Here is a 144,179-nt window from a genome sequence, read left to right as displayed (position 1 = left end):
TGCCTATCTGGATTCAAGAGCCCTAAAATCGAAAGAACTAGTATGTAACCTTGGTTTACTGATGGACTTTGATCTCAGTTTTATCAGTTGTGTCAAAGCAGTTACTAAATCGGCTTTTTATCACCTTTAGAACGTCACAAAATCAGAGATTTTCGGACTAAACCAGACCTGGAGAAACTCATCCACGCCTTTAAAGATTGATTACTGTAATGGTCAGGATTGATCACTGTAATGGTCTCCAAACTGGACTCCCAGTAAAGACAATCAAACAGCTTCATCTGATTCATCTGGACACTTTAAATCAGCCTGAAAACGATCCTGTTAGAGCAGCTTTCAGCTCAGTTTAAACACTGTTAGTGTTTCTAGACCCTTTGTCCTCTATAACGACACTTTATTGTTCTAATCTAACTTTAATTTTTAATTAGATTTTTTAACTGTCCTAAATTCTAATTTGAATTTTAGATTTTGTGTAATCATGTTTTTAATTTCTGTTGAAAGGTGCTGTGTGAATAAACTGCCTTGTGTTTCCACTCAGTTTGATCTTAAATATCACTAATCACAGGCGATGATTTCAGGTGATTAAGTGCCACAATCTGTGGTTTGTATGTTTTTAGAAATGTTTTAAAGAACATGCTTATATTATACTTCTAATAAAATAATTCTGAGGAAATGTGAGTTCTGTGATTTTTGTAACAAAGCACATTGAATCATTTCAGAATCATAAATAGTATTTACTCTGAATTATTCAGTACCTACTATGAATTATTCAGTATTTACTCAGAATTATTCAGTTTTTACTATGAATTATTCAGTATCTACTATGAATTATTCAATATTTACTCTGAGTTATTCAGTATTTACTATAAATTATTCAGTATCTACTATGAACTATTCAGTATCTACTATGAACTATTCAGTATCTACTATGAATTATTCAGTATTTCCTATGAATTAATCAGGATCTGCTATGAATTATTCAGTATTTCCTATGAATTAATCAGTAACTACTATGACTTATTCAGTATCTACTATGAATTATTCAGTATTTACTATAAATTATTCAGTATCTACTATGAATTATTGAGTATCTCCTATGAAATATTCAGTGTCTACTATGAATTAATCTGCTATGTATACTGTGCAGTGTCACAGTCTGGTCTACGTTTTGTCCATGTGTGAATGCAGGAGGGTGTAATTAATTACTAACCAACTAAACTCAACATTTAAACTTGTGTGGTGGAACCTGTTTTATTTAGTAGCGCATAAAGCTGATCTTTATCTTTAACTATTATAACTATAATAAATAAAGACTCATGTAACAATTAGCCTGCGGTTGAACTTATGTACAGCTGGGGCAGCCGACCCCTGGAGTGTAAAGTAAATGTAGGCTATGGGCCTTTAATGAGTGCAGTCTGTCATGCAGGCCAGTTCAGATCAGTTTATCTCTTAATAAATAAAGCTCTCACTGCTGAAAACGCGCTGCCCGTTCATGATCATGTGGAATATGTTAGTATATTTTAATAAGAACAAAATCTTTTTGTATCTTTTACCCCAAACTGAACTCCTCTGCTCGCTAACACGAGACAGTTTTGTGTCGTTGCTTTTTACAGCGCTGAAGGTGCAGTGAGCGTCGTGATTGGTCAGCGTCATCCTGCCCCGCGTTTTGATTGGCCGCTCCGAACAGCGGCGCGTTTCTTTCCTCTGCTGGAGCTGAACGGCTGAAAACTTTCAAAACATTCCCACGGAGACGAGCTGGAGACGCTCTGCACTTCACTTTCGACTCGTTTAAGGAGATTTTAAGGTCAGTTATGAAGATAAAGACGGTCTGAAAGCACATCTGGCTGCATCTTAAATAACCCGTGTGTTTTTCTCCGTTGTTTTCCAGCCTGTAATGGGTTCTCAGTGGATCCAGTGGATCTGCTCTCCAGGAACATGGAGCTTATTCCTCCTGCTGATCACTCTCTCACTGCTGTGAGTCTAACACCATCATATTATCACTCTCTCACTGCTGAGAGTGTAACACCATCATATTATCACTCTCTCACTGCTGAGAGTGTAACACCATCATATTATCACTCTCTCACTGCTGAGGGTGTAACACTATCATATTATCACTCTCTCACTGCTGAGAGTCTAACACCATCATATTATCACTCTCTCACTGCTGAGAGTCTAACACCATCATATTATCACTCTCTCACTGCTGAGAGTCTAACACCATCATATTATCACTCTCTCACTGCTGTGAGTCTAACACCATCATATTATCACTCTCTCACTGCTGAGAGTGTAACACCATCATATTATCACTCTCTCACTGCTGAGGGTGTAACACCATCATATTATTCACTCTCTCACTGCTGAGAGTCTAACACCATCATATTATCACTCTCTCACTGCTGTCAGTGTAACACCATCATATTATCACTCTCTCACTGCTGAGGGTGTAACACCATCATATTATCACTCTCTCACTGCTGTCAGTGTAACACCATCATATTATCACTCTCTCGCTGCTGAGGGTGTAACACTATCATATTATCACTCTCTCACTGCTGAGAGTCTAACACCATCATATTATCACTCTCTCACTGCTGAGAGTCTAACACCATCATATTATCACTCTCTCACTGCTGTCAGTGTAACACCATCATATTATCACTCTCTCACTGCTGTCAGTGTAACACCATCATATTATCACTCTCTCACTGCTGTCAGTGTAACACCATCATATTATCACTCTCTCACTGCTGAGGGTGTAACACCATCATATTATCACACTCTCACTATCATTTTATCACTCTCTCACTGCTGAGAGTGTAACACCATCGTATTGTAGAATATGTAGAATAATAAAAGTAAAAAATGGAGGTAGATGGGTGTTTTGATGATGTGTATGACTTTACAGATGATCTGAAGTGATGAAGGTGTAAATCTGTCGTGTGTATTCCAGGTATGGATACTGGTCCAAACGTTTACTGAGAAGTTTAGGAATTCCTGGACCAAAACCTCTTCCTTTCTTTGGAACCATATTTGAGTACAGGAAGGTCAGTTAACTGTGATAACATTCTCACTGAGTGTGTTTACATACACTTAATAATCCGGTCTTAATGAGATTTCTGATAATTATGTGGACGTGTAAACACACACTCTGATTTCTTAGATCAGATTAAGGTCTATAAATCTGATTAAGAAATCTGATAAAGAGGCTGGATTTGAGCTCAGTAATGGGTTTTCTCAGTGCATCTGATTTCTTTCATTTCTCTCAGTCTGAGCATGTGTGAAAACAGAGCGCTATCCCAAAAACAGCGAGCAGCTGTTATCAGATAAGCATGCATTTATCAGATGAAGTGCACATAAACATACTGAACCAGTTACTGACACAATCGGATCTTCTGCAGTTATCAGACTATTAAGTATAAACACACTGAACCAGTTACTGACACAATCCGATTTCCTGCAGTTATCAGATTATTAAAGTGTAAACACACTGAACCAGTTACTGTCACAAACTGATTTTCTGCAGTTATCAGATTATTGAGTGTAAACACGCCGAACCAGTTACTGTCACAAACTGATTTTCTGCAGTTATCAGATTATTAAGTGTAAACACACTGAACCAGTTACTGACATGATCAGATTTTCTGCAGTTATCAGATTATTAAGTGTGAATACGCTGAACCAGTTACTGACACAATCTGATTTTCTGCAGTGATCATATTATTAAGTGCATGTAAACGCACTCACTGTCTGATTGCATAATGCCGTCTGGACGTGGCTTTGATCTGAAATGCTTCAATTTGACTTTATCTGGATCAAAGGTAGATCGTTCTGTTTCAGGGTTTCCATGGCTTTGATATGGAGTGCTTTAGAAAGTACGGCAGAGTTTGGGGGTGAGTCCTGCACATTTCCACACATGACAGTCCTGCAAATATAGGTGAGTGATTATGATTATTATATCACGATACTTAGACATTTTCACGATACATGATATGCATCACAATATTTCATTTTTCTGAGATTTAATAAGTTAGAACTGACAAAATAGAACCTATACAGCACCAAAAAGAGGCAGGATACATAGAGGACTAAAGTTGCTTCAGTGCGCTAAAAGTAATTCTTTCTGAATTTTTAAACAAGCCTAAAAAAGACAAACATGCATCTCTGTGTCGTCTGCTCTGGTAAATGAACCTGTTTTAAATCACAGAATTAAACCTGAAAATGTAACGAATCTAGCATCAATCGTTTAAACGTTTTCTTTAGCTTTCATTTTAAGGCAAAAATAAAGGTCACACCCACTTTTTCAACCCTTTATATGTCATAAACCGATAATAAGATACACGTTTAAAATTCTGCACACCGTCTGTTGGGCACAGTGAAAATATTAAGCTAATCTGAGAAGCTCAGTCAGGAGATCTTCTGAGATTTCTCACTGAAATGTGATTGTGAAATGTTGCTTCTCTTTCAGTGTATATGACGTAAGGCAGCCTGTGATCTGTGTTATGGACAAAGACGTCATTAAAGCCGTGCTGGTTAAAGAGTGCTACTCCCTCTTCACCAACAGACGAGTATGGTTATATGACACTCGCTCAACGGGGTCAAGCCTTTCTTACAGAGCTGGGTGATAACATGATCCTTATAGGTTTAAGTGTTTGGGATAAAATGATTAATGTTCTGTTCCTAAATCCAGTATATCAATGAAAGCTTGAACTGCTGCTGCATCAGTACGCTAGGTGGCGCTGTGTGCCTTTTACTCTGCAGACAGGCAGGGAGAAAGCATCTAGCCATTCACTCACAGCAGCACAAACCAGCAGGACAGTTAGCAGAGTTAGCTTGTGTTAGCTATTTTCAGTTAGCAGAGTTTTCAGACAGCAGAGTTAGCAAAGTTAGCTAGTATCAGTTTTTTTTCAAGGTTATAAAGAGTAAAAAGGCTGAGTTTGAGAAAGACATCTGTCAGGAGAGCAATCTCTTTTTCAGACAGCAGAGTTCGCTAGTGTTAGCTATTTTCAGTTAGCAGAGTTCGCTAGTGTTAGCTATTTTCAGTTAGCAGAGTTAGCTAGTGTTAGCTATTTTCAGTTAGCAGAGTTCGCTAGTGTTAGCTATTTTCAGTTAACAGAGTTCGCTAGTGTTAGCTATTTTCAGTTAACAAAGTTCGCCAGTGTTAGCTATCTTAAGTTAGCAGGGTTCGCTAGTGTTAGCTATTGTCAGTTATCAGAGTTCGTTAGTGTTAGCTATTTTCAGTTAGCAGAGTTCGCTAGTGTTAGCTATTTTCAGTTAGCAGAGTTAGTTAGTGTTAGCTATTTTCAGTTAGAAGAGTTAGCTAGTGTTAGCTATTTTCAGTTAGCAGAGTTAGTGTTAGCTATTTTCAGTTAGCAGAGTTAGTGTTAGCTATTTTTAGTTAGCAGAGTTCGCTAGTGTTAGCTATTGTCAGTTAGCAGAGTTCGTTAGTGTTAGCTATTTTCTGTTAGCAGTTAGCTAGTGTTAGCTATTTTTAGTTAGCAGAGTTAGCTAGTGTTAGCTATCTTCAGTTAGCAGAGTTTGCTAGTGTTAGCTATTTTCAATTAGCAGAGTTAGCTAGTGTTAGCTATTTTCAGTTAACAGAGTTCGCTAGTGTTAGCTATTTTCAGTTAGCAGAGTTAGCTAGTGTTAGCTATCTTAAGTTAGCAGGGTTCGCTAGTGTTAGCTATTTTCAGTTATCAAAGTTTGTTAGTGTTAGCTATTTTCAATTAGCAGTTAGCTAGTGTTAGCTATTTTTAGTTAGCAGGGTTCGCTAGTGTTAGCTATTGTCAGTTAGCAGAGTTCGTTAATGTTAGCTATCTTAAGTTAGCAGAGTTAGCTAGTGTTAGCTATTTTGAGTTAGCAGAGTTAGTTAGTGTTAGCTACTTTGAGTTAGTAGAGTTAGCTAGTGTTAGTTATTTTAAGTTAACAGAGTTAGTGTTAGCTACTTTGAGTTAGCAGAGTTAGCTAGTGTTAGCTATTGTCAGTTAGCATACTTTTTAACATTTACTTCACGGTTTAAAATATTCAAACTTGGTGTTGATTGGTGTTAATAAAATGCGTATAAATGTACTGATAATTATCTGTGTTGAAAAAAATACATTGAGTATATGTATATGTGTGCATGTTGATGAGATTTTTCAGTTAATATTTAATGTGTGAATGAATTGTAATTGTTTTTCCTAAATTCTACTGAAGTGTTAGGATTTGAGATGTAAATTGCAGTTCTTAATTAACCTCTTCGTTTATTTTACTCTTATGTCTCACTAGGATTTTGCTTTGAATGGTGAGCTGTACGATGCCTTGACCGTCGTGCATGACGATGACTGGAAGAGAATCCGGAGCGTTCTCTCTCCGTCCTTCACCAGCGGAAGACTGAAGGAGGTGCGTTAGCGTTTATTAGCAGTGTTCAGTGTTGGCCCATCGTCGGGAAGTTACCAGTTCTCTGGTGCTGCCACAGCCATCCGTAAGCAGGAGTCCAGTAGATCATCACTGTCCTCTCGTTCTCTGGGTGGGTCGGGCGGGTGTGTCTCTCCCACCGTTTCTCAGTGCAGTGCTGGCCAATGTGCACATCTGTTAGCTAACGCTACAGAATTAGCAGTTAGCTTTATGGACGAGTGCTCGTTTACTCAGTTAACCATTCAGGCATTCAGGTACAGAGATCACTGTTCAGGTGTTCATCGTGTTTCATTATGGAAAGATGGAGAACCATGACAGAGTCCAAAAAGATAAACGTTGGAGAGAAACAGCGTTTACAGTCCACACTGTCCTCTTCTGACACCCAGGAACGGCTCCACAATCAGTTTTTCGCTGTACGTTAAGGTTGGGCAATTAATCACATTTTATTTTCAATTATAATTTTGGCTTCCAACAAATATGAAAACAAGATGATCAAGATAAACGATTAATGTGCTGCATTCTGATGCTCTCGTTTTGGCCTTGTGTTATAAATCCAGCGCACCCTTTCCTTAACAGCACCTCCCTCAAAGCCCAAACTCATTTACTTCCTCTGATTTATTTTTATTTATTATTCTTATATATATTCAGTAGTTTTCAGTAGGTTGTGCAAGTGCACTACAACATAGTACATTTTCTTTATTTTTATTGTTTTTTGTATTATTTATTTAAATGTATATACATATATATTTTTAAAAATTTGTTTAGTTAAATTATATTTAAAGTTAAAAAAGATTTTTTTTTAAAGTTCAATAAATGTCTTATACATTAATACATTGTCTTGCTGAAATAATCAAGGCCTTCCCTGAAAAAGACGTCGTCTGGAGGGCAGCATATGTTGCCAAAACATGTTTATATCGTTCAGCATTAATGGAGCCTTCACAGATGTGCACATCACCCGTGCCCACTAATGTACCCCTATACCATCATGAATACTGGCTTGTGAACTGTACACTGATAGCAAGCTGAGTGGTCTTTGGCCTGGAGGACACAGTGTCCATGATTTCCAAAAGAATTTCAAATGTTGATTCGTCAGACCACAGGACACTTTTCCACTTCACCTCAGTCCATTTTAAATGAACTCAGGCCCAGAGAAGGTGGCAGCGTTTCTGGATCCTGTAGATGATGGAAAAACAAAAGTTCTTTGCTATTTTACGTTGAGAAACATTTTTCTTAAATTGTTGCACTATTTGATCGTGCAGTGGTGAACCCCTCCTTATCTTTACTTCTCAAAGACATTTTATACCCAATCATGTTACTGACATGTTGCCAATTAACCACCAGGTGGTTTTTTTTAGAATTACACAACTTTACCAGCCTTTTGTTGCCCCGTCCCAACTTTTTTTGAGTTGTTGGCATCAAATTCAAAATGGGCATATATTTTTTCAATAAACAATAAAATCTCTTGGTTTCAACATTTGATAAGTTGTCTTTGTACTATTTACATATAGGGTTTAAATGATTTGCACATCATTGCATTTGGTTTTATTTATATTTTTCACAGCATCCCAACTTTTTTGGAAATGGGTTGTAATCGTGAGTATGATTTTTGTCATAAATCAACTGTACATTTATGTAGGAAGTAAATGACCCAAACTTGACGAAGTTGGGGTTGTATTTTAGCGCTGCATCTCTCCAGCTCACACGACTGAGGAGCAGTTTATCCCTCTGGGGTCAACGGACTCATCCTTGTATCTCTGTTTCTATATCTGTGTCTGTATCTTTGTGATGATCCGGCTCAGAAATCCAGTTCAAACACTTCCTGAATCTGTAGAGTCGCCCTTTCCATTCCATCTTATCTCGAGATCATACGAGACTCACATCCGGAGTTATGAGCCTATGAAGAGGGGCTGAGATACACGTCATCTGCCTCTCACCGTGTGGAACTGGTGGATTCGTGTGTCCGTCTACATTCTGTGTGAAACTGACCAATGGACACTCAGGAGATCACTAAGGACTGACCATCACGCCGGAAACCCTTCATTCTTTATTCAGTCCACATCGGAGACTCATGTGAAACGGCGTGCAGAGAGTTTACAGCTGCTGAAGCTGCTGCAGCGGTTTTGGAAAGTAGTGATGAAGATAACGGAGCATTTAGATATGAAACATATGAGGATCATGTTGAATCACGTCGAAAGGCGAATTTAAAACGATATGCAGAAACTGAGAAAATGATATTTCGTCTGACCGGCAAGATGAGTTGCAGAGACAAACTGATGAGCTGTGTTCTTCCACAGATGTTCGGGATCATGAAGATGCACTCCAGTACCTTATTAAAGAACCTGCAGAAGATTGCAGAACAAGGAGGAACAGTGGAAGTGAAAGAGTGAATCAGTTTTTAGTAACTAAGTCTGTCTCTCTGTTTATTGATATAGTTGTCTGTCTGTCTATCCATCTATCTATCTAGCTAGCTAGCTAGCTAACTAGGTAACCAGCTAATTCTATATATCTATATATCTATCTGTCTATCTGTCTGTTTGTCTGTCTATCTAGCTATCACTCCATCTATTTAGCTATCTCTCTTGATATAGCTTTCTATCTATCTATCAATTTGTCTATCTATCTGTCTATCTGTCTATCTTTCTAGTTATCTAGCTATCTAGCTAATTTTATCATAACTATCACAACTGTGATCGTCAGGGTGTTTGGACCGTACAGTATGGACGTGGTGACCAGCACAGCCTTCAGCGTCGACATCGACTCCCTTAACAACCCCAACGACCCTTTTGTGACCAACGTGAAGAAGCTGACTCTGAACTTCCTCAGCCCAGTCTTCCTCATCGCTGGTACCGTAATATATACACATTTAAACCAGGGGTGGGCAATGTGGCAAAAATAGAAGATCACGATACTTAAAGTCTCCTCAATGCACAATATGTCACAGTGTTTTGTTTTTCAGGGGTTTGACATGTTGGAACAGACAAAAACTACCAGACATGTCACCTTTAAAAAAATATAATAAAATAATAAAATACTATCAAAAGCTGAGTTAAAATATTTTTAATCAACATTCATTTACACTAATTCAAATAAAGGGCTAATTGTTCTCTTTTGGTAATAAATCATGCAGTTGGTCAGTGATATTCATGATATGCTCAGAAAAGCATATTGTGGGATATTGTGATGGATTTTAAATATTGTCACATTGCCCAGCATTAATTTAAACATGAGTTTAAATTTTAACTCTGAAGTCCTGAGTGTGGCATTTGAGTCAGTAATTTGGTATTCAGTTAAAGGTGCAGTGTGTCAGATTTAGCATCATCTAGTGGTGAGGTTGCAGATTGCAGCCAGCTGAATCTCCCTCCCTCACCCCTCTCTTTCCAAGCGTGTAGTAGAACCTATGGTGGTCGTCAGGTTTTCTGCTGTCGTCTGTCCTGATTTCATTTGACTTTTTCCTGCTTTGTTATCTTTGACGGTGAGGATTCACCCTCCCTCACTTTTTTCTTGTGCTAAATAATAAGTCTGATCCTCCATTTGTTCTCAAACTTCTCACCACACACAAATGGTCATCCAGCACTGGCAGCAACCAGAGCCGGTTTATGAGGAGTCTGGCCACTTCCTATTTCCCCCATTATATCAAAAACTGGACTGCAAAACAGCAGAGGGCGTCTGCGAGCGAGTCCTCAATGAATGGGAGTAAATGGAGCTAAACGGCTAAAATCGAAAAGTTAAAACAGTTTCTAATCACTCGCTCAGAACTTTAATGTTAGGAAGTTGAAGGATTTTACTAAAAAAGCAAAGAAAACTTACCTGTATGTTTCCTTTTTTACTACAGCAAACGGGTTTTGGGCAGCAGAACGCTAACATTACTGCTACTGAGCGCTGATTGGTTGGCATTACTGCTACTGAAAGCTGATCGGTTGGCGAGCAGAGCAGCTCATTGGCTGTTCGCTCTCAGACATCATGGATCTAGATGAGGCGCCATTTTAAACTCCTATAACTCGAATTTAAAAGCTCTTAAAAATATAACAGCGGTGTTAAAATGTTTTAAGCTGTTCTGTGTTCAGGAAATAAATGTATTCTTGTACATTAAAAATGTTTTAAGCATTTATAAACTATAATTTTGCTCAAATGCTCCATCTTAACCCATTCATTTTGGACTTGGGAGCACTCTCTAGTGTTTGAGAAACCTGGAATTCTCCTCTCTACAATTTCTCTGGCCAGCAACCATTGATTCTTCTTCTTTCTATGTCTTCCAGCCGGACCTACTGCGCCACCAAATTCAAGCTGCCGTTTCAGCATAAAAACGTGAAAGGCGCCTTGTGCATTACTGTAGAAAAATGGCGGCCTCTGTTGTAAGAGGAGCCGCTCCCTATGCAAACTTCTGGGCAAAAAGTAATTGTTCAATCCCAAAATATAATGGTTGTTATTGATGGTTCTGGCTGGTCAGAGTCCAGATTTAAACTCTATAGTGAATATTTGGTCTCAAATTCAACTCAAACTAGCTCAGTAATGTTTTTCAGCTGTTTGAAGCCGTTTCTAAAATCTCTGGCTTCTTTGTTTTCATGTTCCAGCTCTCTTTCCCTTCACGATGCCCCTGCTGGAGAAAATGAACTTCACGTTTTTTCCGCCGGCAGTGACTGGTTTCTTTTTTGCTGCTCTGCAGAAGATCAAGGCTGATCGACAGGATAAGGACCACAAGGTACATTTAAGATGCTGAGATGCTCAAAGAGCTTCATTGAACATCTGTACATTTATATGGAATGGGTTTCAGTTGTACTGGGAGGGGTTTAGTTGTACTGGGAGGGGGTTTGGTTGAACTGGGAGTAGTTTCGGTTGTACTGGGAGTAGTGTCATTTGTACTAAAAGGGAATCTGGTTGTACTGGGAAGGGTTCCGGTTGCACTGGAAGGAGTTGCAGTTATACTGGAAGGGGTTTCGGTTGTACTTGGAGGGTTTCCTGTTGTACTGGGAGGAGTTGCATTAATACTGGAAGGGGTTTTGGTTGTACTGGGAGGAGTTCCGGTTGTACTGGGAGGAGTGTTGTTTGTACTGCAAGGAGTTTTGGTTGTACTGAGAGGAGTTCTGGTTGTTGAATGTGTCTTGGAGATACAGATGTGTTTATGCTGCTGCAAAATGAGGCTCAAGTGCGTCTCAGTTCACCTCCTGAAGTGGTTTGAGTGATCAGATCTGTACCTGTTTTAAATTCATCTTGGGTGTGTTTACACTTGCATTTTTATGTGGCCTCATCCAGATATAATCTGAAATGCCAACTGTGAGTGAAAGAGCTTGTACAGTTTCAGCTCCTGAATGAGGCAGAGAAACTCTCTGTTCTCCTCTCGTTTTTCCAAAGTGGAGCATCCTGCACACTGTCACAGTCTATCCCTCTTTCTCTGCAGAGCCGAGTGGACTTCCTCCAGCTGATGATCGACTCTCAGAGAACAGATACAGGAGAAGATGGTAAACAGACAGACAAAGGTACCGCCCACTTCACTCTTTAAAAATACAGCTGAACTATTTTAGATGGAGAATCTGTGATTACTGAGCAGGAGCCTGTAGAGCTTCCTGATCCTCCCAGACGAGTCCAAACGTTTATTTCCACTCACCTCATCTGGTTCATTACAGTTTAGCTAAAGGGAGGATGGAAGTGTCGTCTGATCCCTGAGTCTGTAATTAAGTGAGAGGAATAAAAGAGGAACCCCTCAGTGCTGGAGAGACGTCTGAGGAATTATGAGGTGTTTACAGTTTAGCATTTTTCCCTCTGCAGGTCTGAGTGACCATGAGATCCTGTCCCAGGCCATGGTGTTCATCTTCGCTGGGTATGAGACGAGCAGCAGCACGCTGTCCTTCTTCTTCTACAACCTGGCCACCAACCCGGAGGTACTGAAGAAACTTCAGGAGGAGGTCGACCGAACTTTCCCCAATGAGGTAACTCCACCCACCTGATTCTGTACCATTTTAAACACATCCTTAACCTTCAGTTTGCTGGGCTTCAGGCTACAAACTACTCCATATGTTATACATGACTGCTGATACAAGTTAGCTAGTTAGCATGCTAAAGGCTACACAGTAGGGGTGAATGATTTGGGTCAAATATCTAATTGCAATTTTTCTGACCAATATTGCGATTGTTTTCAATGCTGAATGTAGTGTGCCACTTAGTTGTGGTTTGATGTCACAGCACATAGTGTTTGGTTGCTTCTGATTGGTCTAACTCATCTACAGGCAGTTCACAAGCGCTGCGTTATTAGGTTAAATTTCCACACTTAAAACTTATGTTATTATAATATAGGCTATAGTAAAAATGCAGCATTTGCGATTTGAAAATTTAAAGTTTCGTTATAAGAACGATTAATCATTTTAGTGCACAGCTAACAACAACAAAAATAAAGACACAAGGTTACTGCCAGACAAAGCAGCTACTCTCAAATGTTTATTATGTTCAAACTTCTCTAAAAACGTTTTGCTTTACAAAGTTTGCATGGCTAATCAGTTAGCACGCTGATGCTAACCTAGCCGAGGGCGAGTGCGTTTCGTTTGAATAATCTGTTCCTAGCTGACCCCTCCTCCCTTTCTCCCGCCAGTGGTCACTTTTGTGATGTAGGTGTGATGCATATCCAAGTAGTGGGTGGATGTGGGCGAGGGCATGTTAAACAGTATTGGACCTAGAGCCTTGCTCACCATTCACAAGGGTTGTTGATATAACAGCAATTAGGTATATTGGAGTATTTAAAATGATGACAGTTTAAACTTCTAGTAAACATATACTTAAATGGAGAGGAGCTCACAGATTAGCCTGGATGTACAAGTCTGCAAATTTGCTGAAAACAGTCGTAGCCAGAGGAGCAGGACCAGTGGCATACAAGATTGTGTCATCAGCAAATAAATGAATAAATGCATCATGAGCAGCATAAGAAATATCATTAATACATACAGAAAACAGAGTTGGACCTAATATTGAGCTCTGGGGTACTCCTTTAGTAAAAGGAAGAGGGTGAGAAAGACAATTACCCAATTTAACATGCTGTACCCTATGAAGGGGTAATTGGAGAAGCAGGCCAAAGCGTGATCTAAAACCCCAATACTGCCCAGTTTCTTTTGTAGGATAGAGAGGAGTCAAACGCTTTAGCTAAATCAATGAAGATTGCTGCACATTGTTGCGTGGTATCCAATGCACATATAACATCATGAAAGACCTTCAAGGTAGCAGTAGCCAGAGCAGTTGTAGCCAGAGATGGAAACATGTCCAACATGCATTACCATCTAAAAATGTAAGCACCCTCTGTTCGCTTCACAGATGCTGACGTCTCCAAAAGCCTCGTTTCCACTGTAGAACTAATTGATTCTTTCGGCAGAATCGCGCTGGTGTAACAATAATATTTGATACCATCAAAAGTTGGCTCCAGTTTCTCGCAGGGTAAACGTGGACGCATGTTAAAAGTTGACACTGTCCAAATATTTATTCCACTTTAATAGAGTTATCTATAGTTATTTAATATAGAGTCTCTGCATGTATCATAGCAACCTACTGGGTATTTAGTTCAGAGATCAGGAGGTGTTTCAGATAAAGTAGCCAAACTGTCCCTCCAAAACCAGTCAGTCCAGTTTGCACTCCCAGAGTCTTTGTCTTCATAACAAGTGTCATTTGAACAACATTTAGCTGGAACTGAGCACTTTTGGCCTGCTAACTAGGCTAGCATGCTATAACTCCAAACACCACAGAACAGGCTCAGTTTGGCTTTTTATCACTCCAACACCAGCCACTCAACTTCACTCCCTCAGACATGAGTCTTTTCATCTAAACTTGCGTCAAGGTAGATTCTTTTAGCCAAAATCCAGTGTGTTCTATGATGAGCAGAGCTGCTAGCTAAGCTAATGCTATCCAGCTCTCCTAGATAGCAGCATGGATCAACATTTAGCAATTCTTAGATAAATTGTTTGACATTTATTAAATGATGGATTGAAAAAAAATGTTTTTGACCATTTTGTTGTTAGTTTAGTATGTTAAAGAAAACTATATTGTGACCATTTAGATGCAACTAAATTCAAAATGTACTGCTTTAAATGGACAGTGAACAAATCTTTATCAACTTTGCACTGGAATCAAGAATTACTCTGGGGTTCCTCAGGGGTGTATAATGGGTCCAATTTATTTAGGCTACATATGTTATTCTTTGGCAACTACTTGTATTATGAAGTAAGCAACAGAAACAACTTTCATTGACAGTATTTTGGGCAGTAAATCTCATGTACTACTGTTGTTGGTTTCCTTTTTAAAGGGTCCAGTTCAGTATGATGCCCTGATGAACCTGGACTATCTGGAAGCCGCTCTGAATGAATCGATGAGGTTGTACCCTGTCATTCCTCGAGTTGAGAGACTTTGCAAGAAAACTGTGGAGATCGGTGGTCTCACCATCCCTAAAGGAACCGTCGTGGTGATTCCCACTTATGTCCTCCATCGAGACCCTGAATACTGGCCTGATCCAGACACCTTAATTCCTGAGAGGTCAATATTGTCATTAATACTGTTAATACATTATATTATGTTACTGTTGATATAATCATCATTAAGAGTGTTAAACAATCTGGCCGTTACTTTGACAACAGTTCTTAGTAAGAGTTCACACCAGTTATGCCATCTGAATCTGAATTTACGTAGAAAAAGTAGAGCTTTAAATTTGAACCATAGTTCTCAATTAATTATACAAATAGAGCAGGATGTGAGTCAGAATCACTTAAACTGAGAAAAAGAGGAGCTTTTTATATTAGATTATCATCATTACATTAGTTTTACTTTCTAAAATAGAACATAAATATGAAACTGGAGGAACTGAAACTGTTTCCATGAGTGTTTTGTTACCTGCACAATCATTTTGCTGTGTTTTACTGTCCTGTGCAGGTTCACTAAGGAGAATAAGGAGAGTATAGACCCCTACATGTTCATGCCTTTCGGTGCTGGACCCAGGAACTGTATCGGAATGAGGTTTGCTCTTCTGGCCATGAAGCTGGCCATCGTAGAGACACTGCAGAGGTTCGATGTCAGCGTTTGTGATGGAACTCAGGTCAGATGCTAAAGATACTAACTTGCATCATCATATAATAAAGTGTCTATATTGTTATGTTAACTTCAAATTTTATATGGGGTTGTTCTTTGGCAATGTCATGGATTTCCATGAAACATTCAAGCAAAAACGTCTACGTTGCTACACGTAGTGTTTCAGTTGTGAAGTTTTGAAGTTCGCCCATTCAAGTACTAAATCACATGTTAAATATTGAGTTTAACTGTTTAAGGAATGGCTGGGTGTAACTACAAGAGCAATAAAAATATTTAAAAACTTAATGTTAATAAATTTACATGAGTGGTTAATTTATTGGATGATGTACTCATGAGTTCGGGCAAATAATATTATACTGATTTTTTTTGGTATTTTAGTTACTTATCAGTTTTCCTTTTTTCTTTTTTGTTTGTTTGCATATCAGCATTTCGATTGTACAAAAAATCCATTTAAGAGGCATTTTTGACCCTATTTATTCCTTAGAAAACCACCTATTTTTCCTGTTTGAGAACATGAAAAAAATAAATAAAATGAATTCTTCATGGCTTAATCATTTCTCAATCATATTAGCATTCAGTGTACATTTCAACACTTCAGAAAGTATTTATTTAATTATTAAAATTATGAGCTGATGTGGGTGAACTTTATAACTTTATTTAGCGATTGATTTATAGCTAAAGAACTATCTGTAGGACAGCTTTGACTTTCTGCATGCTTGCATGAAATATAGATTTTACTTGAATTTTTTCTTGCAAAACCATGACATCACCTGTGATGTCATAGGTGGAGAATAATAGTAAATATTGAAATAACTGTTTAATATTGTGTGAAATGATTTTATAAATGCCAGTATTAATGCTACATTATCACTTTCACTGTAACACAACTGATACAAATAATATGTTTGTTATCACTGCCCTTAGAGGGAGATGTACCACATTCCAGTAATTATTATTATTATTATTATCATTATTATTATTGGCTTTGTGTGTGCTCAGGTTCCTGTGGAGCTGGGTTCTTCTCCTCTGCTGACCCCTACAAAACCCATCACGCTCAGATTCACCCCTCGAACTGCGTCCCGCTACAGAAACACACACCACAACGGCTAATTTACAACCTTGACAACTTCAGTTGTAAATATAGACTGTTTAATAATGATTAATATACATCAGTTTCATTTAATTATATTCATTTTATACTCATTTTTATATTACCTCAGCAATAAGTGTATGAATATTACCTCAACTCTGTGAAGATGCCTCCAGACCTCGGCAGTAATGGAGTTTTATTGAGTTTGTTTTCACTTGAATCTCATTGTTTTTGACTCTTTTTATAAAATTTTACTGAATAACTGAAAATATTGATGTCTGTATAGACTCGGATTAATGTTGGACATCAGTACTAATCACAGGTGAGAGGTTCAGTAGCCAGTTGCAGCAGCTGAATGTACATTTGATTGTAAGTTAGGGGGTAAGGGGGTTGCACATTGTGACAACAACGAGTCTTAATGATAAAGCACACATTTAAAAAGATGGTTTTCAAGGGTTCTGTAATAAAGAAAAAAGTTCTCTGTAGAACCATGAACGCTTAAAGAACACTGCATGATTAAAGGGCTCTTTGCATTGTGAGACACATTGCTGTAGAGGCTTTTATAAAGAACCTTTTTTGAAAAGCGTTCTATAGAACACCAAAAAGAGTTGCGATGTCAAGCTTGTAACAATAGAAGAACCCTTTTTGGTGTTCTATAGTGTACAAAGCCAGACTTTCCAATCATTTGATGTTTGTTAATCTTCAGAAAAACAGACTTAACATGCTTAAAAGTCTTAACTGTACAAAAAACCTTCATTCTGAATGGCAGTTGATGGAACCAGATTTTTAAAGAGTAAAGTTGGAGCATTTCTATTGATCCATTCATGATGAAATTTTAACCATAGCAGCAGCCAAGCAACACATTAGCAACCACTTGGTATACCACAGCAACGGTCAAGCAACACCTTAGCAACCCCATGGGATACCATTGCATTGGCCAGGCAACACCTTAGCAACCACCTGGGATACCATAGCAGCAGCCAAGCAACACAATAGCAACCACCTGGGATACCATAGCAATGGCCAAGCAACACCTTAGCAACCACCTGGGATATCATTGCATTGGCCAAGCTTTACTTTAGTAACCAACAGGGATAACATAGCATTGGCCAAGCAACACAATAGCAACCTCCTGGGATACCATAGCATTGGCCAGGTAATACCTTAGCAACCACCTGGGATACCATAGCAATGGCCAAGCAACACATTAGCAACCACCTGGGATACCATGGCACTGGCCAAGCAACACATTAGCAACCACATGGAATAGCATAGTGATGGCCTAGTAACACCTTAGCAACCACCTGGGATATGATTGCATTGGCCAAGCAACATCTTAGCAACCACCTGGGATACCAGCAACGGCTTTGACGTAACAATTTTAACACAGTATGAAGAGCAGCTAGTATTTTCAAATTACATTTAAAAATAGATTTATTTTTTTAACTTCATAAAGTTTGTAAACCGGCCGGTTTATATATTTAGCTAACTGAATCTCTAATAGTGAGTTAACTTATCAATAATCTGCATTTTACACTTTACTATTTACAGTATGTAACGTAAAGTTAAGGCAGCCAGATTAAGTGAGTTATTAGGTTAAAGCAGTAAATGGTGAGTTTTTCTGATACTGCCTCAGTGAAGGCAGAAGCTGGCCATGTGAGTGAGGTAGTGTAGTGTTTATCTAGAGTCCAGCGCCGCTCCCTGATTACATAACATCCTGTTTTTCCTCCAAAGCAGCTCTGCTCACACATGCTGTGTTCAGTTAACCTCAGGCTGGATAGTTATAGTTTTTACACTCCCTCGCTCTTATCTACTGGGCTAAAAGGTGGGAAGTCAGTTAATGTGCATCAGATTTGCTTATTGTTTGATAAGTTATCACGATCGCTGGGCAACAGTCCACTCACACCTCTACTACACATGGTTCTCCAGACGCTGTAGGAATGCTGCCACTATCAGGATTGGGGATTTCATGCACAGTGTGTTGTTTTCTAATACAGTGGTTTAAATGGAGTCTCTTCATCGGGGTGCTTTGTCCAGTAGGGTCACTGGGGCGCCACACCACAGGGTACCAGGAGCCAAAAAGAAGAAATGACCATATTTAATTTGGCTTGACTAAGCCAACTTACTATTCTTCATTATTGTCATTATGTTATTATTATTATTATTATTATTATTATTATACGCTTTTTTATACCAGTTTCACGGATCGTTTTGGATTGTTTTTGATGGGTTGATGTGGAGCATTTGAGCAAAATCATAGTTTATAAATGCGTAAAAACATTTTTAATGTAAAGGAATTCATTCATTTCCTGAACACAGAGCAGCAAAAAACATTTTAACACTGCTGTTATATTTTTAAGAGCTTTTAAACTCGAGTTATAGGAGTTTAAAACGGCGTCTCATGTACGTTCATGACGTCAGTGAGCACGAACAGCCAATGAGCTGCTCCGCTCACCAACCAATCAGCACTCAGTAGCAGTAATGTTAGCGTCCTGCTGCCCAAAACCCGTTTACTGTAGAAAAAAGGAAACAAACAGGTGAGTTTTCTTTGTTGTTTTAGTGAAATCCATCCTTCTACTTTCTAAAACTACAGGAAAGTTCTGGGCGAGTGATTAGAGACTATTTTAACGTTTCGTTTTTAGCTGTTGAGCTCCATTTACTCCCATTCATTGAGGACTAGCTCGGGGGCGCCCTCTGCTGTTTAGCAGTCCTGTTTTTGATATAATGGGGGAAATAGGAAGTGGCCAGGCTCCTCATAAACCGGCTCTGTTTTTACCCCCACGTTTAACGTCGGTAGTCTAAGAAACTGTCTAAATAGTGTTATACTGTCCCCTGGTGTTGGGCACCTCTGCTGTATCTGCTAACTTTTATCTGCTAAGTGTCCTTATCAGTAAGTAGAGCTGAGTATTTATTGTTATTGATAAATTATATCACATTATGATCTAATATGCTTTTCTGAATGTTTGAATAGAAAAGAGAGCATAATTAGTCCTGTTTAATTGGATTTAGTACAGTACAGTGTGTAGAAATGTTGAATACAAATATAAGAAAACAAAGATTGTAATTAAGTTTAAATTGTGGGCTTAATTTGTTTGTTCTAACTTGTCCAATGTCAGCAAAAATAAGCATTTTGATATGTATCGAGTTTAATATATTTGCACAAGAAGTAAAACATAATACATTTTTTTGGCCTGTGTGTTAAATGAAGCTAATAAACAGTAATTGTGTATTAAAATGTGTATAATGTGCTCAGCTTTCTGTGCTCTATGCTTAGTTTTCCACCAGTAACATTATTTTATAAAAACACTCTGAAATGCCGTCATATTCAGCTGCTGTAGTGATACAGTGCAGAGAGTCTGGGAGCTGATGAAGGCAGTGAGAGTCAGCGCTGTACAGTTCAGTCTGCCGTCTGCTTTCCTCTCCGTCACTCTGTTTCTCCTCCTTTCTCTGGCCCCAGGTCGGAATGCCTGATGAATCCCAGCAACCAAACCGCTGAACTCTCTTAACCTCTCAGCCTTGTTCTCCACAACAACAGCTCTGTAAGAGGGAGCTCCTGTATTTCCTGTTCCAGCTGAGACGTTCTCCGTGTGTCTTTGGAGGAGATCAGATTTACAGTGTTTCTGCATCAGCTGTACAGTTTAACTACAGAGACTGAAGAGCTTCTAAACAGAGGTGGAGAAAACTGCCCTGATCAATCACTGGCTATGATAGCATTTTTTCCCACTGTATATACAGTAAAGACTTATATAATGTAGAATTAAATCTTAAAAACTCAGCACCAAAAAGCTTTATTAGATGTCTTATTGTATTTATATTTAGCGTATTTTAGGATCAACAAGAATTTATTCTAGAAATCATGTAGATCAATTGTAATTTTCTGTTTACGGTAATTTTCAGATTTGTTCCTTTGAAATATGAGGCATTCTGGATATTAATTTTATTAGAACTTCACACTGGATGTTAATTTTACTAGAACTACATTCTGGACGTTAATTTTATTAGAGCTTCATTCTGCAGGGGCTCCTGAGTGGCACAGCCATCTAAGAATTGGCCTTCTCGTCAGGAGATCTTAGGAGATCAGGCTTAATACTAACACTAGTGACACACATGAGTTACAGGTGACAGGAATCAATGATCAGGAGAAGCTGAATGCGGATAGGTGGATTGTATGGAATCTGGAGTCAGTTGACCTCCCAGAGGATTTTGGGAGTTGGAGTTTGCAACAGAGTGAGTAGTGGAGCCAGGGAGAGGCGTGACAATACTCCCCCCAAGGAGCCCGGGACAGATGAGGAATGAGGCCACCCACGGCAACCGCCACCCACGGGTGCCATTGTGGTGCTTGAACGATGAGGTCTCACAGGATAGGAACCCCAACAGGGGCAGGACAGGAACTTGGTCATGATCGTCTCATAGGATGACCCTGGGACGAGGAGCAGGCTTTTCAGGGTGTCGGCTGTGGAGTTCGGCCAGCAAACCTGGGTCCAGGACATCAGAGGCGGGCACCCAACTTCACTCAGGACTGGAAGCTCCCAGTCAATCAAATACTGCAGAACACCACCATGGCGTCTGGAGTCCAGCACCTGCCAAACAGCATAGATAGGGGTGCCCCTGACCTCCAGAGTTTTTGATCTCTTTTAAATGTGACCTGTATGCAACATCTGTCTGAACAGATCAGCTCCTAAACCGACCCGCATGCGCAGAAGAACAATGCTTCACATGGCTCGTCCAGAGGTAAACAATCATGACAACTAGCGAACGCCTGTCGCTCCCAGAGGGTTCAGTTTCGTCTTCGCATCACATGAGCGATTATGAAGATCCAGTGGTTGACAGCTGGGCTCATCACCCACAGTGTGTTCGAGTTCACCGTAAAAAGGGCACGTTATTCGGCCACGGCCACTTTAGTGAGATGAAATTCACATTTTTCACCTTTGACATTAAGCTAATTCTGCAAGAGATGCTGGAGGACCTGACAGATGTGTCTAACATGTGTATCGAGATCGGGAGAATAGATCAAAATATCATCAATATAGATCGTCACGAAGTGACCAATCATGTCTCTTAACACGTCATTGATGAAGGATTGAAACATGGAGGCATCATTGGCTAGGCTGAAAGGCATTACTGTGTCCTATGTAGTTGTTCTAAAGCTAAGGAAACTTCTTCGTGATGCCATTAAGACCCCTATAGTCAATGCATGGACATAACTCACCATCCTTTTCCTTGACGAAGAACAAGCCAGAAGCCGCAGGGGAAGTGGAAGGCCGGGATAAAACCCTGTTCTAAGTCGTCCGTAAACTAACTCTCCATGGTCCTTTCCTCCTCTTAGGAGATTGGATATATTCGGGACTCAGGAAGGGTCGCGCCCTCCGCCAGATCAGTGGCACAATTGTAATCACAGTGAGGGGGTAACTGGGTAGCCTTATTCTTACTAAAAACCTCTGATAGGTCAGAGTGTACTTCAGGGACATCTGGCTGGGCTTTAATCAATAATCAGGAGAGGCTGAACGCGGATAGGTGGATTGTATGGAGTCCGGAGTCAGGTGACCTCCCAGAGGATTCTGGGAGTTCGCAATGGAATGAGTAGTGGACCCAAGGAGAGGCATCACATTTTGAACATTAATTTAATTAGAACTTCATTTGGGCTGTTAATTTTATTAGAACTTCATTCTGGATTTTTTTTTTTAAACTTAATTCTGAATTTTTCTCCGAAATCTTTTATTTTATTTTAGAGTAAATTGAACCAAAAAGAGAAGAACAGACTTTGATCCCCATATAGGTTGTTCACCAGTTTCTTATTTAAGTTTTCTATTCCAACTTAAAAATTGCAGCTGCTACATTACATTTAAGGTGGAATGTAAAATTCCACTGAGAAGCCAGACTCAGCAGTGCAGTTCCTTTACTAATAGATCCTGGATGAACTAAGAAGAACACAACTTCTATAGGAGGGTGGGTTCAGGCTCCGCCCCCGTCTGACTCACAGGTTCAGTAACATAAAGAATGTGAGTGGGCGTGAGAGAGCGAGAGAGAGAGAGTGAGTTTAAAGTTGAAGGTGACGTAGACCCTCAGAACGTAAAGGGTTTAGCTGTACGTGTGTTTAATCATTAACCCTTCAGTGGAGGTTTAAAGCGCTCTGCTCTTCAGGGAGAAGCCACTGAGGGCTCGACTCCTCCAGGAGCTTCAGCCAGAGACTCAAACCAGCCAGAGAAGCTGCACCACTGTGGACAGTCCAGCAATCATGGGCTACTTCTGGTTCTTCTCTGCTGAAACGTGGGCGCTCCTGCTGCTGTTTATAAGCCTTTTGGTTCTGTAAGTACATTAAATATTATTTTTATATTCAGAAACGAAAACATGGCCAGCATTGATTCTGTATAAGTTACATTTTTGTGTGCTTTTCTCAAACTTAGTAGCAAAATAATGGGAAAATCAGTCATCATCAATTTATATATGTCATAAGTCTTATATAGAATGATCTGTATTGATGCTATAAGATATTCTATAGCATTTTGGCTTCAAGCTGTATTACTATAATAAGTAATCTTTATGATAAAGTACTGGAATATATACTATATCAAAAATCCTATAGAAATATATAGTTTACTACAGGATGCTACACCTGTATTATAGATTACTGTAAGAGCTCTACAGGAATATTATACAGAGAAAATAATATACATTATTATAGATCATTACTGTAGTTTACTATAGGACACTATACCAGTATTACCCTGGCCCTAATCCTAACCCTAACTTTAGCCTCAGCCCAAAACCTAATCCTAACCCTCACCCTGGCCCTAATCCTAACCCAAACCCTAATCCAGTGTGTCTCCAGGTACAGGATGGTGTCAGTGTGTCTGTATCAGCTGGTTGAGGATGTTGATGATCTGTATTAAACCTGTTAATGTTCAGTTCCTCTCAGTTAAACATCTACAGATCTGAACTTTGACTCCCCAAATAAAGTGAAAAACAGCTGAATTCAGCAGATTATAAACACATTTATTTACACAGTCAATTTAAAGTTACTTCACAATCTACTGAATTACTATATGAGTGAAAGTGGGGAAAAGTTTGTGCACCCAGCTTATATCATAAAGAGAGAAGTCCAATAACAACGCTAATATATTTGTGGGGTACATTAGCATTAACGTAGCAACCACCTGGGACACAATAGCAACCACCAAAGAAACCATAGCAACCACCTAGCAACACCCTTACAACCACCTGGGATACCATAGCAACCGCCCAGCAACACCCAAGCAACCACCTGGGACACCATAGCAACCACTCAGCAACACAACAGCAACCACCTGGGATACCATAGCAATCACATGGGATACAATAGCAACCACCCAGCAACACCCTAGCAACCACCAAAGAAACCATAGCAACCACTCAGCAACACAACAGCAACCACCTGGGATACCATAGCAATTACATGGGATACAATAGCAACCACCTAGCAACATCCTAGCAACCACCTGGGATACAATTACAACCACCTAGCAACACCCTTATAACCACCTGGGATACTGTAGCACCCACCTAAAACACCCTTGGAACTGGTCACAGCCTTTTCCTCAGGAAACGCGCTGCTCTAGTTTGTGTGTGTTGGATGCTGCTGTCCACTGATGCTCTATTCCTGAGTGACCGTGTTATTAAATCATTTTCAGATATGGATATTGGCCCCATGGTTTCTTTAAGAGGATCGGAGTTCCTGGGCCTAAACCTTTACCCTTCATTGGGACCATGTTAGAATATAAGAAGGTGAGCTAGAAAACATCACAAGCTTATTATTAATATTTTCTGGTGCGTTTACAGCTGACTTATTATATTTAATATAATTATTCAACACAACATTTTTATGACTTTTTATACAGTACATGTACATTTTATACCATTCCTGTTTTCAGGGATTCCAATATTTTGATTTGGAGTGCTTCAAGAAGTACGGGAGAATTTGGGGGTGAGTTTAAGTCCAAGATCGACTGAGCTGTACTGTATCTTTACATTCTGCAGTAAGACGTACTGTTACATGCTGTAATATAATACATTTGTACTATATACTTCCATACTGTAATGTCCTGTTGCTGTTGGGAAAATGTCGTATCTGAAAAATGTTAACATCATTCTTAACTTTGAGTGGATTCAGAGCCCCTAAAGGGACATGGTGTATTTTTTTCAGTAAAAATCTGGTGCAAACCAGATTCTATGTGGTGAGCACCAGACACTTTCAGCTGTGCACCAGATGATTAGGTGAGCACTAAATACTATGTGGTGAGCACCCGAAAGTATCAGATGTACACTGGATACTATCAGGTGCACACAAGATACTATCAGGTGCGCCCTAGATACTATGTGGTGAGCACCTGATACTATCAAGTGCGCGCTAGATATTATGTGACGAGGACCCGATACTATCAGATGCGCACTACAGCACCTGATACTATCAGATGCGCACCAGATAGTATCAGGTGCTCACCAAGTAGTATTGGGTGCGCACCAGATTTTTATACGCAAGGTCTCTGTAAGTTGGAGCTGGAATTCCCAAATCATCCTTTTTCTGAAAAGAGTGATTTTTTTAAAGAGAATTTGAAAAAGCCTTTACAATGTGGGCAATTTAATGATCAATGGACCAGTAGAGATACTTTCAAATTACTTGGGGAAAAAACAAAAACTGTAAAGGTGCCATTTTGAAGTTATGAGGCTTTGTTTTTACAGTGATTACATGATGTATATATTTATATCTGCATTCTGTAATTTACTGTATCTTTAATGTATTCTTACACACACTACGCTACCTATAGGAGCTGTACTGTACTGTATCTGTACTGTACGTATATATCAGTGAAGGTTTCTGAGAGTCTTGTTGACTCTGGCATGTTGATTCATGTCCAGGTTACTCATGTAGTGCTGGCACGAAAAGCCTGATAATGTGTTTATAACAGTCCTTATCACACTGACACTCGGCTACTTTACTTCTGAGAATGACCGCTTTGACTTTACTGAATACCCACAGGCAGAGCGCAGCAATATACATCATGTTATGTAATGACAGCCTGATGATCTTTGGCTTCAGCGAGATACAGCATCGCTGATGATCTATAATTTTCTTCTTGGAATCACTGTAGCTGTTCCTGTATAGACGCTTCATAAAGCCTATATTGTTTTTCCAGTGTTTGAATAAAGACGTGTCCTGTTTTTAGGGTATATAGTTACGTAAGTAGCTCAGGAAAGAGGCAGAGAAGTGTTTCCTTACAAACATGGCTGTTTTTTGAGTTTCGGGAAAAAAATATAAAGAGTTAACTGTTGGATTCAGGCTCTGCAGCCAAACGTGATCCTTTGTAGCTACTGTTTTGAGCTGAACATTGGTAAAAATAAATTTAATTAAGGTTTTATTTTTGTTAAAATCTATAAATTATTCACACTGGACCACGATAATGTTCGTTTAGAGTCTCTACATAACGTTGAATTACTAGGCAGGTTGGAAAAGCTAACATTAGTTTGATTGCTCAGCAATATATATATATATATTTATATATAATAATAATTTGGAATTAATAACAAACAATTTTGACAAAAATATTAATTTAGGAAATATCAGGTGCAGTTGCTAACATTACGTCACCGTCCCCAAAAAAACAAGTATCTCCAAACTGGTAACTTACGGAGCCCCGCCTGTGACATCCTGCATAAACAAAAACAGTGCACAACCATGACTGAGTAACGCATGGGAACAAGATAATTAAGCCATGTCCATTACTTAGTAAGGCGTGGGAACGTGATAATTAAGTCATGTCCATGACTTAATAAGGCGTGGGAATAAGATAATTAAGTCATGTCCATGACTTAATAAGGCGTGGGAATAAGATAATTAAGCCATGTCCATTACTTAGTAAGGCGTGGGAACGTGATAATTAAGTCATGTCCATGACTTAATAAGGCGTGGGAATAAGATAATTAAGTCATGTCCATGACACAGTAAAGTGTGGGAATGAGATAATGAAGTCGTGTCCATGACTTAGTAAGGCTTGGGAACGAGATCCTAATGTGTGGCCACAACTCTTACTAAGACCAGTGGCTGATTCTAAATGGATTCAATGGTTTCCTAATTGGATCTAAAGGTGTTCTATAGGAAACTAGCTTTTTCTATTGAAAACCATTAAGCCAATTTCCTATTAGAAAGCAAAACCATTAGGTAATCCTGTTGGTTTCAAGTGGTCCTTTTTCAGCAGGGCTGATTTAAATAATTGACATATTGTGGCTAAAAAGGTTAGAACCACAGTGATCACTTTGTAATTGTTGTTGTTTGCAGTCACGCTAAAGTAGACATGGTGGCACATTTAATAATGTCCAACTAGTTTCGCTAGATTACCTACAAAACTACAGTCCAGCTCAGTAGCACAGCATTTTAAACTGGACTCTCAACATGCAGCAAATCTAACCAGCTGCTTTAACAGTCTGATGTAAACAGTTCAGGCATTAGACACAGAAACAAAGGCTGAGTGGAGTTTTCGTCCAATCTCACCACAGTAGCTATGAAAGAGCCCGTTTGTGGGCGGAGCCTGAGCTCGGCGAGGGCTGTGATTCTAAATCTGATTTCTTTTCCAGTATATATGATGCTCGACAGCCGGTCCTGTGTATCATGGACAAAGACATCCTGAAGACCATTCTGGTCAAGGAGTGCTACTCCCTCTTCACCAACAGACGAGTACGCTTCACCACCTCATTCAGGAGAACCGTGAACCTGGAGAACATACCTAGTATTTCTCATTAGGACACTGTTGCTATTTTTCAACCTGTTTCTAGACATTCTATTTTAGATCTATATTTATCTAGAGAAATGATCTTACTTCATTGGCAGGCACTGTTTTCTATGAGAAATATTAGCTACAGTAGCAGATTTACTAAGGTTTTGCATGTTTTGCAAACTCTGTTTTGGTGTTAGAAAGTTTTTGGCTGTTGCAATTAACTAACAACCTGCTCATAATAAGATCAAAGGGTTAATCACTACACTTTTGTCTTATTTGCATATGCATATATATGAGTTCCCCTCCGAAGGCGCAGAATAATAGGTGGAGATTATTATAATGAAGCACCTATTATGATTTTTTTCCCCATTTCTGGCAGCAGTGTGTCAAATTTTGGCTTATTATGAAGAATTATTATGATGACATGGCTTATTTTCTCAATAATTTGACTCAGTGTATAGAAATAATGACTCATCTTGAAATATTTATACCTCCTTGAAGGGCAATAACTCACTGTTTCATAATCTTGAGACCACAAGTCATTATGGACGCATTGCTGAGAGGGGAAAACTGTGTTTCTTTCCACTACAAGTGGAAAGTGGAAACAAGCGTCTATACAAAAAGCTCATGATGTGATTATACAGCTCTGGTCATATGTTCAGTGGAAAGTTGTGTTTGTGTTCATTTTCATGAAAGTTCTATAATAGATTAGCCGTTAAGTTGGGCGGCGCCACCACCAGCGTAATGTCAGTAGACTGTCAGTAATCAGTGCCTCTCTTAGTAAATCTGCCTCATATTGACTGGATTTAAGATCAAGACGTCATTTTTTGCACTGTAATAAAGTAAAATTAGTTGTTTTGATTCAGATGGTAATTAAACTGTAAATGTTGTATAAACAGCTGTAAATGATTTAGCTGAATCTGTAGATCGAACTGAAAGCTTTCTTCATACCTTCTCAGGCTGTAAGCAGGTGGTCTAACGGTGCCCCTCTTTAATTCAGAATTTCCGTCTGAACGGCCCTCTGTACGACGCCGTGTCCATCGTGGAGGACGACGACTGGAGGAGAATCCGCAGCGTTCTGTCTCCGTCCTTCACCAGCGGACGACTGAAGGAGGTGCGTGAGCTCTAAGGACGGGACGATACGATGAAAACATATCATCATGATCACGATACATAAACAGATAGTTTATTCACAATTTAAAGTATTTGGGGAACAATGAGAATCATTCTAAAAGTCTATTTATGGTAATTTTGTTACAAAATCTTGTTACAAAATTAAAGTAAAAATGCTTTTTTTTAAATATGAGCCATTCTGGATATCCCCAGCTCTATTAATGATTAAAAATATAATTTTTTTCTGCTTCCTACAATTCATTTGTAACCCATAGAGTATTAGCATCATATTACAATCATTTTATACACGTATCTCCATTTGAATTCATTTTATATTAATGCAGACAGCGATTTTAAAGGATGTGTAAACAATTATTAAATTTGAAGACCTGTTGGGATTCAAATTCACAATTTCCTAAAAATAGGGTGTACCCTTAGACAGCCACCAAACCTCTTTTATATTTTGAAACCTCTTGTGTAGTGGTATAGTGTAGTGGCTAACAGCACAGCAAAGCAGGGTTCAATTCCCCGTCCAGGCAAAAACTCAACAATATAACATGGGGGCGTCCTCAGTCAAGACTTCTGGCTACATTCACCCACATTGACCATTTCCATCATATATTCTGAAAAATGTGTTGTCATGTCATTTACAATGCCAAACATTGTTTTGTTGACACCTCTACTGATAAACTTCCATTGAGATTAACAACAGTTAGTTCAAGGGGGTTCATTACTGTGTGTTTCCTCAGATGTTCGGCATCATGAAGATGCACTCTCGCACTTTAGTGGAAAATCTAGAGAAGACATCGAAGCGAGGAGAAGCAGCAGATGTAAAAGAGTAAGTGGACATGGATGAGCAATAGATGTGCAAGTCTGTCCTATATGTGCTAGCAATCCTAAAATACCAATAAAAATACCAATAACAAATCATGATATATTTACTACCAGGGTATCTTATGTATATTTCAATTGGGGTGAAACTTAATTTTTCCACATTGTTCTGATTTGACGGTATTTACTATATTTTCAGGTTCTTTGGACCGTACAGTATGGATGTGGTGACTAGTACAGCATTTAGTGTTGATATTGATTCTCTAAACAACCCCAACGACCCGTTTGTATCCAACATCAAGAAGTTGCTCGAATTTGACTTCCTCAAACCTCTTTTCCTCATTGTTGGTAATGCATCATTTGTAATATCCTAATGTTGTATAAACCCAAAAACAGTACAGAGGCAAGATGTGTAATGTTTTATCTGTCAGCTTCAATATTTTTTGTAAATATACACTCATTTAGAAATTGATGCCTGCAATACGTTCCAAAAGAGTTGGTACAGCTGCAGTTAAAGACTGGGAATTTTGATAAAAGGTGACGTAAAGTAATGCAGTGCTCTGATCTTGCTTGAGTATAAAAGGAGCATCCAGAAGAGGCTGAGTCCTTTATGAGCGAGGATGAGTCAAGGCTTAACGCCTTACAAAAAATACATCAGCAAATAGTCCAACTGTTTAAGAACAGTGTTCCTCAGTCAGGGTTTGCAAAGATTTTAGTTATTTCACCCTCGGCAGAATCCAGGGAAATCTCTGAGCATAAAGAAAAAGGCTAAAAACCACATGTGAATGCCCGTGACCTTCGACACCTCATACAGCACTGCATTAAAACTGGCATGTTTCTGTGATGAAGATCACCACATAGGCTCAGGAATACTTTGACCAACCGTTGCCAGTAAACACCGTCCGTCGCTGCATCCACAAATGTAAGTTAAGACTGTACTATGCCCAGTGGAAGTCAACAACAACAACAACAGCCAGAAACGCTGCCGACTTCTCTGGGCTCGAGCTTATCTGAAATGAACTGATGCTCAGTGGAAACATGTATTGTTGTCTGATGAGTCAAGCTTTCAGATTGTTTCTGGAAATACTTGACATTGTTTACCACCCAGATTGTTACCAGCATAAAGTTCTAAATCCAGCGTCTGTCAAGGTGTGGGGGATATTAATGGGTAACTTGCGCATCTGTGAAAGCACCATCAACACTGAGCACATATTGGAGCAGCATATGCTACCTTTTTAGATGCCATCTTTATCAGAAACGTCCATGTTTATTTCAACAAGACAACACCAAGGAACTTTCTGCACATCACACCAGCATAGCCACATGATCAGAGAGTGATTGAAAACATGTGGGCCATAATGAAAATGCCCCATACGGTTGCACAGATGAAGACTGAAGTATCTTCAGTTCACAAGTGAATATTAAGTGTTGTTAAAAGGAAAGTAATGTAACTCAGTGATAAATGTGTCCCAGCTTTTTGGAATGAATTGCAGGCATTAAATTTGGAGCACATATTTGCTAAAAAAATGCTGTATACTGTGCTTGGCTTTCCAATCTCTGTGTACATAATTTTGGCTTATCTTAAAAACATCTATACAGTCTTAAGAGACTTTGTTCAGCATAAAAAGAAACTAACTTAGCCCAACTAGAAGTCATTGTTTAATTAATCAGTGCTGCACCATGCCAACTTCTCAAAACATAATTAGATCACGTTTTTTTGCTGGCAATAATAAGCTCCTAGAATAAGAAGTAAAAATGACAGTTGTTTTGTGTCCTCCTTTTTTAGCACTGTTCCCCTTTGTCGCACCTCTGCTGGAGAAAATGGACTTTGCCTTTTTCCCGCCAGCAGTGACTGATTTCTTTTACGGTTCTCTGCAGAAGATCAAATCAGAACGTGTCGCCAAGGACAATAAGGTACATCCATCAGAATGTGGAAAAGGAATATCTGAGAAACTAATAACATGCCTTTTTTACTTTGGATTCTCACTTCAATCGATCTTCAGCAACATAATTTAGATCCGATTGGTTTCTTTGTTTTTCACTTCCTGCAGAAGCGAGTGGACCTTTTGCAGCTGATGATAGATTCTCAGAAGTCAGAAAAATCAGAAAAAGAGAACGTCAAAGACTCTTGGAATGGTATTACTTTTATTCCATTAAAAAGAGCCTTGATTAGTTTCGATCGATCTTCATTGTAGGATCTATTCTTTGTTTTGCGTTAGACAGACAATGGCAAACCGGATATTCCATTGTTTTTAATGGAGCTGTGATGGAAAATCCTGCCAACGGCAACGTTCCGCAGTCCGCAGTGATAACTGGAACACTCCTTCAAGAGTTCAGCTTTTGCCATTGACGGCAGCGGTGGAATAAACCGGTTGATGATTTTTGGGGAGCTGTGGATGCTCAGTTTCTTGTTGTTGAGTTTAACCCAGTTAAAAAATACATTCCTATTCACTATAATAATCTTAGTTTGAAGCTACAGAAGAAGTTTCACATTTTGATAAGTCATAACTTTGTAACTATTGATGCATAAACATTTCAGAGGCTGTTCTTCACTTTAAGTGAAGCAATGTCTTCCTACCAAAACACAGAAGACACAGAGAAACATGTTTACTCTTACATGGTTTGCTGCAAATCTGGAAAAATATATGTTTTTTCACACAAGGAGCAACCAAAATAAGGGTACAGAGCGTCCTCCTGCCTTTTTCCACCTTAAGTAAACAATCTACACTGCTAAAACCTTCATAATCATCCATTTAGACCAGTAAACCACAGTCATCGTGCTGCCGTCGGCCACATGCAGATATGAGGTGCAAACATTTGAATGCAGCATTACACTCATTTACGATTGTCCTTTCATGTATGCTTGTTTATGTATGTTTTATCTTTCTAGGTCTGAGTGATCATGAGATCCTGTCCCAATCAATGATCTTCATCTTCGCTGGTTATGAGACGAGTAGCAGCACTCTGTCCTTCTTCTTTCATAACATCGCCACCAACCCAGAGACGATGAAGAAGCTTCAAGAAGAGATCGACCAGACCTTCCCCAATAAGGTAACTGACTCTCTTTTTCAGTGCACTTGCACAAAAGCATAAATGCTGCAAACAAATGGCAAAAACGTAGATGTCAAAATGATTGTTGCACAGATTGCATTTCAGTTCAGACAGTGGATTACGGAGTTATAGGTATTTCTTACCGCAAATTGCAGTGCAGTTTACCTGTACAACAAAAGTGAAAAGACCCTAGAGTATACCCCTGAGGAACCCTGGACCAAACTGAACAATTGTAGTGCACTGAAAAGCAGAAATTACATCCAAATAAATGTTTTATTTAACAAAATACATACAACAATATTAGCCACCTGCAAACATGATTCGTGTCTTGTTTTTTAAGGCTCCAGTTCATTACGATGCAGTGATGAATATGGAATATCTGGATGCTGCTCTGAATGAATCACTCAGGTTGTACCCTGTTGCTGCTCGGCTTGAAAGAGTCTGCAAGAAAACGGTGGAGATTAACGGCCTGACCATCCCCAAGGACTCTGTCATTGTCGTTCCTGTCTATCCTCTCCATAGAGACCCAGAACACTGGCCTGACCCTGAAACCTTCAACCCTGAGAGGTAGAAAGCCACTCAAGAACAGACAGAGTGTTACGCATTGCATTGTTTAGAATTATATTTACAGGAAAGTGATTACTCAAGTTTGGCTTGTCATATAAATACTTTCTGTTAATTTATTCCCAATAATAACTTTTACATTATTATGAAACTGTTTCTTTAAATCATTTATTCAATATTTTAAGTTTTTGCTTGATTTGATTATGGCTTTTGCGTCTTCTTGTCTGCAGATTTTCATTTTCTGGGCATTTACTTTACAATATCTAACGAGGTAGCCCCTTCAAAGCTCTCTAATACTCTTCTATCTTGTTTTCCCCTCCTGTGTAGGTTCACTAAGGAGAATAAGGAGAGTATAGACCCCTATGCCTTCATGCCTTTCGGTGCAGGACCCAGGAACTGTATTGGAATGAGGTTTGCTCTGGTGTCCATGAAGCTGGCCATCGTAGAGATACTGCAGAGATTCGATGTCAACGTTTGTGATGAGACAAAGGTTAGACTATGCTAACACTACTAGATGACTTTCAGTTTCAGAATGTATCTCCATTTTAATCTAATCTAATTTGTGACCACTGTTCTAGACTTTGGATCTCATTGTTGCCTCTCTCTTTCTAATCAGGTTCCTCTAGAGCTGGGCGTCACTGGACTGCTGGCTCCAAAAGACCCCATCAAACTCAAATTCACCCCCCGAAAAGTGTCCCACTCTGAAGACCTCTGCAACAACAACCATTCTAGCTCATAGGCTCCTTGTACATGTGGACACCTCATACTTTTCTACAGCATTACCTCATTTTCTAGATGTTCTTCAAGTGTAACAGTTTATAGGAAGAAAAGTCCATATTAAACCCAAATTCATAATAATATATTGGTAATGTCATCTTTTTTTATTTGTATTTATTCTTGTGGGTGTTTCATTGACCTGCTTATACTCTACAGTTCTCCATATCTGGATGACTACTACTTTGCAGAAAAAGTAACCGAAGATTTTGGTTTATTTATGTATAAATTCAAAGACATTTAAAGAGGATTCAGTAGTAATTGTATCATTGAGATATATGGCCAAGCACAGAGCTACTGTTTTTACTCAGTTAATGAACCAAACATACGATTCCTGTACAAACATGCAGACGTAAATATGTCAACATTGTAAAGCTGCAGTTTTGACTGCATTTTCCACTGCAGCAGCATCCTACATCTCTTATTGATCACCTTATAAAATATAGAGTAGTCGTTACATCGAAAGTAGTAAGCGAGTAAAATATTATTCTGATTTCTTGATAGTGCTGTCAATATGGTGCCGCAGAAAAAGTTTCAAACTTTAATAAGTCATAACTTTTGAAATTATGGATGCTAGATGCATAAAACTTGCAGCGGTTTAAGTTTTGCTTTAAGTTTTGTCTTGCTACCAAAACACAGAAGACACAAATACATGTTTGCCATTTTATTACTTTCCGCAAATCTAGAAAATGATTGACTTTTTTCACATGGGGAGCAAATGTCAAACTGTGGCATGTGCTACTCATTCCACAGTATAATTTTGTCAGATAAGTTTTGGTCTTAAAGCAGTAAAGCTTTCTCAATTATGAGATGTTAAAAAAAAAAATCATAGATATGTCATTGTGCCCAGCAGACAGGCAAAATTTTAGACTTTAAAAGTGCTAATGGCCTTTTTGACTTGAAATAAGGGCTAAAAACTGTAATAAGTCATATCTATTGAACTATTTATGCTGGATGCATGAATTGTGCAGGAAATATTCTCTGGTTTTCAGTGTGTTTACCAACCAGAACAGATCATTTATAATATTGAATAGATGTTCATTAGCTATTTCAGTGTAAACTGCAGTAAATGTGTAGTCAACTTGTCCCTCTGTATCTCCACTCTGAAGTGTGCCAGATCTTTAATATTTTTATACTTTTTACTCACATCTGTACTTTTATATTAGGTATTATTTATAAAGTAATAAATATTTCTTTTTTTTAACTTTTAAGCTATTAAAAATTAAAACAAAATGTCGATCTGTATGAAATGATGAGAAATCGCCCTCAGACATGCTTAATACTTTCAGGAACTAAAGTGTGTCCAACAGACGAGTATGTCCTCGTTAGTTTCTGAGAGAGATGCTTTTGGGATTGAAAAAATGCTAAAGCTCTAAAGTACGGTGGCAGACAAGACCTTATTCATAGTTCAATTGAAAACACTTTGCAAACTCAAACGCACTGCAAACACAAAAAACACTTTCGTCAAAATGACCACGTGACCAAAGAATCCATACTGTGATTGGAAAATGAAGCCTATTCTTTTGTTATGAAAGAATGAGTTATTAAAAACATCATTAACACAGGCTGATTGTCTACAGTGCCCTCTAACAAAGACTGGCAACCTGGTAAACGTTCTTTTTGATCTTACATTCAACATATTAGCACAATTCTAACCTTTATTTGAAGAATAATGATTGAAAGAAAAAAAAACTAAATCTTATTATTAAATAAAGATTTTGCCACAGTTGTTGGTTCCCCTTCTTGTACCCCCATTATAGGAGTCTCTCCTATAATGCTTAATGGGACTGGAGAACACATGGCTCAAGGATCTGAGACGTTCCTCCAAACAGAACCTCTCCAGATCCTTCAGATTCTGAGCTCCACACTGTGGACTCTCCTCTTCAGCTCATCCTACAGGTCTTATATTGGGTTTAGGTCAGGGGCTGATTCTAGCCTAACTAAGGGGATGAATTCTGTGGTCAGTGAACTATTTCTGAGTTGATTTTGATATGTGTTTTGGATCATTGTACTGCTGGAAGATCCAAACTATGGCCCAGTTTGAGCTTCCTGGCTGAGGAGGTCAGGTTCTGATTTAGTTTCTGCTGGTACTGGATGGTCTGTGAGACTATGAATCAGGACAAGTTGTCCAGGGCCTTTTGAAGAAAAACAGCCCCACAGTATCACAGATCCACCACCATACTTCACTTTGGGGATGAGGTACTTTTCTGCATGGCAGTCTTTCCACTCCAAACTCACCTCTGCTGTTTGTTGCCATAAACCTCTCTTTTGGTCTCATCTGACCACAGATCACGGTTCCACTGAAAGTTCCAGAACATATGGCAAACTGTAGGAGCTGGAGTTTATTGCTTCTTGACAGCAGAGGCTGATGAAGGCAGTGAGAGTCAGCGCTGTACAGTTCAGTCTGCCGTCTGTTTTCCTCTCCGTCACTCTGTTTCTCCTCCTTTCTCTGGCCCCAGATCGAAATGTCTGCTGTGTATGAATCCCAGCAACCAAACCGCTGAACTCTCTTAACCTCTCAGCCTTGTTCTCCACAACAACAGCTCTGTAAGAGGGAGCTCCTGTATTTCCTGTTCCAGCTGAGACGTTCTCCGTGTGTCTTTGGAGGAGATCAGATTTACAGTGTTTCTGCATCAGCTGTACAGTTTAACTACAGAGACTGAAGAGCTTCTAAACAGAGGTGGAGAAAAACGTTGCTGCTGAATCACTGGCTACATTAGTATGCTTTACATTTTATATGCAATAATAACTTACATAATGTAGATTAAGTCTCATAAACTTAAACCAAAAAAGACATTTTATTGTAGTAATATTTAAAGTATTCTGGGATCAAAAAGAATTTATTCCAGAAATCATGTAAATCATTTACTGTAGTTCTGTTTACAGTAATTGGCAGATTATTATCTAATTTTATTAGAACTTCGTTCTGTATGGTAGTTTTATTAGAAATTTATTCTGGATGTTAATTTTATTAGAACCTCGTTCTGGATGTTAATTTTATTAGAACTTCATTCTGGATGTTAATTTTATTAGAACTTTATTCTGGATATTAATTTTATTAGAACCTCGTTCTGGATGTTAATTTTATTAGAACTTCATTCTGGACGTTAATTCTATTAGAACTTCGTTCTGGACGTTAATTTTATTAGAACTTTATTCTGGATATTAATTTTATTAGAACTTCATTCTGGACGTTAATTTTATTAGAACTTCATTCTGGATGTTAATTTTATCAGAACTTCATTCTGGATGTTAATTTTATTAGAACTTCATTCTGGACGTTAATTTTATTAGAACTTCATTCTGTATGTTAACTTTATTAGAACTTCATTCTGGATATTAATTTTATTAGAACTTCATTCTGGACGTTAATTTTATTAGAACTTCATTCTGGATATTAATTTTATTAGAACTTCATTCTGGACGTTAATTTTATTAGAACTTCGTTCTGGATATTTATTTTATTAGAACTTTATTCTGGATGTTAAGTTTATTAGAACTTCGTTCTGGATATTTATTTTATTAGAACTTCATTCTGGATGTTAATTTTACTAGAACCTCGTTCTGGATGTTAATTTTATTAGAACTTCATTCTGGATGTTAATTTTACTAGAACCTCGTTCTGGATGTTAATTTTGTTAGAACTTTATTCTGGATATTAATTTTATTAGAACCTCGTTCTGGATGTTAATTTTATTAGAACTTTATTCTGGATATTAATTTTATTAGAACCTCGTTCTGGATGTTAATTTTATTAGAACTTCATTCTGGACGTTAATTTTACTAGAACTTCATTCTGGATGTTAATTTTATTAGAACTTCGTTCTGGACATTAATTTTATTAGAACTTTATTCTGGATATTAATTTTATTAGAACCTCGTTCTGGATGTTAATTTTATTAGAACTTCGTTCCGGACGTTAATTTTATTAGAACTTTATTCTGGATGTTAATTTTATTAGAACTTCATTCTGGACGTTAATTTTATTAGAACTTCATTCTGGACGTTAATTTTATTAGAACTTCATTCTGGATTTTTTTTTTTGTAAACTTGATACTAAATTTTTCTCTGAAACTTTTATTTTAGACCAACAGGATCCAAAAGAAGAACAGAGTCTAACAGACTTCAATCCTTATATAGGTTATTCACCAGTTTCTTATTGCAATTTTCCATTCCACCTAAATGGACTGGAAAACTCCAATGAGAATCCAGACTCAGCGTTTCATTATCTATACTGATAAATGCTTGATGAACTAAAAGGAAAAGACTATTATGGGTTTAGGCTCCGCCCCCTTCTGCTCACTAGTCCAGTAACATAAAGAACGTGAGTGTGCATAAGAGAGTGAGAGAGTGAGAGAGCGAGAGTGAAAGAGTGATCGCGTGAGAGAGAGTGAGTTTAAAGTTGAAGGTGACGTAGACCCTTTAGCTGTACGTGTGTTTAATCATTAACCCTTCAGTGGAGGTTTAAAGCGCTCTGCTCTTCAGGGAGCAGCCACTGAGGGCTCGACTCCTCCAGGAGCTTCAGCCAGAGACTCAAACCAGCCAGAGAAACTGCACCACTGTGGACAGTCCAGCAATCATGGGCTACTTCTGGTTCTTCTCTGCTGAAACGTGGGCGCTCCTGCTGCTGTTTATAAGCCTGTTGGTTCTGTAAGTACATTAAATATTATTTTTATATTCATAAAGCAGAACATGGTCAGCACTGGTTCAGTATATTTTGCATTTTTGTTTATTTTTCTCAAAATTAGTAGCAAAATAATGGGAAACTCACTCATCATCAACTTATATATCACAGATTTTAATATAAAAAGATGTGCAGTAATGCTATAAGATTCCTATAATATTACCATAAGTATATCCAAAATTATATTGCTCTTCTTTTTCTTATTTTTCTGCCTGATTTTTGTACAGTTTTCAAGATCTCGATACTGTTTCAGCTCCAGAATATATGGTCTGATAGCAACCACATAGCAATACCTTAACAACCACCTGGGATACCATAGCAACCACATAGCAACACCCTAGCAACCACCTAGGATACAATAGCAACCTCATAGCAACACCCTAGCAACCACCTGGAATACCATAGCAACCACATGACAACACCTTAGCAACCACCTGAAATACCATAGCAACCACATAGCAACACCTTAGCAACCACCTGGGATACCATAGCAACCACATAGCAACACCCTAGCAACCACCTAGGATACAATAGCAACCTTATAGCAACACCCTAGCAACCACCTGGAATACCATAGCAACCACATGACAACACCTTAGCAACCACCTGAAATACCATAGCAACCACATAGCAACACCTTAGCAACCACCTGAGATACCATAGCAATTACCCAGCAGCACCCTAGCAACCACCTGGGATACCACAGCACCCATCCAGCAGCACCTTAGCCACCACCTGGGATACCATAGCATACCGTGTTATTAAATCATTTTCAGATATGGATATTGGCCCCATGGTTTCTTTAAGAGGATCGGAGTTCCTGGGCCTAAACCTTTACCCTTCATTGGGACCATGTTAGAATATAAGAAGGTGAGCTAGAAAACATCACAAGCTTATTATTAATATTTTCTGGTGCGTTTACAGCTGACTTATTATATTTAATATAATTATTCACACATTTTGTTATGTTTGTATGATGTTTTATATTGTATGTTATATTTTATATAAAAGCATTGTTTTATATCATCGTATTTTCAGGGATTCCATGGTTGTGATTTGGAGTGCTTCAAGAAGTACGGAAGAATTTGGGGGTGAGTTTCCTGAATACCTTAAACCAAATATTATCAGGTGAGCACCAGAAACTATGTGGTGAGCACCTGATACTATCATGTGCTCAACACAGTATCTGATTCTCACCTGATAACATCTGGTAGGCGCCTAAAAGTATCTGGTATCCACATAATAAAGATAATAGATACTATGTGGTAAGCACTCAATACTACCAGGTGTGCACTCGATAGCAGCATGTATACACTAGAGACTATGTGGTGAGCACGTGTATCTGGTGCGCATCTGATAGTATCGGGTGCTCACTACATAGTTTCAGGTGTGCACCTGATTGTTATATACAGCGTCTCTGTAAATGGAAGTTAATTAAAGTAGATTTTTTAAAAGTAATTTTAAAGCATTTCTGGTCATCATGAAATTTGAAAAGGAATGAAATTTTGAAATTATGCAGAAAAAGTCAAATCAAAATATGATATGTAATTTATACACACATCACTGTTGGAGTGTTTTTTTTTATTTTTTACAGAATTTGAAAATGCCTGCTGCTCTTTACAATGTGTTGAATTTCATGATAAATGGACCAATAGAAGTGCTTTAAAATTACTTGGGAAAAACCAAAACCAAGTTTTTTTTCTTTCTCCTGTAAAGGTAGCATTTTGCAGATACGAAGCTCTGTGTTCACAGTGATATGTTATATATATTTATATCTGCATTCTGTAATTTACTGTATCTTTTATGTATTTTTACACACACTACATTACCTATAGGAGCTGTTCTGTACTGTACGTATATATCAGTGAAGCTTTCTGAGAGTCTTGTTGACTTTGGCATGTTCATTCATGTCCAGGTTCCTGATAGTTAATGTAGTGCTGGCACGCATAGCCTGATAACGTGTTTATAACAGCACAGTCCTGTATCACACTGTGACTCGGCTACTTTCACTCTGAGAATGACTGAATATCCCCAGGCAGAACACAGCAATTTACACCAGGTTATGCAACAACAGCCTGATGATCTTTGGCTTCAGCGAGATACAGAATCGCTGATAAACCATAATCTTATTATTGAATCACTGTAGCTGTTCCTGAATAGACGCATCATAAAATCTATATTGATATGAAATATCTACATAAAGACGTGTCCTGTTCTGAGCTCAGGAAAGAGGCAGAGAAGAAACGAATCCTGTGTTTTCAGAGAAACATGGCTGTTTTTGGAATTTTGTGAAAAAAAGTAAACAATCAATCAACTGTCGGATCCAGGCTCCGCCCCCAAACATGTTCTTTTGTAGGTACTGTTTGGAGCTGAACATTAGTACAAATGAATTTTCTTTGTCCAAAATTCATAAATTATTCACACTGGACCACAAAAATGTTTGTTTAGAATACAACACATTACTCTAGTATTTAACTTACCATATATATTGTATTTATAGGGCTATGTTTATATATGCATGTATATATCATTCATAGATATATCTATAATTGTGTATATATTGTTCATATAGTTATATATTTCATAGATACGTCTTATTTATGCCTGTTATTTATGCCTATTTGTCTATCTATCTATCTATTAGAGTCTTTACATAATGTTGAGTTTCGGGTTTAAAATTTGCACTACCGAGACTGGTGTTGTAGCTAATCGAAACTAGATAGATAGATAGATAGATAGATAGATAGATAGATAGATAGATAGAACTTTATTGATCCTGAAGGGAAATTGCAGTGTTACAGTAGTGAGACATATAATTGCACATAAACTTACATAAATTAGGCAGAAATAGAAAAACAGACATAAATTAAATTAAACTATGAAAGAGTAGGAACACGTATATCTATAAGTATATCTATTTCATATTTAGTAAGTATATCTGTTGCATATTTATATAGCATGTAAGACAGATTTGTTGTATTTACATGACAGCAGGTGTTGCACTGAGTGATATGAGGTAGTTGCAACAGTTAGAACTAGGCTGACTGGAAACACCATGCTAACATTAGCTTAATTACACAAAGAAACAAAATCTATCCAATCGTAGTTTGTAATTAATAACAAAGAACTTTGTTACAAAATATTAATTTCGGATAGATCAGTTTACATTCACTTCCCTGCAGAAAAACCCATAGACACCATTAAGTGTTTCTGTTGGTTCCTGATGGTTTTGTAATGTGTTTTGGCTTTTTTAATGGGTTGATATCACGGTGTAAAGGATCCTAATGGTTTAACATGTGACCAAAGGCTGATTCTAAACGCATTTGATGGATTCCTAATGGGATCTAAAGGTGTTCTACAGGAAACTAGTGGTAATTTAACCATTGCGCCAATTCCCATTAGGTTTTAATCCTATTTTTAGTCCTTTTTCAGCAGGACTGGAGCTTTTAAACAAAACCTAACATCACGCAGCCAGTCTAAGCAAACATCACAGCCGTCTGATTTAAACAAAAAAACTGCAGGTGGCAAATTTGTTATTGTTTCCAAACGGCCTAGTTTCGCTAGATTACCTACAAAACTACAGTCCAGCTCAGTAGCACAGCATTTTAAACTGGACTCTCAACATGCAGCAAATCTAACCAGCTGCTTTAGAGGTCTGATGTAAACAGTTCAGGCATTAGACACAGAAACAAAGACCGAGTGGAGTTTTTGTCCAATCTCACCACAGTAGCTATGAAAGAGCCCGTTTGTGGGCGGGGCCTGAGCTCGGCGAGGGCTGTGATTCTAAATCTGATTTCTTTTCCAGTATATATGATGCTCGACAGCCGGTCCTGTGTATCATGGACAAAGACATCCTGAAGACCATTCTGGTCAAGGAGTGCTACTCCCTCTTCACCAACAGACGAGTACGCTTCACCACCTCATTCAGGAGAACCGTGAACCTGGAGAACATGTCTAATATTTCTCATTAGGAGACTGTTGTTATTGTTTCTAGACATTCTATTTTAGATAGTCTATTTTATCTAGAGAAATGATCTTACTTCATTGGCAGGTGATCTACTTTCTCTATGAGAAATATTATACAGACACTCTTTAAAAAGAGGGTTCCTTAGTAAAGGGAATGGTTCCACCAAGGACCAGGAGTTCTACTTAGAACAATTTCATGCCTAAATGGTTCTTAGTATGGTAAAACGGTTCTTCTCTCTGGTGAAAGATGTTTTGTATATAGATCTGTATAGAACCCTTTATGAAAATGGTTTTATACAGCACCAAACAGGGTTCTTCTATTGTTAGCGTGTCAATTAAGCATAATGTCACAATAGTGGAACCTTTTTTGGTGCTATATAGATCCATATACAACATATTCTCCATCAATCTGAAGAACCGTTTCACTATGCAGAGAACCATTTAAGAATTAAATGGTTCCATATAAATAATAGAACTTATGGTTTTAAATAGAATCATTCCCTTTACTGATGAACCATTCAAGAACCATCTTTTTAAGAGTGTAGAAGCAGATTTACTAACGTTTGGCAGGTTTTGCATGTTTGGAAACTCTATTTTGGTGTTAAAACATGGCTATCGCAATTAACTGCCGGCCACCAGGGGGAGTCAACGACCCAATCCAGCCAAATGAGCCACACCTGCTCAGGGGGCTTTATAAGGGCTGGGAACAAGACACACTTTGCTGAGTCTTTGTTTCAGAGTTCTGGCAAACAGACCGGCCGGTAGTCTCGGGTAGAAGCTCTAGAGAATTTCTCTTGAGCTTCTTTCTCTCTGTCACTTCTCGAGCCTGTCCTCTTTCTCAAGTTGTGTCTTGCTTCCTTTAGAAAGAAACGTAAAGCAGGAGAAGGAACAAGTTTGTCCCTTTCTCCTCTTCGCTCTCCTTCGGGCATCCTCTTCTGTTGGGAAAGTAGTTTATTTCAGTTAGCCTTTCCTCGGTGTTTGAGAGAGCCAGTCTTTCCCCTGGCGTCCTTTGTTCTGTTCCCACCTAAGCCTTAGTAGGTGGGTTTTCATACTGCCTTTTGTTTTCCACCCGTTTTGGGGCGTTCCCTTTTAAGGCGAACCCTTCCTGCACCACGTGACGTGGCCTCTATAGTGCAGTGGGTTCGAGCCCCGGTATCCACTGTTTAATATATAATTTCAATCATACCTTCCAATCACACAGAAGCTTTTGGGTCCCACCTTCCAAAACCCTGTGGTGGGTCACCCAGTTGGCCTCTGAAACACCACCCAGATGGCCTTGGTTCCAATCCCACCTCTGGCAAGCCACCTCATTACAGTAATAACTCTAATTATTTCACAATCATGAGAAAACAAGTCATTGTTTTGAGATGACAAGTCAAACTTTCAAATAATTAGTCAAAATATGGACATACTGAGATACGTTTCTCTTCACTACCTGATGGAAACAAGCGTCTATACAAAAAGCTCATGATGTGATTATACAGCTCTGGTCATATGTTCAGTGGAAAGTTGTGTTTGTGTTCATTTTCATGAAAGTTCTATAATAGATTAGCCGTTTAGTTGGGCGGCGCCACCACCAGCGTAATGTCAGTAGACTGTCAGTAATCAGCGCCTCTCTTAGTAAATCTGCCTCATATTGACTGGGTTTAAGATCAAGGCGTCATTTTTTGCACTGTAATAAAGTAAAATTAGTTGTTTTGATTCAGATGGTAATTAAACTGTAAATGTTGTATTAACAGCTGTAAATGATTTAGCTGAATCTGTAGATCGAACTGAAAGCTTTCTTCATACCTTCTCAGGCTGTAAGCAGGTCGTCTAACGGTGCCCCTCTTTAATTCAGAATTTCCGTCTGAACGGCCCTCTGTACGACGCCGTGTCCATCGTGGAGGACGACGACTGGAGGAGAATCCGCAGCGTTCTGTCTCCGTCCTTCACCAGCGGACGACTGAAGGAGGTGCGTGAGCTCTAAGGACGGGACGATATGATGAAAACATGATATCACAATAACATTGACAACATTTTCATGTCACAGCACGTATCACAATATTTAGTTTTCCTGAAGTTTGGTAGATTGGATCAGACACAATGCTGTCAAAAGGCTATCAAAGACCGAGTGTACAATGAATTCTCTTAATTCTAACTGCTACGCTCATTTGCACTACTGTTCAAACGTTCAAAAGTTATTAATAACTGTTATTCAATAATAACTTGTACAGTGTGCATTGAAACTAGACACCAAAACACAAAATGATGGTTTCATCTCAGTTCAACCCCTAAAATCTCAGGCTTATTACATACTAAGGCTTAGTATTCAGTAACTACAGGGACTTCAAAGCAAACTGGCTAAGCTGTTCTTAGATTACAGAAGTGTGTGATAAAACTTTGGACCCACCGACAGACGCTGACCATTTAAGGAGTTAAAGCATTTTGGGAACAATGAGAAGCTATGACATGGCAAAAAAATATTTCAACATTTTTAGCATTAAACTCTATTGACCTATTTATTGCAATTTATTGTTGCAAAATTAGAATGAAAAATATATTTTCAAAAATGAGGCATGATGGAGATCTACAGTTCTGTTAATCATCAAATCAGAATTTTACTGCTTTGTACAATTTGTTCGTAACCCATGCAATATGAGCATCATATTATAATCATTTATACATGATTATACATGTATCTCTACTAAGGATCATTTTATATTAATGAGAACAGTGATCGCAAACAATTGATTGGTAGTTTAAACTATTATTTAATATGATGTCTTGCTGGGACCTCAGAGAGCCTCCGAAACCTCTTATATTTTAAAACCTCTTTAATAGTGGTATAGTGTAGTGGCTAACAGCACAGCAAAGCAGGGTTTGATTCCCCACCCAGGCTCTAAACCAATAAGTGTCCTCAGGCAAGACTGCTGGTGCTACATTCACCCACACTGACCATTCCCATCATATATTCTGAAAAACACGTTGTAATGTCATTTACAACACTAAACATTGTCGTATTGACCAACCCCACTTTCCTCATCTCAAAGCCCCATTGCTATGATACGATTTTCTTTTAAAGGGGACCTATTATGCTTGTCCAGTTTTTCTCTTTGCTTTAGTGTGTTGCAGCATTTTGTGGATGTAAATGTTCTGCAAAGTCCCAAAGCTCAGCGTTCCCTCCAGAGGGAGAAACTCTCTCCCACTGAACCCACTTTTCTCAGCTGCCTGAAACACCTTGTTGGAATTCCAGCCCTTTTCCTTTGTTACTGGATGACTCAATCTCATAACACAGTTCTTACTGCCCGCCTACTGGCGAGCTCGGCCCCCTCACACAGCGGCTACTGGAGGAAGAAGAGTGTGTTCAGTGCTGTAGCGTGTGGAGAGACACTGACCGGACTTTCAGGATCCACTCTGGATCAAACTGATCCGGCAGAACCGACACCACTGGAGAGACAGCCACAGCGGAGTTACAGCTGCTCAGGAGAGAAGGGTCTGTCTGCAGACTCAAATCTAGACTGTAAATCTATTGTAGTAGACCAAGAATAAAATTATGAACATTGAAAATGAACATAAAGGGTTTCCTTTAAGATACTAAATGATTAGAAAATCTTATGTTTCATCACTGATGCCAGAGCAGAAATGGTAGCACATCTTTAGTTCTGGTCATTTCATCACTTTCATTCAACATCAGTATTTTTGGGGTCTCACTTATTTTCCATAATGATAAACTTCCATTGAGATTAACAACAGTTAGTTCAAGGGGGTTCATTACTGTGTGTTTCCTCAGATGTTCGGCATCATGAAGATGCACTCTCGCACTTTAGTGGAAAATCTAGACAAGACATCGAAGCGAGGAGAAGCAGCAGATGTTAAAGAGTAAGTGGACATGGATGAGCAATAGATGTGCAAGTCTGTCCTATATGTGCTAGCATTCCTAAAATACCAATAAAAATACCAATAACAAATCATGATATATTTACTACCAGGGTATCTTATGTATATTTCAATTTAGTTGAAAATTAATTTCTCACATTTTCTGATTTGACAATATTAACTATATTTTCAGGTTCTTTGGACCGTACAGTATGGATGTGGTGACTAGTACAGCATTTAGTGTTGATATTGATTCTCTAAACAACCCCAACGACCCTTTTGTAACCAACATCAAGAAGATGCTCAAATTTAACGTATTCAACCCTCTTTTCCTCATTGTTGGTAATGCATTATTTGTATATCCTAAAGTTGTACAAACCCCAAAACAGGACAAGATATATAATGTTTTATCTTATCAACTGCAACATTTTTTTAAATATACACTAATTTGGAAATTGATGCCTGCAACATGTTCCAAAAAAGCTCAGAGAGGGGCAATTCAAGACTAATAATATTGAATTTAAAAGGAGCTTCCAGAAAAGGCTGAGTTTTTTATGAGGGAGGATGGCTCGAGGCTTGGCACGTTGCAAAAAAATGCATCAGCAAATAGTCCAGCTGTGTAAGAACAACATTCCTCAGCCAGAGTTTGCAAGATTTTTTTGCATTTTTTTCCGCTACAATGCATAAAAACATTAAAAGATCAAGGGAATCTGGAGAAATCTCTGTACATAAGAGAAAAGGCCAAAAACCGAATCGAATACCTGTGATTTTCGACCCCTCAGATGGCACTGCTTTAAAAACTGGCATGTTTCTGTGATTGATATCACATATGGGCTTCGGGAATACTTTGACAAACTGTCCTCAAACACTGTTCTTCATCGCATCCACAAATGTAAGTTAAGACTGTACTGTAAACAGTGGAGGTCATATAACAACAACATCCAGAAACGCTGCTGACTTCTCTGGGCTCAAGCTCATCTGAAATGGAAATGGAAATGTGTATTGTGGTCTGATGAGTCCAACTTTCAGATTGTTTATAGAAATAATGGACATCATGTTTCATCCAGCATAAATATCTAAATCCAGTGTCTGTCATGCTGTGGGAGGGTAACCTGCACATCTGTGAAAGCACCGTTTACACTGAACACATTTTGGAGCAACATATGCTGCCTTTCAGATGCTGTCTTTTTCAGGGCTGACCATGTTCACTTCAACATGACGACACCAAGAAACATTTTGTACATCACACCAGCATGGCTGTGTAATCAGAGAGTGCAGGGGCAAGAATGACCTGCCTGTCTCTAATTGAAAATATATGGCGCATTATGAAAATGCCCCATACAGTTGCACAGCTGAAGGATGGCAAAACTCTCGGATCAATTTGTTTCTTCAGTCCCTAAGTGATTGTTAAGTGTCGTTAAAAGGAAAGTAATGCAACTCAGTGGTAAACATGCTCCTGTCCCAGCTTTTTGTAATGTATTGCAGGCATTAAATTTGGAGCACATATTTACCAAGAAATGTGCTGCATAGAGTGCTTGGCTTTCCATAAATTTATGATTTTAAATACCACCAATCTCTGTATATTTGATCTTACTTACTTACCTTAATATCTACATTTAATGTTTATTATTCATGGAATTACTCAGCACACTGCACCATGCCAACTTCCTGAAAACATTATTAAAACATCAGGTTTCCTGCTAGAGATAAGTTAGCAAGTTCTTCCAATAGATTTCCATTCATCAACTTAATACAACTGTGAGGAAAAAGCTCTTAGGATAAGAAGTAAAATGACAGTTGTTTTGGTTTCCTTTTTTTTAGTACTGTTCCCCTTCGTCACACCTCTGCTGGAGAAAATGGACTTTTCCTTTCTCCCAACGGCAGTGACTGATTTCTTTTATGCTTCTCTGCAGAAGATCAAGTCAGAACGTGTAGCCAAGGACCACAAGGTACATCCTTCAGAATGTAGAAAAGAAATATCTGAGAAACTAAAAACATCTTTTTTACTTTGCATTCTCACTTCAAGTTGCCTCAGTCCTCTTCATTTTATTTGGATTTTTAGCAATGTTTCTTTGTTCCTTACTTCCTGCAGAAGCGAGTGGACTTCTTGCAGCTGATGATAGATTCTCAGAAATCAGGAAAATCAGAAAAAGAAGATGGCAAAGAATCTTTGCATGGTATTACTTTTAGTCCATTAAAAGAGCCGTGATTAGCTTCGATCTTCATTGTAGAAATTATACAGACAATGGCAAACTGATATTCTATCCTGCTGCTGCCAGGGGCAACAGTCTGCAGACTGCAGTGGTAACCGTAACGCTCCCTTAAGAGTTCAACTCGTACCTCGTCAAGAGGTAACATGTACAAAGAAAAGAACAAGGGCCCTAAAACTGAACACTGTGGGTTAAATCTTTTTGATGAATGATTTCCTAGTGAAACCAAGAATTGTCTATGCATTAAATATGATTTAACCATTCCAAAGCTACCTCAGAGGCCTACCCAATATTCAAGGTGGTTGAATAGAAACTGATCAGTGATCAGTAGTATCAAAAGCTGCAAGATGCAATAAGACCAAAATAGAAGGATTTTTGTGTCAGTGCTGAGCCCGAGGTCATTCACAACAGAAACTAATGCTGACTCTGTATTATGATTAGAAAGATGTTTGATATTAGATATGCATTTAATTGTCTGAAAGTAACTTTTTCTAAGACTTTACCTAAAAAAGGAAGATTGGAAGTTGGTATAAAATTATTTAGTATAGAAGGATCCAAGCTACTATTTGTCAGTAGGAGCTTCACTAAGGCAGTTTAAAAGCATCTGGAAAATCACCCACTGACAGTTTACATCACTTTGAACATAATCAAAAACCATCTTAAGGAATGAAGTAGGAACAGGGTCAGGATCACATGTAGACGAACTTGTTTACAACAGTTGTAAGCTCCTGATCATTGATATCAGAAAGAAATCATCACTGATGTAGGTGGCTTATCAGGAAGGTTATTGGAACTTGTTTCAGTTGGCTGAGCTCAACCCTGTCGTATCAGGTCTACTTTATGAACTCCAGGCAAACCCAGTATTATACAACAAAAATAAACTCAAACATTATTCCTATTCACTGATAATACTGTCAGTTTGCACCTACAGAAGAAGTTTCAAACTTTGATAAGTCATAACTTTTTGCTAGATGCATAGAGATTTCAGAGATTATTCTTCACATGAGTGTCTTGCTACCAAATTACAGAAGACACAGAGAAACATGTTTGCTAACTATCGCTTACTGCAAATCTGGAAAAACGTAATCATCCATTTAGACCCGTAAACCACGGTCACCATGCTGCCGTCGGCGTATACAGATATGAGGTGCAAACATTTGAATGCATCATTAGACTCGTTTGGGATTGTCCTTTTATGTCCTTTTTTATGTTTGTCCTTTTATGTCCTTGTTTATGTATGTTTTATCTTTCTAGGTCTGAGTGATCATGAGATCCTGTCCCAATCAATGATCTTCATCTTCGCTGGTTATGAGACGAGTAGCAGCACGCTGTCCTTCTTCTTTCATAACATAGCAACCAACCCAGACATGATGAAGAAGCTTCAAGAAGAGATCGACCAGACCTTCCCCAATAAGGTAACTGACTCTCTTTTTCAGTGCACTTGCACAAAAGCATAAATGCTGCAAACAAATGGCGAAAACATGGATGTCAAAATTATTATTGCAGACTGCATTTCTGTTTAGACTGTGGATTTGGTGTCTTGTCTAATTCTCTGACCTTAGAGAGGTGAACTTGAGTTAAAATGATTGTGTGTGAACAGCAAACACAAAGTTACAGGTATTTCGGACAAAAATTCCAGTGCATTACCTGTACAATAGAAAGTGAAAAGACCCTAGAGTATACCCCTGAGGAACTCCAAACCAAACTGAACAATTGTAGTGTACTGAAAAGCAGGAATTATATCTAAATAAATGTTTTCTTTAAATAGCTACAACAATAAACAACAATAAACTATGTAAAAGACAACATTATTAGTCAACTGCAAACATGATTTGTGTCTTGTTTTCTAGGCTCCAGTTCAGTACGATGCAATGATGAATATGGAATATCTGGACGCTGCTCTGAATGAATCGCTCAGGTTATACCCTGTTCTTACTCGGCTTGAAAGAGTCTGCAAGAAAACGGTGGAGATTAAAGGCCTGACCATTCCCAAGGACTCCGTTATTGTCGTTCCTGTCTATCCTCTCCATAGAGACCCAGAATACTGGCCTGACCCTGAAACCTTCAACCCTGAGAGGTAGAAAGCTAATCAAAAAAAGACAGAGTGTTACGCATTGCATTGTTTAGAATTATATTTACAGGAAAATTATTACACAAGTTTGGCTTGTCATATTAATACTTTCTGTTATTTTATGGCCAACAATAACTTTACAATATTATAAAGCTGTTTCTTTAGATGATTTATTCAATATTTTAAGTTTTTCATCAGATTTGATTACCGCTTTGGGTCATTACATTACATTATAAAACATTCTCGAGACGTTTTTCAATCTTTTTGTCTGGGCAGATTTGAATTTTTCTGGGGATTTACTTTACAATATCTAACGAGGTAGCCCTTTCAAAGCTCTCTAATACTCTTCTATCTTGTTTTCCCCTCCTGTGTAGGTTCACTAAGGAGAATAAGGAGAGTATAGACCCCTATGCCTTCATGCCTTTCGGTGCAGGACCCAGGAACTGTATCGGAATGAGGTTTGCTCTGGTGTCCATGAAGCTGGCCATCGTAGAGATACTGCAGAGATTCGATGTCAACGTTTGTGATGAGACAAAGGTCAGCCTACTCTAACGCTAATAATGAAATGACTTTTTAATGATAACTTCTCTTTAACAGTATTAAAGAATCTAATCTGGGTTAAAGCCTTACTTCCTGTACCTCCACTATGATCAGGTCCTCTGCAGCATTGCAGAGGAGAATTGCAGGCATCAACGGGAATTACTACAATGTTTACCCTTTTCTCCCAATTTTTACTGCACTGCTAGTGTTCATGTAGTTTTACGTAAATATCTACCTATTTACACGACAGCTTTTTTTGCTGGTAAAAGTACTAGCAAGAATTTTCTAGACCAGTGGTAACCAACCCTGGTCCTGGAGATCTACCTTCCTGCACACCTGCTCCAGCTCATTAACCTCTTCAGAAGTTTTTAATTTGTTGGATCAGATGCTGTAGTGTTTGGCCAGGTAGGGTGCAGCATAGTCAATGCTGGCTGGAGCCAAACTCTGCAGGAAAGTTGATCTCCAGGGCTAGGCTGGGTGACCACTGTTCTAGACTTTGGATCTCATTGTTGCCTCTTTCTTTCTAATTAGGTTCCTCTAGAGCTGGGCTTCACTGGACAGCTGTCTCCAAAAGACCCCATCAAACTCAAATTCACCCCCCGAAAACTGTCCCACCCTGAAGACTTTCACAACAACTATGCTAGCTCATAGGCTCTTTGCACATGTGGATGCCTTTACTTCTCTAAGGCATTACGTCATTTTTTTGGTGTTCTTCAAGTGTAGCAGTTTGTATTTGAAGGAAAGTCGATATTAAACCCAAATTCATGTTAACATCTTGGTAATGTCATCTTTTTCTATTTATATTTACTTTTGTGGGTGTTAATTGACCTGCTTATACTCTACTGTTCTCCATATCTGGATGTCTACTACTGTGATTGCAGAAAAATTAACCTAAGATTTTATTTTATGTATAGATAAATACAAAGACATTGCTGCAGTAGGAGAGATTCAGTAGTACCTGCACTATTGAGATATGTGGCCATGGGGCAACTACCATTTACACCCATTACACACAAACATGCAGACTTTGATATATCAACATTGTAAAGCTGCAGTTTTGACTGCCTTATCCACTGCAGCAACATCCTAGATCTCTTAGACGCCACAGAAAAAGTTTCAAACTTTGATAAGTCATAACCTCTGGATTATTGATGCTAGATGCATAAAGCTTTCAGTGGTTATTCTTTGCTTAATGCTACCAAAACACAGAAGACACAAACACATGTTTGCCATTTTATGGCCTGCTACAAATCAGGAAACTTTTTCTCACAGGGAGCATCTTTATATATATCCACACTGAAGTAAATCAGATCTTTCAAACTGTGACATGTGCTACTCATTCCACAGTATACCTCTGTCAGTTATGTTTTGGTCTTAAAACAGCAAAGCTTTAACATTAAAAAAATTAACATAAAAAAATCTTGCTCAGGTCAACCTATGGAAAAACCTCCCAGATGACCATCACAGATTTACTTAATATTTTCATGAAATAGTGTCATTGTGCCCAGTAGGCAGTGTGCAAAATTATACGGTTTTATCTTCGTGAGTTTCAGGGGTATACAGGCTTTAAAAAATGGCCGTTGCTTTAATATGAGTGCTATGCAAAACAAGTACAAACTTTCAAAAGTCATAACTTTTGAACTGTTGATCTTTTTCAAATTTTCTCAGAAGCAAACTGTATGTTTTTGAGGTACCATAATGATGCAGCAATGTTACTCACACATCTCTCATCTTATCTAATACAGTTTTGTAACTGTGTAGTATTTAGTGTGTCTATATTACATTCTTTGTTTTGATGCTTTAATAATTATATTTTGATTCAAGATTCCAGTTTCCTATCTGGTACATTTATTAACTGAAATATGCTCTTTCTAATGACAGGCATGAGATATTGAGGCTTTGAAAATGTGGCTTTTTTGCCTTAAAATGAGTGCAAGGAAAAAAGTAACTCTGAGACTAAAATAAGTCATATCTTTTGAACTATTTATGCTGGATGCATAAACTATACAGGGAATATTCTTTGGTTTTCAATGTGTTTAACAACCAGAACAGATCATTCATTAAATTGATGTTAGCTATTTCATAGTAACATGCAATAAATTTGCAGTCAATTAAAGGTCTAATATAACTCAGTGTGGAGGCAGAAATATGTATATTGCCACACCAAATTATATCAGATCTTTAATATCTTATATTTATTTCTCACATCACAGTATTTTTATGATAAGGTATTAATCATAAAGTAATAAATGTTTCTGAATTATAAGCTGTTAAAAATAAGAACAATCACATACTTTAAATGCTTGTTACTCATGTTTGACAAAGTCTAGCATAAAATTAATACCATTGGGAAAAACAGCATTGCACAAATATGAAAGTACTATCTTGTTTGGTTCTGTTTTTCTCTTTTTGGATGCTTTTGGTGTAAAATAAAAAGGTAAAGCCTAAAAGTGAGCAGAGTGGAGGTCTATGATAAGCTGCACTTTTATACAAGCAGCATGGCCGTTTCAGCACAGCCTTCTGTGCTTCTGAACTAAATCCATTTCCCACATGAAAGATTTGAATACTGTGATTAAACGGTTGTTTGACATAGTATTTTGGAAGCTGTCATTACTCTGATTAGCCATCCTTTGCTTTACATTCAGTGATAGTTCACTGTTTATATATGCAGTTGAGAATTGTCAGTTTGTATCGCTTGGATCATTCTAATGTATTTGTTACTATAAGATGAATTAGTAAAGAGCTAAAATTTATATTTGTTATTTCAGTTTTCACAAGATAAGAGACACGCTGGAAGCTCATGTTGCTCAAGACACAGAAGCAAAGAACACTGAACTTTACTTTGGCGCTTGTCTTCATTCAAGCTTTCAAGATCTCACTGTTTAGCTATCTATCGATTCGTGCAAACCACACATGGAGCGGACAGAATAGTAAAAAAGCAGCATCACAATGGGGTCAACACAGCAGCCCTTTCAAGAATTCGTCGTTAAAATGCTTTCCAAAAGCTCCAGTACGTCATTTGGGACAGCCCTGCTACTCTCATCTAAATCCAGCTGGGCCACAGCAAATTCAAGATTTGGATGGTAACTGCCAAGATACATGCTAGAGCAGAAGCAGCACATGCTCGCTCTACTAAAACAGAAACTGAGCTTATGGTAGAAAGGGCCAAACTGAAAGTGCAGGAGGCACAAATGGAAGCCACATGAACCACTCCATAAAAAATGAAAAAGAAGTTGCAGCTGCTTTGGCAGATGCTGAAACTCTTGAATTTGCTGTGGCCCAGCTGGATTTAGGTGAGAGTAGCAGGGCTGTCCCAGGCATATCTCTTGATTCTAAAGGAAAGAAGACAAGCAACTATGTTGAATGTCACTCCACATTACATTTTCATCAGCAATCTTAGAATAAGCAAAACATCCTGCTTGATCAATCCCACAATGGATAGCTCACAGCAGCCAGTACAAATTAGAGCACCAAGTTCCATTTCCACCATTTTCATTCTTCACTCAGTGTGTCTGCAGAGAGGCTCACACTCAAAATGACCCTATCTTCATTCTTAGCTGATCTGGTAGTGTAACAGCTAAAGTAGAGCATCCCCCAAAAATTGGGCTACTCCAAGGCCCAACTTTTTTCATCCATTTTTCCTTGTTTCTACCATGTCTGCCAACAGCGAGCCAGATGTTGATAGGCATTGTCCAATCCATAAAAACCTCATCCCCTCAAGCGCTGCAGAGGCTTCAGAAGCAAGTCCATTGAGCAACGTAAAGCATTTCTCAAAGAAAGAGGTACATGATTCAGGTGCTGCTTGTAAAGTGGTCACTTGGCTAAGGATTGCAAGGTAGCCATCTTGTGCAAAAAGTGAGGGGGCACTGAACACATTGCTGCCCTTCATCCTGGTCTAGCCCCATGGATGCATAAAAGTCCTGACATTGAGCATGGCGGGGAAGAAAAAAGAGTCACCTTCCATAGATGTCAAATGCACAGAGGTCTGTGGAGACGTCAGTGTCTCTAGATCTTGTTCGAAAATCTGCTTTGGAAAGGTGCTTCCCATAGGTCAATCTGATAAGGCTATGATGAACAAAAAAGTAACAGAACTTGCTAAGCCAGAGTTCTTTGACGAGTCTGAAATACCAACTCCCAAGGTTGCAAAGTAGTATTCCCGCTCCCGAGTGGCGCAACCATCTAAGCGTTGGCCCTATCATCAGGAGGTCGCGAGTTCGATCCCTGGTGATGATACAGCCGTCCGTAGCCGGGAGTCCGAGAGAGCACAATTGGCCTCGCTCTCTCTGGGTGGGTGGGATGGCTGCCCTTCTCCCCCCATCACTCACTCAGTGCAATGCTAGTCAGCGCAGGCGTCTGTTAGCTGACGTAACAGATCTGGCGGTTGGCGCTTTCCTCCGAGCGCGTTCAGCTGTCCAATGATGTTGCGTGAATGGCAGCTCGAAAAGAAAGCAGTGGCTGGCTTCACAGGTCTCGGAGGAAGCCTGTGTTAGCTTTCACCCTCCTAGCGTTGATAGCATCGTGTGATTGGGGGAGTCCTAACTAGTGGGGTGGAATTGGCTACAACTAAATTGGGGAGAAAATCGGGGTAAAAATTTAAAAAAAAAAAAAAGTAGTATTCCCATGGCAAGTCCATCGCACATCTCATTCCCCCAATTGATCTTGATGCACAGATTCTCCTGTCTTGTGACGTTCTTCAAATTCATAAGGTGAGAGACCAGTGGAATGGCCCACACAACATCCCTTATGTTCAATAGCTTGATCTTGGCTGGGTAGTGATTGGAACGTCTGTTTGGGTGCCACTCACAAGCCAGAAGAATGGCCGTCCTTCTCTTTTTTGCTCTTGCCTAAGTTATCTCTGTTAAAAGAGAATTTCAGCACAAAGGACAACTTTGAAGTCCCATCCAGCCTCCAGACCTTTCTAAAGCCTCTCTTCTCTTCCTTGCAGACACTGAATGGTGAAATGTGTCCACTGGGAAACACAATCTTTGAGAGAACAAGTGATGACCATAAGAATGCAGCCTCTATTGAAGACAGACAATTCATTCAGTTAATGGACAAAGAGATGTTCTCTGATGATTTCAACAGCTGGGTAGCTCCTCATCCCTTTTGCACACTGAGACTGTGTCTCCCTAGTAACAGAGAGCATGCTTTAAGTCATTTTACCTCCCTCTGTCATTCACCCAAAAGGAAAACCTGAGATGAAGAACCACTTTCTGGCTTAATGCAAAAAATCTTCGATCAGGACCATGCTGAGCTGGCACAAACATTGACAGATGGAAAAGAATTTGCCTACATTTGGGGTATATCACCCACGTAAGCAAGACCAGATTAGAGTTGTATTTGACTCTAGTGCTCTGCACCTTGGCATTTCTCTATTTGATATGTTGTTGACAGGTCCAGACTTAAACAACAGCTTACTAGGAGTTGCTGTTACTGCAGTTATAGAACAGATGTTCCACAGCTTCATTGTGAGGGAAGATCACAGGAATTTCCTCAGATTTCTTTGGTTCCGAGATAATATCATCACCAATGAAGTCGTTCAGTATCGGACGAAGGTCCATGAGTTTAGTAATAGCTGTTTTCTTGCTGTTGCAATCTAGGGCCTCAAATGTACAGCACTTCAAGGCTGAGATTGGCACAGACACAAAACACTTCATACAACAAGATTTCTATGTTGGCGATGGACTCATGTCTCTGCCTTCAGCTGCAAAGGCCATAGATGTACTTGAAAGAGCTCAAGGTATGCTTGCCACTTCCAATCTGAGACTCCACAAGATTGCATCAAACTGTGGATCTTGACCTGGATGCAGACTCGCTTCCCATGCAATGAGTCCTGGACTAGGCTGGGACCCTGAAATATGACAGATTCACATTCTCTTGCATCATTAGTGAAAAACTGTTCAACTGTTGCTACTGTGAACAGCTTGTTTCATCCCTTGGGTCTTGTTGCTCCCATCACTATCCAAGGAAAACTCCTACTCAGAGAGCTCACCAATACAACAGTAGACTAGAATGCACCTCTTCCAGCTGAAAAGAGGTCAAATGGAATGCATGGAAAAATTTGTTGCAAGATCTTGCAAAGCTCGAAATCCCTCGTGCCTACACTACAACCTCCCTTTGTGATACTCATCAAAGAAAAATTCACATTTTCTCAGATGCATCCATAAATGCCATTGCGGCTGTTGCATATCTGAAAGTCTCCAATGGAGCATGTCACATTAGATTCATCATGGGGAAGGCCAGGTTAGCCCCCGTAATGATCCACACAATTCCCAGGCTTGAGTTGGGTGCTGCAGTCTTGGCCATGAAAGTTGGACAGTTGGTAGTGTGTGAGCTTGACATTGAGTTGGATGCACTGGAACTCTACACCGACAATAAAATCTTGCTAGGATATTTTTACAATGAAACCAGAAGGTTCTATGTATATGTCAGCAATAGAATTCAGTGCATCAGGAGGTTTTCTTGCCCTGAACAATGGCATTATGTTCTCACAAGCGAGAATCCAGCAGATGTCAATACCACGTCAGAGCCTGCAGCTCATCTTGCAGAGACCACTTGGCTGACTGGCCCTTGTTTCTTGTTACTCCCAGCAGTGACATGTTCTGGTGAAGAGAAATCTTATGGCCTTGTTGACCCAGAATCTGATACTGAGGTGCGATCTCACATCACTACTTGCATCAGCATACCTACAAGTCTCAGTTCTCACCGCTTTAAGCATTTCTCTACATAAAAATCTCTCATTAGAGCCGTAACTACTCTCATTCACATTGCACGCTCCTTCACATCTGCAGACGATCACCAGAAAGAATGTAGTGGCTGGCGTCACTGCCCTAAACCTTACTCAAGTGATGTCATGACTCAAGCAAAGGCTGTTGTCATTTGATGTGAGCAAAGGGAATCATAAAGGTGGAGTACAGCAGCTTGGAGAAAGGAAATTCATTCCTAAAAGTAGTTCACTCTGGAAACTTTATCCTAGATGGAGATGGGCTGCTGAGAATTGGAGGCCAGATTCAACATGCCAGACTTGATGCCGCTGAGAAGAGTCCTCTAATCATTCCTGTCAGAAACCATTTTACTTCTCTCCTTGTAGAGTATTACCATGCTGGAGTCAAGCACCAGGGCAGAGTCTTCAAGGAGCTATCCAGAATGATGGCTTCAGGATATTTGGGGTAAGGAGGTGTGTCGCTAGCAAATTACACAAATGTGTTATATGCAACAAACTCTGTGGCAGGACAGCTGAGCAGAAATGGCTGATCTCCCACCTGATCGTCTAAGTGTTGAACCGTCCTTTACAAATGTGGGTCTAGACGTATTTGGTCCCTGTAATGTGTCTACCCATCGCACTCATGGAGGAGCTGCCAATAGTAAAAGATGGGTAGTCCTTTTCACATGCCTCAATATACCTGATTGAGTTGATGGATACTTCCAGCTTTATCAATGCCTTATGGTGCTTCTTTGCTCTTCGTGGACCTGTTCGTCAAATTCGTTGAGACTGTGGCACTAACTTCAAGGGGGCCTGCAAAGAGCTGAAAATATTGATGGATAAAACAAATGACTCCAGTGTGTACAGATACCTCAGTGATGAGGGTGCACCTGGGTTTTCAACCCACCTCATTCTGCCCATATGTGTGGAGTATGGGAAAGGTTGATAGGGGTTTCAAGACGGGATTTTGGATTCTATGCTGGCACTAACCAATTCTTCCAATCTCACTCATGAGGTTCTGTCAACCTTTATGGTGGAGGTGACTGCTGGTATCAACTCAAGACCATTGATACCCATTTCTACTGATCCAGATGCTTCCTTCCTTTTTGACACCAGCGATGATCCTGACCCAGAAGGTCTGCACACCTTTGCCTCCTCCAGGCTCATATGACAAGGCAGGTCTATACCATCAGCAGTGGAAAAGTCTTGCTGATGCCTTCTGGGAAAGATGAAGGCGTGAGTACCTCTTGACTCTCCAAAGTCGGAGCAAGTGGCCGAACAGTCAAACCAACATTCAAGTAGGAAATGTGGTACTACTCAGAGATATCATTACAAGAATCTTTAGGTATTCTGTAATGTTAATAGTGGTATTATGCCTAACACCACACGGGGACTGCTACGTTGTATGTAATTCATAATTCTTGTGGCATTTTAGGTACTGCAGGGTGGCTTATTGAATTTTCTCTTGTATTGTTCTATTAGATGACTCTGGTCACATGACTGAAGGTCATGGTTCAAACAGCTGTATTGCAGCCAGTATAGAGAGCAACGCAGGTATGACAGAGCAGTTCTCAATCCATTGCAATCCATTGATGTTGATTCTAGGAGAAGCTACAAACATTTTCCATATTTTACTCTGTGTTTTCTGGAACCACAAATGTAGAACAATTTTTGAAAAAAGAAACTGGTGAATAAGAAGTTAACATCAGCTTACCTCGATGAATGCATTAATTTATCTTATTATAGGCTACTTAATCATGAATCTGAGACCGTTACTCCATTTAGAACCTCTCCAGAACCTTCAGATTCTGAGCTCCACAATGTAGACTCTCCTCTTCAGCTCGTCCGTCCCACAGGTTTTCTGTGGGGTTTAGGTGAGGGGACCAGGCTAGCCATGGCAAAACCTCAACTCTGTGGTCAGTGAATCATTTCTGAGTTGATTTTGAGGCGTATTTTGGATCATTGTCCTGCTGGAAGATCCCAACTATGGTCCAGTTTAAGCTTCCTGGCTGAGGTGGTCAGGTTTTGATTTTATTTCTGCTAGTACTTGATGGGGTCTGTGATACCATAAATCTTTGAAAGAAAACAGCCCCACAGTATCACAGATCCACCACCATACTTCACAGTGGGGATGAGGTACTTTTCTGCATGGCTGTCAAAAACCTCTATTTTGGTCTCATCTGACCACAGAACATGGTCCCACAGAAAGTTCCACTAATGTCTGGCAAACTGTAGTGGCTTGAGTTTGTTGGTCATGGCAAAGGATCTGAGACTATTCCTCCAAACAGAACCTCTCCAGATCCTTCAGATTCTGAGCTCCACACTGTGGACTTTAGGTCGGGGGGCTGGGGCGGCCATGGCAAAACTTTGGTTTTGTGATCAATTAACCATTTTTGTGTTGATTTGGTGTCCACACCAAACTAACCTCTGCTGTTTGTTGCTAAATACCTCTATTTTGGTCTCATCTGACCACAGAACACAGTCCTATGGAATGTTCCAGTAATGTCTGGCAAATTGTAGTGGCTTGAGTTTGTTGGTCCAAACAACTTTTGGTCACAACCTTTTGTGGCAGACCATGGCTGTTTTCTCTAATCTTTCTCATAGAGATGGATGACTGAGGGCCTCATATTTAAACACTGGTGAAGCAAGAAGTCATGGCTGACCATTTAAATGTACCAAACATAAAATATGGATGGGATTTCACTCTTAAGAATTTCTAGGAGCTCAAAACTGTGGCACACCTGAACTTCGGAGAAATATATATTTCATGAAAAGATTTAGTTTTTCTTTCAATCATTGTATTTCAAATCAAGGTTAGATTTTTGTTAATATTCTGAAAGAAAGATCAAAAGCATAAGCAATAAAGAATGTTTGTTTTTTTACAGCTCATTTTGCTCAGGTTTAGAGGAGCCACTGTTTGTGGAGGGGGCTGTAAAGTAGAATTATCTGGCCCACATCCTGTTACCTAATTACACAGAGGACAAAGTTTACACTCCTGCTTCACATAAAGCTACTTACACAACTTGCTTGTATAATTGTTTATGACATAACAATAACAAGTTTGGATGAGTCAGAAGTGGACCCAGTATCTTTATACACATATATTATGCTTTATAGACACATAAAATATATTTGAAGTAACGCAACAGGTGAACTTACTGTGGTTGGTTTTGAATATTTAATATAATCACTAAATAGTAAATGTCTGAGATTGACAGGAAATGCTTTCATCTTGTCTAATTTATTGCGTTTATTGTAAAACACAGAAGGAATTAAATTTTTGAGCCAAACTTTTCAGTTGTTGTGATGTGAAAAAGTCACAGTGTGGTGATAATAGATTGTTTTCGTTTATTTTTGTTTTATGCTTAAAAATGTAAATTGTATTGTTTTAAAATGAGGGAGTCCCAAATTTTCACCAGTGGGGGTCAGAGTGCAGTGTTTATGGTGGGCCGAGGGCCAAAAAGACAAAACAATAAACAATAAAAGAAGGTAGTTTTGAGTTTTTTTGTAATGTAAATCATGGCTGTATAATTTATTAATACATATTTTAAAATGAAAATAAGAATTTAATAAGTTATATATTGTAAATATATGTTTGTTCTCCCATTGCATGTGTATGTGTGTGTGTGTGTGTGGGGGGGGTGATTGAGCAATCCTGGGTTGAAAATTCACTTTTCTAATATTACTTTAACAGAACCTTATACATTGTAAACAGTGGACCAGAGCAAAATCTGATGTTGAAGTGTTTTGGAATTTTGAATTGATGTAAAACAATAATTTTGTTTGTCTTAACTGAAATTCTGCTTTGCTGCATTCAAAACATTTATTTGAGTTAAATGAAGCCAGTTAAACTGCATGATGCCACTTTTAAAAAAGATGGTTCTTCAAAGGTTCTTTAGTAAAGGGAGTTGTTCTATATAGAACCACGAACACTCAAAGATCCATTTGCATGCTTAAATGGTTCTCTACATGGTGAAATGGCTCTTCAGATTGGGGTGAAACGCTCTGTTTTAGAGAAACTTACCAGTCAGAATTGTTCACAGTGGTGGTGATAGGAACCAGGTGTCCACCTCTAAAAGCTCCCTCACAGAAAGTTCCTACATGAAACGGTTATGAATTCACTGCCTGATGACTGAGACACTGTTTTATGATAGTTTAGAGAACTTAAACTCCATTCATGGTGGAGGGATACATGCAGGGCGCTGTGAGGCAAAATAGTCCCCAAAGAAAACTTATTATTTCAGATTTTCCACTATTTTCCATCATCAACATTCCATATAAACTCAGAAGACTCGTGTAGGTTCTCTGGTGGTTCTGGATAGTAAATAAAATGTCTATATCTGTGTTGTAGTCATGGCGACCCCTGGTTCCTATCACCACCACTGTAAAGACATCAGAACCATTTCACACCAAACCACTCTGAATCTCTCTGTTTACATCTCATGAACTGAATTACGCAGAAAATTGTAGAAAAAATGGTGGAATTTGCTTTATAATAAAACTAGTTAAGCTGCTTGATATCATAATAAGCACTTTTGTAATGTTGAAGTGATTGAATAAGTTTACAATGCGCACTTTCTGTGTGTATCAACGTGTGTCTGTGTAAATGTGCTTATGTTTGCAGATCTGATATTTATTCTCTGCTTACTCACCTAATCATTAACCCGTAAGTTGAGATTTTGAAGGACACTCCACTGCTGGTTACAATCAATCACTTCACCCGAACCATCCAGAGACAGTACAACACTGTGAACAGTCCTCCAATCATGGGACACTTCTGGTTCTTTTCTGCTGAAACGTGGGCGCTCCTGCTGCTGTTTGTAAGCCTTTTGTTTCTGTAAGTAGATTCTCTGTAAAACACAACTAATAACACAGCTGCTCATCTCAGTTTTGCAAACGAACAGTGATGATTCATGAAAATAAGTGAACACATCCTCTACAAGGAACACACTTAAAAATGGCATTTTTCTGAAATTTGTAGAGCACAATTTACATATTTGAAAAGAATAAAACATAAAATGCAACCCCAATTTCAAATAAGTTGAGGCACTGTGTAAAATGTAAATAAATGTAAATAAAAACAGAATGCAATGATTAGCAAATCTCATAGACCTGTATTGTACTCACAATAGAACATACAACACATGTTAGACATTGAAAGTGAGACATTTTACTATTTCATGAAAAAAGTCTTCGTAATTTTACGTTGAGGAACATTTTTCTGAAATTGTTCCACAATTTTTAGACACGGTTTCTCTCAGATTGGTGAACTTCTGTCCATCTTTGCTTCTGAGACACTCTGCCTCCCTAAAATGCTCTTTTTATACCTGGTCATCAAGCTATTTGTTTTTTAGTAGTACCACTTACTTTTTAGCTTTATTTTCCAGTAAGTTTCTCTTTAGCAGAATATTTCACACCAATCCACTCTGAATGACTCTGTTTTGCATTCTGTTATGTAGATATTTAGGTAAATTGGTTGACGTCTGTATTGTGTTGTAAATGTGCAGGTATGGATATTGGCCCAACAGTTTCTTCAGAAAGTTAGGAGTTCCTGGACCCAAACCTCTCCCACTGCTGGGAAACATGTTAGAGTACAGAAAGGTGAGTTTATACAGGATAAACATTTTACTGTCTCTACACTCTTAAAAAAGATGGTTCTTCAAGGATTATTTCATAAAGACAATTGTTCTATATAGAATCACGAACATGCTTTGGGGTTTTTGTATGGTGAAATGCTTCTTCAGATTGATGGAGAATGTGTTGTACGTGGGGCGGCACGGTGGCGCAGTGGGTAGCACTGTCGCCTCACAGCAAGAAGGGCCTGGGTTTGATTCCCGGCCGGGTGACCAGGGTCATTTCTGTGTGGAGTTTGCCTGTTCTCCCCGTGTCTGTGTGGGTTTCCTCCGGGTACTCCGGTTTCCTCCCACGGCCCAAAGACATGCAGTCAGGCTGATTGGACATGCTGAATTGCCCCTAGGTGTGAATGTGTATGTCTGTCTGTCTGCCCTGTGATGGACTGGCGACCTGTCCAGGGTGTATCCTGCCTTCCGCCCAATGACAGCTGGGATAGGCTCCAGCACCCCACCGTGACCCAGAAGGATAAGCGGTTTAGATGATGTATGTGTTGTAGGTGGTTCTTTATAGAACCTTTTTGAAAATTATTCTATATAGCACCAAAAAGGTTATTCTGTTGTTACAAGCTCAACATCACAGTAGAAGAACCCTTTTTGTTGCAGTATAGAAACAATATAGAACAATATTATGAATGCTTTAAATTACAGAGTAAAAACTGTCAATTTAACTTAAGTTGCAAAACCTCTGTTGGTTCACAGATCAATGGTTCTTCAATGGTTCTTTAGTAAAGACAATGATTCTATGTAGAACCATGAACTCTCAGTTGCATGTGTTGCTTGTGGTTCTGTATAGAACCTTTTTGAAAATGGTTCCGTCCAGCACTATGCTTGAAAACATAACAACAGAAGAACCCTTTTTGGTGCTATCTAGAACCATACACAACACATTCTCCATCAATCTGAAGAACCATTTTACCAAGCAAAGAACCATTTAATCATGGTTCCATCCAGGATTCATCGTTCTAAATAGAACCATTGCCTTTACTAATAAACCCTTCTAAGAACCATCTTTTTAGTGTATTTCAGTGGGATAGTTATTATTTCATGTAGTTATTATTCAATATTTATTTCTGTACATGTAATTTGATCATTTCAGGGTTTCCATGTGTTTGATATGGAGTGTTTTAAAAAGTATGGCGGGATTTGGGGGTAAGTACATATTCTTCATTATAGCTTTTACCCTCTTACATGTAATAAAGGTGCTAAACAGAACCAAAAAAGTCCCCTATCAATAGAGGATTTTTAACCCCTTAAGATCTTAGGCTTATTACGTTCTAAGGCTTATTATCCAGTAACTACAGGGGCTTCGATGCAAACTGGCTGAGCTATTCTCAGATTATAGAAGTGTGTAATAAAACTGGCCATTTAAGGGAATCAAGAACTAAATAGAACCAAGGATTTTTCCTAGAACTGCACATCTAAGCTAGGAACCATTCAGGAACCTGCATGTTAAAAGGAGACGTACTATGCTCATTTTCAGTGTTCCTTATTTTATTTTTTGTTCTACTAGAACAGATTTACAGCTTCAATGTTCCAAACACACATTATTTTCCTCATCCTGTTCATCTCTATTCACCCTCTGTCTGAAACGCTCTGTTAGAGCTCCTGTGTCTTTAAGCCCCTCCTCCCGATGAGCCCAGTGTGCTCAGATTGGTCAGCTCACCCACTCTGCCATAGCCACAGCGGTTCCGCCCCTCCAGTCCTGCAGTCTGCAGACAGACCCTTCTCTCCTTAGCAGCTGTAAACTCCGCTGTGGCTGTTTCTCCAGTGGCGTCGTTTCTGCTGTATCATCCAGAGTGGATCCTGAAAGTCCGGTCAGCGTCTCTCCACACGCTACAGCACTGGACACACTTTTCCTCCTCCAGTAGCCGCTGTGTGCTGTGTGAGGGGGCGGAGCTCGCCGGTAGGCGGGCAGTAAGGACTGTGTTACGAGATGATGTCATCCTGTAACAAAGGAAAAGGGCTGGAATTCCAACATGGCGTTTCAGGCAGCTGAGAAAAGTGGGTTCTGTGGGAGAGAGTTTCTCCCTCTAGAGGGAACGCTGAGCTTTGGGACCTTGCAGAACATTTACATCCACAAAAAGATACAACATAATAAAGGAAAGAGAAAAAATGGAAAAGCATTATAGGGCCTCCTTTAACTGTCTGTGTAATGAACAAATTCACAGTAATTATTCAGTACCGACTCCTGAGTGATGCCGTAGAAGAACCACTTTGGGTTCCCTAACAATCATGATTGAAAAAGAGATTTGTGAGTGTGAGAAATCTTTTAAAGGTTCACATAATGTACCTGTTTAAGGGTTAGAATCTGGAACCTTTACATTACATGGAAGTGCTTTAAATTCTAATTTAAAAAGGTTCCTTATATTCACATTTCTCATTTACAAAAGGGTTCTCCAAAGTTTCTTCTGGGAACCAAAATTGTTTCTTCTTTGGAGTCACCCAAAGAACCCTTTTTGAAACCTTTATTTTGGAGAGCGTTGGGGTTGTTTAGAGGATTGTTGTTGATGTTGAACTCTGTGCAGAACGCAGCGAAGAACACAAACAAAATTGAACCGGGGCACATCAGGGTTGGAGTTCAGTCATAGACATCTGTGGACAGTTGTGGACATTCAATAACTTTGCCTAGAACCAGTTCTGTTTACAGGAACATTTTACCGGATGGCTCCTTAGAGAACCATTTCTAAAAAACTGAGATGTGTGAGTGTGAAGAATCTTTTAAAGATAAAGTGTAAAGGTTCTACAACATTTAGAGTTTATTTTGCTGGAACTGTGTTCTAAGCCAAGAACCATTCAAGAACCTTCATATTTAAGATTGTGTTTCTGCTACAAGTTTCATTTCTGTAATTAATCTGTTTTTTTTTTCAGGATATATGAAGGGAGAACACCCTTACTCTGTGTTCTAGACAGAACCATCATTAAATCAGTGCTCGTTAAAGAATGTTACTCACTCTTCACCAACAGACGGGTAAGAATAGAATAATTATCCCTATAAACGTTTAACCTCATCATCTGTGATGACATCAACAGATGTCACATCCTTTCAGACCCACAGCGCTGAGTCTTCTTCTCACAGTGGATGTTTGATGGATGTTTTGACTGCAAATGATATTAATAAATGGTCTCTGACCTTTGAACAGTACTGCAGATCTACTAAATCTATTAGGATATTTTCTAGAACATTTACATGACCAATGTTTACATATGCCATTCTTTTTATGTAATTAATTTTAATATATTTGCAGCTCACGTCAGTGCTTTGAGATTTGAGAAAATGCATGTAAAAAGAAAAATTCATTATTGCAGAAGTTAAATATTAAAAGTTAGCGCTTTAGCGCTTACATTGTAAGAGTGTTTTGAAGTTTTTGACCCCTGTTCTGTTTATGTAAACCTGACCTTTCACCCTGTGTGCTTTTATTCTGTAATGTGGTCAGGATCTTGGTCTGAACGGTGAGCTGTATGACGCCCTGTTTGTGACCACAGATGAGGACTGGAAGAGAATCCGAGGAGTTCTTTCCCCCTCTTTCACCAGCGGAAGACTGAGGGAGGTGGGATTAACACTAATTTACAGTGGTGTTAACACTAATTAGCACTAAAATTAACACTAATTAACAGTAATTAATATTTACACTAATTTACACAGATTTACTTAGTTACACTAATGTTCTGTAACCAAAACAAAACAACTTATTTACACTAACACAAATGTATACTAATTAACAAATTAACAAATGTATACAAATTAGCACAAATTTACACTACTTAACACATTTATACAAATTAACAAAACTTTACAGTACATAATGCATTGATACAAATTAGAACAAATTTACACTACTCAACACAAATTTAGCACAAATTTACACCACATAACACATTTATACAAATTAGCACAAACTTACACTGCTCAACACAAATTTATGCAAATTAACACAAATTTACACTGCTCAACACACATTTATGCAAATTAACACATTTACACTACATAACACATTTATACAAATTGGCACAAATTACACAAATTAACATAAATTTACACAAATTAACACAAATTTATATAACTTCATACAAATTCTCATCACTTAAAGCATTATACAAATTTGCATAAATGTACTCCACTCAACACAAAGTTACACTAATAAACACAAACATTTAATGCAAGTTTTATATTACATGAAGTTTTATGTAAGTTCTTCATTTACAAACCAATGTAAACAAAAACATAAACCTGCAACTGATGAATACATTTTAAGACAAGTGATTAACTTGCCAGTTTGTGCATCAGTGGGTCAGTTTGTGGGTCAGTGGGTCAGTTGGTGGATCAATGGGTCAGTTGGTGAATCAGTGAGTGGATGGATGTTTGCTGTGCCTCTCTAGATGTTTGGGATCATGAAGACACATTCACAAACTTTGGTTAGAAACCTGGAGAAGAAAACGAAGCAAACAAGTGGAGTTCATGTTAAAGAGTAAGTATCAGATTATTATTATTATTATTATTATTATTATTATTATTATAATTATTATTATTACTATTATTATAATCATCATCTCAGTAGAATGGTTCTGAAAGGTTAATTAAAAGATTCTGCAGACATTCTGATGGCCGTAGCCTCACTCATTCAGCCTACAGCAGTTTAGAGAACTCCAGCTCCGGCGCTGAGCTCAGTGTTTATCCTGGTGTGACATGATGTAGTGTTGTTATATGTGCTGTGTTATGCTGTTGGTATGTTGTGTTATGTTGTTGTTCTAAGCTGTGTTGTGTATGTGCAGGTTGTTTGGAGCGTACAGTATGGACGTGATAACCAGCTCAGCGTTCAGCGTCGACATCGATTCTCTAAACAACCCCAAAGACCCGTTTGTGACGAACGTGAAGAAATTGCTGGATTTTGATTTTTTCAAGCCGACGTTCCTCATTGCAGGTAGTTCAGCTCATTTCCTTTTCCTTTACCTTTTAATTCATGTGAGAAAAGAAGAGCACAGTGATTAAAAGTGTTGCTGTTTTTTTCTATAGCTGTATTCCCATTTGCCATACCTCTGCTGGAGAAAATGGATTGTGGTTTCTTCCCTACATGCGTGTTTGATTTCTTCTTTACTGTCCTGCAGAAGATCAAGGCTGATCGAGTGGCCAAAGACCACAAGGTACATTAAAGAAAAAATGATCTTAATGAGCTAAATAGGTTTCATTCATACCTATTATTGTGTTTTTCAGTAATAATACCGTCTTAAATAAATATTTACAGACATGCTGGATGGTTCATGCCAACAAAGAATCTTGGTTATTTGTTGCTGTTAAAGGATGTTGATATCATATCTTCATATTTTGTTTCTTGCAAGCTTTACATATACTGTAGCGACCAGCTGCTGGCTGGTGCTGGCTTCTAGATGCTCATGAGATGTGGCCATGCTGATAGCCACACCAGGACGGTTGTGGGAGGCGCGCGTCGTCTGGAAAAGGAACTTGTTAATGTTACTGTTCATCAGTTAAGTGTATGTGGTATGTGTTTATTGTATTATTTTGTGTTGGGGGTTGGTCATAGTGAAGGTGAGGTGTATGGTTATTTGTGACCTCCTTACGTGTACCTTTCCACCCTGGTGTTTAATAAAGAGCACTTCTCATGGTGGAATCATGGCCTCATGCCGACACCACACTGGTGTCAGTGGTGGGATAGCCCTTGGATAACTTGGGCCGGCGGGTCAATAGATGCCAACATGGAGGTTCAGCAGCAGCTGCAGGCCATGTGTCAAGTGTAGTGTGGACAGCAGACGGATAATCACACTCGCCATCACAGGCTTGGTGATATCCCCACTGCAACTAGGGGTCCTTACACACACCGAGAGCGGTACATCAAATGGCTGGAAGGCATCCATCCTCCAACTCAAGTCAGTCACCAGTGACGGAGGCAGGGCCCCAGCACACACAAGCAGAACACATGAGAGCATTGATGACATGGTGGGCGGGGGAGAGAGTGAATGGCGGACAGCTGGATTGCTGGTGTTGCTGTCATAGCCCCCAGCTGCTGACCGGGCGTTGGTGCTCTGTGGGAAGTTTCCTCACATACAGGAGGAGGCACAACAGCAAGAGCGCAGCCTTGAGAGAGGACTGAGGGTGCCAAGGAGCTTTTGTGTTGGCTGGAACTTTGTACATGCTGAGGGACTTGGCTCGAGCTGGTAGGTCTTTGGGGACAGTCAACCTTTGAAGGGGGGGCTACGTAGTGACCTGCTACTGGCTGGCATTGGCCTCTAGACACTCATGAGGAAGATCATGGGAGGTGTGCACCCTCTAGAAAAGAGAGTATTTATGTTGTTTATGTTTCTGTTCTTCAGTAAAAGGTATGTGGTGTGTGGTTACTGTATTGTTCTATGTCAGGGAGTGGATTTAGCTAGTGTGGGTTGGTGTTCACCGTGTGGTGTACAGTTGGTGGTGGCCAACTTCTCGTGGAGGCATCATGGCCTCCCCTGTGTCTTACTCCATGTCGATGCCACTATATACATATGCAGTCCCTTTCTAGCTTTTCGTGTAGTAAGTATTTCCAGGATCTGTGAGCTAATGACCTTTTTTTCTGTCCATCACTTCCTGTAGAGCAGAGTGGACTTTATGCAGCTAATGGTGGATTCTCAAACACCAGAGAAAGTAGAAGCTCAACAAGGTGAGGAGATAAAGAAAGGTAATACTTTATCAGTTTAGAATGCCGCCTGACTGACCACCTGCACATAATATTTTCTGGAAATAGTGTTTTTGTGCCAGATTGATAGATTGATTTTTGGTCTTAAAATGGGAGCTATGGAAGCTTTTGAAATGTTGATTTTTGAAGCATAAAACTTTCAGAGAATATTATTTGGTTTATGAACTGAGAATATTGCTTTTTTTTGCTTTTTTTTTTTTTGCTTTGGAACAAATTTGACTCTCTATATTTCCACAATTAGGCATATTACCCCTACTGAAATAAAACATTAGGACCATTAGAATTAAACCTGGTGATTTTGCTTTCTATTAGGAACTGGCTTAATGGTTAGAATTAGATACCACTAGTTTCCTGTAGGACACCTTTAGATCCCATTAGGAAACCACCAGAAACATCTGTAATCATAACCTCTCTTAAAATAATTAGAATCCTTTACACTATATGAACCAATATCTGGAAAAAACTAAATACCATTAGTGACTATTCGACACCACCAGGAAACAACAGAAACTTTCAAAGTTTTCTCAGATTTCTTTCAGATTTTTGATCTTCAGAAGGGACATTTTTCACATTTTGATATTTATTACTTCATTACAATAACACCTTTTTGCCATTTAGATATTAATGTTAACATAATAAAGGCTTCTGATTTGTGAAAGATTTAAAAGGGAAACCATCAAATATCCGGCCTACATTTCTAATGCATGAGGCTCACCTGTGACAAAATTTACCAAAAAAGCATTTTTTTAACAATGCCTGCCGTTAAAAAGAGCACATTTCAGTATATAATAAATGTACCAGACATGACACTTGAATCTTGAATTAAACAAGCTTAAAATTCTGCACACTATCTATTAGACACAATGACATTATTTCCCAAAGTAAAATATGAGATGGTCTACAAGGAACCTTTCCTGAAATCTGGTGATTTGAGGCAGATTTACAGAGCGACTGTTACGTTACTGGCTTTAGATACAGAAAAAATATCCTCCTTGTTTTTGTGTATGTTTTACCTCTGAAGGTCTGAGTGATCATGAGATTTTATCTCAGTCCTTGATCTTCATCTTTGCTGGTTATGAGACGAGTAGCAGCACTCTGTCCTTCTTCTTCTACAACATGGCCGCCAACCCAGAAACGATGAAGAAACTTCAGGAAGAGATCGACCAGACCTTTCCAGATAAGGTGACTAACACTGAGTCCTTTTACAAATTCACCAAAATAAAGAACAAAAACTGTGGAAACAAGAAAAAACACTACTGAAACCATCAACTGAAAAATTTTTATTACATGTCTAGAACCAATGATGAAAAGTCTTAAGGACCAAGTACAAACCCCTGTGGAACCCCACAAGCGATAATGACTGATAGACTACTAGTTGTGTAATAAAATAAAAATAATTAATCATAAGTGATGCAACACTTTTTGGATGAACTTTAGACTCACAGTCACATGCTAAACACCACTAGTCAAAAATATGTTGACATATGTGTTGAAATCCTCCACAGAGAGCACAATAAAATATGGCATTCTGTAAATATTACTGTACAATTTCTGTTTATTTGCTGAGTTTAACATATTGCGATAAAATTAAGTTATATGTATATATACACTTATATTTTCTAGTTACAGTTGTATTGTATAGTATTGTATACTATTTTATGCCATATGTTTTCTTATCCTAATTTACTATTTTTACCTTATTATGTATGTATTCTGTGTTGGTCTTATGCTGCTGGAACAATCTAATTTCCCTTTGCGGCATTTATAAAGTGTTATCTCACAATAAAATGTCAGTGTCAACAGAACATGGAGTTTGAACAGGGGCTCCAACATTTTTAGACTTAGCCATAAATGCTTCACTCAAGGGCACACTGCCAGCAATCTGAGAAAGGGTCAGGACATTAGCATATGTTGTTGCAATAAATGAGAAAAGCCATAGAACCTTTGAGACTTTTGGTACTCCAGAGGTTCTCCCAAACCAACAAGGCCTCAGTGTTTTCTCTTGAGTCACTAACATAAAAATATATCCTGAATATTCTTACTAATTGTGTCTGAACAACCTTGCTAGCACTGACTGTGTCTTGTTCGTCTTTAGGCTCCAGTTCAGTATGATTCAGTGATGAGTATGGAATATCTGGACGCTGCTCTGAATGAATCTCTGAGGTTGTACCCCATCGCTGCTCGGCTAGAAAGAATCTGCAAGAAAACTGTGGAGATTAACGGTGTGACTATCCCCCAGGGAACGACCGTCATGATCCCCACATATCCCCTTCACAGAGACCCTGAATACTGGCCTGATCCCAATTCCTTCAACCCTGAGAGGTAGAAACTGCTGTTATCCTGTTAGTTTACTGCCAAGCTGTGCAGCCTAGACTTACTTAAATAAAACCTTTTACTTCATATACATGCAATTTGTAGCTGCAAACATATGTGCATCAGTGAGATCCTGCTGGTGTGGGTTTCCTCTAATCCATTGATGCTCACAAAGTGATTTGAGTGCAAACAGCTTCATCTAACAGTGAATCCTTAGTCTGTCAAACATGGCTTTATAACGAACTACAAATACCTTGTTTATTTCTAAGCAATTTCATTGAGAATGTACATTTTAATTGCTTATTTTTTGTTTATGTAACCAATTTTAATTGAGTCATTGTGAGAAATTTGTGACTACAGTAAATAGACTTTGTTTTCCCCTCCTGTGTAGGTTCACTAAGGAGAATAAGGAGAGTATAGACCCCTATGCCTTCATGCCTTTCGGTGCAGGACCCAGGAACTGTATCGGAATGAGGTTTGCTCTGGTGTCCATGAAGCTGGCCATCGTAGAGATACTGCAGAGATTTGACATCAATGTTTGTGATGAGACGAAGGTTAGATCATCTAAAGCTAATCATTTACTTGTTAAACGTTAATAATCCATCTGTCTGAGTTCTGCCCAAAAATGTGTTGTTGCGTAAATACTATTGTGAGATCAAGACAAGAATGCATTCAGCCTAATGAGAAAACTGTAGAACAGACTCAGTTTATATCACAATACCTACATTTAGAGTCGGTTATTCATTCAGCCTAATGAGAAACTGTAGAACAGACTCAGTTTATATCACAATACCTACATTTAGAGTCGGTTATTCATTCAGCCTAATGAGAAACTGTAGAACAGACTCAGTTTATACACAATACCTACATTTAGAGTCGGTTATTCATTCAGCCTAATGAGAAACTGTAGAACAGACTCAGTTTATATCACAATACCTACATTTAGAGCCGGTTATTCATTCAACCTAATGAGAAACTGTAGAACAGACTCAGTTTATATCACAATACCTACATTTAGAGTCGGTTATTCATTCAGCCTAATGAGAAACTGTAGAACAGACTCAGTTTATATCACAATACCTACATTTAGAGTCGGTTATTCATTTGCCAATGAGAAACTGTAGAACAGACTCAGTTTATATCACAATACCTACATTTAGAGCCGGTTATTCATTCAACCTAATGAGAAACTGTAGAACAGACTCAGTTTATATCACAATACCTACAATAGATCATACCTATGTAGAAAGCCAGTAATACAATTCCAGCGTAGACAGCTAGGTAGCCAGTGTTGGCTATGACGTTAACTTACAGCTCTAATACAGCTGACACTGTTGAAATTTCAGCTCAGCCTATCAAAATCATATATTTTTCCTTAAAAACCTAGATAGTACAACAATAAACCTGAAATTAATAACATTTTTTAATTGTTTACTTAGAATTAATTCTAATGCTAGTGTTATATATATAAATGCTTACCCAGTTTTCCAGTACTGCATATATATTTCTGTTAAAAATTACAATTATAATGTGAATAATCTCTGTTTGTTCTTGTTGATTTTTGTAGGTGCCATTGGAGTTGGGTGTCGGTGCTTTCCTGGCTCCTAAAGACCCCATCCAACTCAACTTCACCCCTCGAGCTAACTCCAAATCAGGCTAACCTGTCCCAGCTTTGTCCTAAAGGCGGATTCTAACTGCAGGGAGATTCACTCGAAAGAGGCCCCAAATATTCTGTTATAACTCTCGCTAGGACAAAGCAATCTGAATGAAACAATGTGCAATGAGCATCGGAGCGATGATGTAGGCGCCGGACAGCCGTTGCGACATTTAACCTACGTTTGCAACTTCTGGGTGCAGACCCCCATACCCCTTCACTCAGTCACTCGACTTCTCATCCAGAGAGTGCTGTATAGTGTTGAGCTGCACGGCAAGATATGTAGCGTATTTTTTTGGTTCAGATTGCTTCATCCTAATGGGAGTTACAACAGAATAATTGGGGGCTCTTTCAAGTGAATCTCCCTGTAGTTTTGGAGTATATAGTATGTTAACAAGTATCAGATTCAAGTATAATCATACTAAAAACATACTTACAGTCTGTTGATTTTTGAGTACGTTGTTGATGGACATAGTGTGAATGTAAAGATGAGAAGGAGGAGCTACTTAAAGCAGGAAATATTGGAAAACTAGGAGGATGTTAAATTGAATGCTAGCTAGTGAACAAGGTCAAGTTGGAACTGTAAAATTAGTAAACAAAGCAGCGCTGCTCTTCTCAAATATGTAGTGTAAAAAGAACAGCTAATGAAAACCAAAAATAAACTAATGCACGCAGAACAGAAGTGCTCTTGTTTAAAATGAACGATAGTTCCACAAGATGGTCTTGGCTTAGTTTGGTACTTTTGCACTTGGTGGACCCAACTGGAAATTGTGCACTGCCCCCTGTGAACACTACTTTGGGATAAGTTCTGCTATGAATCACAAGACCAACACCTTCATGAGGAGGAAGAAGGACTGAGATGGACAGAGTGACTATTTTCAGGAAATAATAATAAATATCAAACATCACAACATTTTAGCGTCACTGTCACTCAGCATGGGGCGTAAGCGTGCACTGTTATGCAGATGATAAAATGCAGTTTTGGTGATGAGCTTAATGTGAGACTCAAAAGTGAGAGATGAATCAAGAAGACAGTCAAGGTTCTTAACAAACTAAGCTGGCTTAATATCAACACAATCAATGTTGACTGAAAAGTTAAATACAAAAGCTGCTGTTAAATCTAAAAGAATCAGGATGTTAAGAAATCCAGCATCTGTAGGCAGCAGCAAGTCATCTACAACTTTTACAAGGGCAGACTCAGTACTGTGTAGGGTGCGGAGGTCAGACTGAAAAGGCTCATTTAGGTTACTGGAGGATAGAAAGTCATGCAGCTGAGAGGCTACAACCCTTTCCATAACTTTAGCTAAGAAAGGGAGATTGGAGATTGGTCTGTAGTTGGCCAGAGATGATGGGTCCAACCCAGGTTTCTTTAGGATAGGAGTGACAGCAGCTATTTTGAGAGATGGAGGAACACTGCCTAATGAAAAGCATAGATTAATCATATGAGCCATAAGAGGTGCAATAACAGAGGAAGTGGACTTAAGAGTGGCCGTAGGAGCAGGATCTAGTTGAGATGTACAGGAAGAGGATTTGGAAATAATCTCAGACACGGTGGAAGAGTTCACAGGGGAGAAAACAGAGAGACAATTATCAGGTGAGAGTGAAACAGAGGCCTGAGAAAGAGAAGTGCCGGTGGCTACAGGGAAATGCAGATAGATCTTATTAATTTTATCCAGAAAAAAAATCCAAAAATGCTCGACACTGGGCAGAGGAGTTCAAGGTGGGTAGTGAAGGAGGCTGAAGAAGTTTGTTTATAGTATTAAAGAGAGTTTTGGGCCTGTGACTGCCAGAGTTTATAAGGTCAGAATAGAAAGAGGAGCGGGCAGTGTTTAATGCAGCTTTATATATGGAAACCTGCTCAGTAAAAAGTGTGAAATGAACTGAAAGACCAGTTTTCTTATACAGGCGCTCTAAACGCCTAACTTCAACTTTCATGATTCTAACTTCTGGAGTGAACCATGGTGAAGTACGAGTAGCAGGAACACATCAAGTCTTGAGAGGGGCAAGAGTATTGAGTATTTCAGAGATAGTGCTATTGTAGCATGTGACAAATTCTTCAGGAGAGGACAGCGGAGTAAGATCAGAAAGAGCAGAGGTCTGGAGAAGTTTAGAGAAGGTATTAGTGGCAACAGAGATAAGATTACGAAAGGAGACAGTAGATTTGTTGTAGGATTTAGGGGGGCTAAACCAAGACCACACTCAATGAGCTTATGGTCAGAGAAACCAACAACAGAACCAGAAACTGAGACATCATTTAAACCGTGGGTGACCTTGAATATGTCTTGGGAAATCAACATGCTGAATCACTCTAAAGCATGTGATGCCTTGTTGGTAATAGAACAAGAGTTCAAAAGGCCTATTTTCACAGGAAATGTTCCAATGGAGGAGTAAGTGCTAGATTGTGCAAGAGGGCAAAAATGATCACGAATGATTTCACGTGTCTGTTTATGATCCTTAATGATCTGCCTCTGTGACCAAATAACCAGAATGTGTGTATATGAGGCACGGTGAGAAATATGGAAGCACCAGGACCGGTGAATATACCTAGGTTGGCGCGTAAACCCAAGACTCTGACATAAATTAAATGTCGAGGGGGCCAGACGAGCATGAGTGTTAAAACTTTTTAGTTCAGTTCTTGAATATGTAATCATCATGAAAAATAATGTCCAAAAAACAATAATCCACATCCAAGAACAGCCAGTCAGTCGTAAACCAAGGCAAGGCATGATGACTTATCCAGCAGGCTTGATAGAGAACCACAGCATGCACTACCACTAACACCACCAAAGCACGTTAGCCAGACCAATGACCCCAACCCAGCAATTTGAGTACAGGAAAGTGAAAACTGCCCAGTACCTCAGATTAAACGACAGAATTTAGTGAGGGGTAGAAACTCACTCACCGCAGCTGCAGTCGAGGGGTAGGAGGAAGAAGGGAGAGGGCTGTGGTTAGCAGGCAGTGGAAAGTGGTATATAGCCATGGGAGAACGTCTGACGTGAAACCAGACAATGATCGAGATCCAGAGAGCAGAGAAGCCAAAAATGAAAAAAAAAAATGCTCCTCAGAACTCGGCGACCCGCTCTGTAACTTTACGTGGTCTGACACTTCGTGGCTGAGCTGCTGTGGTTCCTAAACGCTTCCACTTTTCAATAATACACTCACAGCAGGTTGTGGAAAATCCAGAAGGGAAGAAACTTCACAAACTGACTTGTCGGAATGGTGACATCCTATTACAGCACCACGCTGGAATCCAGTGAGCTCTTTAGACCCATTCTTTCACTAATGTTTGTAAAGGCAGGCTGCATGGCTATGGGCTTGGTTTTTCGGTATTTGATTTTTAGGTATTTTTCCATGTGTAATAAAGATTTCTGAATCCACCAATAAAAAAGAAAAGAAAATCAAGCATTGATCAAATTATATGAAATTACCAACAACCTCCCAGCTGACCACCTCAGATTTGATCAATAACTCAATAAATTTAGATGCACATCTTTATTAGTTTCAGAAACATTGAGGCTTAATTTTACCTCAAAAAAGTGCTATGAAAAAAGGTATACATTTATATAAATTATAACTTCTGAACCATTGAAGTTATTTGTATGAAATTTGAAGCTTTTATTCTTGTTAGTTTTGACCATGTTAAACAACCAGAACAGAACCAAACAGGAGCTGCTAGTTAGCCATTTAATGTACAATCAAAAAATTGTACTAACTTTGTTTGTCCCTCTGTATCTCCACACTGATGTACGTCAGATCATTAACATTATGATATTTGTTACTCATGTCAAAGTACTTTATTGCCAATGAGGTAATCATCATAAAGTAATAAAGGGCTCTGATTTATGAGTTGTTTACAAATAAGAACAATCATAATTTTTCTCTCTTCAGATGCTTTTTGTGTAAAATGCTAAAGCCCTAAAGTGAGCAGAGGGATCATCAATAAAGCAGAACATGAGCTGAACCAGCACAACAGAATGAAATTAAACCCAAACGTTTATTTCACTGCATCTTTATCTGCAGCACTGATTCATGTGTTCCTGAAGGAAGTCCATGTTTGAAAGATTAACTTATGAAACTCATTCATTCACATGAGTGAGCAGATAAACACACAAATGACACAGATTGATTGTATAATTTGGAATTAAAATGAAATTAATATTTGTCCCAATGAACTGTCACTTAGATACACAAAGGACAAAGTTTGTGGAGGCATTCCTGCCTTAGATAAAGCCACTTACATAACTTCATTATCATAAACATGTATCGCTGCTGTCAGAAGAAAACCTAGGATCTTCATTTTTATTTTGTAGTTTTTTTTTTTACAGAATTTAAGAATTCTAACCAGCCTCTGTAGTGTGAATGAATAAATGAATCAATAGAAAAGATCCAGAATTACTTGAAAAAAAAATCTAGTTCCATTAAACTTTCATTCAAATTTAATAATGTTTTTTCCTTATCCTGTAAAATGACCATTTTGGAGATACGAAATATTGTTCCAACAGATATATTTACGACATAACAATAACAAGCATGTATACATGAGAAATACACCCAGTATTTTTGTAGAACTGTCAGTTTTACACTATAATATACTTAAATGTTTTTGAAGTAGTTCTGTAAATGTTCATAACAGGGTGGACATAGTTTGGAAAAAGTGTATATAATCACTAAACCATAAACACCTAAGTGTTTATGGTAAATCATTTAAAAATTTGACCCAAAGTGTTCAGTTGTTGTGATTTGAAAAATAAAAGACAAAACTAAATCTGGTGATGGTAAGTCAATTGTTTGTTTATCTTTAAAAAATGTAATTGAACCTAGTTGTTTTTATTTTGTCTTTGGAGGCCAAAGTGCAGTGTTTGTGGAGGCCGAGGGCCAAAAAGACAAAACAAATAAAGTAAACAAATACAGAAGACTGGTAGGTTTTAAAATTAAGTTTTAAAAATGTGTTTTATAAACTGGCACTATATTTCAAAAAACATACATTTAAAAGGAACATAAGAATTTGTTTACAGTGCGTATCAATGTGTGTCTGTATAAATGTGTGTATGTGTGCAGATCTGATATTTACTGTCTGTTTACTCACCTAATCATTAAACTGTAGGCTGAGCTTTTAAAGGACGCTCCACTGCAGTTTACAGTCACTTTAACTGAACCGTCCAGAGAAACTGCAACACTGTGGACAGTCCAGCAATCATGGGGTACATCTGGTTCTTCTCTGCTGAAACGTGGGCGCTCCTGCTGCTGTTTATAAGCCTTTTACTTCTGTAAGTACCTTATAATCATTATTTGTGTATCAAGTACATAAACAACTACACTTGTGGTTGTCTCAGTGTTGTAAACTCTTTTAACATAATGGGGAAAAAAGGAAAAAAAAGAAGAGGTTCCATAACTTTCACACAAGCCACATTTTTATTTACAATGTGTCAAATACAGTAAATAAGCAGTAATTATGTATTAAAATGTAAAGAAGTGTGGTCTCTGTAGAGGATGTATTGACTTATTGTCACTTAGAAAAGCAGGGGTGCCCAAACTTTTGCATGTTCAGTAGTTTTCGTTTTTTTTGTCTGTTTTTTGTCATGTTTAGTACTTTTCTACCATAGAAACAATATATTTTATCTACTGTGAAACCTATTTAAAAGACTACTGTGTCTTTTCCACAGCCAAACATTGCATATTTGCCTACAGCTTTAAATGTTATTATTTATGTTATGGTTTGGCATGAAAAGGTTGAGTTTAGAGACCCAGATTTCTTTACAGTGTTGGTGATAGGAACCAGGGTCACTATGCCTACAACACAAATATAGCATTCAACCTAATGACAAACTATATACAGTATCTCACAAAAGTGAGTACACCCCTCACATTTCTGCAAATATTTTATTATATCTTTTCATGGGACACACTGTAGAAATGAAACTATGATATGACTTAAAGTAGTCAGTGTACAGCTTGTATAGCAGTATTTACTGTCAGTATTTACAGATATACTGTCCTCTGAAAATAACTCAACACACAGCCGTTAATGCCTAAATAGCTGGCAACACAAGTGAGTACAACTCACAGTCAACATGTCCAATTGTTTCGTTGTCCATCCCTGGTGTCATGTGACAAAGAACTCTCTGAGGAAATAGAAATAGAAACAGAATTGTTGCTCTCCACAAAGATGGTCTAGGCTATAAGAAGATTACTAACACCCTGAAACTGAGCTATAGCACGGTGGCCAAGGTCATACAGCGGTTTTCCAGGACAGGTTCCACTCGGAACAGGTCTCGCCAGGGTCGACCAAAGAAGTTGAGTCCATGTGTTCAGCGTCATATTCAGAGGTTGGCTTCAAAAAATAGACGCATGAGTGCTGCCAGCATCGCTGCAGAGGTTGAAGAAGAGGGAGGTCAGCCTGTCAGTGCTCAGACCATACGCCGCACAATGCATCAACTCGGTCTGCATGGCCGTCGTCCCTGAAGGAAGCCTCTTCTAAAGCTGACGCACAACAAAGCCCAGAAACAGTTTGCTGAAGACAAGCAGTCCAAGAACATGGATTACTGGAACCACGTCCTGTAGTCTGACAAGACCAAGATAAACTTATTTGGCTCAGATGGTGTCCAGCATATGTGGCGGCGCCCTGGTGAGGAGTACCAAGACAACTGTCTCTTGCCTACAGTCAAGCAAGGTGGTGGTAGCATCATGGTCTGGAGCTGCATGAGTGCTGCCAGCACTGGGGAGCTGCGGTTCATTGAGGGAAACAACTGCCTTGCTGAAGGTAAAGGTGATGGACTGGCCAAGTATGTCTCCAGACCTAAACCCAATTGAGCACCTGTGGGTCATCCTTAAGTGGAAGGGGGAGGAGCGCAAGGTGTCTAACATCCACCAGCTCTGTGATGTCATCATGGAGGAGTGGAAGAGGATTCCAGTAGCAACCTGTGCAGCTCTGGTGAATTCCATGCCCAAGAGGGTTCAGGTAGTGCTAGATAATAATGGTGGTCACACAAAATATTGACACATTGAGCACAATTTGGACATGTTCACTGTGAAGTGTACTCACTTGTGTTGCAGGCTATTTAGACATTAACGGCTGTATGTTGAGTTATTTTCAGAGGACAGTAAATCTATACTGCTATACAAGCTGTACACTGACTAAGTTATATCCAGGTTTCATTTCTATATTGTGTCCCATGAAAAGATATAATAAAATATTTGCAGAAATGTGAGGGGTGTACTCACTTTTGTGAGATACTGTATGTATATACATATATATACATACACACACACACACACACACACATTATATTGCCAAAAGTATTCACTCACCCATCCAAATCACTGAATTCAGGTGTTCCTAAAATGACAGAGCGGGGTCAGTGGATGCTGAGGCGCATAGTGCGCAGAGGTCGCCAACTTTATGCACTGTTCTTGAGCTAATCTGAAGGCCACATGAAGTTTGGAGGTCTGCAGCAATTGACTCTGCAGAGAGAGCTTCATGGAATGGGTTTTCATGGCCGAGCAGCTGCATCCAAGCCTTACATCACCATACGCAATGCAAAGCGTCAAATGCAGTGGTGTAAAGCGCCGCTGGACTAGAACAGTGGAGACGCGTTCTCTGGAGTGATGAATCACACTTCTCCGTCTGGGAATCCGATGGACGAGTCTGGGTTTGGCGGTTGCCAGGAGACGGTACTTGTCTGACTGCATTGTGCCAAGTGTAAAGTTTGGTGGAGGGGGGATTATGGTGTGGGGTTGTTTTTCAGGAGTTGGGCTCGGCCCCTTAGTTCCAGTGAAAGGAACTCTTAATGCTTCAGCCCCAAGAGATTTTGGACAATTTCATGCTCTCAAATTTGTGGGAACAGTTTGGGGACGGCCCCTTCCTGTTCCAACATGACTGCACATCAGTGCATAAAGCAAGGTCCATAAAGACATGAGTTTGGTGTGGAAGAACTTGACTGGCCTCACCTCCTGACCTCAACCCGATAGAACACCTTTGGGATGAATTAGAGTGGAGACTGCGAGGCAGGCCTTCTCGTCCAACATCAGTGTCTGACCTCACAAATGCACTTCTGGAAGAAGGTCAAATATTTCCATAAACACTCCTAAACCTTGTGGAAAGCCTTCCCAGAAGAGTTGAAGCTGATATAGCTGCAAAGGGTGGGCCGAGAAGAGAAGAGAAGAGATATAGATATGCAAGTATAAATATAATATACATATATACAGTGTGAGTGGAGAGCATACAATGAAGGTAGTATGTCCTGTGGGAGAAGCATACGTAAAAGTATGCAGAGTAAACTTATACAGTAACTGTTGGTGCAAATATGAATAGTGCAGTAATAGACTGTGCAAATATGAATAGTGCAATAATACTAGGATATGAAGTACAATACAGTGCAGTGAGTGCAAAGATATGGTTAAAGTGATGGTGTAGAGGTCAGCAGGGTCACAGCCTCGAGGAGGAAGCTCTTTCTGAGCCTGCTGGTGCGGGAGGGGAGGCTCCTGTAATGGCTGCCAGATGGGAGGAGGGTCCATAGTTACGATGAGAAACGTCCTTGATGATGCATTGGGTAGTTTTCACTACCTGCTGGAGCGCTTTCAAGTCAGCCCTGCACCAGATATTACTCTGCTGCAGGGGGTCAGCGCAGCCATACAGTTGGACTCAACCTTTGGGTTGACCTCCACCTGCTGCTCCAGAAAGATATGATGGGGACCCAGGGCATTGTTAGGCTTTTTACTCCAGTGCCCGCTTACCAGGATCCCTCTCAGTTCCCCTCAGAGTGGGTAAAGGTGGTAAAGCCTTCGCTTGGGCCACCCCAGTCTGGGAGAATCAAACTGCTGTATGCACTTCCTCAGACCTCTACATGGAGAGTGGCCCACTGCTCCTTTGCATATGGCAAGGGAGATGATAGCCGGCTGACAACAATGTTGAGTTCTGCATTATGGCTGCATAAAGTGGATGGAACTCTGCGTTAGTGGCAGCCTTCCACCAGGGAAACCTTAACAGGGAGCCTGAAGACAATTTGGGCCCTTGAGATCCTCCTTTCTCCCTCAAGGAACTGATAATGTGAGTGCCGCAGGGACTGTGTCACCAGGCGCACTGTTCAACAGCATCTGCAGCATCACAACCCCTGCACTGACTGACTGACATAGTCTGTGACAGTCTTGGGATCCCAGTTACATTTACATTTACATTTACATCATTTAGCAGACGCTCTTATCCAGAGCGACTTACAAAAAGTGCTTTGTCTATCCAGAGAAAGAATCTTCGCTAGCTACCAATAGGTTAGAGAGAAAGTCAGTCCTAAGCTCAGATACTGCTAGAATCAGAAGGTCATTGACACCTAGTGAAAAAGGGACAGAGTTAAACACAGAACAGTGCAATACAATAAAATACATAAGTGCTGTACAATACATTACAATCAATACTTAATTTAGTGCTCATTTAAGTGCTGAATAAACAGGTGTGTCTTCAGTCTGCGTTTGAAGATAGCGAGAGACTCTGCTGTACGGACAGCCAGTGGGAGTTCGTTCCACCACCTGGGTGCCAGCACAGAGAACAGTCTAGATGCTTGCCTTCCACGCGCCTTGAAGGATGGCGGGTCAAGCCGAGCTGTACTCGAAGCTCGAAGGGCTCGTGGTACAGTTCGAGATTTGACCATTGCCATCAAGTAGGGAGGGGCTGGTCCATTTTTGGCCTTGTAGGCAAGCATAAGGGTTTTAAATCTGATGCGTGCAGCTACAGGAAGCCAGTGAAGGGAGCGCAGCAGTGGGGTGACGCGGCTGAACTTTGGGAGATTGAAGATGAGTCTTGCTGCTGCATTCTGGATGAGTTGCAGAGGCCAGATGGCCTGCATCGGAAGACCAGCCAAGAGCGAGTTGCAGTAGTCAAGCCTTGAGATGACAAAAGACTGCACTAGCACCTGGGTGGCCTCTCGAGAGAGAAAGGGTCGGATCCTCCGGATGTTGAACAGCAGAAATCTGCATGACCGAGTTAGGTTCGCAGTTGCTGGGTTCCTGTTTAAAGTCCTCCTCTGTCCATGCTGGAGCTCCCTCATCACCCTCCTCCCTGACCCATCATGCACCACTCCCAAGTACTTTGATCTTCAGGAGATCTTCAGCAAACAGAAAGCCGAGCTTCTACCTGTCAGTTGTACAATTGTGCGTTGACTTCCTCTGAGATACCAGTCCTCCCCAGGGCAGACTATTCTCTCTGTCAAAACTTAAGCATAAGGCCATGGAGGACTACATCCATGAGGCTTTGGCTGTGGGTTCATATGGCCCTCCATCTCTCCAGCATGTGCTAGGTTCTTGTTTATGGGGAGGAAGGACAGGGCATCTTTGTCCTGCATTGACTACTAGGGCCTCAACAAGGTCACAGTCAAGGATCATTATCCCCTACCCCTCATGACCTCAGCCTTCGAGGAACTGCAGCAGGCCTCAATTTTCACTAAGCCGGACCTGCGCAATGCCTACAATCTCATCCAGGTTAGGCAGAGTGATGAGAGGAAGACAGCCCTTATCACGCCAATGGACCATCATGAGTACTTGGTCATGCCCTTTGGACTGATGAATGTACCATCCATCTTCAGCGTTACATCAACAAGATCTTGAGAAAGACCCTGGACCACTTCATGTTTGTTGATCTGGATGACATCCTCATTTATAGCCGCTCAATGGAAGAACATGTAACATGAATGTAAAATACTGGAAAATCTGAAATAATAGGTTTTCTTTCGGGACTATTTTGCCTCACAGCGCCCTGCATGTATCCGTCCACCATAAATGGATTTTTAGGAAATAGTCTTCTATTTCTTCTATTTCTCTAATGTCTCAGACATTAATTCTGACTCAGTAAGTTTCTCTAGAATGGAGCATTTTACACCAAACCACTCTAAACAACGTCATCTAGTATTTAATTATGCAAGAAATTGGGGAAATTGATGGACGTCCTCTGTACTGTATTGTAAATGTGCAGGTATGGATACTGGCCCAACAGTTTCTTCAGAAAGTTAGGAATTCCTGGACCCAAACCTCTCCCATTGCTGGGAAACATGTTAGAGTACAGAAAGGTGAGTTAATACAGGATAAAACTTTGTCTCTATTACAGTGGAATAATTATTATTTCACATAATGTTTAATCAATATTTGTTTTTGTAATTCTGATATTTTCAGGGTGTCCATGGGCTTGATATGGACTGCTTTATGAAGTATGGGAGGATTTGGGGGTGAGTACATACTGTTCATTGCAGTTTTTACCCTTTTGTACATAATAAAGGTGTTAGACGGAATCAAACATGCTCCTTAGGAGATATAAAAGATTCCCTTTGGTTCCATGAAGAGCCTTTCAACTTATGGTTCTGTAAAGAACTGTTTTTGTAAAGGAGGTGTGTGAGCGTCAAGAAACAGATTTAATTTTGGCTTTTTGTTGCTTCCTCAGATTTAAATCACTTCTGTTAGTCATAATCGAACCTGTTTTGTGGTGAGCAGAGCTGGTAGCATGCTAGCTAAGCTAATGCTAACCAGTTACTCTCTCAAGTTTTAAGCACTCTGTGTAGAAGTTCTGTGTGGAAAAGCCACTGGAATGATTACCCTCCCTGCTCAGAACAGTTCAGCCTTGCGGTGGAAAAGAGATCATTGAGATTCTCAGAATTAATGTCCCAAAAAAGGTTATTTGCACAAGTGTATAACTGTTTACGGGTTACATCCTGAAGGTTTTACATCATGTGGAGGTTCTTTAAACCAAAAGACAGTTTGTTCACATTCATGCTTCTCATTTACAGTGCCTTGAAAAAGTATTCATACCCATTGAGCTTTTGAACCACATTTTTTCACGTTACACCCACAAACACCTAAATGTATTATATTGGGATTTTATGTGAGAGACCAACACAAAGTAGCAAGTAATTGTGAAGTAAAAAGAACATTATACATGGTTTTCAAATTTTTTACAAATAAAAATCTGGAAAGTGTGGCATTTGTATTCAGCCCCCCTGAGTCAATACTTTGTAGGACCACCTTTTGCTGCAATTACAGCTGGAAGTCTTTTGAGGTATGTCTCTACCAGCTTTGCACATCTAGGGGCTGAAATGTTTGCCCATTCTTCTTTGCAGAATAACTTAAGCTCAGTCAGATTGGATGGAGAGCGTCTGAGACTAGCAATTTTCAAGGCTTGCCACAGATTCTCAATGGGATTTAGGTGGGTCATTCTAACACATGAATATGCTTTGATCTAAACCATTCCATTGTAGCTCTGGCTGTATGTTTAGGGTTGTTGTCCTGCTGGAAGGTGAACCTCCGTCCCAGCCTCAAGTCTTTTGCAGCCTCCAACAGGTTTTCCTCCAGAATTGCCCTGGATTTAGCTCCATCCATCTTCCCATCAACTCTGACCAGCTTCCCTGCCTCTGCTGAAGAGAAGCATCCCCACAGCATGATGCTGCCACCACCATGTTTCACGGTGTGGATGGTGTGTGCAGGGTGATGTGCGGTGTTAATTTTCCGCCACACGTAGCGTTTTACATTTAGGCCAAAAAGTTCAACGTTGGTCTCATCTGACCAGAACACCTCCTTCCACATGTTCACTGTGTCCCCTTCATGGCTTGTGGCAAACTGCAAACGGGACTTCTTATGGCTTGCTTTCAAAAATGGCTTTCTTCTTGCCACTCTTCCATAAAGGCCAGATCTGTGGAGTACACGACTAATAGTTGTCTTGTGGATACAGAACAGCTCTAGTTATACAGAGAATAAATTACACACAGGTGGACTCTATTTACTAATTAGGTGACTTCTGAAGGCACACTGGATATTATTTAGGGGTATCAGAGTACAGAGGGCTGAATATAAATGCACGCCACACTTTTCAGATTTTTATTTATTAAAAATTTTGATAACCATGTATAATTTTCTTTTCACTTCACAATTATTTGCTGCTTTGTGTTGGTCTCTCACATAAAATCCCAATAAAATACATTTAAGTTTGTGGGTGTAACATGAAAAATGTGGAAAATTTCAAAGGGTATGAATACTTTTTCAAGGCACTGTGCACAAATGATTCTCCACAAGAGCGTTCTCTAAAAAAATCCATCGAAAACTTCTTCACAAAACCAAAAGGGGTTATTCTATGGCACTGTTTAAAGAACCCTTTTTGGGACCTTTATTTTTAATAGTGCTGGGTTGTTTAGAGAATAAATGCTGAACACTGTGCTGGTTATCACATCCCTGTGAAACATTGTCCATGATTGAAAATGCAATTTGTGAGTGTGAAGAAACTTTTAAAGGTTCTCATAACGTACCAACTGAAAAATTAGATATTAGAACCTTTACATTAAGTTGAGGTTCTTCAAACTTTAAAAAGGGTCTTTACATTCAGACATCTCATTTAAAAGAATGATTCACCAAAGAACCGTCCATTGAAAGCTTCTGTAGGAAACCAAAATGGTTTCACTATTCTATCATGCAAGAACCCTTTTTGGGACCTTTATTTTTAGTGTTGGGGTGGTTTAGAGAATCAATGTCCATACTGTACAAGGTACACAACACAACTTAGAACACAGACAACATTACACTCTAGCACATTTGGGTTGTAAGAAATTTGCTAAAGTAGACAATCGAGGGGTTATAAATGAACTTGGTGAAACTTTTTTGTATACATTCTATAAATTCAGCTAGAACCAATTTTTGTTCCCTAAACATTTATGATGGCTCTTTGAAGAACCATTTTTGTAAACGAGAGATACAAAAGTGTGAAGAATCTACTGACAAGTTAGGTTGTAAAGGTTCTGCACCAATTAAAGATTTTTTTCTGGTACTGTAGTCCGAGACAAGAACTTAATTGTAAAAACTTTTCATGCTTATTGTTATGAGTTACATTTCTGTAATATATATGTTACTTTCAGGATATATGACGGGAGAATGCCTATACTTTGTGTGATGGACAGAACCATCATTAAATCAGTGTTCGTTAAAGAATGTTACTCACTCTTCACCAACAGACGGGTAAGAACAAAATAATTATCCATGGAAATGTTTAACCCTGTTTGCTGTGAGCAATATTATAAAAGTAAAGGATAACTGTAAATAGTACTGTGCAAAAGTAAGAACATCAACGCTTGAGATTTGAGAACCAGCATGTAATAATTAAAATTATTACTGCAGTAGTTTAATATTAAACGTTGGTGCTGAAGCTCACAGTAACCAAAACCCAACATTGTGAGAGTGTCTTAAGTTGAGTGGCGTCAACAGACTATGTTTTTGCTCTGTTTATGTAAACTTGACCTTTAACCCTGTGTGCTTTTATTTTGTAATGTGGCCAGGATTTCGGTCTGAACGGTTTGCTGTATGACTCCCTGTTTGTGGCCATAGATGAGGACTGGAAAAGAATCCGGAACATTCTCTCTCCCTGTTTCACCAGCGGAAGACTGAAGGAGGTGGGATTAATGCTGATTAACAGCAAACAGTAACTAACAGTAAATAACACTAACATTAATTAGCAGTAATTTACACAAATTAACAAACATTAATATGCACTCTATTACATGAATTAGCAATACTGCACATGAATTTGTACAAATTATCTCTAATTTAGACAAATTAGTGGATCAGTCGGTCAGTTAGTTGATCAGTGAGTCTGTTTGTAGATTAGGGGATCAGTTGGTGGCTCAGTGATTCAGTTGGTGAATCAGTGCGTCAGTTACTGGATCAGTGGGTCAGTTAGTGGATCAAAGGGTCCGTTGGTGGATTAGTGGGTAAGTTAGTAAATCAGTGGGTCAGTTAGTTGATGAGTGGGTTTGTTTGTGGACCAGTAGGTCAGTGAGTGGACAACTGGGTCAGTTTGTGGGTCTGTGGGTCAGTTTGTGGATCTGTGGGTCAGTTGGTGGATCAGCAGGGTTGGGATAGCTATTGAAAAATGAGTAGTTAGCTACTTTGTAGCTACTTTCCCAAAATTTGTAGCTGCTACAATTTACCTATTTTTCCAGAAAAAGTAGTGGCTACGTTTTAGCTACTTTAAAAGCGCGATTGTCAGAATATTTGTGAATCTCCACCTGACACACCAAACAAGCCCAACTGACAGTGTGAAAAAGACACTGCATTTAGTCATGTGCCAGAAAAAAACATACAATTGAAAAGCTGCAAATATACAAAAAGATCACCAAAAAGTGAGTTTAAGTGTAACCAAGAATCAAACTTACACAACCAAAGGCATGATATACAGCAAACATTTAGACTAAAGGAAAAGTCAATAATTCCAGGTTTTTCCTAACAAAAATCAACAGAAATAACCAAATACAAACCAGAGAATTTTGTGCAAAGCGTTGTCAACTGTTGAAATAAAAATAAAGCTCTGCTGATCGTTCAACACAGTTTAACAATAAATGGTCTTAAACGCTGGAGTTAATGTAGAACTGCTAATTCACCCTTTAACCCTGAAGATCAGCGCAGACTGCTGGTCACCATAGCAACACAGACAACAGTCTCGCCTAGCTCATAGCTAACAAAACTGTAAAGATAAAGATTTAAGATGAACATCGATAATTTGGAGATTAATGGACTTATTTGCATTTATAATCACTCCAGCTGGTTTAGTGGTTCAGATGGTGGATCATTGGGTCAGTTGGTGGATCAGTGGTTCAGCTGGTGGAGTAGTGGGTAAGATCGTGGATCAGTGGTCAGTTTGTGGGTTGGGCGGTCAGTTAGTGGATCAGTGGGTCAGATGTTGGATCAGTGGGTCAGTTAGTGGATCAGTGGGTAAGTGTGTGGACCAGTTGGTCAGGCAGTGGATTAGAGGGTCAGTTAGTGCATCAGTGGGTAATTAGTGTATCAATGAGTCAGTTGGTGGATTAGTGGGTCAGTTGGTGGTTCAATTGGTCAGTTAGTGGATCAGTTAGTCAGTTGGTAGACAAGTGGGTCAGGCATTGGATCAGTGGGTCATTTAGTGGATCAGTGGGTCAGTGTGTGGATCAGTGGTCATTTAGTGTATCAGAGGTCATTTGGTTGATCACTTGGTCAGTTACTGTATCAGTGAGTAATTAGTGTATCAGTGAGTCATTTGGTGGATCAGTGGGTTAGTTGTTGGATCAGTGGTCAGTTAGTGGACCACTGGGTCAGTGTATGAATCAGTGGGTCATTTGGTGTATCAGATGAATGATTTTTGTGTTTCTTTAGATGTTTGGGATCATGAAGACACATTCAGATACTTTAGTTAAGAACCTGGAAAAGACAGCGAAGGAAAAGAGTGGAGTACATGTTAAAGAGTAAGTATCAGCTTATTACTATTACTATTATTATTATTATTATTATTAGTAGTAGTAGTAGTAGTAGTATCTCAATGCAGTAAAAGATGCAGACCTTTTAATGGTGGTAGCCCTGCTCATTCACCCGATAGCAGTGTAGAGAACTCAGTTTGCTAATCTCCAGGTCAATGGTAGTTTATGTTGTTAAAATATGATGTTATGTTGTTGGTATTGTAATGAGGGGATTCTCACAAGAATCATTGACAACTCAGAGTTTGAACCCATTATGCAGCTTTATTAGACACATGAATCAGCAGAGTACAAGCAAAGCAGCATGCTCCCTAACTGTTAGCTCAAGGTTCCTACTCACTGAAACTAACTCCTGTTGCCCACTTCACACACACAGCCCTGCCCTCCAGAATAAAAGTCTAAAGAGACTAGACCCAGACATAAAACTAACAACATCTTGTGAGACATAATAAAACAACATAAAAACATCTTCTGAAAACACTACCTACTGTCTTTTTTAGCTAAATGAACACAGGCATGTTTTGACCCGACATTGTCCTCCCACTTCATCCAAGAGCAGTGACCCCACTGCTTACCAGTCCCACCAGACCAAGTCTTTGAAATGTCTCAGGATCTGTTGCCTCCTCAATCTTCAGTCCTCCTGAGAGACGGATGGGTACTGAGAGGATTCTTTTTTTTATTTTTATTTTTTTTTCTCCCCAATTTAGTCGTCTCCAATTCCACCCGCTAGTTAGGACTCCACCAATCACACGATACTGTCAACACTAGGAGGGTGAAGGCAAACACAGGCTTCCTCCGAGACCTGTGAAACCAGTCACCGCATCTTTTCGAACTGCCGCTCACGCAACGTCACTGGACAGCTGAACGCACTCGGAGGAAAGCGCCAACCGCCAGATCTGTTACGTCAGCTAACAGACGCCTGCGCTGACTAGCATCGCGATCTCCTGATGATAAGGCCAACGCTTAGATGGTTGCGCCACTCGGGAGCCCCTACTGAGATGATTCTAAAGCTGCTGAGTGCCGTTGGTTTTCTGTGCAGCTAAGGAGCATGAGTTGGGTCTTGAAGGGCTCTGAGGACAAGGGCGCCCCTCCTGATCCTCCAAACACGGAAACAGGTGGCCTCTCCACCATAAGGCAGGGTCCTATTCATTCATGGTCTTCTTTGGGAGAATGGCCTTTCCAGCAGCATAGAGTAAACACTCAGATGACTAAAACTTCCGGCACTTGACCCACTGGTCTTTCTACTTTCTCCATCATCCACTGCGTCTTCAATGCTGGAAAGGGTGCTGCTTGTGTGCACTGCTCACAGCTCTTAGGGATCCATCCACTGGCACTGGTGCTGCATGTTCAGTTTTTCCTGCATTGGCTTCACCTGTGAAAAGCCATGGCTTCCTTGACTTGACAGCACGCTATGCCCCCGGGGATCCACCAGATGGCTCTGATGATGCATGTTCAGGCTTTCCAGAGCAGGCTGTTTCCCTCTCAATGAATGAAGGCCACACTGCCAGGGAGCTCGAACTCTTTGCCTTGGCTTGGACCAGCTTCACCTGTCCCTTCTCCACACCCAGCGTGTCCTTCTGAGGTTGAGCACCAACCTGGCTACTGCAGGGAAATCCAAAGTAAGTATGCACGCATCCTGTTTAGGTGCGAGACACAACTTGTGCACTCGGCTCAGGCCCTCCACCATGACGGAAGCCGCCTCCTTCCTCTCATGTCGACTCGGCAGCCAGTGACAGATTTGAGTGGGACGCTCGTTGCTTCCCAGTAGGCAGGTGTGCAGCACTCAGTGTGAAGAAGCACACTTGGATGTAGCAGCAACACCGACAAGTCACTGTCAATGAAGGCAGCGAGTTGCACATAATCCAAAGCAGTGAGCTGCAATCGACCCAAAGTCTGCAGCAGCCATCAGTCTTTCTGGCTGGCTTCCAATTTCCCATGGAAATGTTTTATAGCATTGAATGGCACAGTGTCCCCTCTTCCTGCACCGCCAACAATCCACTTGCTCTGCTGCCAAACGCATCGTCTCCTCCACCAGCATGGGGTTACACATCACAGTGTCTCCACACCAATGACAAGCTCTGACCCTTCTGTCTCTTCTCCCTCACACTCGCTGGTATTGGAGTCTGCCCCCCCGTCCGAACAAACCTGGCTTCAGCCTGCATATTCTCCCAAAATCGCCTTCATTGATTCTGCTCACTTTAAAGCCTCTCCCCCAGGCAAGTTGGCTTTGCAAGCCACAACCAATGGAGTTTCTCTCTAATGTGCATGGCAAACACTTGCTCATCAAACCGCCTCCCCAGGCTGGCTGTAAGGTTGTACCAAGTTAATGTAACATTGGCACTGAGCTCTAACATTACCTGCCCCTTTCCATGGCAGAGGCTACCTGAGCCGCCTTTGCTTGGTCCCACTACCCCACCTCAACCATCTCAAACTGCCGTAGGTAAGCTAATGAACTCCATGTACCATCATAACACCTTACCTTAGGCATATGCATTGGTATTGTAGGGCTGGATTTGGCTGCTACGTTTGCAGAGTCACATCGGGGGCTGGTAGTGGCACTGCCGCGGAGGACATAAGTTCAACGATTCATTGCTATATTGACCACTTGAGGTCGGCTATTTTTTCAGCTAGCCTGCATGCAGAGGGTGCCACACCCCTCCACCCAGCATGACACAAGTTGTAAGGAGATTACTCTTCTCCAAGGCCAGGGAATGAACCATCCCCTGGTCACCCCCTCTTCACAGCAGCTTGTTGATTTTTTTTGCCATCTTCGGGAGAGCGCACTCTTTGCCTGAGTTTTTGCAGCTTCTTCTTGTCCTCCATCGGCCTTGCCTCCCCCTGCTGCTAGTTTCTTGAGCCACTTCTGACACCATTGTAACATAGGCAATTCTCATAACAAGCATAGACAACTTGGAGTTCAAACCCGTAACACAGCTTTGTCAGGAACTTGAATCGGGAAACACAGTACGAGCAAAGCAGCACATTCTCTAACTGTTAGTTCATAGCTTCTGACTGAAGCTCACTCTCGTTGCCCACTTCACACACACAACCCTATTCTCCACAGAGAATAAACCCAGAACCCAAAACTAACATGTAATAACATCCACCTACTCTCTTTTTTTAACTATATGGAACCCAGGTGTGTTCTGATGCCATAGTATGTTATGATGATCTTTTGTCATATCATTGGTATGTTGCATTGTTATGTTAGTGTTGTTATTGTTTGTTATTATATGCTTTGTTATGGTTTTGTTGGTACAATATTACGTTATTATACGATGGTGTTATGTTACGGTGTTATTATGTTATATACTCTGTGCTATGTTGTTCTAAGCTGTGTTGTGTATGTGCAGGTTGTTTGGAGCGTACAGTATGGACGTGATTACCAGCTCAGCGTTCAGCGTTGACATCGATTCTCTAAACAACCCCAAAGATCCGTTTGTGACGAACGTGAAGAAGTTGCTGAATTTTGATTTCTTAAAGCCAACTTTCCTCATTACAGGTAGTTCAGTTTTACATTTACTCATATTTACATTCAGCTGTTTACAAAATAGTTGATACTTAACCAGAAGTTTCTGCAGTGAACTGTAATAAATCACGTTGGGTAATTCAGTATGACATTTTGTGCAATTACAACACTCAATTCACTATAATCTTCATTATATATTTATTATTTATAGTAAATTTACCAAATTTCTTATGCCATAATAAGAAATCACTGATATAAAGTGTCTTCTTCTCTAGTGTTGTTCCCCTTCACCATCCCCCTGCTGGAGAAAATGAATGTAGCTTTCTTCCCTACATCTGCAACTGATTTTTTCTGTGCTGTCCTGAAGAAAATCAAGGCTGACCGAGTGGCCAAAGACCACAAGGTACATTCAAGACTTCAAGTTTGCAAAGATGTTGATGTTATTGTATGAAATAAGTTGCCTTCACACATATTAATTGTTTAACTTAGATTTTTTCTTTTTTAACAATAATACTCATTTTCTTAAATAAATATGTACAGTTTTATAACATTTATATATGTTACAAAGATACAGTTAAGATTCAGGTTATCTTCAGTATCTTGTAGTCACTTTCTAACTTTTCATGTAGCAGTTCCAGGATCTGTGGGAGAATGACCGATTTTTTTATGTGTCCCAACACTTCCTGTAGAGCAGAGTGGACTTTATGCAGCTAATGGTGGATTCTCAAACACCAGAGAAAGCAGCAGACCAACAAGGAGAGGAGATAAAGAAAGGTAATGCTTTATCAGTTTAGAATGCCTCCTCGCTGACCTGCTCAGATCTGGTTAATGTTATCAGGAAATAATGTCCACATTCAAAATGTGCTAAATTTAAGACTTGTGTTTTCATTAGTTTTGAGATATAGAGGCTTTAAAAAATGGACGTGGCCTTAATTTTGCCTTAAAATAAGTGTTGTTCCTTTTTCAGGAATTATTTTTTTATTTATGCATCTCCAGAGACCAGGAAATTGCCAGGGCTTCCATCTTATGGCTTGCTAAATATTTGCAATTGTTTTGGGGGCTTTGCTTTTTTGTGTTGAAATGAATTTGGCCTCCATATTTTCACAATTAAGTATATTCTATTTTTCAGATTTTGATTTTTGCCAACTAGGAATTGATCTTAAAGTAATGAAGGTGTCTGATTCATCGAAAGAGTAAAAATCAAAAAGATTAGATCATGGCTATGTTTGAAATGCACACTGCTATCTCATCTCTGACAAAGTTTACCATAAAATTTATAAAAAAATTTAGATTTTTAGACATTTCGAAAAAGCATCTTTCAGTTAACCAGTGTACCAAACAATGTTGGAATGTTTGGGTCAATGACGTTTTAATGACGTTTGGGTCAATGAAGTTTTAAAGTGACAATTTTAAAAAATCTTATTTAAAAAAGTGTATTTTTATATCTGTTTATACAGGGCTGTAAAATTATTTGCCCAATTTCTTCTATTTTTGCTAATTTGTCAAATTTAAATGTTTCAGGTCATCCAACAAATTTTAATATAAGATAAAAACAACACGAGTAAACACATAATGCAGCTTTTAAGTGATCATTCCATTCATTCAAGATAAAGATTTATTCAAAACCTATATCATGCATGTGAAAAAGTAACTGCCCCCCAAAACCTAATAGCAGGTCATGCTGCCCTCGTCAGTAACAACTGCAATCAAATGTTTGCGATAACTTGTGATGAGTCTTTTATATCACAGTGGAGGAATTTTAACCCACTCTTCTTTAAAGAACTGTTTTAATTCAGCTACATTGGATGGTTTTTGAGCAAGAAACGCCAGTTTAAGGACTCAATGGGATTTAAGTCAGGATTTTGACTCAGTCTGTGTAAAACCTTAATTTTGTTTCTTTTAAGCCAATCAGAGGTGGACTTGCTTGTGTGCTTGAGATCATTGTCACTGCAGAAGCAAAACAGCCCCAGACTATCACACAACCACCACCATGCTTCACTGTTGGTATGATGCTCTTATGGCAGAATGTGGCATTAGTTTTGTGTCAGATGAAATGGGACTCATGTCTTCCAAAAAGTTTCAGCTTTGACTCCTCAGTGTACAGAATATTATCCCAAAAGTATTGGGTGTCATCTAGATATTTTTTCAGCAAATGCAAGACGAACCTTTGTGTTCTTTTTAGTCAGCAGTGGTTTGCGCATCAATGCTACTTTTTCCCCATTGTCTTTCTTATTGTGGAATCATGTAAATTGACCTTAACTGATGCAAGTGAGGCCTGCAGTTCTTTAGATGCTTGTCTGGGTTCTTTTTTGCACTCTTGAAATTTTGGTAGGCTGACCACTTCTGGGAAGGTTCACCACTGTTCCAAGTTTTCTCTGTTTGTGAATAATGGCTCTCACTGTGGTTCTCTGGAGTCCCAGAGCCTTTAGAATGTTTAGAATGTGGTATTGTGTGCTGTTTTTGAGGCCTTCTAGCTGCTTCACATTACCAGACAGGTTCTATTTAAGTGATGTTTAGGCCCACTTGTTAAAGTTTCCATATCTCAGAAATTAATAGAGACACAAGCTTAAGATTTTCCACATTGTTATGAGACTGTTATGTTACTGGTTTTAGATACATGAGAAATTACAGTACTTCTTTTTGTGTATGTTTTACCTCTGAAGGTCTGAGTGATCATGAGATTTTATCACAGTCCGTCTCCTTCATCTTTGCCGGTTATGAGACGAGTAGCAGCACACTGTCCTTCTTCTTCTACAGCATGGCCACCAACCCAGAAACGATGAAGAAACTTCAGGAAGAGATCGACCAGACCTTCCCAGATAAGGTGACTGTCATATTTCACCAGACCTACACTTACAGAAAAATAAAGAACTGTGTTTCTGGGATCAGAGATCAGCACCACTGAAATCATCAACTGAAAACTTTCATATGTGTTTGTTGTTATGTGTGCAGACACTATGAAGAAAGGTGATTACAGAGATTTTAACCATGGCACTGTGAAATGTGACTGTCTTGGAGCAACAACAGCTCAGCCATGATGCGGTACACTTTGCAGACTCACAGATTGGCGAGCTGAGTGCTGAAGCACATAGCATGTAAAAATTGCCTACTCTGTTTCATCACTCACTATAGAGTTCCAAACTTCTTCTGGAAGCAACATCAGCACATGACCTGTGTGTGATGAGCTCAGGAATGGGTTTCTATGGCTGAGCAGCTGCACACAGGCCTAAAATCACTATGCACAATGCCGAGCGTCGACTGGAGGGGTGTAAAGCGCTGCCACTGGACTCTGGATCAGTGGAAACGTGTTCTCTGGAGTGATGAATCGTGCTCCAATATCTGTCAGTCTGATGGCCAAATCTGGATTTGGTCCATGCCAGGAGACGCTACCTACCGGAATGCAGAGTGCCAACAGTAAATTTAGGTGGGATGGATGGGCTGGGGCTTTGGGCCCCTTAGTTCCAATGAAGGGTGATGTTAATGGTACAGCATACAAAGACACAATTATACGCTACCAGCTTTGTGGCAGCAGTTTGGGGAAGAGCTTTTCCTGGTCCAGCATGACTGAGCCATTGTGTACAAAGCAGCTCCATAAAGACATTGTTTTGACGAGTTTGGTGTGGCGAAACTCTGGTGGCCTGCACAGAGCCCTGACCTCAACCCCACTGAACCTCTTTGGCATGACCTGGAACTTGATTGTGAGCCAGGCGCTCTTTAGACTAAATGGGCACAAATTCCTTCAGACACACTCCAAAATCTTGTAGAAAGCTTCCCAGAAGAGTGGAGGCTATTAAAGTTGCAAAGGGTAGCAACTCTGTATTAACGCCCTTGGCTTTGGAATGGGATTTCCAAAAGTCTCATATAAATGTAAAAGTGTCCACATACTTTTGAATGTGTAGTATACTTGCCAACTGCATTTAAAAAACCTTGCTAGCATTGCCTGTGTGTTATTTTTGTCTTTAGGCTCCAGTTCAGTACGATGCAGTGATGAGTATGGAATATCTGGATGCTGCTCTGAATGAAACGCTGAGGTTGTACCCTGTGGCAGCACGGATTGACAGAATCGCCAAGAAAACTGTGGAGATTAATGGTGTGACTATCCCTGAGGGAACCACTGTCATGATTCCCATATATCCCCTCCACAGAGACCCTGAATACTGGCCTGACCCAGATACCTTCAACCCTGAGAGGTAGAAACTATAGTGAAATAATCACTGCAGTAAAAATGAAGTATGTTTCTAGAAATGCAGTGGAACGTCTTACCGTCCTGCATCTCTCAGAATAGTAACTGAAGGTTGTATAGCCCTATTTTTCTCTCACTGGATCATTTTCACTACATTACTTTAAAAGCTAAAGCTCCAAAAAGAGCAGAGTGATAGACAGTAAAGCAGTCCAGGAGCTAAACCAACACAACAAAATGAAATTAGACTCGAATTAAGAACTAAACGTTAATGTTAAAAAGTAAAGTACTTTACTTAATAATATACTGGAGTAAACGGAGACACTTACTACGCATCTGTTTACTAGTTATGTACATATTAAGTATGTCACGGATTAATTAAAGAGACAGTCATATTCAAAGTAAAGAATATGACTGTTCAAATGAATTCATTGTCAGACTGCAGCTCTCAAAATCCTTTCATGAAACTTTCAGTAAAGTCAATGCAGTCAAAATATTATCAGAGAAGCCTGTTAGCCATTTAACTTACCACTGAGCCATTCAGCAATTACAAATGAAATAAAACCATTTACTTAAATTCATAACGTGAAACAACTATAAATGTACAGTAGTGAGATCCTGCTGGTGTGGGTTTCCTCCCTCTCTGTGATGCTCACTAAAATGATTTATGTGCTTCAGGCTGCCAAACATGGCTTTGTAATGATCTGTGATTTCCCAGTTTATCATTCAACATGCAAATGAATCACTAAGCTGATTCTTATTGCTTTAAAACTAATCCAGACAATCCTGATAGCTCACTTTTCAGTGAATCTCAGAGACACTGAAAGACCAGGGAACAGCCAATAAAATGCAGTCTCAGGGGAATAAAGTCAGGAGAACCCAGTGATGCCTCAAGCAGCCATGGTGTCGCCACCTTTACCAGATGACCTTATTAGGTCTTGCTGACTTGGCACAAACTGTACATTCCCTTCAAAAGAACTTGAAAATGCACTGTCCCCTGTGGTGGTGTAGCGCAAAATTCTAGGGCCCCACCGGAAGAGGCAGGGTGGAGGGCCTGTGTGGACTAAACTGAAAGTATCACTGAGATGACTGGCATGTAGTAATGCAACAAAACTCAAGCTGGCACCGACCCTTAGAAACCTGCAGTGACCTGTATTCAAGCATGCAAACAGAAAGAATACAATAAAACACTCTTCCCTTTAACAATGTCCAAAACGTCCCTTCCTCCTCGCATTTTTCTCAGCAAATTCCTTCAATGTCTATCAGATCCATTTAACTTTCAATGTTGAGAATAGCAAGTCCAGAAAGTTTTGGGACATTGTGCTTTTCATTTCGTAGAGCAGTAGCCATGTCCATCACTTGAGGAATGCCCCAGAAGCAAAAGCTCGGGCAGATCCATAATTTTCTCATAGTTTTTATCTGAGAGCATTTCAGAACAAAAGTATCTATGATGGAAACTTGGATGAAATACCATTCTTGTAAGTAATGGCCTAAACGGATTGGTAGCGTGGTCAAAAAGGTCAATCGACTTGAAGCTGATTAAATGTTACTAATTTTAATTGTTTAAATAAAAGCTAATTAAAAATGTGATTCGTTTTTCCCCTATAGGTTCACTAAGGAGAATAAGGAGAGTATAGACCCCTACATGTACATGCCTTTCGGTGCAGGACCCAGGAACTGTATCGGAATGAGGTTTGCTCTGGTGTCCATGAAGCTGGCCATCGTAGAGATACTGCAGAGATTCGACGTCAATGTTTGTGATGAGACAAAGGTTAGATCATCTAAAGCTAATCATCTTATTAAACTCCATTAATCAACCTATGCGCCTTTTTGTACCAACTGTTGTGAGATTGGACAAGATTATTGTTTATGTCACGGTACCTACATTTAGAGTCGGTTATTCATTCAGCCTAATGAGAAACTGTAGAACAGATTCAGTTTATATCACAATACCTACATTTAGAGTCGGTTATTCATTCAGCCTAATGAGAAACTGTAGAACAGATTCAGTTTATATCACAATACCTACATTTAGAGTCGGTTATTCATTCAGCCTAATGAGAAACTGTAGAACAGACTCAGTTTATATCACAATACCTACATTTAGAGTCGGTTATTCATTCAGCCTAATGAGAAACTGTAGAACAGACTCAGTTTATATCACAATACCTACATTTAGAGTCGGTTATTCATTCAACCTAATGAGAAACTGTAGAACAGACTGAGTTTATATCACAATACCTACATTTAGAGCAGGTTATTCATTCAGCCTAATGAGAAACTGTAGAACAGACTCAGTTTATATCACAATACCTACATTTAGAGTCAGTTATTCATTCAGCCTGATGAGAAACTGTAGAACAGACTCAGTTTATATCACAATACCTACATTTAGAGCAGGTTATTCATTCAGCCTAATGAGAAACTGTAGAACAGACTCAGTTTATATCACAATACCTACATCTAGAGTCAGTTATTCATTCAACCTAATGAGAAACTGTGTGCTGATAACCAGCTGGATGGCCCTCTTGAGTCTGCAGGACACGGCGTCCGTGGTGTTAAATATTATTTTATTTCATTTTACTTTATTTGTTCCTTATTAACTTTGTAACTTCTCTTAAACCTTTTCCCTTGCCTTTTTGTATTAATCTTGTTTGTATGTCTCTCTTGGGTGATGTGTGGGGGCTGTGGAGAGCAGTCCTTTGTCATTTAACGACCCCCAGTGGTTAGCCTATCTCATATCTGGTTATCTATAGCTCCCCAATCTAGCAATGCCATTTGCTGACGGGATATCTCGGAGACATCCTGGCTCCTAGGGTGGGCCTCAACACCTCTATTTTAATTACAAAGGTAGAGGCAGCTGTCCATTCCGTGGGGGGTTCTGGGGGTTCGTTGAGACAAAGAGACAACTGAGGGTGTGGTTTACATTTCGTGACTATAAGTTCATCAGTGTGTAAGCTTCATCAGACTTGTTTGGTTGAGAAGACGCGCGTTCATTAAACTTCATTTTCCTCAAGTCTCCACTCCTGTTTGCTTCAAAAAACAACGCTTGCCAGCAGAAGTCAACAGAGGTTTCCAAAAAGAAATCCAAATTTTGATTCATCTGACCACAGAGCAGTTTTCCATTTTGCCTACATACAATGAGACTCTGCCTCTCTCAAATGCTCTTTTTATACTCAGTCATGTGAGTTAGTTGCAAATTTGCTCCTCCAGCTGATATTTATTAGCACCACTTACCTTTCCAGCCTTGTGTTGCCCCTGTCCCAACTTTTTTGAGATGTGTTGCTGCCATCAAGTTCTAAATGCGTTAATGTTTTTCATGAAATGGTAAAATGTCTCACTTTCAACATCTGACATGTGTTCTATGTTCTACTGAGATTTGCAAATCATTGCATTCTGTTTTTATTTACATTTATTTACATTTTACACAGCGTCCCAACTTTTTTGGAATTGGGGTCGTAAATTCTTATCCTGACAACCAGAGACTTTCTCTCAGTACTGAATTTGTTATTTGCTGAACTATAATGTGAATAATATTGTTTGTTCTTATTCATTTTGTAGATTCCGTTGGAATTTGGTAAGGATGCTTTCTTGGCTCCTAAAGTCCCCATCAAACTAAGATTCACCCCTCGAGCTAACTCCAAATCAGACGACTTCTGCAACAACAATTACTCCAAATCATAACGTGGTTTTGTGGCTTACTTGTCCCATTTTGCTCTGAAGGCTGATTGGAACTAGTTTTTGAGTGTATAATATGTTTACATGTATCAAAATTGATTATTATCAAAAAATGTACACTTGCAATCTCTTGATTTTTAAGTACATCGTTGACGGACACAATGCGAATGTGAAGACAAAATGGAGGAGCTACTCGGGGCCGAAAATGTTTTAAAATGTAAAGAATGTTGATACAAAAGAAAAGCAAAAATAAACTAATGCATGCATAACAAAGTGCTGTTGTTTGTTTAAAAGCAGTGATCACCGTTGGCATAGTAACATTATTTCATCATTTCCTGTTTGCACAAAAAGATGCAGTACATTTTGCATTTAATAATCTGCCAGAATCTTCCACATCCCCGCTAGAGCAATCAGCATGATCACCAGTAAAACCAGTATCTGTTGTGTTTTGGATGCTGTTGTGCTGGTCAACCACCATGACCATGCTGGGTTTGATTCCCAGCCGGGTGACCAGGGTTCTTTCTGTGTGGAGTTTGCATGTTCTCCCCGTGTCTGCATGGGTTTCCTCCGGGTTGTCCGGTTTCCTCCCACAGTCCAAAGACATGCAGTCAGGCGAACTGGACATGCTAAATTGCCCCTAGGTGTGAATGTGTGTGTGAATGTATATGTCTGTCTGTCTGCCCTGTGATGGACTGGCGACCTGTCCAGGGTGTTTCCTGCCTTCTGCCCATCGACTGCTCGGATAGGCTCCAGCTCCCCCCGTGACTCAGAAGGCTGAGCGGTTTGGGAAATGCTAAAGCTCTAAAGTGAGCTGAGTGATCAACAGTGAGGCAGAACAGGAGCTCAACCAGCACAACAGAATGAAATTAAACCCAAACTTTTATTTCACTGCCTCTTCATCTACATCTTCATGTGTTTCTGAAGGAAGTCCCTGTTTGTTGTTTTGTAGTTTTTTTTTACAGGATTGAGAAAGCCAGTCGGCCTTTATAGCGTGCTAAATTTCATGGTGAATGGATCAATAGAAAAGCTTCAGAATTACTTAAAAAGAAATTCTACTTCCGTTAAATTCCATGCAAAGTTAAGAATGTTTTTTCTTTCTCCTGTAAAGTTACAGTTTTGGAAATACAGGATTTTGTTCCAACAGCAGTGATATCTTTATAAAATAACAATAACAAGCATTTATCCACGAAAAATAGACCCAGTATTTTTGTAGAAATGTCAACACTACACTAAAATATACTATAAAATATGTTTTAAGTAGTTTTGTAAGTGCCTATAACAGGGTGGATATTGTTTGGAAAAGTGTATATAAACACTAAACCATAAACATCTAAGCTTGACCTAAAATGATTTTATAGTAAAATGTGTTGATGGTAAATCATTTAAAAATTTGACCCGAACTTTCCAGTTGTTGTGATATGTATATGAAAATAAAAAAAGACTACATTTGTTGCCAAATAGTAAGCCACATGTTTGTTTATCTTTAAAACATGTAACTGACATAGTTGTTTTAAAAATTTTTGTCCTTGGGGGCCAAAGTGCAGTGTTTGTGGTGGGCTGAGGGCCAAAAAGACAGAACAGTAAACAAAAAAAGAAGACAGGTAGGTTTTAAATTCAAAGTTTTAAAAATGTGTTCTATAAACTGGCTCTATATTTCAAAAAACATACATTTAAAAGTAACATAAGAATTTGATAAGATTTTTTATTGATTAAGATTTTGATTAAGTGATTAAGATTACAGTGCGTATCAACGTGTGTCTGTATAAATATTTTCAGATCTGATATTTACTGTCTGTTTACTCACCTAATCATTAACCTGAAGGCTGAGCTTTTAAAGGACGCTCCACTCCAGGCTACAGTCACTTTAACCGAACCGTCCAGAGAAACTGCAACACTGTGGACAGTCCAGCAATCATGGGCTACTTCTGTTTGTTCTCTGCTGAATCGTGGGCACTCCTACTGCTGTTTATAAGCCTTGTACTTCTGTAAGCACCTTATAATCATTATTTGTCTATCAAATACATAAACAACTACACATCTGATGGTCTCAGTGTTGTAAACACTGTTTTAACATCTTGGAAAAAAGAAAAAAAACATAGAAGAGGTGCCATAACTTCCACACAAGCCACATTTTTATTTACAATTTGTCAAATTCAGTAAATAAACAGTAATTATCTATTAAAATGTGCAGAAGTTTGGTCTCTTTAGAGGGTGAGTTGACTTATTGTCACCTAGAAGAGCCCATTGTAAGGGCCCAGACTTGGGCTCGGCTGCCTGCTACGCCTATTGCAGCCACCAGAGGGAGGCACAAAGCCACTCTGCCATGATTATGGGCAAATGGTGGCATTCATCCCTCTCCTAAACCAATAATTTGGTACAGTCCTCGAGTTTATTCTTTCCCTCTTGCCAGTGTAGACTGTGCCAGACCGCCCCTCAACAATATCACAGTCAAGGACTGTTATCCCCTAGCCCTCATGATCTCAGCCTTCAGGAACTGCAGCAGGCCTTTTCACTCACAACCTCATCCAGGTTTGGCAGAGTGATGAGTGGAAGATGGCCTTCATCACTCCAACAGGCCACTATGAGTATTTGGTCATGCCCTTTGGACTGAAAAATGTACCATCCATCTTCTGGTGTTACATCAACAAGGTCTTGAGACCCTGAACCACTACATGTTCATCTATCTTGATGACATCATCATTTATAGCCACTAAATGGACAAACATGTAGCTCAATATTAAACAATGATGTTGGAAAATAGTGGAAAATCTGAAATAATAAGTTTTCTTTGGGGACTATTTTGCCTCACAGCGCCCTGCATGTATCCCTCCACCATGAATGGAGTTTAAGTTCTCTAAACTATCATAAAACAGTGTCTCAGTCATCAGGCAGTGAATTCATAACCATTTACTGTAGGAACTTTCTGTGAGGGAGCTTTTAGAGGGGGACGTCTGGTTCCTATCACCACCACTGTGAACAGTTCTGACTCGGTAAGATTATCTAGAACAGAACGTTTCACACCAAACTTTTTGGGGTCTACCAGATCTTCCAGGTGGTTGTTAGGAGCCACATTTTCTCTGTAGCTTTTAACCAGTTTTTGAACTCCTGTTTTTTCAACTTTCTCCTTTCTTATGCAAGTGGATCATCGTATATCTAATCTGCTCAGAAACATCTCCTGAACAATCAATAACTTGTATGTTTTGACTGTAAATGATATAAATGAAAGGTCTCTTTTAAGCAGTATTGTAAATCTACATGACTAATATTTGCGGTTACATGACCAATATTTACATATGCTGTTATTGTTGTATAATGTATTTGCACATATTTGTGGTCAGTTAGTGGATCAGTGGTCAGTTGGTGGATCAGTGGGTCAGTTGGTGGATCAGTGGGTCAGTTTGTAGATCAGTGGTCAGTTGGTGGATCAGTGGGTCAGTTAGTGAATCAGTGGTCAGTTGGTGGATCAGTGGGTTAGTTGGTGGATCAGTGAGTCAGTTAGTGGATCAGTGGTCATTTGGTGGATCAGTGGGTCAGTTCGTGGATCAGTGGGTCAGTTAGTGGATCAGTGGTCAGTTGGTGGATCAGTGGGTCAGTTAGTGGATCAGTGGTCAATTGGTGGATCAGTTGGTCAGCTGGTGGATCAGTGAGTGGATGAACAATTGCTGTGTTTCTGTAGATGTTTGGGATCATGAAGACACATTCGGACACTTATTTAGAAACCTGGAGAATTAAACAAAGCAAAAAATGGGGATAGATGTTAAACTGTAAGTATCAGCTTATTATTATTATTATTATTATTATTATTATTATTATTATTATTATTATTATTATCATTATCATCTCAATGCACTAGTTCTGCAAAGTGAATTAAAACATTCAGACATTTTAATGGTGGTAGCCTCGCTCATTCAAATGACAGTAGTGTACAGAACTCGATTTGCTGAACTCTAGCTCAACCACCAACCTCAATTGTTCATGTTATGATGTTATGTTTTCATATATGCTGTTATGGTGTTGTGTTATTTTGTTATATTATAATGTTATGGTGGTATTATGTTACGGTGTTGTTATGTTACGGTATGTTATGTTGATGGCATATGATGTTGTTATGATGTTATATTGGTGGTATGTTATGTTATGATGTTATACTGGTATGTTATGTTGTTATTAGTATGCAATGATGGTATGTTGTTGGTATTTTAACGTAGGGGATTATCAAAAAAATCATAGACAAAGAGTTTGAGCCCATAACACAGCTTTATTAGAAACTTCAATCAGCAAACAGAGTACAGGCACAGAACCATGCTCTCTAACTAGCTAGCTCACGGCTCCTACTCACTGAAGGCCACCACCCCACCATGCTCAACCTCCAACTAATACTGACTTAGATAATGGGAACAGCGCCTACTAGTCCCTGTTATCTAACTAGTGTTCCTGACACAAACTCTAGAGACCCACCCAGCTCCAATTCAAGAATTATTTCTGACCTGTCAGCGCCTAGTCAGAGAACAGACCACGACGAACTGTCAGATCACACGGACTGGTAGGGTGGTCAAAAAGGTCAGCCGTCTAATTGAAACAATGGCCCAAAAGCAGTTCAGCTTGAAGCTTATTAAAAATTCAATGAGCAAGAAATCCCAGTCATTACTTACTAACAATATAATTTGATCATTTCAGGGTTTCCATGTGTTTGATATGGAGTGTTTTAAGAAGTATGGTAGGATTTGGGGGTGAGTACATACTCTTCATTACAGCTTTTACCCTCTTACATGTAATAAAGGTGCTAAACAGAACCAAAAGGGTCCCCTTTCAATAGAGGGCTTATTACATTCTAAGTCTTATTATCCAGTAACTACAGGGGCTTCAATGCAAACTGGCTGAGCTATTCTCAGATTATAGAAGTGTGTAATAAAACTGGCCATTTAAGGGAATAAAGAACTGAATAGAACCAAAAGATTTTTCCTAGAACTGCACATCTAAGCTAGGAACCATTCAGGAACCTGTGTGTTAAAAGGAGACGTACTATGCTCATTTTCAGTGTTCCTAATTTTATTTTTGTTCTACTAGAACAGATTTACAGCTTCAGTGTACCAAACACACATGATTTTCCTCATCCTGTTCATCTCTATTCACCCTCTGTCTGAAATGCTCTGTTAGAGCTCCTGTGTCTTTAAGCCCCTCCTCCCGATGAGCCCAGTGTGCTCTGATTGTAGTGCACACACTACAGCACTGAACACACTTTTCCTCCTCCAGTAGCTGCTGTGTGCTGTGTGAGGGGGCCGAGCTCGCCGGTAGGCGGGCAGTAAGGACTGTGTTACGAGATGATGTCATCCTGTAACAAAGGAAAAGGGCTGGAATTCCAACATGGCGTTTCAGGCAGCTGAGAAAAGTGGGTTCTGTGGGAAAGAGTTTCTCCCTCTAGAGGGAACGCTGAGCTTTGGGAACATTTACAAGCACAAAAAGATACAACACACTAAAGGAAAGAGAAAAAATGGACAAGCATAATAGGTCCCCTTTAACTGTCTGTGTAATGAACAAATTCACAGTAATTATTCAGTACCGACTCCTGAGTGATGCCGTAGAAGAACCACTTTGGGTTCCCTAACAATCATGATTGAAAAAGAGATTTGTGAGTGTGAGAAATCTTTTAAAGGTTCACATAATGTACCTGTTTAAGGGTTAGAATCTGGAACCTTTACATTACATGGAAGTGCTTTAAATTTTAATTTAAAAAGGTTCCTTATATTCACATTTCTCATTTACAAAAGGGTTCTCCAAAGTTTCTTCTGGGAACCAAAATTAGTTCTTTTTTGGCATCACTCGAAGAACCAATTTTGAAACCTTTATTTTGGAGAGTGTTGGGGTTGTTTAGAGGATTGATGTTGATGTTGAACTCTGTGCAGAACGCAGCGAAGAACACAAACAAAATTGAACCGGGGCACATCAGGGTTGGAGTTCAGTCATAGACATTTGTGGACAATTGTGGACATTCAATAACTTTGCCTAGAACCAGTTCTGTTTACAGGAACATTTTACCTGATGGTTCCTTAGAGAACCATTTCTAAAAAACTGAGATGTGTGAGTGTGAAGAATCTTTTAAAGATAAAGTGTAAAGGTTCTACAACATTTAAAGTTTATTTTGCTGGAACGGTGTTCTAAGCCAAGAACCATTCAAGAACCTTCATATTTAAGATTGTGTTTCTGCTACAAGTTTCATTTCTGTAATTAATCTGTTTTTTTAGGATATATGAAGGGAGAACGCCCTTACTCTGTGTTCTAGACAGAACCATCATTAAATCAGTGCTCGTTAAAGAATGTTACTCACTCTTTACCAACAGACGGGTAAGAATAGAATAATTATCCCTATAAACGTTTAACCTCGTTATCAGTGATGAAATCAACAGGACTTTATTGTGATCACTGGGAGGTTAAACAATAATCTAATATCATAAAAGTAAAAGACAACTGTAAACAGCACTGTGCAAAAGTCAGAGCCCACCCTTCATTCATTTAAAATCCGGTCAAAACAGTCATTAAATACAAATGATTCATTTTTAAGCATCATGAAAAAAGCAGAAAAGACACATTTATGTTCAGTGAGTCACTGTACCTTCATTCCAGCTTCCATTCTTCTCAGGAGACTCTCTTTCAGTACCTCAAAGAATCTGCAGACACACCTCCAAAGTTCAGTCTTAGAAGCTGGTTGATCATTTTCTGAAGTAATCAAACACATTCAGTGGTGTTGAGGTCTGGACTCTGGGGTGGTCAGTCCATTGTTCAGCTTCTTTGTTTGGTGCGTCCGTCTCCTTTTCTCAGTGAGGTTCTTCTTGACAGCTACACATCCTTTCAGACCCACAGCACTGAGTCGTCTTCTCACAGTGGATGTTTGATGGATGTTTTGACTGCAAATGATATTAATAAATGGTCTCTGACTTTTGAACAGTTCTGCAGATCTACTAAATGTATTAGGATATTCTCTAGAACAGAGGTCACTAATAGGCGGACTGCAGTCCGAGTCCAGACGCAGATGCTGTCCTATGTTGATCTGGACCTATAACCGATAAACGATGGAGAATTATTTAATTTCGACTGGGTTTTACTATTTTAACCGGCATAGCTTTTCTAGCCTTTATGGTAGCTTTAGCGCCCAGGAGACTCACAGACCAATCACATTAGTTGTAAATATCACACGTGACGCTACTCAGCCAATCAGATCTGTGTGTTACGATGAGCACTGAGACTCGAGTGAGTGAGGCACACACAGGGGAGGGACGAGGCGAGACACAGCAGTCGGAGAAGAAAGTGAGTCAGAGGGAAGTCATTTCTCATGGCGTGATCTAAAAAGAGAAAACTGATGATAAATGTTGTTGAAATATGACTGAACTGTACTTTATTTGATTTGATATTCAGTTGTTGACTGTATAAGATGTTGATATACCTACTAGGCTACTTCAGTAAACAGTATATGGCACTGAATCATGATGCAAGTTAGACATTAGACATAGATGTTTCTACGGAGCCCTGCTGGTGACATCCTGTATAAATAAAAATAATGCGTGGCCACGACTTAGTAAGCCGTGATCTTGTTCCCACGCCTTACTAAGTCATGGCCACGACTTAATCATCTCATTCCCACGCCTTACTAAGTCATGGCCACGCATAATTTTTATTTATACAGGATGTCACCAGCAGGGCTCCATATGTTTCAGACCTTTGTTTGAGGAAATTTTCTCTAACTGGACCTTATTGAATTTTAATTAAAGACCCCTGATCTAGAACATTTACATGACCAATGTTTACATGGTCAGGAGGTGGGATTAACACTAATTGACAGTAATGTTAACACTAATTAGCACTAACATTAACACTAATTAACAGTAATTAATATTTACACTAATTTACACAGATTGACATAAAGTTACACTAATGTTCTGTAATCACCACAAAACAACTTATTTACACTAACACAAATGTATACTAATTAACACACATTTACATTTATTAACACATACAAATTAACACGAATGTACACTACTTAACACATATTTGTACTACAGCTCAACACAACTTTACACTAATTAATACAAATGTATACAAATTAGCACAAATTTACACTACTTAACACATTTATACAAATTAACAAATCTTTACACTACATAATGCATTGATAGAAATTAGAACAAATTTACACTACTCAACACAAATCAACACAAATTTACACTACTTAACACATTCATACAAATCAGCACAAATTTACACAAATTAACATAAATTTACACAAATTAACACAAATGTATATAAATTAATACAAATTCTCATCACTGAAAGTATTATACAAATTTGCATAAATGTACTCTACTCAACACAAAGTTACACTAATTAACACAAAGTTGCTCAAATGAACACAAAATTATACTAAAATTTAATGTAAGTTTTATGTTACATGTAGTTTTATGTAAGTTCTTCATTTACAAACCAATATAAACAAAAACATAAACCTGCAACTGATAAATACATTTTAAGACAAGTGATTAACTTGCCAGTTTGTGGGTCAGTGGGTCAGTTAGTGGATCAGTAAGTCAGTTGGTGGATCAGTGAGTGGATGAACGATTGCTGTGTTTTTGTAGATGTTTGGGATCATGAAGACACATTCAGACACTTTAGTTAGAAACCTGCAGAATAAAACGAAGCAAACGAGTGGAGTTCACGTTAAAGAGTAAGTATCAGATTATTATTACTATTATTTTTATTATTATTATTATAATTATTATTATTACTATTATTATAATCATCATCTCAGTAGAATGGTTCTGAAAGGTTAATTAAAAGATTCTGCAGACATGCTGATGGCCGTAGCCTCACTCATTCAGCCTACAGCAGTTTGGAGAACTCCAGCTCTGGCGCTAAGCTTAGTGTTTATCCTGGTGTGACATGATGTAGTGTTGTTATATGTGCTGTGTTATGCTGTTGGTATGTTGTGTTATGTTGTTGTTCTAAGCTGTGTTGTGTATGTGCAGGTTGTTTGGAGCGCACGGTATGGACGTGATAACCAGCTCAGTGCTCAGCATCGACATCGATTCTCTAAACAACCCCAAAGACCCGTTTGTGACGAACGTGAAGAAAATGCTGGATTTTGATTTTTTCAAGCCGACGTTCCTCATTGCAGGTAGTTCAGCTCATTTCCTTTTCCTTTACCTTTTAATTCATGTGAGAAAAGAAGAGCACAGTGATTAAAAGTGTTGCTGTTTTTTTCTATAGCTGTATTCCCATTTGCCATACCTCTGCTGGAGAAAATGGATTGTGGTTTCTTCCCTACATGCGTGTTTGATTTCTTCTTTACCGTCCTGCAGAAGATCAAGGCTGATCGAGTGGCCAAAGACCACAAGGTACATTAAAGAAAAAATTATCTTAATGAGCTAAATAGGTTTCATTCATACCTATTATTGTGTTTTTCAGTAATAATACCGTCTTAAATAAATATTTACAGACATGCTGGATGGTTCATGCCAACAAAGAATCTTGGTTATTTGTTGCTGTTAAAGGATGTTGATATCATATCTTAGAATTTTGTTTCTTGCAAGCTTTACATATACTGTAGCGACTAGCTGCTGGCTGGCGCTGGCTTCTAGATGCTCATGAGATGTGGCCATGCTGATAGCCACACCAGGACGATTGTGGGAGGCACGCGTCGTCTGGAAAAGGAACTTGTTAATGTTACTGTTCATCAGTTAAGTGTATGTGGTATGTGTTTATTGTATTATTTTGTGTTGGGGGTTGGTCATAGTGAAGGTGAGATGTATGGTTGTTAGTGACCTCCTTATGTGTACCTTTCCACCCTGGTGTTTAATAAAGAGCACTTCTCATGGTCGAATCATGGCCTCATGCCGACGCCACACTGGTGTCAGTGGTGGGATAGCCCTTGGATAACTTGGGCCGGCGGGTCAAGGGATGCCAACAAGGAGGTCCAGCAGCAGCTGCAGGCCATGTGTCGAGTGTAGTGTGGACAGCAGACAGATAATCACACTCCATCACAGGCTTGGTGATATCCCCACTGCAACTAGGGGTGCTTACACACACCGAGAGCGGTACATCAAATGGCTGGAAGGCATCCATCCTCCAACTCAAGTCAGTCACCAGCGACGGAGGCAGGGCCCCAGCACACACAAGCTTGATTCGTCACAGAATACCTCGCCGAACATGCAGACGGCGGATCCGGAAGCCTTCCAAAAGGCTTTGAATGAACAAGGACAACTTCTCGGCCGACATCAACAGGTCCTGTCCGGAGTGACTCAATCATTAGAGTCACTAGCCCATCAACAAGCGGAACAACAAGCCCAGTTAGCTCAACTGGTTGCCAGTGTGAAGGGGTTAACCAGCCAACTCCAGAATATGAGCCTGACTGAACCAGTTGCAAGCCCTGCTACCCCAACGACTGCAGTGGGATCATCACAGGCAGCTTTTCCTGTTAGTAAACCTGACAAATTTGAAGGTGACCCTGATAAATGCTGTGGGTTCCTACTACAGTGTTCAGTTTTTTTGACAATTCTCCTGCTAGTTCTGACCAGGCCAAGATATCATTCGTTATATCCCGTTTAGCTGATAAAGCCCTTGAATGGGCCACAGCCAGTTGGAATCATATCCACCGTCTTACTTATGCCCAGTTTATCAAAGAGTTTAAGACAGTATTTGACCACCCCTACGAAGGAAATGTTAGTGGAGAATTACTGTCGAAACTGCGCCAGGGGAATCGCTCAGTAGTAGATTATTCCCTAGAGTTTAGGACTCTAGCCGCGAGTAGCGGCTGGAATGAGGCAGCGCTCTTGGTTACCTTTCGTCAAGGTTTAAATGCGGATATCTTGAACGAACTGGCTTGCAAAGATGACGAGTTAAACTTAGACCAACTTATCGCGCTAGCCATTAAACTAGATCATCTCATGCATCACCGCAACAAGCCCAAGGTCGAAAGAAGCCCCAGACGAACTCTCACTCGGGTAAAAGTCACTCAAGAAACCACTGACTCTACCGAGCCCATGCAATGTGATTCATCGCGACTATCTCAAGAAGAAAGACAGCGCCGGCTGATGAATCATCTATGCTTGTATTGTGGCAAGGCGGGACATCAGGTTCGTGATTGCCGGGCCAGACCTCATAACAGCAAGGCGCCGACCCCTGGACTAATGTGGTGAGTGTTCCTACAAAGGGGTTGGTTTCCAAATCTTTAATGTTATCTGTGACTCTCTGCTGTCATCCTCGTTCTCTTGTCATTTCAGCCCTGATTGACTCCGGTGCGGAAGGAAATTTCATTCACGCCAGTCTAGTGGAACAGCTCCAGATCCCTGTGGAGACCCTCCAGACCATTCTAAAGGTGGCTGCTCTGGATGGAGGACCTGTAGGAATGGGGACCATATCCAAAATCACCACACCCTTGGTTTTACAGACTAGTGCTCTTCATAAGGAAACTTTGGCATTTTTAGTCTTAAAACAGTCTGAATTTGAGTTAATATTAGGGCTCCCATGGTTAGAGAAACACAACCCCACCATCTCCTGGACAGAGCATACTATAACAAAGTGGTCTGATTTCTGTCTTCAGTCTTGTATTACACCACCGTCCATTTCAGTTTTGTCAACCACAGTAGAAAGCCCCAACACAGAATCTGACTTCCAAATCCCTTCAGAATACCTAGATTTGAAAGAAGTATTTAGCAAGAAAAACGCTACTAAGTTGCCTCCTCATAGGTGTTATGATTGCGCGATAGACCTCATAGAAAACCCAGTATTCCCCAAATCTAGAGTGTATCCACTGACACAAGAAGAGCAAAAGGCTTTAGATGTTTACATACAAGAAGTTGTCGACCAAGGCTTCATTAGACCTTCCACGTCTCCCATCGCATCCAGTTTCTTTTTTGTTAAAAAGAAGGACGGCGGTTTACGTCCCTGCATAGATTATCGGGCTCTCAACCAGATCACAAAAGCTTACCCGTATCCACTTCCGTTGGTTCCTGTAGCATTAGAACAATTACAAGAGGCCAAGTTCTTCACTAAATTAGATCTTCGTAGTGCTATAACCTCATCCGCATAAGAGAAGGAGATGAATGGAAGACAGCATTTCTGACCACAAGGGGGCACTATGAGTATCTTGTAATGCCCTTCGGGCTCTCTATCGCCCCCTCTGTCTTCCAAGCATTTATTAATGAGGTTCTCAGAGATATGTTAGGGCACTTTGTCATCGCCTATCTCGATGATATTCTCATTTATTCACCTAATCTAGAAACCCATGTACAACACGTTCGCACAATGCTGCAAAGACTTCTAGATAACAATTTATTCGTAAAAGGAGAGAAATGTGAATTTCACTTGCAGTCGGTTGCTTTCCTAGGCTATATCATTAGCGAACAAGGTGTACTCATGAATGATCATAAAGTAGAAGCAGTGGTTCAGTGGCCTCTTCCTACGTCAATTAAAGAACTGCAGAGATTTCTAGGCTTTGCCAATTTCTATCGCAGGTTCATTAGAGATTTTAGTTCTATTGCTGCCCCACTCACTTCCCTCCTAAAGGGAGCCCCCAAGAAACTAAGATGGACAGAGCAGGCAGAGAAGGCATTCCAAAGCCTCAAAGAAGCCTTTACGACAGCACCTATTCTTAAACATCCCGAACCGACACAGCCCTTTATAGTCGAAGTGGATGCTTCCGAGATGGGAGTAGGGGCCGTATTATCGCAGCGCTCTGGGTCTCCTCCGAAATTGCATCCTATCGCCTTTTATTCTCATAAGTTGTCTCTGGCCGAAAGGAACTATGGTATTGGCAATAGAGAACCGCTGGCAGTAAAATTAGCTTTGGAGGAGTGGCGACATTGGCTTGAGGGAGCTAACCACCCGTTCACCATAATAACTGATCACAAGAACCTAGAATACCTTCGTAGTGCTAAACGGCTAAATGCCCGCCAGGCTAGATGGTCATTATTCTTTTCACGTTTTCGCTTCAGTATAACCTATCGACCTGGCTCTCGCAATACTAAAGCAGATGCTTTGTCCAGGATTCACCAAACAGATACCCCCACACAAGAATCCGAAATAACGGAACGCATTCTTCCCCCCAAGGTTACCATTTCATCTATCAGATGGGAGATAGATGAAGCCATAGAAAATGCTTTGTCCAAGATAGTAGTGCCCAGTCAATGTCCTCCTGGAAAGCTTTACGTACCCGAGTCCTTTCGTACTCAGCTCATCACCTGGGCGCATTCCTCTATCACGTCTGGACATCCCGGAGAGACCAGAACCCACAAGCTCCTCGCTCAACGATACTGGTGGGAATCCATGGTGAAGGATATCCATGTATTTGTAAGTTCATGCTCAACCTGTTCCCAATGTAAGACCCCAAAAATGCTACCTGCAGGCAAGTTAATTCCTTTACCTATACCCGATAGACCCTGGTCCCACATAGCAGTAGACTTCATAACGGACTTACCCAAATCACAAGGATTTACTACAATTTTGACTGTGGTAGACAGGTTTTCTCGAGGGGTACGGTTTATACCGTTTGCTACCATCCCCAGTGCTTTCCAGACTGCTGAGGCTTTGTTCAATCACCTTTTTTAGACTTTTTGGTATCCCTGAGGACATAGTGTCTGATAGGGGGCCCCAATTCACTTCTCAGGTGTGGGCAGACATTTTTGAACACATTGGGGTCTCCATAAGCCTTTCAGGATATCATCCACAATCCAACGGTCAGTGCGAACGAATGAACCAGGAACTGGGAAAGTTTTTAAGAATCTTTTGTCATAACAATCCTTCAGACGGAGGAGATAGATGGGGCTCCAGTATATGCTGTCCGTAGATTACTGGACTCACGACGACGGGGCGGGATCCTCCAGTACCTCGCAGACTGGGAAGGATATGGCCTGGAGGAGCAGTGTTGGGTACCTGCTAGAGACGTGTTGGACCCTGGTCTGATAGTGGACTTCCACAGCCAACACCCGGCTAAACCTGCTCCTCGTCCAAGGGGTCGCCCACGGAAGGGGCTCCCTAATTCCCGGCCTGATCGCCTACGAGGTCAGCGTGATGGGGACCCGTCTGTCCAGCTCCTCGACAGTTCTGAATCAGCCCCTGTTCGGAAACCCGGTGATGGAAGAGGTGGTCGTCGTCCTGGTCGTCCTCGTGCCAAGGCCCACCTGGACTCTTTGGGGGGGGGTATTGTCACACATCCGGCATGTTCTCAGAGAGACATGGACTCCTCTGGGAGATCACATGACTTCTGACTCTCTATCACGCTCCTATCAGCGTTCTCAGTCACCCGAATACTAATATGTTTCACCTGTGTGTGCAGTCATATGACTCATAGTTTAGTATATAAGCCCGGGCTTTAGTCATGTTTAGTTGCGAGGTATTGTTTCACTGTAAACTACTGAGCGCGATTCATCATTGATTGTATCCTGTTTTTGACCGTTTGCTTTGTTTTTTGACTCTGCCTTTTTGCTTAATCCCTTTGTATTTTTGCTGGACTGTGTTTTGATTCGTGTTTTGACCTTTTGCCTGCCTCTACGACTACGTCTTTTGCCTTACCCTTTTGTGTTTGTTTGTCTGGTGTTATGCCTATCGTAACACTTCTGCTGGGTTTGCTGGATTTGACCATTGCCTGTTCTTTGACTACGTTTGTGGATTTTGATTCTGGAAGTAAACCTGATACTCTCCTTTTTATCCGCGAGCATCTGGTTTCTGTTGATTCGTCACAAACTGGCTTAATGGTTAGGATTAGATACCACTAGTTTCCTGTAGGACACCTTTAGATCCCATTAGGAAACCACCAGAAACATCTATAATCATAACCTCTTAAAATAATTAGAATCCTTTACACTATATGAACCAATATCTGGAAAAAAACTAAATACCATTAGTGAAAATTGGACACCACCAGGAAACAACAAAAACTTTCAAAGTTTTCTCAGATTTCTTTTAGATTTTTGATCTTCAGAAGGGACATTTTTCACATTTTGATATTTATTACTCCTACAATAACACCCTTTTTGCCATTTAGATATTAATGTTAACATAATAAAGGCTTCTAATTTGTGAAAGATTAAAAAGGGAAACCATCAAATATCCAGCCTGTGCTATTTCAGTTAATAAATGTACCAGATATGAAACTTGAATCTTGAATCAAACAATATTTATTTAAGCACCAAAACAAAGAATGTAAAATAAATGATATGAATGAAAAAATACACTAAATACTACACAGTTACAAAACTGTATTAGACAAAATGTAAGATGTGCGAGTAACACTGCTGCATCATTATGGCCCCTCAAAAACAAACAGTTGGCCTATGAGAAAATCTTATTATAAAAAGTTTGTACTTGGTTTCCATAGCACTCATGTTAAAACAACAGCCACACCCACATTTTAAAGCCTGTATTCACCTAAAACTCATGAAGATACAAGCTTAGAATTCTGCACACTATCTATTAGACACAATGACATTATTTCCCAAAGTAAAATATGAGATAGTCTACAAGGAACTTTTCCTGAAATCTGGTGATTTGAGGCAGATTTACAGAGCGACTGTTACGTTACTGGCTTTAGATACAGAAAAAATATCCTCCTTGTTTTTGTGTTTATGTTTTACCTCTGAAGGTCTGAGTGATCATGAGATTTTATCTCTGTCCTTGATCTTCATCTCTGCTGGTTATGAGATGAGTAGCAGCACTCTGTCCTTCTTCTTCTACAACATGGCCGCCAACCCAGAAACGATGAAGAAACTTCAGGAAGAGATCGACCAGACCTTTCCAGATAAGGTGACGAACGCTGAGTCCTTTTACAAATTCACCAAAATAAAGAACCAAAAGTGTGGAAACAAGAAAAAACACTACTGAAACCATCAGCTGAAAAATTTTTATCACATGTCTAGAACCAATGACGAAAAGTCTTAAGGACCAAGTACAAACCCCTGTGGAACCCCACAAGCGATAATGACTGATAGACTACTAGTTGTGTAATAAAATAAAAATAATTAATCATAATTAAAGCTGTCATACTGAGGATGTTTTAGTGATGCAACACTTCTGGGATGAACTTTAGACTCACAGTCACAGGCAAACTGTAAACACCACTAGTCAAAAATATGTTGACATATGTGTTGAAATCCTCTACAGAGAGCACAATAAAATATGGCATTCTGTAAATATTACTGTACAATTTCTGTTTATTTGCTGAGTTTAACATATTGCGATAAAATTAAGTTATATGTATATATACACTTATATTTTCTAGTTACAGTTGTATTGTATAGTATTGTATACTATTTTATGCCATATGTTTTCTTATCCTAATTTACTATTTTTACCTTATTATGTATGTATTCTGTGTTGGTCTTATGCTGCTGGAACAATCTAATTTCCCTTTGGGGCATTTATAAAGTGTTACCTCACAGTAAAATGTCAGTGTCAACAGAACATGGAGTTTGAACAGGGGCTCCTACACTTTTGCACACAGCCATAAATGCTTCACTCAAGGGCACACTGCCAGCAATCTGAGAAAGGGTCAGGACATTAGCATATGTTGTTGCAATAAATGAGAAAAGCCATAGAACCTTTGAGACTGTTGGTACTCTAGAGGTTCTCCCAAACCAACAAGGCCTCAGTGTTTTCTCTTGAGTCACTAACATAAAAATATATCCTGAATATTCTTACTAATTGTGTCTGAACAACCTTGCTAGCACTGACTGTGTCTTGTTCGTCTTTAGGCTCCAGTTCAGTATGATTCAGTGATGAGTATGGAATATCTGGACGCTGCTCTGAATGAATCTCTGAGGTTGTACCCCGTCGCTGCTCGGCTAGAAAGAATCTGCAAGAAAACTGTGGAGATTAACGGTGTGACTATCCCCCAGGGAACGACCGTCATGATCCCCACATATCCCCTTCACAGAGACCCTGAATACTGGCCTGATCCCAATTCCTTCAACCCTGAGAGGTAGAAACTGCTGTTATCCTGTTAGTTTACTGCCAAGCTGTGCAGCCTAGACTTACTTAAATAAAACCTTTTACTTCATATACATGCAATTTGTAGCTGCAAACATATGTGCATCAGTGAGATCCTGCTGGTGTGGGTTTCCTCTAATCCATTGATGCTCACAATGTGATTTGAGTGCAAACAGCTTCATCTAACAGTGAATCCTTAGTCTGTCAAACATGGCTTTATAACGAACTACAAATACCTTGTTTATTTCTAAGCAATTTCATTGAGAATGTACATTTTAATTGCTTATTTTTTGTTTATGTAACCAATTTTAATTGAGTCATTGTGAGAAATTTGTGACTACAGTAAACAGACTTTGTTTTCCCCTCCTGTGTAGGTTCACTAAGGAGAATAAGGAGAGTATAGACCCCTATGCCTTCATGCCTTTCGGTGCAGGACCCAGGAACTGTATCGGAATGAGGTTTGCTCTGGTGTCCATGAAGCTGGCCATCGTAGAGATACTGCAGAGATTTGACATCAATGTTTGTGATGAGACGAAGGTTAGATCATCTAAAGCTAATCATTTACTTGTTAAACGTTAATAATCCATCTGTCTGAGTTCTGCCCAAAAATGTGTTGTTGCGTAAATACTATTGTGAGATCAAGACAAGAATGCATTCAGCCTAATGAGAAAACTGTAGAACAGACTCAGTTTATATCACAATACCTACATTTAGAGTCGGTTATTCATTCAGCCTAATGAGAAACTGTAGAACAGACTCGGTTTATATCACAGTACCTACATTTAGAGTCGGTTATTCATTCAGCCTAATGAGAAAACTGTAGAACAGACTCAGTTTATATCACAATACCTACATTTAGAGCCAGTTATTCATTCAACCTAATGAGAAACTGTAGAACAGACTCAGTTTATATCACAATACCTACATTTAGAGCCGGTTATTCATTCAGCCTAATGAGAAACTGTAGAACAGACTCAGTTTATATCACAATACCTACATTTAGAGCCGGTTATTCATTCAACCTAATGAGAAACTGTAGAACAGACTCAGTTTATATCACAATACCTACATTTAGAGTCGGTTATTCATTCGGCCTAATGAGAAACTGTAGAACAGACTCAGTTTATATCACAATACCTACATTTAGAGTCGCTTATTCATTCAGCCTAATGAGAAACTGTAGAACAGACTCAGTTTATATCACAATACCTACATTTAGAGCCAGTTATTCATTCAACCTAATGAGAAACTGTAGAACAGACTCAGTTTATATCATAATACCTACATTTAGAGTCAGTTATTCATTCAACCTAATGAGAAACTGTAGAACAGACTCAGTTTATAACACAATACCTACATTTAGAGTCGGTTATTCATTCAGCCTAATGAGAAACTGTAGAACAGACTCAGTTTATATCACAATACCTACCTTTAAAGCCAGTAATTCCAGCTAGAGTAGCTAGCAGTGTTGGCTATGACGTTAACCTACAGCTCTAATACAGCTGAAATTTCAGCTCAGCCTATCAAAATCATATATTTTTCCTTAAAAACCTAGATAGTACAACAATAAACCTGAAATTAATAACATTTTTTATTTATTTACTTAGAATTAATTCTAATGCTAGTGTTATATATATAAATGCGTACCCAGTTTTCCAGTACTGCATATATATTTCTGTTAAAAATTACAATTATAATGTGAATAATCTCTGTTTGTTCTTGTTGTTTTTTGTAGGTGCCATTGGAGTTGGGTGTCGGTGCTTTCCTGGCTCCTAAAGACCCCATCCAACTCAACTTCACCCCTCGAGCTAACTCCAAATCAGGCTAACTTGTCCCAGCTTTGTCCTAAAGGCTGATTCTAACTACAGGGAGATTCACTCGAAAGAGGCCCCAAATATTCTGTAATAACTCTCGCTAGGACAAAGCAATCTGAATGAAACAATGTGCAATGAGCATCGGAGCGATGATGTAGGCGCCGGACAGCCGTTGCGACATTTAACCTACGTTTGCAAATTCCAGGTGCAGACCCCCGTACCCCTTCACTCAGTCACTCGACTTCTCATCCAGAGAGTGGTGTACAGTGTTGAGCTGCACGTCAAGATATGTAGCGTATTTTTTTGGTTCAGATTGCTTCATCCTAATGGGAGTTACAACAGAATAATTGGGGGCTCTTTCAAGTGAATCTCCCTGTAGTTTTGGAGTATATAGTATGTTAACAAGTATCAGATTCAAGTATAATCATACTAAAAACATACTTACAGTTTGTTGATTTTTGAGTACGTTGTTGATGGACATAGTGTGAATGTAAAGATGAGAAGGAGGAGCTACTTAAAGCAGGAAATATTGGAAAACTAGGAGGATGTTAAATTGAATGCTAGCTAGTGAACAAGGTCAAGTTGGAACTGTAAAATTAGTAAACAAAGCAGCGCTGCTCTTCTCAAATATGTAGTGTAAAAAGAAAAGCTAATGAAAACCAAAAATAAACTAATGCATGCAGAACAGAAGTGCTCTTGCTTAAAATGAACGATAGTTCCACAAGATGGTCTTGGCTTAGTTTGGTACTTTTGCACTTGGTGGACCCAACTGGAAATTGTGCACTGCCCCCTGTGAACACTACTTTGGGATAAGTTCTGCTATGAATCACAAGACCAACACCTTCATGAGGAGGAAGAAGGACTGAGATGGACAGAGTGACTATTTTCAGGAAATAATAATAAATATTTATTACTCGTAACAACAATATTGGGACACCTACACATCACACTTACAAGATCTTTTATGAATCCCATTCTAAATCCATAGGCATTAATATGGAGTTGGTCCCCCCCTTGCAGCTCTAACAGCTTCCACTCTTCTGGGAAGCTTCTACAAGATGTTGGAGAGAGTCTGTGGGAATTTCTGCCCATTCATCCAGAAGAGCATCTGTGAGGTCAGACACTGATGTCGGACGAGAGGGTCTGGCTCACAATCTCCGTTCTAGTTCATCCCAAAGGTGTGTGATGGGGTTGAGGTCAGGGCTCTGTTAGGGCCAGTCAAGTTCTTCCACACCAAACTCACCCAGCCTGGCCTTTATGGAGCTGCTTTGTGCACTGGGGCTCAGTCATGCTGGAACAGAAAAGATTCTTCCCAAAACTGTTCCCACAAAATTGGAAGCAAAGAAATGTCCAAAATGTCTTGGTGCTGAAGCATTAAGATTTCCTTCACTGGAACTGAGGGTTCTAGACCAACCCCTGAAAAACAGTCCCATAGCATCATCCCTCCTCCACCAAACTTTACAGCTGGCACAGTGCAGGTCAGGCAGGTAACGTTCTCCTGGCATTCACCAAACCCAGACTCGTCCATCAGACTGACTGATAGAGAAGCTGATTCATCACTCCACAGAATACGTTTCCACTCCTCCAGAGTCCAGTGGCGGCGCTTTACTCCACTCCATCTGACGCTTGGCATTGTGCTTGGTGATGTAAGGCTTGTATGCAGCTGCTCGGCCATGGAAACCCTGCCACGAAGCTCCCAATGTAGTGTTTGTGCTGATGTTGATGCCAGAGGAGGATTGAACTCTGCAGTTATTGATCAGCAGAGCATTGGAGTCTTTTATGCTCTGTGCTCCTCAGAACTCGGCGACCCGCTCTGTAACTTTATGTGGTCTGACACTTTGTGGCTGAGCTGCTGTGGTTGATGGTGGAAAATCTAGGAGGGAAGAAATTTTACTAACTGACTTGTTGCAACACTGGCCTTCCATTACAGCAACACACTTGAATTCAGTGAGCTCTTTAGAACGACCCATTCTTTCACTAATGTGTGTAAAGGCAGGCTGCATGGCAGGGTGCTTGATTTTATACACCTGTGGCAATGAGACTGAATGAAACACCTGAATTTAATGATTAAGAGGTGTGTCCCAATTCTTTGCAATTAGGTGTTTGTCTGAATGTAATAAAGATTTCTGAATCCACCAATAAAAATGAACAATAAAGGAAATCAAGCCTAGATGAAATTATATGAAATTACAGAAACCTCCCAGCTGACCACCTCAGATTTGATCAATAACTCAATAGATTTATGTGTACATCTTCAATAGTTTCAGAGATATTGAGGCTTAATTTTACCTCAAAAAGAGTGCTTTGAAAAAAGGTATACATTTATATAAATCATAACTTCTGAACCATTGATGTCATTTGTGTAAAATTTGAAGGTATTATTCTTGTTAGTTTTAAATATGTTTAACAACCAGAACAGAAAACAGGAGCTGCTAGTTAGCCATTTTATGGACTTCTGAATGTTTATCAAATATGTACTAACTTTCGTAATAACTTTGTCCCTCTGTAGCAAGGCTTCTAATCTATGAGCTGTTACAAATAAGAACAATCACAACAGGCCTTTTTAAATGCAAGTTACTCATGTCTGCCAAATCTACAAAAATATAACGTACAACATTTGGAAGATCACATTTCAATGAACAACTGCACCAAATGTTTAACTGCTGTCTTGTTAGACTTGTTAGATCTTTTTTTAGCTGCTTTTGGTGTAAAATAAATTGCTAAATCTCTACTGTTGAGCTGAGTGATCTACAGTAAAGCAGAACAGGAGCTGAACCAGCACAACAGAATGACATTAAGGACAAAGTTTACAGAGACATTCCTGCCTCCCATAAAGCCACTTATATAACTTCATTATCATAACAATAACAAGCATGTATGTATGAGAAATAGACCCAGTATTTTTGTAGAACTGTCAGTTTTACACTATAATATACTTAAATGTTTTTGAAGTAGTTCTGTAAATGTCCATAACAGGTGGACAGGTGGACAAAAGTGGACAAAAGTGTACATAAACACCTAAGCTCGACTTAAAATGATTTTATAGTGAAACTATTATAAAATGTGTTTATGGTAAATCGTTTAAAAATTTGACACAAACTTTCCAGTTGTTGTGATGTGAAAAATAAGAGACAAAACTAAATTTGTTGATAGTAAGCCAATTGTTTGTTTATCTTTAAAAAATGTAATTGAACCTAGTTTTTATTTTGTCTTTGGAGGCCAAAGTGCAGTGTTTGTGGTGGGCCGAGGACCAAAAAGACAAAACAAATAAATAAAGAAGAAGAAGACTGGTAGGTTTTAAATTAAGTTTTAAAAATGTTTTATAAACTGGCACTATATTTCAAAAACATGAATTTAAAATGAGCATAAGAATTTGATCAAATATGTTTACAGTGCGTATCAGCATGTGTCTGAGTAAATGTGCGTATGTGTGCAGATCTGATATTTACTGTCTGTTTACTCACCTAATCATTAACCTGTAGGCTGAGCTTTTAAAGGACGCTCCACTGCAGTTTACAGTCACTTTAACAGAACCATCCAGAGAAACTGTGACACTGGATTACAGACAACAGGAATCATGGGGTACTTCTGGTTCTTCTCTGCTGAAACGTGGGCGCTCCTGCTGCTGTTTATAAGCCTTTTGCTTCTGTAAGTACCTTATAATCATTATTTGTCTATCAAATACATAAACAACAAAACATCTGGTTATCTCAGTATTGTAAACACTGTTTTAACACATTGGAAAAAAATTGAAGAGGTGCCATAACTTTTGCACAAGCCACATTTTTATTTCCAGTAACTGTGTATTAAAATGTAAAGAAGTGTGGTCTCTTTAGAGATTGCATTAACTTACTGTCACTTGGCAGGGGTGCCCAAACTTTTGCACGTTCAGTTGTCTGTTTTTTTGTCATGCATAGTACTTTTTCTACCATAAAAATAATATTGATGCTTATTTTATCTACTGTGAAACCTATTTAAAAGACTGCTGTGTCTTTTCACAGCCAAATACTGTATATTTGCATGCAGCCTTAGATGTTATTATTTATGTTATGGTTTGGCATGAAAGTGAAAGGGCCCAGACTGGGGCTGGGCTGCCTGCTAGGCGAATTGCAGCCACCAGAGGGAGGCACAGAGCCACTCTGCTGTGATTAGTGATTTGTCCCACCCTTAAGCCAATAATTTGGTACAGCCCTCGAGGTTACTCCTGGGTCTTCCTTCCCTCTTGCCTCTCTAGTCTGTACCAGACCCAACCCTTTGCATGTTTTTCTCAGGGTTTCTCTGGCATGTTTCAGGTTTGAATCCACCTCTGGGTGAGCTACCATGTTAGATTAGATTAGATTAGATTCAACTTTATTGTCATCATGCAAACTACAGGTACAGAGCCAATGAAATGCAGTTAGCATCTAACCAGAAGCGCGAAATACAGTATTATTTACATATAAAGTGCAGAAGGATGGCATAGTGGTAAAGCCATGAGGCTTTGGCCATGGGCTTCATTAGGCCCTCCACCTCTTCGGCAGGTGCAAGGTTCTTGTTTGTTGGGAGGAAGGACTTTGTACCTGCATTGACTACCAGGGCCTCAACAAGATCACAGTCAAGGACTGTTATCTCCTCTTATCCCTCATGACCTCAGCCTTCGAGGAACTGCAACACAAAGCTGGACCTGCGCAGCACCTACAACCTCATCCAGTTTCGGCAGAGTGATGAGTGGAACACAGCCTTCATCACTCCACAGGCCACCATGAGTACTTGGTCATGCCCTTTGGACTGATAAATGTACCAGCTATCTTCTGGTGTTACGTCAACAAGATCTTGAGAAAAGCCCTGGACCACTTCATGTTCGTTGATTGTGATGACATCCTCATTTATAGCTGCTCAATAGATGAACATGTAGCTTATCAACATGTAATGTTGATGAATGTAAATACTGGAAAATCTGAAATAATATGTTTTCTTTGGGGACTACTTTGCCTCACAGCTCCCTGCATGTATCCCTCCACCATAAATGGATTTTTAAGAAAAAGTCATAAAATAATGTCTCAGACATTAATTCTGACTCAGTAAGTTTCTCTAGAATGGAGCATTTTACACCAAACCACTCTAAACAACGTCATCTAGCATTTAATTATGCAGGAAATTGGGGAAATTGATGGACATCCTCTGTACTGTATTGTAAATGTGCAGGTATGGATACTGGCCCAACAGTTTCTTCAGAAAATTAGGAATTCCTGGACCCAAACCTCTCCCATTGCTGGGAAACATGTTAGAGTACAGAAAGGTGAGTTTAAACAGGACAAAGGTTTGTCTCTATTACAGTGGAATAATTATTATTTCACATAATTTTTAATCAATATTTTTGTAATTCTGATATTTTCAGGGTTTCCATGCACTTGACATGGAGTGCTTTATGAAGTATGGGAGGATTTGGGGGTGAGTACATACTCTTCATTGCAGTTTTTACCATCTTGTATATAATAAAGGTGTTAGATGGAATCAAACATGCTCCTTCAGAGATATAAAAGAGTTCCTTTGGTTCCATAAAGAACCTTTCAATTAGTGGCTCTGTAAAGAAATGCTTTTTGTAAAGGAAATGTGTGAGTGTGAATAAACAGGTTTCATTTCGTCTTTCTGTCCTCCCAACACCAGCAACTCAATGTGGCTTCCGTAATTCTCAAGGGTTGTGCAAAGCCGGAAAAGCCTTCGCAAGCTTACAGCCTCGCATACTTTGTGCGGTTTCGTATTGCCTGTCACGGATTCTATCACACTAACTATGGCGACGTTTGAGTTACTGAATACCGCCACCATTTAATGTGGAACGGGAGAATTCGAACAAGAAGTTGGCGAATAGGAAGCCAACTTCAGCCTCGTCCTCTTATGAACCTTAATATAAGATAACCTGTATGTTTTGGTGCTCGGTGCTAGTCAGTACTACCGAATAACAGACTTAACATCTTACATTTAGGAGATATTCATTGTTTATTTCACAAATGCGCGTTTCACAGTCAAATATTAGCGTATCTGCCAAAGCCGAATGTCTTCAAAGTCATCCATCTTTGTTTAATGGCATGCCTGTTTTTTAGTGACCAATCACAGGCTCTGTCGCGTGGCGTCTTTGTCCAAGCAGTTAGCCCAGCTGCCATGTGCGTGACACGGGGAACAAAGCCTCCGTGCGATGTCTGTGGTTGTTTGTTTTCTCCGCAATTATGTCACATTGTTCACTGAAGCCAGGCGAATGTCGTCCCCGCAAGAAGTCTGCTGAGGCCTTCAGAGTGTAGAGTGTAAGAAATTAAGTAAATCCACAGGAATATTAAGTACATTTAAAACACTTCGATAAAGTTCCCAATAAGGTTCCTTTGAAGATGCCACTGAAGAACCACTTTTGGTTCCCTAACAAACCATGATTGAAGATGCAATTTGTGAATGTGAATAACCTTGTTAAGGTCCTCATAACATACCAATTTAAATCTTAGAACCTGTGCTTTAAGTTGAGGTTCTTCAAATTTTAAAAAAGGTCTTCACATTCAGACATCTCATTAAAAAGAATGATTCTCCAAAGAACCATCCATTGGAAGCTTCTGTAGGGAACCAAAATGGTTCCACTGTGGTATCAAGCAAGAATCATTTTTGGGACCGTCATTTAGTTAGTTTTGGGAGCGGTTTAGAGAATCGATGTCCATACTGTACAAGGTACACAACACAACTTAGAACACAGAGAACATTACATTCTAGCACATTGGGGTTGTAAGGATTTGCTAAAGTAGACAATCGAGGGGTCATAAATGAACTTGGTGAAACTTTTTTGTGTACATTCTATAAATTCAGCTAGAACCACTTTTGGTTCCCTAAATAACATTAATGGTGGCTCTTTAAAGAACCATTTTTGTAAATGAGATGTATGTAAGTGTGAAGAATCTACTGAAAAGTTCAACTGTAAAGATTCTGCGCCAACTAAAGATTTTCCTTGAATTGTAGTCTAAGACAAAAACTTTATTTAAGGACCTTTAAGAGTGAAAGTATTTAGTTTTATTTCTGTAATATGTCTTTTTCTTTCAGGATATATGACGGGAGAATGCCTGTACTTTGCGTTATGGACAGAACCATCATTAAATCAGTGCTTGTTAAAGAATGTTACTCGCTCTTCACCAACAGACGGGTAGGAACATTATTATCAGTGAAAACGTTTAACCTTGTTATCAGTAGTGATGTCAGCAGGACTTTACTTTGATTACTGTGAGCTTAAACAATAATCTAATATCATAAAAGTAAAAGACAACTGTAAACTGCACTGTGCAAAAGTCAGAGCCCACCCTTCATTCATTTAAATTTCTGTCAAAGCAGTCATTAAATACAAATGATTCATTTTTAAGCATCATGAAAAAAGCAGAAAAGACACATTTATGTTCAGTGAGTCACTCTCTACCTTTATTCCAGCTTCCATTCTTCTCAGGAGACTCACTTTCAGCTCCTCAAAGATTCTGCAGACACACCTCCAAAGTTCAGTCTTAGAAGCTGGTTGATCATTTTCTGAAGTAATCAAACACATTCAGTGGTGTTGAGATCTGGACTCTGGGGTGGTCAGTCCATCGTTCAGCTTCTTTGTTTGATGTGTCCGTCTCCTTTTCTCAGTGAGGTTCTTCTTGATCAGCTACACATCCTTTCAGACCCACAGCGCTGAGTCGTCTTCTCACAGTGGAAGGATGGACAGAAACACCTGTGGATGTTTTCAGATCTGAAGCAGCTTGATTTTCTCCTCTCTCTCAAAGATGAAAGCTTTAAGTGCTGTTTATCTGGTGGGAGTGCAGTTTTGGGGTCTACCAGGTCTTCCAGGTGGTTGTTAGGAGCCCCATTTTCTCTGTAGCTTTTAACCAGTTTTTAAACTCCAGTTTTAGAAACTCCTGTTCTTTTATTTTGATGTTCTCCCTCCTTATGCAGATGGATGATCTTATATCTAATCTCCTCACCAACATCTCCTGAAAATTTAAGGAGTTGTAGTTAATGGCTGTTTTGACTGTAAATGATATAAATGAAGGGTCTCTTTTGAGCAGTACTGTAGATCTACATAACCAATGTTTGCAGTTACATGACTAATATTTGCATATTTTATTTAATATATTTGAATATATTTGCATATGTAACTCACTTCAGCTCTTTAAGATTTGAGAACCATCATATAATAAGTAAAATTCATTACTGCAATAGTTTAATATTAAATGTTAGTGCTGAAGTTCACAGTAACCAAAACTCAACATTATAAGAGAGTTTTGAAGATGGGGGTCAACAACAGACCCCCGTTCTGTTTATGTAAACCTGACCTTTAATGCTGTGTGCCTTTATTCTGTAATGTGGTCAGGATTTCGGTCTGAATGGTCCGCTGTATGACATCCTGTTTGTGGCCATAGACGAGGACTGGAAGAGAATCCGGAACATTCTCTCTCCCTGTTTCACCAGCGGAAGACTGAAGGAGGTGGGATTAACACTAATTAACACTAACATCAACACTAATTAACACTAACTAACACTAACATTAATTAGCAGTAATTTACATGAGTTAACATAAATTTAAAACACTATTGTGCACTAATTTATATAAATTATTATAAAGGTGAATGAATAGACACCAATTAACACTAATTTACATTCTTTAAAAATAAAATGATAATATTTCATGATAATAAACACTAACATATGTTAACACTATTATGCACTCTATTAAATGAACTAGCAATAATGTACATTAATTTGCATAAATGAACATAATTTGAACGAATTACCAAATGCTGTCTGTTGATTACTGTTCAGTTTTATGTGAGTCCAGCATTCACAAATCAACACAAAGAAAAACATCAACCTGCAACTGAAGAATACATTTTATTAAAGTGATTAACTGGCCAGTTTGTGGTTCAGTCGGTCAGTTAGTGGATCATCGGGTCAGATAGTGGTGCAGTCCATCAGTTAGTGGATCAGTCGGTCTGTTTGTGGATCAGTGGGTCAGTTTGTGGATGTGTAGATCAGTTGGTGGATCAGTGAGTCAGTTTGTGGTTCAGTCGGTCAGTTAGTGGATCAGTCAGTCAGTTGGTTGATCAGTGGGACTGATTGTGGATTAGTGGATCAGATGGTGGATCCATGGGTCAGTTAGTGGATCAGTGGGTCAGTGTGGATCAGTCGATCAGTTGGTGGATCAGTGGGTCAGTTAGTGGATCAGTGGGTCAGTTAGTGGATCAGTGGGTCTATTGGTGGATCAATGGGTCAGTTAGTTTATAAGTGGGGCAGGTGGTGGATCAGTTAGTGGGACAATGAGTCAGTTAGTGGAGCAGTGGGTCAGTTGGTATTGTCTAATTACAGGCCTATATCTAACCTGCCATTTATATCTAAGATCTTAGAAAAAGCCGTAGCCCAACAACTTAGTTCATATCTACATAAGAACTACATATTTGAGAAATTCCAATCTGGATTCAGGCCACATCACAGCACTGAGACAGCTCTAGTTAAGATAACAAATGATCTTCTTCTTGCCTCTGATCAAGGCTACATATCCCTGTTAGTGCTACTTGACCTCAGCGCAGCTTTCGATACGATAGACCACAATATTCTCCTCGAAAGGTTAGAAAACATGGTTGGAATCACAGGGACCGCCCTATCGTGGTTCAAATCTTACTTAACAGAACGTTATCAGTTCGTACAGGTAAATGACTTATCTTCCAATTATTCACAAGTAAGATCTGGAATTCCGCAAGGCTCTATTTTAGGACCATTATTATTTACATTATACATGTTACCGTTATGCACAGTTATAAGTAGCCATGGCATTAACTTTCACTGTTACGCAGACGATACGCAACTGTACATATCAGCCAAGCCTGATGACAAATACAGGTTAAAGAAAATAGAGGACTGTGTAAAAGATGTGAAGGGTTGGATGTCGCGTAACTTCCTCCTCCTAAACAGTAACAAAACAGAGGTTCTCCTTCTGGGTCCAAAAGTGGCAAGAAATAAATTATCAGATTTAACTTTAAATCTCGCTGACTTTCCAGTTATACCAGGTTCAGCAGCAAAAAATCTTGGTGTAATACTCGATCCAGATTTATCATTTGATCAACACATAGGCAGCATCACTAAGACAGCTTTTGTACATCTTCGCAATATCGCCAGAATAAGAAATGCCTTATCGCTGCACGATGCAGAAACATTAGTACATGCCTTTATTACCTCAAGGCTAGATTACTGTAACGCATTACTGTCAGGATGCACCAGCAGGAATTTAAGTAAACTTCAACTAGTTCAAAATGCTGCAGCCAGGGTTCTCACTAAAACTAGAAAATATGATCATATCAGCCCAGTTCTATCATCACTCCATTGGCTGCCTGTTAAATTCCGTATAGATTACAAAATTCTTTTATTGACGTATAAAGCCCTACGTGGGCTCGCTCCTGAGTACCTGCAAGACCTTATTTCCCTTTACAAGCCACCACGATTACTCAGATCACAGAGTGCTGGCTTTTTAATAGTTCCCAGAATTCAGAAGGTTTCATCTGGGGGAAGAGCCTTTTCTTATAAAGCCCCCAAGCTCTGGAATGATCTTCCAGAAAATGTTCGGGACTCAGACTCAGTCGCAATATTCAAATCTAGGCTGAAAACTCATTTGTTTAGTTTAGCTTTTGGTAGCTAATGTTTCCCCTTGGATAAAGGCAGCAGATCCAGGGGTCCATGGACGCAGGGAATTATAGTAAACTGAGACTGGTGCTGTCGTCCCGCCACTCACACGCGATCACTCAGGTTTGTGGACGGTGGAGCGGAGGAATGCCAGATTGTTTCAGGGTGCTCCCGTGTCTGTGTGCCCTTTTGGTTCTCTCCTTTTAGTTAAGCTGTTATAGTCAGATCTGCCAGAGTCGTTAGCCACACTCTGGAAATGTTTTACATACTACTATACATACACCCATACAGAAATAAACTAACTCCATTTCCCTACCTTTCTTCCGAGAAAACGACTGCTCACCTGTCCGGCCGGACACTGCTGGATGATTGTTTGTAGAGCTCTCCGGCTACCCGCTTCAGACCAGTTACCCACAACCCAGTCACCGCCACCTGCCTTGGACTGGCTGCCCACTCTACACTGAAGTCTCCTAACTATTACTACTATTACTATTAATATTAGTAGAATAATAATTTTGTACGTAGTTTGACCAGAGGAGGATGGGTCCCCACATATGAGCCTTGGTTCCTCCCAAGGTTTCTTCCTCAACTGAGGGAGTTTTTCCTTGCCACTGTCGCCCCTGGCTTGCTCACCTGGAGGATTTACATTTCATGTTGAAACTTTGTTCTAAACGGATTTCTGTGAAGCTGCTTTGTGACAACATCAGTTGTAAAAAGCGCTATACAAATAAATTTGATTTGATTTGATTTGATCAGTAGGTCAGTTGGTGGATCAATCTTTCTGGCTGGCTTTCAAATGTTTCATAGCATTGAATGGCATAGTGTCCACAGTGGCACAGAGTCAGTTAGTGGAGCTCTGGGTCAGTTGGTAGATCAGTAGGTCAGTTGGTGGATCAGTGGTCAGTTAGTGGAGCTCTGGGTCAGTTGGTAGATCAGTGGGTCAGTTTGTGGATCAATGGGTCAGTTAGTGGATCAGTAAGTCAGTTGGTGCATCAGTGGGTCAGTTTGTGGATCAGTTGGTGGATCAGTGGGTCAGTTGTTGGATCATTGAGTCAGTTGGCGAATCATGGTTAAGTTGGATCTGTGGGACCATGTGTGTATCAGTGGGTCAGTTAGTGAATCAGTGGATAGGTTAGTGGATCAGTAAGTCAGGTGGTGGATCAGTGGGTCAATTTGTGCATCAGTCAGTCAGCTTGTGGGTCAGTGGGTCAGTTGTTGGATCAGTCAATCAGCTTGTGGGTCAGTGGGTCTGTTCGTGGATCAGTGGGTCAGTTGGTGTATCAGTGGGTCAGTTGGTGGATCAATGGGTTAGTTAGTGTATCAGTGGGTAATTAGTGTATCAGTGAGTCAGTTAGTGGATCAGTTGGTCAGTTATTGTATCAGTGGTCAGTTGGTGGATCAGTGGGTAAGTTAGTGGATGAGTAAGTCAGTTGGTGGATCAGTTTGTGGATCACTTGGTGGATCAGTGGGTCAGTTAGTGGACAAGTTGGTCAGTTAGTGTATCAGTGATCAGTTTGTGGATCAATGGGTTAGTGAGTGTATCAGTGGGTAATTAGTGTATCAGAGAGTCAGTTAGTGGGTCAGTTGGTCAGATATTTTATCAGCGGTCAGTTGGTGGATCTGTGTGTTTGTTAGTGTATGAGTGTATAATTAATGTATCAGTAAGTCAGTTGGTGGATCAGTGGTAGAGTTGGTGTATCAGTGGTTAGATAGTGGATCTGTGGGTCAGTTTGTGGATCAGTAAGTCAGTTGGTGGATCAATAGGTCATTTGGTGTATCAATGAGTGGATGAACGATTGTTGTATTTTTGTAGATGTTTGGGATCATGAAGACACATTCAGACACTTTAGTTAGAAACCTGGAGAAGAAAACGAAGCAAAAGAGTGGAGTACATGTTAAAGAGTAAGTATCAGCTTATTATTATTATTATTATTATTATTATTATTATCTTAATGCACTAGTTCTGAAAGTTGAAGGATATTTAAAAGGTGGTAGCCCTTTTCATTCAGCCAACAGTAGCGTACAGAACTCAATTTGCTGAACACCAAACTCAATTTTTATGTTATGATGTTATGTTGTTATATATCGTTGCTGTCCTATGAAAAACAAGTATCTCCAAATAGTAACTTTACAGGAGAAGGCAAAAACACTCTTCACTTTCAATGTAAGTCAATGAAAAGAGATTTTATTCTAAAAATTTGGGGGCATTTTTATTGGTCCAATCGTCATGACATTTTCACACAATGTAACAGATATCTGTTGAGCTTAAACGATGCAAAAAAGTAAAAATCACAAAAAAATGGAGATACATGGTTTTCATTGGACAGCAACGATACGCTGTGTTGTGGTGTTGTGTAATGTTGTCATGTTGTTAGTATGTTATGTTAAAGTGTTATGCTGTTATGGTGGTGTTATGTTGTTGGCATGTTATGTTTTTATGTTATGATGTTATGTTACTGGTATGTTATGTTGTTATGTTTTTAATATATTATGCTGTTGTTGTGTTATATTCAATCATGATATCATGTTGTTGGTAGTTTATGTTGTTAAAATACGATGTTATGTTGTTGGTATTGTCACATAGGGGATTCTCACAAGTATCATTGACAACTCAGAGTTTGAACCCATAATGCAGCTTTATTAAAAACTCGAATCAGCAAACAGAGCACAAGCAAAAAAGCATGCTCTCTAACCATTAGCTCACGGTTCCTACTCACTGAAGCTAACTCCTGTTGCCCTCTTCACACACACAGCCCTGCCCTTCAGAATAAAAGTCTAAAGAGACTAAATCCAGTCTTAAAACTAACAACATCATCTGAGACATCATAAAACAACATAAAAACAAATGCTGAAAGCACCACCTACTGTCTTTTTTTAACTAAATGGAACACAGGCATGTTCTGATGCCACATTGCCCTCCCACTTTGTCCAAGAGCAGCGAGCCCTGCTTACCAGTCCCACCAGACCAAGTCTTTGAAATGACTCAGGGCTCATTGCTTCCTCAATCTGCAGTCCTCCTGAGGGATTCTAAAGCTGCTGAGGGGCATTGGTGGTGCTCTGGTGATGCCAGCAAGCCTGGAGGACTGCATCTTCAATACTGGAAAGGGTGCTGTTTGTGTGCACTGCTCACAGCCTTTGGGGATCCATCCTCTGGAACTAGTGCTGTATGTTTAGCTCCTCCAGCATTGGTGGCTTCACAAGTGAAAAGCCATGGCTTCCTTGACTTGACAGCACACCCTGCCCCTAGGGGTCCACCAACCAGCTCTAACGATATGCGTTTAACTCCTCCTCTCATGTTGACTTGGAAGCCAGTGACAGATTTGAGTTGGAAGCTCATTGCTTCCCAGTTGGCAGCTGTGCCACTCAGTGTAAGGGAGAACACCTGAATGTAGCGGCAACACCGACAAGTCACCATCAATGAAGGCAGCGAGCTGCACATAGTCTAAAACACTGAACTGGAATCAACCCAAAGTCTGCAGCAGCCATCAATCTTTCTGGCTGGCTTTCAAATGTTTCATAGCATTGAATGGCACAGTGTTCCCTCTTTCTGCACCGCCAACAATCCACTCGCTCTGCTGCCAAACGTATTGTCTCCTCCACCAGCATGGGGTTACAAGCCACAGTGTCTCCACACCAAGGACAAGCTCTGACCCTTCTGTCTCTTCTCCCTCACACTCGCTGGCATTGGAGTCCACCCCCACGTCCAAACAAACCTGGCTTCAGCCTGCATATTCTCCCAAAATCGCCTTCATTGATTCTGCTCACTTTAAAGCCTCTCCCCCAGGCAAGTTGGCTTTACAAGCCACAACCAATGGAGTTTTTCTCTAATGTGCATGGCAAACACTTGCTCATCAAACCACCTCCCCAGGCTGGACGTAAGGTGGTACCAAGTTAATGTAACATAGGCAGGTAGCTCTAAAGGTACCTGCAGGGCTGCCCCTTTCCATGGCAGAGGCTAACTGAGCCGCCTTCATTTGGTCCCACCACCCTGCCACAACCACCTCCACGTACCATAACACCTTATCTTAGGAATATACGTTGATATTGTAGGGCTGGATCTGGCTGCTATGTTTGCAGAGTCACAAGTGCTGGTAGTGGTATTGGGCTTGGATGCCGTGGAGGACATAAGTTCAACGATTCATTGCTATATTGACCGCTGCAGGTCAGCTAGTTTTTCAGCTAACCTGCATGCGGAGGGTGCCACACCCCTCCACCCAGCATGACACAAGCTTTCAGGAGGTTACTCTTCTCCAGGGCCAGGGAATGAACCATCCCCTGGTCACCCCCTCTTCACAGCAGCTTGCTGATGTTTTTTTGGCATCTTCAGGAGAGCTCACTCTTCCCCAAGGCCTCCGGACCTGAGTCTTTGCAGCTTCTTCTTGTCCTCCATTGGCCTTGCCTCCCCCTGCTGCCAGTTTCTTGAGCCACTTCTGACACCACTGTAACATAGGCAATTCTCATAAGAAGCGTAGACAACTTGGAGTTCAAACCCGTAACACAGCTTTGTCAGGAACTTGAATCTGCAAATACAGTAGAAGCAAAGCAGCACATTCTCTATTAGTTCATAGTTTCTCACTGCCATATCGTTGCTGTGTTGTGTTGTTATGTTACAGTGTTGCTATTGGTTTGTTATTATATGCTGTGTTATGGTGTTTTGTTGGTACAATATTGTTATTGTATAATGGTGTTATGTTATATATTCTCTGTTATGTTGTTATTCTATGCTGTGTTGTGTATGTGCAGGTTGTTTGGAGCATACAGTATGGATGTGATAACCAGCTCAGCGTTCAGCGTTGACATTGATTCTCTTAACAACCCCAAAGATCCGTTTGTGACCAACGTGAAGAAGTTGCTGGATTTTGATTTCTTAAAGCCAATTTTCCTCATTACAGGTAGTTCAGCTTTACATTTACTCATACTTACATTCAGCTGTTTACAAAATAGTTGATACTTAACCAGAAGTTTCTGCAGTGAACTGTAATAAATCACGTCGGGTAATTCAGTATGATATTTTGTGCAATTACAACACTCAATTCACTATAATCTTCATTATATATTTATTATTTATAGTATGTTTACCAAATATCTTAAGCCAAAATAAGTGTTTTCCCCTTCATGGCTTCTCTAGTGTTGTTCCCCTTCACCATCCCCCTGATGGAGAAAATGAATGTTGCTTTCTTCCCTACATCTGCGACTGATTTCTTCTGTGCCGCCCTGCAGAAGATTAAGGCTGACCGAGTGGCCAAAGACCACAAGGTACATTCAAGACTTCAAGTTGGCAAAGATGTCGATGTTATTGTATGAAATAAGTTGCCTTCACACATATTAATTGTTTAACTTAGATTTTTTCTCTTTTAACAATAATACTCATTTTCCTAAATAAATATGTACAGTTTTATAACATTTATATATGTTACAAAGATACAGTTAAGATTCAGGTTATCTTCAGTATCTTGTAGTCACTTTCTAACTTTTCATGTAGCAGTTCCAGGATCTGTGGGAGAATGACCGATTTTTTTATGTGTCCCCCACTCCCTGTAGAGCAGAGTGGACTTTATGCAGCTAATGGTGGATTCTCAAACACCAGAGAAAGCAGCAGACCAACAAGGAGAGGAGATAAAAAAAGGTAATGCTTTATCAGTTTAGAATGCCTCCTCACTGACCAGCTCAGGTATTAATATTATCAGGAAATAATGTCCACATTCAAAATGTGCTAAATTTAAGACTTGTGTTTTCATTATTTTCTGAGATATAGAGGGAAAGTGCTATGGAAAAAAAGTGCAATTCCTTTTTCAGGATTTTTTTTTATTTATGCATCTCCAGAGACCAGGAAATTTCCAGAGATGCCATCTTATGGCTTGCTAAATATTCACAATTGTTTTGGGGTTTTGCTTTTTTTTTTGCATTGAAACGAATTTGGCCTCCTTATCTTCACATTTAAATGTTTCAGATCATCCAACAAGTTTTAATATACAATAAAGGAACCACAAATAACCACAAAATGCAGCTTTTAAGTGCTCATTCCATTTATTGAAGATAAAGATTTATTCAAAACCTATATCATGCATGTGAAAAAGTAACTGCCCCCCAAAACTTAATAGCAGGTTGTGCCGTCCTCAGCAGTAACAAGTGCAATCAAACGTTTGCTATAACTTCCGATGAGTCTTTTATATCACAGTGGAGGAATTTTAGCCCACTCTTCTTTACAGAATTGTTTTAATTCAGCTACATTGGACAGTTTTTGAGCAAGAAATGTCAGTTTAACGCCTTGCCACAGCACCTCAATGGGATTCAAGTCAGGATTTTGACTCGATCTCTGTAAAACTATGATGTTCTTATGGCAGAATGCGGCGTTAGATTTATGTCAGATGAAATGGGACCCATGTCTTCCAAAAAGTTTCACCTTTGACTCCTCAGTGCACAGAATATTATCCTAAAAGTTTTGGGAGTCATCTAGATGTTTTTTGGCAAATGCAAGACAAGCCTTTGTGTTCATTTTGGTCAGCAGTGGTTTGCGCCTTGCAGCTCTCCCATCAATGCCATTTTTATTTCATTTATTTCATTTATCATGTACATTGACCTTAACTGAGGCAAGGGAGGCCTGCAATTCTTTAGATGTTCATCTGGGTTCTTTTTTGATCTCCTGGATGAGCCGTCGATGCATTCTTAAAATTTTGGTAGGCCGGCCACTCCTGGGAAGGTATTTGAATCTCTTTAGAATGTGGTATTGTGTGCTGTTTTTTGAGGCCACCTAGCTGCTTCACATTACCAGACAGGTTCTATTTAAGTGATGTTTAGGCCCACTTGTTAAAGTTTCCATACCTTAGAAACTAATATACATACAAGCTTAGAATTTTCCACAGTATATATTAAGCACAATGGCATTATTTCCTGAAAATATTAAGCAAATCTGAAATGGTTAATCAGGAACGTTTCCTGAAATCTGGTTATTTGAGGCAGATTTACAGAGTGACTGTTATGTTACTGGTTTTAGATACGTAAAAAAATGTGTATGTTTTACCTCTGAAGGTCTGAGTGATCATGAGATTTTATCTCAGTCCATCTCCTTCATTTTTGCTGGTTATGAGACGAGTAGCAGCACACTGTCCTTCTTCTTCTACAACATGGCCACCAACCCAGAAACGATGAAGAAACTTCAAGAAGAGATCGACCAGACCTTCCCCGATAAGGTGACTGTCGTATTTCACCAGACCTACACAACTGTGTTTCTGGGACCAGAGATCAGCACCGCTGAAATCATCAACTGAAAACTTGTATATGAAATAGTATTTGTTGTTATGTGTGTTGTTATGTTGTCTTTAAACAAATTCCCACACAATCCAAAATCTTGTAGAAAGCTTCCCAAAAGAGTGGAGGCTGTTAAAGTTGCAAAGGGTGGCAACTCCATGTTAACGTCCATGGTTTTGGAATGGGTTTTGCAAAAGGCTCATAATAAGTGTAATAGTCAAGTGTCCACATACTTTTGGTAATATAGTGTCCTTGCCAATTGCATTTAAACAACCTTGCTAGCATTGACTGTGTCTTATTTTTGTCTTTAGGCTCCAGTTCAGTACGATGCAGTGATGAGTATGGAATATCTGGATGCTGCACTGAATGAAACACTGAGGTTGTACCCTGTGGCAGCACGGACTGACAGAATCGCCAAGAAAACCGTGGAGATTAATGGTGTGACTATCCCTGAGGGAACCACTGTCATGATTCCCATATATCCCCTCCACAGAGACCCTGAATACTGGCCTGACCCAGATACCTTCAACCCTGAGAGGTACAGTGAAATAATGACTGCAGTAAAAATGAAGTATCTTTCTAGAACTGCAGAGGAACATCTTAGCATTCAGCATCTCTAAGCATAGTCACTGAAATTTGTACAGCCCTATTTTTCTCTCATTAGATTATTTTCACTACATTACATTAAATGCTAACGCTCCAATGACAGCAGAGTGATAGACAGTAAAGCAGTTCAGGAGCTAAACCAACACAACTTAATTAAGAACTAAACGTTAATGTTAAAAAAGTAAAGTACTTTACTTAATAATATACCTGAGTAAATGGAGACACTACACATCTGTTTACATACATGTTATGTACATATTAAGGATGTCATGAATTAATTAAACAGACAGTCATGCACAAAGTAAAGAAAATAACTGTTTAGTTGAATTCATTGTCAGACTGTAGATCTCAAATTGCTTCAGTGAAACTTTCAGTAAAGCCCAACTCTGATTATTACTGGAGAAGCCTGTTAGGCGTTTAGCTTACTGCTGAGCTGTTCTGCAATTAATAATTACATAAAATCTTTTACTTCAATTCATAACATCAAACAACTATAAATGTACAGTAATTAGTGAGATCCTGCTGGTGTGGGTTTCCTCCCTTTCTGTGATGCTCACTAAAATTATTTGAGTGCTTCAGGCTGTCATATCTTTGTAATGACCTGCGATTTCCCAGTTTATCATTCAACATGCAAGTGAATTACTAAGCTGATACTTATTGCTTTAAAACTAACATTTGTTCTATAGACAATCCAGATAACTTGCTTCCTAAGTGTTCATTGAATCTCAGAGACACTAACAGACCAGGCAATGACAAATAAAATGCACCCTCAGGGAAATAAGGATAAATCCAGCAATGCCTCAAGCAGGACAACGCTGTGAGGTCTTGCTGACTTGGCACAGACTGTACATTCCCTTCTAAAAAAAGAACATGAAAATGCACTGTCCCCTGCAATGGCGTAGTGCAAAATTCTGGGGCCCCACCACAAGAGGCAGGGTGGAGGGCCTGTGTGGACTAAACTATCACTGATATGACTGGCATGTAGTAATTCAAACATGCTAACAAAAAGAATACAAGAAAACACTCTTCCCTTTAACACTGCACAAACCGTCCCTTCCTCCTCGCATTTTTCTCAGCAAATTCCTTTAATGTCTATCAGATCCATTTAAGGAGCATGATGGCTTTCGATGGTGAGAATAGCAAGTCCGGAAAGTCTGTCTTGGGACATTGTGCTTCTCACGTAGTGCAGTACCCACATCCGTCACTCTAGACAGAATTGAGGAATGCCCCAGAAGATCATCCTTGTAAATAATGGCTAGAGCCTCAACAGTCCTCAGCGGACTGGTAGAGTGGTCAAAAATGTCAATCGACTCACTGAAGCTTATTTGAGAATGTACATTTTAATCCATTATTTTTTTGTGTTACTAATTTCAGTTGTTTAATTTGGACAGCTAATTAAATAGTGCAATTGGTTTTTCCCCTATAGGTTCACTAAGGAGAATAAGGAGAGTATAGACCCCTATATGTACATACCTTTCGGTGCAGGACCCAGGAACTGTATCGGAATGAGGTTTGCACTGGTGTCCATGAAGCTGGCCATCGTAGAGATACTGCAGAGATTCGATGTCAACATTTGTGATGAGACGAAGGTTAGATCATCTAAAGCGGATTATCTCTTTACTAAACTCTATTAATCAAGCTATTTAAGCTCCACCCACAAATGCGCTTTTTGTACCTACTGTTGTGAGATTGGATAAGATCATTGTTTATATCACAATACCTACATTTAGAGCCAGTTATTCATTCAACCTAATGAGAAACTGTAGAACAGACTCAGTTTATATCACAATACCTACATTTAGAGTCAGTTATTCATTCAGCCTAATGAGAAACTGTAGAACAGACTCAGTTTATATCACAATACCTACATTTAGAGTCGGTTATTCATTCAGCCTAATGAGAAACTGTAGAACAGACTCAGCTGATATTACAATACCTACATTTAGATGGAGTAATTAATTTCAAATTAAAAAGCTACAAATCTTTTCAGACATGCTAAGGTAGCTAACAGTGTAGGCTATGACATTAATTTATAGCAATAAAACAGCTAATACTGTTTAACTTACTGCTTAGCATGTTAATCAGATGTTTGTCCCTAAAAACTTTGATTGTACAATAAAAAACTGACATGAAGAATATATATATATATATATATATATATATATATATATATATATATATATATATATATATATTTAATAATAGTTCAAATGTTAGTGTTTTAAAAAGTACAACCACAATTTCAAAAAAGTTGGGATGCTGTGTAAAATGTAAATATATGTAAATAAAAACAGAATGCAATGATCTGCAAATCTCACAGACACATATTTTATTCACAGTAGAACATAGAACACATCAGATGTTGAAGGTGAGACATTTTACCATTTCATGAAAAAATTAATTCATTTAGAACTTAGAAGTTGGGACAGGGCCATGTCTACCATTGTGTAGCATCCCCTCTTCTTTTAACAACAGTCTGTAAATGTCTGGGAAGTGAGGAGACCAGTTGCTGGAGTTTTGGAAGAGGAATGTTGCCCCATTCTTGTCTGATGTAGGATTCTAGCTGCTCAACAGTTCTGGGTCTTCTTTGTCGGATTTTTCATTTCATGATGCGGCAAATGTTTTCTATTAGTGAAAGGTCTGGATTGCAGGCTGGTCAGTTCAGCACCTGGACTCTTCCTCTGCGACGCCATACTGTTGTGATGGATGTAGCATGTGGTTTATTGTCTTGCTGAAATAGGCAAGGCCTTCCCTTAAAGAGACGCTGTCTGGATTGGTGCATATGTTGTTCTAAAACCTCTATATACTGTTCAGCATTGATAGTGCCTTTCCAGATGTGTAAGCTGCCCACGCCATAGACAGTAATGTAGCCCCAGACCATCAGAGATGCAGGCTTTTGAACTGTGAGCTGATAACAAGCTGGATGGTCCCTCTCCTCTTGAGTCCGCAGGACACGGCGTCCATGGTTTGCAAAAAATATTCAAAATTTTTATTCATTTGACCACAGAACACTTTTCAATTTTGCCTCAGTCCATTTTTAAATGAGCTTTGGCCCAGAGAAGACGGCGGCGTTTCTGGATCATGTTGGCATATGGCTTCTTCTTTGCATGACACAGCTTTGACTTCCATTTGCGGATTGCACGGCGAACTGTGTTCACAGGCAATGGTTTCTGGAAGTGTTCCTGAGCCCATGCAGTGATTTCCAGTACGGAATCATGCCTGTTTTCAGTGCAGTGCCGCCTGAGGGCCCGAAGATCACGAGCATCCAATACTGACCGTCAGCCTTGTCCCTTGCGTACAGGGATTTCTCCAGATTCTCTGAATCTTTTGACAATATTATGTGCTGTAGATGGTGGGATATCCAAAGTCTTTGCAATTTACGTTGAGAAACGTTTTTCTGAAATTGTTCCACAATTTTTAGATGCAGTTTTTCACAGATTGGTGAACCTCTGCCCATCTTTGCTTCTGAGAGACTTTGCCTCTCTAAAATGCTCTTTTTATACGCAGTCATGTGAGTTAGTTGTAAATTGCTTCTCCAGCTGTTTTTTAATAGTACCACTTACTTTTCCAGCCTTTTGTTCGCCTTTCCCAATGTTTTTGAGATGCATTGCTGCCATCAAGTTCTAAATGTGTTAATGTTTTTCATGAAATGGTAAAATGTCTCACTTTCAAAATCTGATATGTGTTCTCTGTTCTACTGTGAATACAATATGTGTCCATGAGCTTGGCAAATCATTGCATTCTGTTTTTATTTACATTTATTTACATTTTACACAGCGTCCCAATTTTTTTGGAACTGGGGTTGTAAATTCTCATTCTGACAACCACAAAAGAGACTTTTGCTCAGTCCTGTTTATGAATTTATGTTATTTGCAGAACTATAATGTCTATAATCCTGTTTGTTCTTAATCATTTTTGTAGATTCCCTTGGAGTTTGGTAACGATGCTTTCCTGGCTCCTAAAGTCCCCATCAAACTAAGATTCACCCCTCGAGCTAACTCCAAATCAGACGACTTCTGCAACAACAATTACTCCAAATCATAACATGTTACTTGTCCCATTTTGTTCAAAAGGCTGATTCTAGCTAGGTTTTGAGTGTATAATATGTTTACAAGTATTAAAATTGATTATTATCAAAAATGTATACTTACAATCTCTTGATTTTTGAGTATGTCATTGACGGACACGATGCTGATGTGAAGACAAAATGGAGGAGCTACTCAGGGCAGAAAAAATTTGAAAATGTAAAGAATGTTGAATTGAAAGTTGAATTAATACAAAGGAAAAGCAAAAATAAACTAATGCATGCATAACAAAGTGCTGTTGTTTATTTAAAGTCAGTGATCACCGTTGGCATAGTAACATTATTTCATCATTTCCTGTTTGCACAAAAAGATGCAGTACATTAACATTTTGCATTTAATGATTATTAAAGAATCATCCACATCCCCGCTAGAAAAATCAGTATATGTTGTGTTTTGGATACTGCTGTGCTGGTCAACCACCATGACCATGCTGGGTTTGATTCCCAGCCAGGTGACCAGGGTTCTTTCTGTGTGGAGTTTGCCTGTTCTCCCCGTGTCTGCATGAGTTTCCTCCAGGTACCCCGGTTTCCTCCCACAGTCCAAAGACATGCAGTCAGGCGAACTGGACATGCTAAACTGCCCCTAGGTGTGAGTGTGTGTGTGAATGTATATGTCTGTCTGTCTGCCCTGTGATGGACTGGCGACCTGTCCAGGGTGTTTTCTGCCTTCCGCCCATTGACTGCTTGGATAAGCTCCAGCTCCCCCCGTGACTCAGAAGGCTGAGCAGCTTGGGAAATGCTAAAGCTCTAAAGTGAGCTGAGTGATCAACAGTAAAGCAGAACAGGAGCTCAACCAGCACAACAGAATGAAATTAAACCCAAACTTTTATTTCACTGCCTCTTCATTTACATCTTCATGTGTTTCTGGAGGAAGTCCCTGTTTGTTGTTTTGTAGTTTCTTTTTTACAGAACTTGAGAAAGCCAGCCGGCCTTTGTAGCGTGCTACATTTCATGGTGAATGGATCAATAGAAAAAAAATCTAGTTCCATTAACTTCCATTCAAAGTTAAGAATGCTTTTTCTTTCTCCAGTAAAGTTACAGTTTTTGAAATACAAGATTTATAGCGATATATTTATAATAAAACAATAACAAGCATTTATCCATGAGAAACAGACCCAATATTTTTGTAGAAATGCCAACACTACACTAAAATATACTATAAAATATGTTTGAGGTAGTTCTGTAAATGCCCATAACTGGGTGGACATTGTTTGGAAAAGTGTGTATAATCACAAAACCATAAACACCTAAGCTTTACCTAAAATGATTTTATAGTGAAAATATAGCAAAATGTGTTTATGCTAAACTTTC

The 144,179-nt window shown here is 39.5% G+C and overlaps 7 protein-coding genes across 8 annotated transcripts in view; all 7 read left to right on the top strand.

The window, feature by feature from the left end:
• LOC118797890 (cytochrome P450 3A27-like) overlaps window positions 1–670 on the top strand; it is a 14,648-nt gene extending 13,978 nt beyond the window's left edge. The window contains exon 14 of the mRNA XM_036557185.1: window positions 1–670. This exon is cut by the window's left edge and continues 1,033 nt beyond it. The gene's annotated coding sequence lies outside the window, so the exon portion shown is untranslated.
• Window positions 671–1,665: 995 nt separating this feature from the next.
• Window positions 1,666–17,747, top strand: LOC118797891 (cytochrome P450 3A27-like). The gene is made up of 14 exons (XM_036557186.1): window positions 1,666–1,801; window positions 1,886–1,971; window positions 2,954–3,047; window positions 3,841–3,893; window positions 4,469–4,568; window positions 6,268–6,381; window positions 8,691–8,779; window positions 9,094–9,239; window positions 10,968–11,095; window positions 11,792–11,870; window positions 12,160–12,320; window positions 14,672–14,898; window positions 15,292–15,454; window positions 16,447–17,747. Exons 2-14 carry the CDS (start codon window positions 1,892–1,894, stop codon window positions 16,555–16,557), a joined length of 1,545 nt encoding a protein of 514 aa, XP_036413079.1. The 5' UTR covers window positions 1,666–1,801; window positions 1,886–1,891; the 3' UTR covers window positions 16,558–17,747.
• Window positions 17,748–22,577: 4,830 nt separating this feature from the next.
• LOC118797885 (cytochrome P450 3A30-like) lies at window positions 22,578–33,699 on the top strand. Its single transcript, XM_036557180.1, has 13 exons — window positions 22,578–22,843; window positions 24,205–24,298; window positions 24,445–24,497; window positions 27,143–27,242; window positions 28,283–28,396; window positions 29,145–29,233; window positions 29,426–29,574; window positions 31,013–31,140; window positions 31,278–31,362; window positions 32,117–32,277; window positions 32,618–32,844; window positions 33,169–33,331; window positions 33,458–33,699. The coding sequence occupies exons 1-13, from the start codon at window positions 22,773–22,775 to the stop codon at window positions 33,578–33,580; spliced, it is 1,557 nt and encodes a 518-aa protein (XP_036413073.1). The 5' UTR covers window positions 22,578–22,772; the 3' UTR covers window positions 33,581–33,699.
• A 4,246-nt stretch (window positions 33,700–37,945) lies between these two features.
• On the top strand, window positions 37,946–51,715 carry LOC118797888 (cytochrome P450 3A30-like). The gene is made up of 13 exons (XM_036557184.1): window positions 37,946–38,265; window positions 39,076–39,169; window positions 39,338–39,390; window positions 42,105–42,204; window positions 44,106–44,219; window positions 46,038–46,126; window positions 46,317–46,465; window positions 47,945–48,072; window positions 48,216–48,300; window positions 49,588–49,748; window positions 50,184–50,410; window positions 50,779–50,941; window positions 51,476–51,715. Exons 1-13 carry the CDS (start codon window positions 38,195–38,197, stop codon window positions 51,593–51,595), a joined length of 1,554 nt encoding a protein of 517 aa, XP_036413077.1. The 5' UTR covers window positions 37,946–38,194; the 3' UTR covers window positions 51,596–51,715.
• A 10,632-nt stretch (window positions 51,716–62,347) lies between these two features.
• LOC118797892 (cytochrome P450 3A56-like) lies at window positions 62,348–73,936 on the top strand. The gene is made up of 13 exons (XM_036557187.1): window positions 62,348–62,484; window positions 63,155–63,248; window positions 64,377–64,429; window positions 66,149–66,248; window positions 66,715–66,828; window positions 67,658–67,746; window positions 68,051–68,199; window positions 68,292–68,419; window positions 69,861–69,927; window positions 70,985–71,145; window positions 72,059–72,285; window positions 72,668–72,830; window positions 73,844–73,936. Exons 1-13 carry the CDS (start codon window positions 62,414–62,416, stop codon window positions 73,934–73,936), a joined length of 1,509 nt encoding a protein of 502 aa, XP_036413080.1. The 5' UTR covers window positions 62,348–62,413.
• A 4,927-nt stretch (window positions 73,937–78,863) lies between these two features.
• On the top strand, window positions 78,864–120,965 carry LOC118797887 (cytochrome P450 3A56-like). 2 transcript variants are annotated; one of them, XM_036557183.1, is made up of 13 exons: window positions 78,864–79,197; window positions 84,888–84,981; window positions 85,085–85,137; window positions 87,805–87,904; window positions 88,222–88,335; window positions 90,071–90,159; window positions 93,522–93,670; window positions 93,913–94,040; window positions 94,327–94,411; window positions 96,301–96,461; window positions 97,601–97,827; window positions 118,841–119,003; window positions 120,202–120,965. In XM_036557183.1, exons 1-13 carry the CDS (start codon window positions 79,127–79,129, stop codon window positions 120,292–120,294), a joined length of 1,527 nt encoding a protein of 508 aa, XP_036413076.1. In that variant the 5' UTR covers window positions 78,864–79,126; the 3' UTR covers window positions 120,295–120,965. The 2 variants fall into 2 exon arrangements, with proteins under 2 accessions (XP_036413076.1, XP_036413075.1); XM_036557182.1 differs by lacking the exons at window positions 118,841–119,003; window positions 120,202–120,965 and adding exons at window positions 99,426–99,588; window positions 101,379–101,768 and having other exon boundaries at window positions 79,127–79,197.
• Window positions 120,966–123,762: 2,797 nt separating this feature from the next.
• On the top strand, window positions 123,763–142,930 carry LOC118797886 (cytochrome P450 3A56-like). The gene is made up of 13 exons (XM_036557181.1): window positions 123,763–123,928; window positions 125,465–125,558; window positions 125,658–125,710; window positions 127,334–127,433; window positions 128,631–128,744; window positions 132,744–132,832; window positions 135,674–135,822; window positions 136,059–136,186; window positions 136,472–136,556; window positions 137,960–138,120; window positions 138,490–138,716; window positions 140,211–140,373; window positions 142,706–142,930. Exons 1-13 carry the CDS (start codon window positions 123,858–123,860, stop codon window positions 142,826–142,828), a joined length of 1,557 nt encoding a protein of 518 aa, XP_036413074.1. The 5' UTR covers window positions 123,763–123,857; the 3' UTR covers window positions 142,829–142,930.
• Window positions 142,931–144,179: the final 1,249 nt, after the last annotated feature.

Source organism: Colossoma macropomum, unplaced genomic scaffold (assembly GCF_904425465.1).
Source record: "Colossoma macropomum unplaced genomic scaffold, Colossoma_macropomum, whole genome shotgun sequence".
Taxonomy (NCBI): Eukaryota; Metazoa; Chordata; class Actinopteri; order Characiformes; family Serrasalmidae; genus Colossoma; species Colossoma macropomum.
The sequence above is the reverse complement of the archived record's forward strand: the minus strand, read 5'-3'. Positions and strand labels throughout refer to the sequence as shown.

What these genes read in the sequence shown, in the direction of transcription:
- LOC118797886 (XM_036557181.1), top strand. Translation starts at nt 123,858, where the DNA reads ATGGGGTACTTCTGGTTCTTCTCTGCTGAAACGTGGGCGCTCCTGCTG. An exon ending in GCCAATTTTCCTCATTACAG is followed by an intron (nt 135,823 to 136,058) that starts GTAGTTCAGCTT and finishes TGGCTTCTCTAG; the next exon opens with TGTTGTTCCCCTTCACCATC. An exon ending in ACCAGACCTTCCCCGATAAG is followed by an intron (nt 138,121 to 138,489) that starts GTGACTGTCGTA and finishes TTTTGTCTTTAG; the next exon opens with GCTCCAGTTCAGTACGATGC.
- LOC118797891 (XM_036557186.1), top strand. Translation starts at nt 1,892, where the DNA reads ATGGGTTCTCAGTGGATCCAGTGGATCTGCTCTCCAGGAACATGGAGC. An exon ending in CTGATCACTCTCTCACTGCT is followed by an intron (nt 1,972 to 2,953) that starts GTGAGTCTAACA and finishes TGTGTATTCCAG; the next exon opens with GTATGGATACTGGTCCAAAC. An exon ending in CCATATTTGAGTACAGGAAG is followed by an intron (nt 3,048 to 3,840) that starts GTCAGTTAACTG and finishes GTTCTGTTTCAG; the next exon opens with GGTTTCCATGGCTTTGATAT.
- LOC118797887 (XM_036557182.1), top strand. Translation starts at nt 79,127, where the DNA reads ATGGGGTACATCTGGTTCTTCTCTGCTGAAACGTGGGCGCTCCTGCTG. An exon ending in AAGTATGGGAGGATTTGGGG is followed by an intron (nt 85,138 to 87,804) that starts GTGAGTACATAC and finishes TGTTACTTTCAG; the next exon opens with GATATATGACGGGAGAATGC. An exon ending in GATACCTTCAACCCTGAGAG is followed by an intron (nt 97,828 to 99,425) that starts GTAGAAACTATA and finishes TTTCCCCTATAG; the next exon opens with GTTCACTAAGGAGAATAAGG.
- LOC118797888 (XM_036557184.1), top strand. Translation starts at nt 38,195, where the DNA reads ATGGGCTACTTCTGGTTCTTCTCTGCTGAAACGTGGGCGCTCCTGCTG. An exon ending in CCCTCTTCACCAACAGACGA is followed by an intron (nt 42,205 to 44,105) that starts GTACGCTTCACC and finishes TCTTTAATTCAG; the next exon opens with AATTTCCGTCTGAACGGCCC. An exon ending in GAAACCTTCAACCCTGAGAG is followed by an intron (nt 50,411 to 50,778) that starts GTAGAAAGCTAA and finishes CCTCCTGTGTAG; the next exon opens with GTTCACTAAGGAGAATAAGG.
- LOC118797885 (XM_036557180.1), top strand. Translation starts at nt 22,773, where the DNA reads ATGGGCTACTTCTGGTTCTTCTCTGCTGAAACGTGGGCGCTCCTGCTG. An exon ending in GAAGCAGCAGATGTAAAAGA is followed by an intron (nt 29,234 to 29,425) that starts GTAAGTGGACAT and finishes CTATATTTTCAG; the next exon opens with GTTCTTTGGACCGTACAGTA. An exon ending in CGTCAAAGACTCTTGGAATG is followed by an intron (nt 31,363 to 32,116) that starts GTATTACTTTTA and finishes TTATCTTTCTAG; the next exon opens with GTCTGAGTGATCATGAGATC.
- LOC118797892 (XM_036557187.1), top strand. Translation starts at nt 62,414, where the DNA reads ATGGGACACTTCTGGTTCTTTTCTGCTGAAACGTGGGCGCTCCTGCTG. An exon ending in AATTCCTTCAACCCTGAGAG is followed by an intron (nt 72,286 to 72,667) that starts GTAGAAACTGCT and finishes CCTCCTGTGTAG; the next exon opens with GTTCACTAAGGAGAATAAGG. An exon ending in ATGTTTGTGATGAGACGAAG is followed by an intron (nt 72,831 to 73,843) that starts GTTAGATCATCT and finishes TGATTTTTGTAG; the next exon opens with GTGCCATTGGAGTTGGGTGT.